Here is a 124,365-nt window from a genome sequence, read left to right as displayed (position 1 = left end):
TGTTTATCTGTGACTAAAAATAGTCTCTGACAAATGTTGTATTCATGATGATATAAAATAAATACAGAGCTCAGCTGTTTTAGGAATCTACTGGACACTCTTTAAGCCTTAATTGGTGACATATTTAGATTTATTATGAATTTAGTAACAATGGCCTCGTGAAACAGAGCATAAAGTCATAAAATATTGTTAGATGAACTATTGTTGGTGTTTGTTTTGTCACAGAATTGATGGCAGGAGTGCAGAAGGATGTCAGTAAAACCCTTAAAGTCTCGCACTGTGCACATATTTCATGTTACATAAGTAGAAAATAATTGCACATCTGCTTATTTTTAGAGCAAAGGAAAACAGAGCTTTTCTGTATGTTTCATATCTTTGTAATCTTGTAACATGTTTATTTTTTTCTTGATAAATTAGTTAATAAAGTCTCTTCCTGCGACTTTTTCTGTATCTGAGCAGAAACATGACAGCAACGTTGCCTCAGCGCCTGAGTAATTAATCAAGTTAAGAGTATAAACGCAAGCTCATCGCAGTTACCTTTCGGTCTGCCTGCTCTGCATTATTCCACCACATCCTTCTTATATATATATATATATATATAACAATGGCACTGCAAAGCCTTCCCCTTCAGCACTGCTCTCTAAGTCATTTTAGTGTCTATAAATACATGTTTATGTCACTATATTGTTATCCATCTTCATTTCCGCTGAGTATAGTGGGTCACAGAAGAGCACAAGGAAGGAAGCCAGAAGATAAATAAACACAAGGGCAGTGCTGACAAGTAGCTGGTTATCCTAAGGGTGTTACTTTGAGGAGGCAGTAAATATCACTCTGAGCCTCTGGCAGTGTGTCAGCCAATGGCTCACCAACTTCAGAGCCCAGCAGAAAGAACATCCCACCATGCATCGTGTTTGGTTGTGTACATCAGCTTTATACGAAGAGAGAAGAAATATTCTGGGCGTATTAGAGCAGGACAAGAGAGCCTTTGATATCACAGCCTGTGCCAGGGACTTATTTTAGTGGTTGTCACAGAACGAATGAGTTTCAGAGTTTCACTTAGCCACAAGTTTGCAGAACTAGTTCTCAGGAGTTTGTTGGCCGGAATGAGTGAAAGTCAGTGTTTCCTTCTTCCTCATCTTTTTATGGGATTGCACCTGACAGAACCTGTTTTGCCTGTAAATATAACTGATTTACAGGCAAAACAGCCTTAAGCATCTGCCAAGCGTTTCCGGATGCTTTGCAAACAGGACTCTGTTGTTCAAGGATGTATGATTTCTCTGCAAGCGCAACCACATTCCAGCAGGCAATTGGATGTTTGCGTCTGCGGTCGCGCATGTATTTCAAAAGTGTATGCTGTAAGCAGCGCGTGTTAGAATTAATGAAACATCGTAGAGTCAGTTGTACAATCAGTCTGAAATGTGAATACTGTGCTCGGTGGCGAAATGAAGTTACGAAGCATGTTGCGGCTTTCCCTTTATAATGACGCAGATTCACTTGACTCAGCAAGAACAGCGCAATAAATGACACAGTTTACAGTAAACAGCACTGATGTGTTTGTATTTCAGACACTGAAGTGGCGCAGCATCTGAGCAGCAACTGTTGTGATCACAATGAGATGTGGTTGCATTGATGCCTTGCACAGTCAAGAACACAATAAGCTATGAGATGAAGAAGATCATCGAGAATATGAACATATTGACCTTGACACAGAAAATGGATAAACACTGCAATGGCAAGAAAAGTGCCCAGACATGCAAATTCCTCTGGAAAATACAAATTAGTGGCCGCAAACCAGCTGGGGTTTGACCTTTCATTGGGTTTTTTTTTCTCTTTCTAATCAACACACAGTAGAGTTAGCATTAGATCTGCGGCTTATCGTGGAAACAAATAGGATGTGACCTTCATAGGAAGCTGTGTCAGAAATCCTCCCCCGCTCAGATGCACAGAGATGTTTTTTTTTTTAAATAAAAAAGGAACTTAAGAGTCAGTCCTGCAGCCATCCCTCCCTCTGTCTGTTGCCTCTCTCCTCCTCCTCCCCCTCTCTCTGTTTTACTTCCGCCCTCTTCTCTCATCCCCCATTGTCCAGCCTGTTTCCCCATTCTCCTCTTCCTCCCCATCCTTCCCTCTCTCATCACCTGTGTGGGAGGCACAAAGCCAAATCCACTCAGCTGGAATTAAACTCACTGGGACCCTACAGATTGCGCCGCTCCGCTTTAATCACGCACAACACACAAGCACATACACACACACACACCTGCACACTCAGTGGATGGAAAGACCGAGGCAGGGATGGAAAGATGTAATAGATAGGAGCGCTGGGAGTGGGTGGCGACTGGGGAGTGCCCACGTCATAGGAAGTAGGTATAGACATTACTGTCGCACACACAGGCGGCACATAAAGCATCAGTACAAACACAAACTGTTATCATTGGGAGCAGCTGCCAGCGTGTCAGAGAAATGGAGGAAAACACTTGCAGGGAGGGTTGTAGTGATTCTGGATATGCAGAGATGATAGCCCAGAAACATGCACGCCATCATTGCCCTGCTGATGACAGCTGCGGCTCAGCACCTCCGCTGTTTAAAGGGAAATAGCACAATATTACATTTAGATTGTGTCCGAAATCACTGCCTATTTGCTAGACAGACATCTGTAGTCTGCTCCTTCTCTCTGCTTGAGGCCACTGGCTCGAAGTGACGTGAGTCACTACCAAGCGGCAACCGCCGGGACTGATAAATGAGGCCAACGTAAAAGTGCCAAAAACTGCAGTTTCTCTTATAGCCAGTACTTGAGGTTGACTACAGAAATGAGTCAATCCCCATTTTAAAATGTACAACTTTACAACCGAAATAAACATGTGACGAGTTTATTTGAAAAAACAGATAACTCCATTTTTGTACATTTTCAGAAAACATATTTTTTGGTTGTTTGCTTGAGATAATATCAATCAAACTGGAGTAGAGTGGATCTGAGTCAGTATGATATGACAAAAATAGAGATAATTTCAGTTTGATTGATATTGTCTCAGGTAGACGATGGAAAATTGGGTTTTCTGAAGGTTTGTGAAGATGGAGTTATCTGTTTTTGCAAATGAACTCCTCACATGTTAAAAGCCTAAAGGGAAAACGATTTGAAAGAAGAAGCTTTATTGTCATTGTACAAGAAATACAACAAAATTTCGTTAGGCAGCATCTTTGCAGCAGCTAGTATGGTCACAGTCATAGAAAAAAGTTTAAAGGTGATTTCAATAATAAAATAGCAATAAAATAAATACTATGAGTATATGAATCTATGAGTCCGTAACAGGCAGTGTCATGGTTCCTGCAGCAGTCTCTTCACAGCCATGGGGAAGAAGCTGTTATAGTCTGTTGGTTTGGGCTCTCTTGACTATGAGTCTGCCAGAGGGGAGGGTGGTAAATAGAGAGTGTCCTGGGTGGGCGGGGTCATTCCAGAGGAGACGACTCAAGTAGATTTCCTCAAGGTGTGGGAGTGGGGAGCCAATGATCCACTGAGCCGTCTTGATGACCCACTGAAGTTGTTTCCTCTCCGATGCCGTGCAGCTGCCATACCACACTGTACATCCGTAGGACAGGACGCTCTCTATTGTGCTGCGGTAAAAGTTTTACAGCAGAGGTGGAGGGAGTTTGTTCCTCCTCAGTGTTCTGAGAACCTTTTTGGCAGTGTGGGTGGTGTTCACAGTCCAGCCCAGTTCCTCTGAGATATGCAGTCCGAGAAACTTCTTTCCCATTGATGCTCAGGCCTGAGTGCAATGTGTTCCTGAATCGCATACTTTTCTCTTTTTACTTTAAGTACAAACTACAGCTGCCCTCAGAAAGTACGTACTGTTTCATGCAGAACGCATACAATTGGGACAACTTCATCATACTAATGCACTTTAATCTTTGATCATTGCAGTCTGTAGTGCAAAATTAGCCGTCATCTGTTGCAGTCACCGACTCAAGCTTGTTATATCGACATATGTGACGTAATTGCACAGAGGATTGTGGGTCAGAATGGCCAGAAAAGCATGCTGGCTTTCATACTGCAAAGTCTGACAGGATGTAGTAGAACATCCGGGTATATTGGTCATACCACATTTGACATGTATTAGGACATACTAAAAATCTTTTTCTGGCATAGTATGGTAGCATGGTTATTGAAACACATCCTGAGTTTCAAAACTGCTGTTCAGGAAACCTACTGTTTGGGTGACGGAGGGTTTGTCCAACTTTATGTACAGTCACTACCAGCGTAACATACTTGTATTGTGCGAAATGGGCACCAGATTTTGACAAGAATGAAGAGGGTGTGGAAAACAAAGGCAATATTTCTGGTTCCGCTGCATCTGTTTATAAAATTGGATGCTGCAAAATCGTTATATCAAACATAATTTCTAAGCTCTCTTTAGAGAAAGGGCTGGTAAAATGGTTGTTTTAATGAAAAACAAAGAACTCCTTTTTATGTACATTATTGTGCAAAAAGCCAAGAAAGAAAGAGATGTGGTTTATATGCTTTAGGGTTTTTCCCCCCCATATCCTACCATTTGGATATTACCATGCTCATTTCTAACTGTATGTACTTCCTACTGGCTCCTTTTGTAAATATATTTATATATTTTTATTTGTCCTTTTTTATACTTGTATTTTACACCACTGGACTTGTCTTTTAATTTCGTTGTACTTTGTGTATGATGACCATAGATATATATAATGAAGGCTAGATGTCTCGTCCGCGCTGTCGGCCAATGGAATCGCACGGCTACACTGGCGGCCATCTTGATTCGGTACACTCGCTCACCCGTAACATTGTGTTGTAGTTGTGCATGTACTTTTTAAATAACCATAACTTGCTCAATTTCCTCCTGATTTTCAAATTTTTTGGTTTGTTATAAACATCAGAGGTGTAGTTGTATCACTGCACTTATGGATCATTATGTTACACTCTCACAGCCAGCAACAATTAGTATTTTAATTATTTTGTATTTTATTTGTATTTTTGTAATTTGAATTGTAGCCACGTTAATAACGTTTGTAAGAAACAAAACCATTTGTAAAATCTGTCAAGATTTCAGCGAGATAAGAGTATTTACATTTGTGCAGATGACTCGCCTTCCTTCACGTACCACAGGTTCAGCCAGAGAGCTGCCCCGAATCAAGATGGCCGAAGGGTGATCCTGTTCAAAACGCCACCTTAAGACATCTGGCCTTTTTTAATCATATCTATGATGATGACAATTAAAGCATTCTATTCTATTCTATTCTATTCTATTCTATTCTATTCTATTCTATTCTATTCCCTTTGAGATTGAAGCTCAGTTAGTTGTCATGTATTGTGTGTTTAACTATTTTTTGAACGCACACAGAAGGACCCAGAAAGCAGCACCGTGAAAGTGATGGAAATCTTAAAGCGAACACTCACTAATGGATTTTCTGTCAATAAAAGGGTTAATGGTAAAAAAAAAAAATCATCAACAGCTTTAAAACTGCATCCGAGGTGTAAAATTGAATTGTTATGACAGTGGCAAATGGCAATCGTGATCGGGCTTCATAACGCATAATGCCAGACGTGTGCAACGCTGCCATTTCATTGTTAAAATGAAACACGCCCCTGCACGCACACACACAGACATATCATGTATATTTACTATGTGGCTTTTGTTCCACTTTGTAATCATGACGGTTGCGTTCGCTCTGATGTCATGGAGGACGGTGAAGCTGGTTGTGGGAGTAGACAGTCAGCTAGGTTGTGACATTTCCTCTTTCTATATCATTCTTTAACAATCTCTCAGAGGAGGGGAGGTGGGGGTTGGATCAGTGACTCATACTGTCTCCGTCTAACTGCCCCCAATCGGTGACAGAGTGAGAGGGGGAGGGACACTCTCAATTTCTTGTTTTTTTTTTTTTTTTTTCTCACATAGGCTGTAACTCCCTAGGCAGCCACCTCAACCAAATGACTCAGGGAGATGAGTTTCGGTTTGTTGAAAGGACATGAAGGTTACGCATCCCTCATTGATGGAGGCATTCCCCCCACACACACACCTTCTGTCCTGCTATCAGATTGAAAAAAAAGGGGGGCTAATTTTATCTGGATAAATACCCTGCCTTGATTATGAGGAACTGCTGCGTCTCGATAAGGGCGGCCTGTGGGTGGGGCATCGGCTCAGAGTGATGTAAAGAGGGTAACGCACGGAAAGACACGTAAAAGGAAAGAAACAATACAACAATCCCAACGGTCGAGTGGCCACATCCTACTCAAAACAAGATTGTCAGTTCTGCTTAAGCGAGATAGATTTCATGTGAATTGCAAAACTGGGAGGATCTGTTTTTCACTATTCACAAGTCCTCCATCAGTCCATGCTCTCCAGTGCTGTAGCTTTTTCTGTATGCGACCCTTCGTCAGTGGAGTTAAATTCCACTTATGGTCTTGTGCTCTTTAAAGTAAAATCGAACAAGGCTTCACAATCACTGGTTCATTCATCAGCTGCTTAGGGTAAGCCCATTATAAACTGTAAACCTGACGTTGCTGAAAATTACTCCACCTTCACCGGCAGGGCAGTTTGCTGCTGCAGCCGTAACATTAAATCCAGTTGAAGGGAATAACACTGAACATCTCATTACAGGGAACGGTCAGTTCTTGAAATTGTGTCGGACGCAGGAAAAATTAGCAAGTGTAGGGATCTGAGCAACTTTGAGAAAGGTCACATTGTCATGGCTGGAAGACTGGATCACAGCCTCTCCAAAAAAAAATAACAGGTCTTGTTGAGTTTCATTGTATACAGTGGTTGCTCCATACTAAGAAAGGACATCTGGTGAATCGGGGACAGGGTTCATGGGCACACGTAGACGCACATGAGGAGTTATAGCTTCCCTGTGTGGTTCAATCTTATAGAACAGCTACTGTAGCGCTAAAAATCTTAACCCTGTAAAGCCTGAACCATGAAACAATTGCCAAACCGGAGTATTTATTGAACCTTCTGATAAAAAAAAGTATATCAATTTGCATATATGAGTTTTAATTTGTATATTTTGTTTGCAGGAATTATATTATTATATATCATCTATGGGATAGACTCCAGCCCCCCGCAACCCCAGTGAGGATTAAGCAGTCTATAGATAAGGGATGGATTATCTATGGTGCATTACCTGTGCACTGCATGTGTCTGATTGTTATAGAGGTCTCAAAAACTCATGCATCAAATATGATACACTTGACTTTACAGGGTTAAAACTCCCTCCTGTGTAAATCTCCTCTTGTTTAGATGTCCATATGGTGTTTTTATACAGTCTTACTTCTCAGCGTTGAATCATGGTGAATATAGTTTGGCTTTTTTGTCAAGAATTTACAAAAGAAAGACTCTTTCATATCAAAGTGAGAACTAATTTCTAGAAAGAAATGAGTGACTGCATAAGCGACTTACCTAATTCAACAGGTGCGGCAAGTTGATGCTAGAAGACACAATTAGTTACTATCTAGACAATTGTTAAAATCATCAGAGTGCATTGGATGTGTCTTAAGTGACTGTAGTATGAAGACACCATGTATCCGGAAGGTCCAGTCACTGGTGAATCAGTAATCCTGGCTATAATTGCACAATGAAGCCATAAGAACGCTCCACGAGTTACATGTAAGCCATTTTAAGCCGGAAAGGGATTATTTTCATGGAAACAAACTTCTAATTATGTAAGTGTGATACACAGAGATGAGTTTTTAGAGGTTTAAACAGTGGGGTGGTGTAAACGTAGACTGGCTCATGCTGACTCCTGTCCGCCGTGGGCATGTGAGGTTCAGACCCGGATGGTGAAGCAATGGCAGAAGGTTGTTCTGATGAATCATGCTTTCTTTTGCATCATGTGGACATTTATCATTTACTTGGGGAGGAGATGGCAACAGGCTGCACTATGGAAAGAAGCCAAGTCGGTGGGGTCAGTGTTATGCTTTGGGCAATGTTCTGCTGGGAAACCTTAAGTCAAGATGTTTCTGTGGAGGTTCCTTTGACATGTACCACAGAGTTAAACAGCGTCACAGAACACATGCACAATGTTACGGCAGTGGCCTTTTTTAAGCTGTCAAGAACTCACGCTCAGAGCAAGTGGACACAAATGCTCAACACAGATGGGTTCAGACAGAAAGGCAGGTTTATTACCAATCAGGGTTCAGTACACAGGAGGTCAGTCATACAGGCAGAGGTATCCAAAACGAGAGGTGAAAGGCAAGGTCAAAAACAGAAATGAGGTTGTGCACTATTTCTACGAAGAAACGCTGGGACGAGGACCATGAAGTACGACAAACTGGCAACGAGACTGTGAGACACACAGGGTGATATACACAAAGTAATGAAGGGAGGTGGGAAACAGGTGAGGGAAAGCCATCAGGGAACAGGTGTGATGAGATGGGGACAGAGCGTGCAGGAAGTAAAGCTAGGACAGAGACCACAGTTTAGTGCTTTCAAAATAAAACAGGATAGACAAGACATAAAATGTGCAAACATAAACCAGAAACTTGACGGACATGACATAAGCAGGATTATGGAGCCTGTTATATGACAAAAATGGTTCAGAAATGGTTTGAGGAGCATCACAAAGAGTTGACTTGGACTCCACACTTTGATGGGTCAGAGGTGTTTTGGCAGCACAAGAACTACTTTTTCAATATTAAACAGGTTGGGTTTTTTTTTTTTAGCTTGTGTTTCTACCAGGAAGTGAGACTAAATGTGTGCCATGGACTAACAGTAGTACAAGCTGGCAGTTTCATGTGTGCTTAATTTATTTTTCCATTATGACTGCACTAAATATTCCAAAATATGTTAGCTTGATGCAGACGCTCTCCACCACCATTAAAAAACAAAAATAAACAATCCATGAATGCACCACTATTGATCTGTTCACACTATCAGTAGGTCATTTGTCTTCTTCATCCATGTCAAGGCTGTCTCCTTGGATCAACCGTTACACTGACAAATAGATTAGAAATGACAGCAGGTTGGGGTTGTGTTAGTGTTACACAAGGAGGATACACGTTGCATGTTGTAGAGTTATACGTATAAATAGAAATAACTTTAAAAAAAAAAGAAAAGCAAATGTCATGACAGACATAAGGGATGGTCATTAAATAATGTTGCCTCCAAACAAACACACAATTGTATTCATGAGAAGATTTTTGTCAAATTTAAGCAGGAAGCTGTAAAAAAAAAAAAAAAAAAAAAAACCCTCTAAGAGTAAATGAAAACGTGTACATGTGTCAGTAAGAGCAAACTTTTCTTTTGCGAAATAGTTCATGACAGGTATTGAGATAGTGATCAAACCGCCCTGGATGACTCAGCCGGGTGAAAACTAATTCCTGAGTCACTGAGAACGAACTAAAAAACGACATCACAGGGTATGGATGATATCTTCAGGGAATACCCTCACCCAGCCATTTCTGTTTCTACAAAAGGAGAGCGGACAGACGGCTGCCTTTGATATGAAAGCAGACTGCAGGGACCAGCCGCACAAAGAGTTCAGACATGGAAAAAAAAAAGAAGAAGAAGGAATTCTTAACACACAATGACACTGTTAAAATCTCTGTGATGCACGTCCCATCACCAGCTTCTTGGTGTGAGGTGAAGGTTTTGGGTCAGTCCTGCCGAAGGGAATGACAATTGTGACTCTTACAACCATCTGCAGCTCTGGTTGAGGCCAAGATTAAATGCAGCTATAACACATGTCACATTCAAGTGTCACAGCTCGCAGTTCAACAAGGGCTTGCGATTACTATGCAGCTCACGTCTCCACCTACACAGTAAAAAACAAGAGGAAATGGTGAAAATTTGGCAGCAGAAGTACCAGAAGAAATATATTGAAAAACAGTGGAGTATTGTAACGTGCAAGAACTATCAAAATGCTAAAAATGACAGCAAATACTTGACACTTGAATAGTGATATTTCAAAAAGATTTAAATACAGAAAAATAATGTAATTTACATATTCACACATTGTAAATGAACAAATTTGTAAAAGTGTGTATTTTGACATTATTGACATTTTTGCCAATTTTTTTTAACGTTAATATGTAAAATAATAATGTTTCTTTTTTTTAACCGATTACTAATAGCAGTTTAAAACACCAGGGAACCTCAGTACAATTACAGATTGTATATTAATATATTTTGCCGTTTTTTAAATTGGGAAATATACCCTTTTTTTTTTTTTTTTTTTTTTTTTTTAACTTTAACTACTTTTTGCACATTTAAATACAATGAATAAATAGGGTCACACAACAGCCAAACATTTTCTTTCTTTACATGTATATATAAATTCTTATTATTTTATATATAAAAAAAAATTATATATATATATATATATATATATGAACAACCTATTTACCTAATTAAAATTTTGTATATATATATAAAATAAAATATATAATAAACATAAATAATACATTAAAATATATATAATTTAATTAATTTAATAAGTTACAATAACACCCCTGGAAACTGTTTTTAAAAAATAAAATAATTTATATATTTATAATTTATTTATTTTTTCTACTATATCTTATTTTTTTTTGTTTTTTTTTTTCCTTTTTTTTTTTTTTTTTTTTTCTTCTTACAGTGTACAAAGAGTTTGAGTATGACCTCTGAGAGTTTCAGATTCTCATTCTGGGAAATGTATGAAATCCTTGATGGAAACTGAAAAACAAGAGGAGAGCTTATGCTGAGAAGACACACGATAAAAAAGTTACAGCACTTTATTACAAAATAACTTGTGGAAAATGCCAAGGATGATGATGACTAATGGCGCAGGAACATCCAAAGATAGAGTTTTCCTTTAATTACGTCTGGGAACATTGCTTCCCTTTCTCTGTAATATCCGTCTATGTTCGTTCATCTCCTTCTAATTCATCTACTTTCCTCCTTTCCTCTCATCCCATTCCCTCTCCATTGTAATGAGTGCACATGAAAGTCTACATGAGAAAGGCACTTGAATGTGTCATTCTGAGTCACTCATTGTCTTCAGAAACAGGGAGTAGTATTTAAAAGGCTTGCTTGGGGTAATTTGTCTTTCTGCTCCACTGACCACTGATGCAGGAGGCAAGCCATCATCTTGTGTTTATTTTCATGCAGTAAAAATCAATGTGGCTCACAAAAAGCTCAAAGAAAAGATCAAAAGGTAATTTCCCGCCTCCTGAAAGTCAAGCCACTGTCGCACTCTAATGGACATTTAATCTTGAGCTGCTGATGAAGCATTTTGCTTCCTGTCTTGATGTGAATGGAGGCAGATATGGTCTAAGCCAGGTTATCTCTATGCTTTGTTTGCCTGAGTTTTACCTCTATAAATGTAAAGCTCAAGGGTCTGGACACAAAAGGCTCCTTGGTGTCTGTTCATTAAGGAAGCGATCAATGCCCTGGAAATGAGCCCTTCTACCTGAATTCAATCAGCGACGGAGCTTAAGCCTGTTATCATGGAGTACCTCTGGCCCTGATGAAAGGGGACGAGGCAGGCAGACGTCTCCCAGCTGAGAGGAGCCGGGCGGGGTGGGATGCTGGGACGGCAATTTCCCCTCTGAGTGGAATTCCTAGAGAGGATCTGAGAGCAGGAAGCAGGGAAATGATCAGCAGGATCCCGGTTTATGTTCCGGATTTCTGACCTTAAGACTGGTGCTGCAGAAAATATGAACACTCAGTCTGACACCCAAGCAATAAAGCAATATATAAAATAGATATCTGCACGAATGCCTCCTGAAAATTGTTATCTGTAATCCAAAGTCAGTAAGGTGTGACAACAACTGTCAGGCTGTTTTGCTATTCATGAGGAGAAAGCAAAGAGCAGAACACTTCAGCTTAGAAAAGAAAAACTTTTTGAAAGACAGCTAACACCTGTTAGTATTAAACAGTTTCACAGTTTGTCACACAGAAGCATCCACAAATGTTCTTGGAGAGATTCTATACTCAAATACAGTCATGCATGTTCATGTAACAGAACTTTGATCAAAAGAAATACAAGCAAACTTATCGTTCACCTTTATGCAGATGATCAGATGGTTCGCATGTGTTTTGTTTTGTTACTTACAGACAAATTGTTCATATATATCGTATTGAACACGCCAAAAAAATATAGATTTTAAACATTTTTCATTTGGATTTTCCTACGATATCATAAATTACATGTAACAATAGTTGAAAGTGATTGTGACCACAAAACATGATTGGATATTTACTTGGCTCTGTTCGTAAAGATAGTTTATTTATTATAGCAAGTGAATACTTTCTTGCCGCAAAAGTCACAGGTATTCATTCATTCATTCATTCATTCATTAAAGAATAATGATTCCTCAAAATACAATATTACAAGACTGTGTTAGTGGTACAGAAAACTTTTTATTTTATTGCTAAATATTGCAAAAACATGCTGCAAGGTGGCTCAGTGGTTAGCACCGTTGTCTCGCAGCAAGAAGGTCGTCAGTTCGCGTCCCAGTGAGGACACCAGGATCTTTCTACATGGAGTTGTGCAGCGTGGGTTCTCTCCAGGTTCTCCGGCTTCCTCCCACACAGTCCAAAAACATGCTGAGGTTAATTGGTGATTCTAAATTGTCCGCAGGTGTGAATGTGAGTGTGCTTGGTTGTCTGTCTCTAAGTGTAGCCCTGTGATAGACTGGTGACCTGTCCAGGGTGTCCCCTGTCTTCACCTTGAGTCAGCTGGGATAGACTCCAGCCCCCCATGACCCTACTGAGGATTAAGCGGTGTATAGATGATGGATGGATGGAAGCTTGAAAGACTTTATTTTAAAAGCAATGTCAGATGATGGTGTTTAATCAAAATAGCCGCAATTTTCCAAGTTCTGTTAGAACTGTTGGAACAGGGGCTTGAATGGAACTTCTACAATTCATACCATATCATGACAAATTCTAAACGCGACACACACAAAATCAGAAAGCTACAACACAAAATTGTTTATTAGTTGTGTGGGGTATGCAGGATGTAGTCCAGACTTGCTGGACTTGGTGGACTCTCATCTCACACCAGCTGTCAGCTCTGGTTGTTAGTACATCTATAATCTTTCCTTGACTCAGTGGTTTGGAAATCTTTTCCTCCTGAGATCCTATTTTATAGATAAAGATACTTTCTCAATTTACTTTAAAGTCCTTCCACAAACTTTTCCCTGCTTTCCTATCAAGACGTTTATTCAGCCATCCAGTCCCTAACCAAGCAGTTTAAGCCTAAAACGGACTTTAAATGACAAAACTGAAGATAGATGTGAATCCTATCAACTGTTATCAAATGTAGAGGCGCTTTTCTCGACACTCAAGGACACCGTATACACATCACACAAATGGATTTAAAGAAACAACATTAAAATAAGTAAAATCACTAAATTAAACAGACAGAACAAAAGGCTTCAGGTGGAGTGGGCAGTCCTAAACACAGGAGTTTTAAGGAGTGTGATTTGAATTGGGGGAGTGAATTGATGTTTCTGAGTTGGGATGGTAGTGAAGTCCAGAGACGGGGAGCAGAGCAGAGGGGACGGACAGGTGTATGGAGGAGGAGGAGCTGAGGGAGCGGGAGGGAGTGTGAACATGGAGGAGGTCAGGGAGGTAATGGAGGGTAGAGGTTGTGAATGGCCTTAAATGTTAACAGGAGGATTTTGAATTAAATGCGGAACCAGAAGCCAGTGGAGGTGTTGGAGGACAGGAGTGGTGTGGTGGATCGAGGGGGTTCAGGTTATGATGCGGCATTAGTCATAAATATAAGACTATTTGCTGATTCGGCACTAAATGTTGCCATTGAATAAAATCACTAAATAAATAAAATCACATAAGGATGTATAGAAGACAAGAATAAAGAGTACAGCCAAGCCATTCACCAGTTCACCTCCAGACACTGCTGTGACTCTCACACTGACTAACATGTGAAGGAGGTGGTTAGAAGGATGTACAGAAGCTCGGATGAAAGACCTATGTGAACAAAATGAATGAGTCAGAGGAGTGGCCACCCCCTCCCCACCAACACTCTCGCTCAGTGACAGCTGATGTCTTAAAAGCTTATTTTATCCCATTTGATGGCAATTACCTTGCCTCTTGACTCATCCTCCCAACTTGCACTTTGTTTCACCCGTCGATCCCGCTTCAGACCTGATAAATGTCAACTCAAATAGCCTTCACTCTTCGCTAGCGACCCTCCCCTCTCTTATCTCCCAACGTCAACTTCCCCTGCTGTGCGCTTCTCCTCCTTTGAGCTCGCCGATTCTACCGGACGTCACAACGCCCGGCTTAATTGGCTATCTGTCTTGGCTGTTGCGAGCAGCCTTTTAACGTCCTTTCCACATGCAAACAAAAACACACTCACACCAGGTTTTCCTTTAGCTAGCATCCGTTTCCTCTGGTGATTTAAGCATCACCTGATGAGTCACCAGCGGCCGCCGCCCACCTGCATTCACGCTCTTATTAGCAGCTGTCATCGTCAGCGTGTGGGAGACGCAGCTGACCTCAGCGGTGATAACCGTCTAAAGGTCACGGTGAGACTCCACCAAGCTGATTGCTGTGTTTTTACTCCGACTTGACGAGGAGGGGCTGCGATAACAATCAAACGTATGAGACGTGGGGGGAGGTTAAAACGGTTCATCTTGTGACGCTCTTTTGTTTTAGGCTATTTAAAGCATCCATAAAGAAGTTGGATGATTGGTGATAAGACTGACGCAGCTGAAGTCAGTTTCTTAATGGAGCAAGTTCCAAAAACATTGGACTCCATATTTCTCCCAAAGAAAATCAGTGCTGTCTTTTCCCCAGACCTACCCTGCCTGTTAGAGGCTGGTTTTCCGTGTAGTTGTGTCAACACTTAGCCATGCTTTAGGGTTACACGCCTATCAATTTACACCACAGACATGTATTTTGACAAGGCAGGACAAAACATCGACATCTTTGGAAGTTCATACTCCCAGTTTGTTGAGGACTACTTTGGTATCGGGATTTCTCTGGTCCCACGGGAAATGTGTGAGAGAGGCTGGTTTCAGCTTTTCTCAAGGTGAGAGCATTCAGTGAAGAAATAAACTGCAGATCTCAGGATTTAGTGCAACCTCGTCGGAGACTCGCCGGATGTAAGTTGCATTCAGGCGTCAGCTAAACAACAACAGGGTTTTGCAGAGAATTTGGATCGTGCAATAAGTCAGTCTTTCAAGTCCATTTTATTTAGTGCTCATCTCCCTGCATCCCTCCACCTAAACAGATCCACCTGAAACCTCATAATTCGACTAGCTTCATGTAAGATGATTGGTTTAAAGAAACACAAGCGAGCCAAAGCGTGTCTCCCCCCCTCTCCAACACCAGCAGAAGGATAATGAGGTGCATCCAAACCATTATGTTCTAAAGAATTGGGTGAAAAATTAGACTAACCAAAGAAGATTAAAGCAAGTTTCTACAGTACAAAAGCAAAGTTAGGAAACATTTCCATTTGTCACTTCCAAAGAAAGAATTTGACCTTTGGTTTTAATCAACGCCTGCCTTGTTATCTGGATCAGAGTAAGCTCGTCTTCAAAGATAACGCACATCTTCCTGAGCAAATATGAAACAAAATACTACCAAGAAAGTATAAAATGAGTCCCTACTACTCCAGAACAACATTTTTTTTTTTTTAAATGGATGAACTGTAATTCGGCTACACTGTTGGCAACAAGTATGCATCTCTTTATTATTGCTGCCCAGAAAAGCAATGTGTTTTCCCTGTGAGATGGAAGAAGGGGAATTTTAGGGAACTCCACGTCGCGCAAGAGCAGGCGAGAACCTAAACCAAGATAACCACTAATGATGTCACTATGCTGAGCTTTCACATGATGTGAAGTCCTCAATGTGACACGTAGGCTGATCTTAATGTGTACATTTGCAGAACTGTATTTAAACAATTACACAGTATTACTGCATTGTCACAGACTTGGACGAAAACATCATTAAATGTGTGAATAGTGCGGTGCCATGTTACTGTAATAGTGGTGATGGAATATGTCTGAGAAAAAACAAATCTACATCCTTTTTCAGTTTCTATGCTTTAACTGTACCATACTGTACTTTCCATGTCCAGTGAGGTGTTAGTTTCTGTTTTGATGGTGAATTCCCCTGAAGAGGAAGCAGGTGTATTGTCTGCGTTGTGTTTTTAAAAATGAACACAATGACCTGGTCCAGTGCATGATGAGCGTCATGGGCAAGATCATCTTTATTATGTGTGCAAATGAAACTAGAAACACCAGATACCAATCTACTGATTACAATGTTAAAGACGTTTTACACTCTTCTAATACACAAAAGCTTTGTTTTGCTTGAAAAGCTGAGGAAGCGCTGCTACAAATGATCATCATCATTATGTCAGTAGAGTTACTTTCAACTAGCTCAGCATGTTTGTGTAGAAGTTGCAGAGGGAAGAGGGACATGCTTGAGGTACATCCGAAAAGACTTGTTTACATCTCTCAGGGGCTTTTTGTCTTGATAAAGACAAACTTTCGTACACGTATGGAAAACTGATCACAGGATTAAACTGACTGAAGACTGCTATGTATATATTTCTGACTGTCTGACTGAGCTCTGTTATTCCCCATAGTGTAATAATATTAAACCTGCCAATGATGGACAGTTTTTGTGTTTTTTTAGGTTCATCAATTACAGCAAATTTCCACGACAGTCTTTGTAAATCTTTTTATCCACACAAATCATGGAGCTGCAGGATAAACAAGTTCAGAACTTGCCAGGTGTAAAACTAAAGTGTGGATTCAGCACTAACACGGCACAGATTAGAAAGGTCGTCCAAACATTCCTCTGGACAATGCTTAGCATGCCGAAGGGAACAGTTTCCTGTTGGCCAGTGTACTCTTCCTGTCCTCACTACAAGTGACACCGAGCTTCCTTTACAGCAGGAAACCCATTTTTGTCAGGAGGTTGGAGGCTGGACGGTAAACTTTGTAGACATTTTTGGTTCTGGGAAGGGGTTTGCAGCTATTTTTCAATGTTCTCACTTTGAAGTCCCCCAGTGCAAACACCAATCCCTCCTATTTACCTCATTGCAGCCTTTCCTGGAAGGTACAGGGGAGGTCAGTGTTAACCGAAGTGCAAGCAGAAGGTGAATCTCACCACGATAATGTATATTTGAGTCAGCATGCTGAGCTCAAAGCCCCTCAGCACGTAAGGGTTTTTTTTTTTTTTCAAAAGAGGAATGGTTTGTTCATAACACGACTGAAACTGCGGTGACTGTGGGAACAACACTTCTGTCACTGACTTCACACATGTGTGAGGCTGCAGCATGTGCAGAAACCCCCCCACCTGATTAGGAAATTAGGAGATATGTCAGCTCACTGAGCCCAGTGTTTGTGTCATACTGGGATCCTTCTTAGGAATTACGCCCACATTTACTTATCTGGTAGTAGAAAGACAAACATGTCATTGTTGATGTACAATCAGGAAGGACTGTAGTTTCCTGAGGCAAAGTCTGTTTCGTTGGAAGCGTCCCTTTCCTCTCGTGTACTTGCTCAGTCAAAGCAGACCGTTGAAATAGCTTCAATACGCTAACAGTGTAGGTCAAAAGTCACCGGAGTCGTCACATGGGACCGTGTGAGAGTTTCTGAATGAGTGGTGTGTTGAACAGAAATGACTTTTCACATGATCTGTGCTGGTTGGGGCTTTTCTGTGTGGTGTTTGCATGTTCTTCTTTGGTCTGCGTGGGCTTTTTTTTACTCCCTCCACACAGTCCACAGACATGCATGGTAAGGAAAAGGATGATTTTAAGTTGGCTGTATGAGTGTAAATGGTTTTCTGTCTCTCTGTCATGGACTGGTGACCTGATATTGTCATGTATTTTTTTATTTTTTTTTATTTTATTTTTTATTTTATTTCCATTCTTAAATAAACAACAACTTTTTTTTTTGGCCTCCACCCCCACCTCATGTTTACTGTGTTTACCTGTGTAGCAAACAAGGACAACTAACATCTTCTTCAGATTTGTCATGTGCAGGTTCACACACAGTCAACTATGCAATCAAATGCTTTGGACAAAAAAAAGGAATCAACTCACAATTGGCATCACTAGAAAAACTAAAAGCACTAAAAACTAGAGAGACAAGAGAGAATATGTGCATATAATGTATAACATGTAGGCAATTCATTTTCTATATACATTATTCATGGTTGCTTAATTCTGATTCCAAAGCTCTTCTTCATTTTCAAAATTTGCCTAATTAGCACCTCAAAAGCTGTTCCACATCTCATTTATTTAATCTGAGTCAGGCTAGCTCCTTCCCTCTGCCTCCAGGCTGTATGCTAAGCTAACTGCCTCTTTGCTCTCTATTAATATTCATCTATGTTAACATTCATTGGAATTGTTATTTGCATTTAACGCTTGGCAAGAAAGTAAACTGGGAATAGTTCACAAACTATAAATGAAGTCAAACAAATTCATGACATAGTGCCAGTTTACAGCGTTCATCATCTCATGGCACTTCAGGCAGTAGAGTAGAGACCGTATAATATTTTATTGCAGAGAGAAAACCAATAAATTCAAAGATTAGCTTTGAGAGTTGATCTCGACCAGTTGGGGTGACGGCAAAGGAGAAAAGGGCAGGAAATTCAGGCTTTGTTATAGTTTAGGCACAGTCTGTGACATGAAATCAATCACAGGCCTACTCGTTGACGTCAAGAAAGTGCTTTTGACTCTAATGCGGGCCTTTGTATGTAGAAATATTTTGCCTGTGACTGTTGCTTATATGCGCACACATGTGCACCCATGGCAACCCTGAGACCCCCGCGCATTATACATCCCAATGCAGCCCACACCATCAGTGAAGTCTAGAAATGGTAGCCTGGTAACAGCTGTGTTGAATGCAACAAAATATGTGGGTCATTCTCATCATATGAAAATGTATTTTTTTAAATTTATATGTATGTATATATATATATATAATATAGATATTCAAACAATGAAATGTGCAAACAACAATATCTTTAGAAACTACTGACAATAAAAGCCTAAAATGTTTACTGCTATTTCTTATCATGCTATTGATTCAGAATCTGGAATATTGGCTTTACCATTTTGAAACTACAGAGGTCTGTTCTACTTGGATTGACCAATTTTATTTTAAAATTACTGTATTCCTTACTCGTGAGGATTAAGCGGTGTATAGATAATGGATGGATGGATTATTGTTGGTCGTATCTGCTGATACAATTATGAAAGTTCAACTAAAATAACTTTCTTTGCATTTTGTGACCAAATATTTTGTATCAAAAAGTGTTCTTTATGTTTTATTTTGTATTATTCTGACATGATGCTACATATGGTTCAGAAAATAAGTTGACTTCTGCAATGTATTACAATTTTAAATTTAAATAAATTATTTTGTTTAATGCATACACAAAGGCCCTTCATGACAGCTCCATTTAAAAAAAAAAAATATTTCAGCTCACTGATAATCAGAGAATATTAGTTCTACTTGTCCAATATTAGCAGGATGAGAAAATACAGCGAAAATGTTTGGCTTTTATCTTTAATAGTTTCTTAGATATTGATGTTTAAACATAGCATTATTGAATTTAAATGTGCGATAAACATGCTAAAAGTGGGTCGACAGGCTATTTAAAAGAAAAAAATCTTGGACTCTTGATATATCAAGCTAACATTTCCCAGATACCATTTTAAATATCCACAACTTATGATAAAAAAAAAGAAAAGAAGTATCAATCAAATCAGAGAAGATTGAGAAGAAGACCCCCAACAATTTGAGATGTAATAACAAACAATAATGTCCTTAAACTATCTTTTTGTTGTAGTTTCGTTGCCTAATTGCATTTCTTTGAGCTTCTGACTTGACTCGCATGTCTTATCACACGGTGAACGCCCTCGCTGTCAAAATGTCTGGATCCTGGGGGGAAGGAAGCAGACATGGTGTGGGGTAACACTCTCGGCCCTTGAATCTCCCTGTTTACCCACCAACATCCTGCACAAACAGGCCTGCCTCAGAGTCAGACAACAGTGAGTAATCTCGTCCAATCTGTTCCTCCGTTCCTAGGGCTTCTGCTTCCTCCCAGCAGGCCGCAACCCGGAGCCAAGAGCTCAGCTCGCGTCATGCAGAGGCACCGGGCGGGAGGGCGGCGTGCCGTGTGCGCACGCAGCCCACCTGGCTGTTAAACTAGGTGTGATCTGTTAGGAAGAGGATGATGATGATGATGGTAACGGGGACAGTGTCGGTGAGGATGATATACAGCCACAAATGGAGTCCCATCTGGTGAAAAGTGCTGATGAGAGTTGGAGCTGGCCGGCTGATGCTCCAGTGGAGCTCCAGTTTCACAGGGAACATGTTTTTTATATAATTCATCCTGACACATGAACTGTTTATGCTGGCTTTTAATTGCAGTCAGTAAATGAATGTGTACTGAACAGAAGAGTGGCCAATAATAACACAGTGGTGATACTGTGGCAGCTGACAGGTGTGATCGGACTGTCATTTTCTCCTGAAATGATGCTGATATTTTAAAATACTAATCATGTGCCACTGAACTTTGGGAAGTGAGAGAAAAACATAAAGAGGTAAAGTCCGAGGAAACACAAGTTTGAAAGTGAAACGCTCAGTGGAAAGCACCTGGTAACTCCTATTCTCCATCCACTGACTCTTTTTCTGGGTTTGGTTTGCTGCAGCAGAGGAAATGTTTCACTTTCGAGTTTTGTTGGTTCAGATGATGTAAAGACAGAAATGTAACTGAGGTTTCCATGAGCCATGTATTTCTTAATAATGATCACTCACAGTTCTCTATTTTGAGAAATATGCATATTTGCTAAGAGTCAGATTAAAGACTGATCTCACTCTAACATCTGCTTTGTAGATATCAGACTACAGCCAGCAGACTGTTAGCTTAGCAAAGGCCATGTTAGCTTCAGACGTATGGCAAACTGTCTTTTTTACAACTCATGACCAGGTGGGTGATCAGTTGACGGTCTGGTGCACTCTTTACATGTGTGTTCATGACAAATAACTGCAGGTCTGGATGAAACAGCCACAGAGTCAGTCAGCAATCTTTGGCTGACTTGAAAGTGTCGGATAGGAAGTGCACTTATGAGTCACGTCATGCTCGAACATGGTGTTTGTTATGGCCAATCCGTGCCTTAGCACAGAAGTCCAAAAACAAGACACCACTCTGGTTCAGATCAGGCAGGCTGTTCCTCCCACTCAACCCTTTCAGGTTTTTCCATCATTGCCCTTGTGAGCGTTGAAGTCTCCCAGGAGAGCTATGGAGTCCCCAGGCCGAATCCCTCCCAAGATGCCACCAGAGACTCCAAGAAGGCCAAGTACTCTGAATTGCTGTTACGTGCAAAACATTGCCTTTGGCGACCAGTAGCTGCAGAGAGATGATATTCTCCCCGATGAGAACTCCAACACAGCGCTGTTCAGCCAGAGGCTTGTGAGTATTTCCACACCTGTCTCACGCTGGGCAACTCCAGAAAAGGAGAGAGTCCAGCCCCTCTCCAGATAAACTTTCACATAAATGTCAAACAGAACAAAACGATGAAGTCATAGAATTTTCTATCCAAATGGTCAAAGGACAACTTCACTCTGACAGAGCAGTGTCAGAAAAGTTTCAGGCCTTCTCTGACACGCCACCATCCACTCCTGGAAGGATTCTTCCAGGATCCTCTTCAGCTCCATCATCACAGCCATCTTGACGTCATCCACGTCTTCAAAACGGATCCCCTTGATGACCTCCTTGAGCTTGGGGACAACTCTCGCCTCTTCTCGTGCACTGAATGAAGCAAACGCCACACAGTCTCTTTGTAGACGTGCTGGTTGATCGTCTGAAGGGGAAAACTCATAGTTTGTAGTTTGGGTTTGTAATATATCTTTTGTGATACCAGTCCTGGAACTTTTCTGACACATCTCGTGTAACACTCAACAAAAACACTTTGCAGCGTTCTGCAGAAACACTTTGCATGGTGTTGACTAATGGTGTTAGCCATTATTCAACACCATTACTTAAGAACTTATGTTTATGTGATAACATCTGACCTCAACCACAGACATATCATGTTACAGGAACATTTCTAAGAAATAATCTGTCATCTCTGGCATCAGTAACATCTTCAAAACATTTTTCACATGCTGCATTGAGAGCGTCCTTCCTTTGCTATCGTGTGTCATTGTGGAGATGTTTTATAAAAGAACTCTATAATCGTTTGACTCAACAACGTTACCAAAATACCCTAATCAGCATCTTAAAAAAATCTTTGGTTTGGGGATGATGTCATGCATGTTGCCAGGATCTGTAACCAAAACAACATCCTCAAGACATTCTCTGCATGTTGCAGTCCAAACCTTATTTCATAGTTATCCTTTAACCTTACAGGAACATGATTTGAAACGATAAATATCCTTGAATATGAGATGAAAACATTTTCTTGAAACCACTGTTTGAAGCTATAGATAATGATAGCCACTGTTGGTGGAGCCCTCCCTGCTAGCTGGAATGAGCGCGGTATTAATCTTGTCATTGACTTTTCTTTTTAAAGAAAGAAGTTATTCCGTAGTTTTCATGTCACTAAGCTTTGTGGGCCTTTGGGAAACAGTATCAGAAAAGACAGCCAATGCAAACATTGCCAGCGAGAGATTGAAATATGTGCTCGGTTGAGTTTCACATGAGGTATTTACTTTCATACCCTGCAGGCAGGAACGATGACACCTTCAAAAACAAGACAGGGAGTGTTGCTCAGAGGCGTGGCTGAGATCTATGACTCAGCTGGGACGTCGCTACGCCATAAACAGGACTCCTAGAAATCACCTCTCTTCCCCATGGATAGTCCAGTGGCCTCTTTAGTGACTTTGACTTTTGGTTTTAGTTCTGCTATTTGCAGCAGCATAGTACATGTTCTGATATTCCGTGTTTTAGAAAATGTATTCTTATGCAATGTCAAATGCACATTAAGAGACAATATTTACACCTTGCTGAAGCTTTAGCCACAAGACGTCTCTCAGATCTGAGTCACCGTGTCTCTCACAGGTACGACTAACATGTGACGTGACATAGCAGGGGCGTGTCCCTCGAACACCTGGTCCCACCCCTGAAGTTGTGTATGTTCATGCTTCTCCTTTGAGTCACCTGTGTTTGTGTTTTTTTTTCTGGTAAACTTGATTTGCCATGTGTCACGTAATATCCCCCAATCTGCACGAGTTGTTATGCAAAGGACCATGTGACCCAGTTTTAACATTTAGGCCAAAGTGCAAGGATTGTTTAGTAGTGTGGAGAGGCTCTTTAACCTGTTCTTGCTATAAATAACGTCTCTGTAACTTCACTTATCAACACGACTGTACAATATTACAACATACAAACTGGACTTTAAATGAATCCAATAAGGTAAGTTGTCACCAAAGCAACCTTAACCTGGCAGTGCTGAGTTTAAAGTGTCCATATTATTGTAATATCTCTGGTTTAAATAATCAAGAACCTTTGTTGCTTGTGTCTGATTTTGATTTGATCTGTCGGTTTAACTGCTTCCACACTGGAGGACTCTGTATCAGAAACAGGTTGTATTTGCTATAAAAATACAACCACCGCCATCAAACTCGGTAGAGCTGCAGCTGAGAATTTTAAGGGACATGTTCGACAACATCAGTGTCGCCGACTCATTTTTCAGAGGCTGTAATTCATTCCCTAGTTTACAGTTTTGATTTGAAGCAAAAATGTCCATTTGTGTCTCAAAATTATCCAAAGTGTGTCGTATCTTTGGAGCCCATGGTTGTTCATTTTGGCCCTACTGTGTTGCAGCTGTTGCTGACTAAATTTGGGGATGTGCTTCGAGGTATAGGTTTCAAAAAGTAGCACAGGGCTTAAAGGGTTAGGGCTAAAGTGCCACAGAAATTATACACAGTTTGAAGAAATTTTCTAAATTTTTTAGTCAAGTCTATTTATAAAACCCAATTTTACAAGTCAAAGAAATAAATCCTAAAGGGAATTTACAATCTGTGCTGCAGCTTTTGATCTTAGACTCTAGGTTTGGACACTTTTTAAAGCCAGAAAAAATTATGAACCCACAAAAATCTGGGAAGTGGACAGACGGCTGAAACATCTGGAGTTAGAGGTGAATGATAGATCCCAGGATGGCAGATACACAAAAACCCAAAGCTCCCGTGTTGTGACGTCTGTGATAAGTCATGATCCTGACTCCGTTCAAACAACAGCATCTGAGCACACAGTCACTGTGTGTCAGGTACACACCCTCGGATTCTGATGCCATTCCAGCTCAGCGGCGTCTCTGGCAGCAGTGACTATCTGACCCGACACCCTGAGGGAGCAGCTTCTCCCTCAGGCCCTCTGATGACTCAAGCCCACGTACAGTTGTCTCCAGCTGGGGAGACGATTTTGTTATCTCAGCCTCTCCTTGGAGAAGCTAAGTTAAGGCCGGAGTCATCACCACCAGGGCTTTGCAACCTCCCACGAGCCTCTGGGCGGCCTTTAAGGAAAAGTTAGATCCCGCGGCGGGAGAGGAAGGGTGGGGTGTTATTTTGAGCTCTGTGCTTACGTACGGAGGTGTATCATTAAGTTGGCGGTGTGAGTTGGACAAAGACGTGGAGAAGAGGCTGTTCTCAGAAACACATACGCAGTGCTCTTTAATGGGTGAATCATGTACCACTAAACTACACCTGTGATTGAAAGCCATGTATGAGCCTCGAAGTGAATGCGTGTGTCAGAGTGGAGCCTGCATGCGTGTGCACAAACATGTGGGCATGATTTCTGCCTTTCTGTCGATACATAAGCTGAGCGGGTCTTCAAAAGGATCTTGGATGACGCACATCACAACAGGTGCTGTTCGGTTCAGGAGGAGCCTCAGTGACCTCTAAACATATGAATATTTACTAATCAATATACTGGATTCCGTCACTCGTGCTTTATATGGAACACAACGTGGAAACTGCTGCTGATGCAATGCTCATAAAAGCCAATCAATAAATAGAAAGATACAACTGTTAAAAGGGAATAGTTTAACAACGGATGGGATGCAATTTGAACAGATACACATGTTACACTCAACATAAAGTTATGTGATAAACATAAATGTGTAGTATCACTAAGTTTTTAAACAGTTTGTAACAATAACAACTTTGAACAATTCACTGTTATTTTACATGTTTTCGCTGTTTTGTTAAATTACAGAATATATATAGTAAAATCACAGAAAAAAGTTATTAATTTACATATTGACTTTAAAAAACTATCAAAAATTATAAACACTGTCTATATAAAATAATCTGTATTTGGATTTGCAAAGCAAAAATGCACCATAGACGGATATCTTGATGATAATAAATAATTATTTTTGAGATATTTGTTATATTAAAAAAAAAAAATGTATATGAAGAACTTTTTAAAAAAAAGGTAAATCATTTTAATCAGTTATTTTACGGATTTTCCCTGTTTTGTTTACAGATAACATCTGGTAAAATCATGGGGGGGAAGAGTTTATTTGCATGTTGACCGCATAGCTTCCACATTAAATATTTTTATAAATAGTCATTATTTCTTGTACAATGTGTGACCATAAGATGACACTGTTTTACTGTATTTAAATCAGCTAAAAATATCATTATTTTTACAGGTTATTATACATTATTCTATTTTTTTTTTTAACATATTTCAAAAAAAAGTTTTTATATTACTTTTTTTTAAAGTATACTTTCTCTTGCTAAAGCAAAGGTTCCCAATTATTGTAGCTGATGATTAGAATCATAGTCATTAACTAAAAAAAAACACTTTTATGTGGTCAGTGCAGCCAAAATATGGTTTGTAATTAGTCAACTATTACTGTTATATAAAGCACAACCAATCATTTATTGCACAAGATACGTCACACAGAAACAACAACACAATAGTTGCGCAATTAGACACCGTAGTAAATAGTTGCTAGAGTAACGTCACAGGAATGTGTTGTAAACAAACACCACTGAAGGCTGAAATCATCTCAGGACACGCCTTGAGATACGTTACGGCAAGAAATGGGTGTAAACAAACAAAAGGACAAAAGCTGTGAACAAGGGCAGAATTTATAACACTAAATATGACCTATTTGAACGTGACTGTATACATATATTCAAATTATGAGTTTCTACTTATATGTCATTCGACTTTACTTTTTTTGGTGCAATTTCCTTTTTCTTGTCTCTTCTAATGTGAGTAAGTCCCACTTCACATCAATTACAAACTCATTTCTGTGCATTAAAGTAACATGTTTTGATAGACGGCCACAGATGTTTAAACCAGAAACTGATTCTGAAGAAGAATAATGATAAAGAAAGTCCCGCCCACTGAGCTGACGGGATTGGCTCCTTTGGTTTGTGATGTATGAAACCCTGGATATCTGATTCTGTTTTTTTTTTTTTTTTGAGACTATCACTAAGAATCACCATGGCATCAGTTGGAAGCTGGATTGTTTATTGGATGATGCGGTGTGGGAAAACGGCAGTGGAGGATCAGCTCCTGGGCTAGCGAACCCCCTATAGGATAAGGAGAAGACAGGAAGAGGAAGCACGCTGAGAACCAACACGTGGGAACGGTAGAGCTGTATGTATACGACAGGAAGGAGAGTGACTGATATGTGGTCCTGCTCCTGGACCTCAGCTATCTATCTCCATTTAAAACTTCTCAACAATGGCGTTGACTGCTTATTTCACTCATGATGTGTCTTACTGCAAATAACAAACACTCATATGGACATGCAAACAAGGCAAAAACTCGACTACTGATGTCACTTTCAGTTGGCACAGAAGCTGCAGCAGCATTGTCTGTGTATTCTCCAGCCCTGGGCCTCTGTGCTCCTTTTTCCATTTTGGTGTAATTAACCTTGTCCTGCTTTTTATATGCTAATTAGTATATGTAATCTTCCTGCTCGGCCTATTGTTTTGACTGCTCCTTCCCCGGCCTTCCTTCGGGCCCTCACTGGTTGGACCGGCGCCGCAGCCCTGCGCTCCGTTTAAGCTGCACCGGCTCAAAAGCTCAGCCCAACTGTCACTCAGGAGGCTGTGATTTACAGCCAGCAGCTTGTCACCGCGTCTCTGCATTGTTTGAGACCTCCGGTAGATTGTTCCAGAAAACCTTGATGACTGTTGTCCCGTGACCTGTCGTATTATGCGTATGAGACACTGGTTTGTCACCGGAGGCTGGCGCAGCTTGTAAAGTTCTGTTATTGCTAAACACACGTTTTTGTCACGCATGTAGATTAAACTACAAACGTTTAGTCACACAAGGGGAGCTAGTTCCAGGTGTCATCTTGGCTTCGGTACATAAATGTAGTGTGATTTTTGAGAGTTTTTTTTCCGTATAAGACGCTTCAAATAAGCATGATTTACAGCTTCCAGTTATGAGGCCACCTTTTGTTTGTGTCCACAGCCCTCTGTTCCTCTTTTTGTGTTCCTTATCTTGTTACTGAAATCCCTCAATCAATTAAAACATATTCAGCTTTGGTACAGCTGCTGCTTCCATTTGGTTCTAGGTTGCAACACTTGAAAACTTATGTAAGTCTGAAGGTTTATGCAAATTTTACAACCGTCTACAGTTGAAGAGGAGAAAAAAAAAAGAAGCTCTGATTGGTTGTTTGTATAGTTGTAGTTTTTGCATGACGATAGAACAGATGAAGTCTGGCACAGTACGGCACAATCAGAAAGGCCTCGGCACAGTTCATGTTGGATATAAAAGAGTTCAGACAAAAAAGAAAGAAGCGAAAGACTCCCGTTTTTTTTTTGCTGTATTTATCCTCCTTCTCCTTTTGAAGTCAAATAATCAAAAGTCATTTCCTCCACTGAGCTAATAGAGTTCATTATGTTAAAAGGAAAGGCAACGGTTGGAGGGTTTGTTGGGAAACCAGCACTTGTGACCGTAAAAATCCTCAAAAGGTATCTGTTACATTTTCTGGGATCTTTAGCAATATTTCCAAGGCTGTGTGTCATCAGCCAAAAGACAAACACGATTTCCTCCAACCAGTTTTCGTTCTACCGTAAAAGAAGCAACCAGCTGCAACAGTTTCAACCGTCAGCCAAAGAATGTTTTCTCATTAAAAAGGCTGCAAATATTTTGGCAGTCGGGGAAAGTGCCTGTTTTCATGAGAGTGACAGTAAATTTTCGTCGGAGTCTTTAAAGTCGATTTGATGAATAGTTGTAAGTTGTCAAACTGTGGTTGAAACCGCCAGCGGCTGCAGGCCTGAAGCTGTTCAGCGCCTTCCAGCGTCAGACGTGGAGCTCCTCCTCTGTCTGCCTCACGTTGCTCCACTCAAAGTCATCATTGACATCACCGCGGTGCACCTGCCCGCCGGCCTGCACTTTATACTAACAAGCACAATGACGAGTCCAGCAAGGCATCAGCGCCCGGCCTCTGAATTTCATTCCAGAGGCATTTTGTCTGCGACTGTCTGCGCGTCAAAACATGTCACAGCTGAATATCGACGTCAGGCTGCTGTGTGTGTCAGAGGACGTCAGTCTGCTGCAGAGCACGCTTGAGAAATCAATTTCTATTACATATTGTCTTCCCAGCACGCAGAAATGAGCAACGCTGAAGTGAAGAGAAAAAAAAACACAACTAATATTAAAAAGTATTTTTAACAATTGTGTGTGTGCAGAGCCACATTTAGGTAGAGTGCCAGAGACTGGTGGAGGTTTGGTGGTGCCAGACGTCTACAAGAAGCTCCTGAGGCCACGATGTCGTCACTATTTCCATTGAATAATATTGTGTTACACCTACACTGTAAAAAAAAAAAAAAAACGCTTTAACTGATTCTCTTCAACAATTTACTGCTATTTTACCACAAGGTCTCCTCCGTTTTCTCAAAGTTCAGATAATAGCAAATAAAATGACTGGAAAACGTGTTAAACATAACAAAGCAGGACAAAACTGTACATGACGTCCTCATCAAACATCTGTATATTTATAAATAATAATTTGTTCTTTTACAACATTTGATTGTAAAATGACATGATTTGAAATCCACAAAAAATAGTGTTATTTTACAATTATTTTCAGTAATTTCAATGATATAAGAATATATAAATAATTGAAAAATGGTAAATATTTTTAATAGTAATTTTACAGATTTTCTCAGCTTTGCTAAATTTAATAAAATATCTCGTATAATCATAGAAAAAATGTTACTGTAAAAAGAGAGACAAAAACTTTATATGATGTCCACAACAAAAATCAGTATTTTTAATAATTAGTAATTCATGCTTTTAGGATGTCAGGCCATGAAATTACTAATAAATATATTAAAATCAAATCTACTTTTTGAAAGAAAAATATATTGGGGTTTGAAAATTGGCTTAAAAATTCAACTGTTATTTTACAATTTTTCCCAGTTTTGTTAAATTACAGATAATATCTAGTAAAATTCCAGGAATAAAGTCAACATAGCGGTTGACAGTAGAAAACAAAAACAACAACAAAAACAACAACAACAACTAAATCAGGCCAAAATCTGTTTATATTGTCCACATCAAAAATCTGTAATTTTAACAAATAGTAATGCTTTTGCCATGTATGACAATAAAGTTACACTATTTGTATTGTATTTAAATCAGCTACAATGTCTGTTTTTTTTAAACAGATATTTGCTGTTTTTAGGGGTTTTTTTAATTTTATTTATCTTTGCACAGTTTTACATATTTATTTTAACATATTCACATATTTATCATATTTTTTTCTGGCACCTTGCTTTCAGGTTTTCATATTTTTGTTGTTGTTGTTTTTAAATAAAGTACTTAATATTTGTTGAATAAGTGATTGAAAATGCTCATTTTCCTTGTCGTATTGCTGAACTGTACCACCTTTATCTGTAGTCACTGTTTCAATGGGATCAAATGTCTGCTTGTGCAAAAACGCCAACGATTTCCACATAATGCACTGATTTTCTACCATTACTGTTTATGTTTACTTCCATATCTGGCTGCAGCTTTTCAGGTGTAACGGGTTGTGGCCCCTTTTCATTCATACATTATGACACACTGAGACTCACACACACACACAAACACGCACAATATGGAGAAAGAAACGGCAGCCTGCAGGCACAAACACACATGCACAAAGAAAACGAGAAAGCAAGTCAGATGGAGGAAGAAGAAGAGAAGGGGGGGGACTGTGACGAGCCTGTAGGCATTAACACACAATCAGAGAGAGAGGGAGAAAGAAGGAGGCAGAAGAGGAGAGGAGCAGCGCACACAAAGAACAAGCTTAAATATATAATTAAGTGGTGACTCATACGCTTTTGTCAAAACACTCACATGCATGTCCACCCGCACACACACGCTGGTTCAAAATAAGAAGCTGCGGCTGCATTTCTCCGGCACGTCTTTTCAAACAGCAGGATGAAGGAGCTGGAGATGGCAGGGTGACCCACCACCCCAAATTGGCCCCATCGAACAGGATGTGGTCCTCTTGACTGACCCTCCACAGCCACCAGAAGCCTCTAAGTGGGATCCACTGGACTGTGTGAAGCCTACTTCACTTGTGCACTTCTCTTTGCATAAGATTTTGTGTGCTTTTCTTTGTATTTCATGAAAACTGCTTCCAAATGTCAGCCTGGGTGCAACTCTCAGGTTCTGTATATGAGGATGGGGCTTTGGAGGCTCATCTAAATATTATTATATATTAACCGACTCCTAACTATCAATTTAGTGTAATCGAAGCAATGACAGTGCTGTAAATATGGCAAGTGTGGCAAACAGAATGATAACAAACAATGTGTGTAAGCATAACATTTGGTTTTATTCTGGTTCCATCATCAATGGAAATTAATGTAAAGAAAAAAAACAAGTCTTTCCAAACATGCCTGTGAAAACACCTAATGTAAAGTTCCACCTGCTGAGGTATTCAGTGTCTTTGTTGGCCTATTTACTAAGATAGGGAGCCCCAGAAGGGAGATGGAGAAAGAAAAAAAACAGGAAGAGGAAAAAAATAAAAAATAGAGGTATCTTTTACGAGATCATGCAAAACTTTCTCAGGATCTTGCAAAAACTGTTATTGGACGTTTTGTAAAAACTGTGCCTCTTGCTAAGCACTGCTTGAATGTCTTTATATTTTAGGCCGATTTCAAAATAAAACTCAATAAAACTCTGGTATGGGTGGGCATCCTCCATTGTCGTTTCTCCACACCATTGACTGTATACAAGATGGACGTAGCAACTGGCCCTGAAAAATTAAGCCAACCCGGAAGTGTCAAAAACCTGCAGTATCACTACTGCTGGCTCCATAGAGCCCTGGCTCCCATAGACTTGAATTGGAAAAGAAGTGATCACAGATCATGAAATACCGCATTCCTACAGCTCAGGATTTTTTTCTTATTAATTTTCATGGTCAAGTCCAGAGATCAGGTGGCCAATCTGAAAATAAATCAATGCTGAATTTTTAAAAAATCGTCAACATTTTGCGGGGCAAGGGGCGTGGCTGGCTTGATTGACAGTCGGCAGCGACGATACAGACGAAGCCAGCAGAAGGCGGTAAATGTGGGCGGGCAGAGAGGGCCCGCCTCTCAATCCGTCTGACCAATCGCTGCTCCTATGGCCCCGCCCCCCTCCGACGACTTTTGCGTCACTGGCTCCAAAAATCCAAGATGTCAACCAGGAAGTAGCAAAACCCTGGCTTCATTTTCTCAGTACAGAAACCAACGGGTGACGTCACGGTAGCTACGTCCATCTTTTATACAGTCTATGCTCCACACTGCCAAGAAGACCCAGAAGTATCGCTATAGGTTTACGAGGATAACGTTTTGCAAGATCTCGCAAAAGATACTTCGATTTTTTTTTTCCTCTCCCTGTTTTTTTTTTTTTTCTTTCTCTATGTCGCTTTTGGGGCTCCGTACTACACATTATTGATATCAAAATTTGATCTGATTATGATCTGCAGTAGTTCGATCATGAAAATTCTTTACAGTTTGATAACAATATATTCATAATGTGAAATCTACGTAACTAGCATTAAGAGTGTGCTGGAAGTATCTTCTCAAAAGGATCTCTTGTAATATTTATCTGCTGAAAAAGATCTTAAATTATTGTTGAAACTGCATCTAACAAACTGTCTAACAATGATTTTGTCATTTGTGCTATGTGTTGGTGTTTAACCCTGTGACCTCTACTTTGTTTCTGTCACATTCTTCCTCACTGTGGCTTCATGTTTCACTACAACATGAAGTCCTGCACCCTTATGGAAACCACAAGTAGAGAGAACTCAGGAATGTCTTCTGTGCACAATAACAAAGCTGAAATATCACAAATCATAAAACAAAACATCTGCCATCAGCGTGTGAGTGTTTGTATGACAAAAACGCTTTGCTTCGTGTTAACGCTGCCTGCAGAAGAAGCCCATGAATTTTTGTGTATTTTGACGGAATATCAAGATTTCAAGCTTATTTTTCCTGATGGAACTGTAGGTCACCAATGAGACGTTCAAGAGGATTACTGAAAATCTGATTATCCCTTCAAATCCTCTGGCGGGCTTTGGGATTCAAAGGGTTAATAGTGTTAGCCCGTTAGTGTGCTTCACTTCAGAACGAAATGTTGTCTGGACAGAGAACCGTGCGGACAGACATGCATCGCCACCTCTATCCTTAACACTGTATGCATAAAGACAGAAAACTAATTTTAGAAGTAGCACAAGTGCATATAAGCTGAACGGAAAGATACGAGTGGATGCACAGTTGCCGAGGGCGACGTGAAATGATGTAAAGTTGCATCTGCATAAGCTGGAAGTGTGAAACTCGAGTAGAAATTTGTGCGTAGCTGGAAGCTTTATGAATCTGCTTTTTTAAGTATACAGAGATGAGGGAGAGAGACAGGAGTTTATTCAACCTTTATTTATACTCAAAATACACGGAGGTATGTGGGTCTCATTTAGAATATCACTGAGTAAGGAAAGGTAAAAGATGCAGGTACACAGTAAGTAACTTGGATGGCTGATTTTCAGATCTGAATGTCAAACTCGTGTAAATAATGCAAAGTGAACATTTGGTTGACTTTCTATCTAAACACAGCTTTAGAGGTCATCTTTAAACGCCAAGTCATGCTTTTAAAATCTTCATGTCTGTCAGGGTCTGCAAAGGTGTGACGTATATATGGTGAAACACCTGTGTGTCTGTGCAAGTGAACGTACTTAAAGACAAAGGCTTGTTTTGAGGAGAGATGACTTGAGGAGATTCTCTTTCCCCCTCCATCACTGAAAGAGTTTGAATGAAAGTAGCCACCACTGCACTTTGGGGCTGCTTTGGTTAGCACATGTTTTCTGTTGGTGATGCCCAAACACAGCAGGAAGTTATAATTTCTCCAGATCAGCACACATCAGGAATAATTACAGTGATAGAGCCCAACCTGCAACTGTCTGATACAGACGTCAGAGTAACAGAAACATGCAAGGAAACCCCGTTTGTTGTGTTTGACATGAAGCTAATGAGACGTGTGCGTCGGCTTTCAGAATTTGTCACGTGGAAACCAATAATTTGCCGTAAAGAGTCCTTTCATGCCAAACAATCAGTTTCTGCTCGACAATCTCTGATTTACTTTTATTTTGCATATTTTAACTCACCCATAATTACTGATTTTTTTTTTTCTCTGCTTGTCCAATATTGCACATTCTGAATCAATGGCATAATGAGAAATAACAGTGAAAATGTCAGACTTTTATCTTTAACAGTTTCTGAAAAAAAAACATGCTGAAAGTGGATCTATAGGCATTTTTTAATTATAGTTTATGATTTCAAAAACAAGTTTCAGGCAGATTAGAGATGGTAAAGCAAAAGGCCCCTGATGATTTGAGATGGAATAACCTTTAAACAAATAATCCTGTTCTAGTCCCATTAATATTTGATGCTCCTATAAAATCTTCTCCAAATTGCAGCATATTGCTGTTGGATATGAAACTTCTTCGGACCAGAGTCATCTCACATCCGGTAAGCTTTTACTGTACGATAACGATGGCAGAAGCGCCGTCGGACTCTTCTGCAATTCACTCCTACTGTCTGGAAAGAAGTAATATAAAAAGATGAGACAAAGGGAGGACTGATAAGGACAAGTCACTCCTCTACATGGAGTCGTGGAGCCTTCTTAGACACATCAAGTCTTGTCACAAGGCCTTTATTAAGACTTGTGGTGATGACACTGCAGTGTTCCCAGTGTGATTCACCCCCTCCTCATTTCCTGTTGACCACAGTCAGGCAGCCACAAAGCGCCACATGGATCGAGGCGGCCGGAGAACAGACCACCGCAGATCAGAGGCAGATGAAGCAGGCGAGAAAACGTGACTCTTTCATCGCCATGAACGCAGTCTCCCCCCGGAGAGTTCTCATTAGCTGCAGCGTGTGATATGAGAAGGTGTGAATGACGGCGAGTGTCAGGCGTCCCAGATCTTACACTGTCACAGTCTCACATCTAATTGGACTGGTGGCAGCTTTACTCATGTTGTTGTTATTGTTGTTGTTGTTGTTGCTGAGGGAGGCGAGGCCTTGCTGGAGGACGCTCAGAGACACAAGGAAGGATGAAATAACAAAGGAATGTCTGTGATACTCTTTTACAACAAAGACAAAAACCCACGCGGGATCATATCACCAGACGCACACAGTGATACTCGCACACATTTGTGCACTCCAACGCACAAGCTTTATAAAGCATCCACGCAAGCACGAGCCATTGTACAGTATCGCACACAAATAGCACGAAGGCACACAAATCCTGCAGCGCACAGAGATGCCACACTGGATTTGAATTCCGCTCACACAGATTCCCTCCTAAGAGGTGGCGGTGAGGGGGTGTTGCTTCTAGTGGCGTTGACGTAGCAATTATCCCTCTCGTGCTCCAGTATTATAGCCAATCCTGGAGGATTAAGGGCGCAGAAGAAAAAGAGTTAGTCATTATCCCTGCATGAGCGTCATCTCTATCATCATACCAGTCATCTGCTGTGCAGATACGTTAATTGAGGGGCTGGAGCTGTGATACAGGCAGACACCTTCACTATCAGGGGCTGTGGGAGATGACAAAGGATGAAAAGTTTTAAAGCGCCGCCGCAGCAGGTGGAATTCCTGCAGCCTCCTCTGCATGAAGCCGAATACAGAACGTGCAGAAAAAGACTCAAACTAATGAAATGTGCAGATCCATGTTGGCAAAATTAAAGCGTTTGTTCCGGTAAATTACAGCTACAGAGAGCACATTTTCTCACCAGTCAGGGATGCCAGAGTCGAGCTGTTTCAACATCAGTTCACCTTCATTGTTTGAGGATGGTGTGGGATGTGACTTAGGCAGCCACCTGCAAAGCTTCACAGATAAAACTATGCAAACAGCCAGAGGTCAAGTGAGGAAATGTCTGTGCACGTGACGTGGGCGAATTCACTCGCTCATATTTCAGTGCGGTAAAATGTGGTGCATTTACTGTGAATTCATAACCACAAAGGGAAAAGATCTCCTGCTCCACTTCGCTGCGGCTTGCAGCTCAGTTTATTTGCATTTTCTCACAGCTTGAACGCAACTACTGCGTGCTGCATTTAAAGTCAAAGAGACTTCCACGAAAACAACTCAAATGAAGTGAAAAAAAAAATCCTCTTTTCATCAGACATCACAAATTATCTGATTTTTCTTTCCTTTTCAGCCATTCCAGTATAAATAATAGCATATTATCCACAGCGTACAATTAACACATAATCTAATGTTTGCGATGGAACAGAAATGTGTGTCAAGAGAGCGAGCTGATGTTGATTAGTGGCCAAAAAGGCTCATTTCTCCTGTAGCATAATGGAGGCTACTGCTGAGCCTGTAATCTGTGTATAACCTGTTTTTCTCAGGAGAAAAGCTTTTGAAAGAAAACATGACCCAGATAATGTCATCAGCGCTATCTCATTCTGAGCTTGGAGCCTTAATTTTATTAATCAGGAGCGCTGCTTTAGAAATTGGAGGCACAGAGGTGGACAGAGATGGACATTTACAAAGCAGAGAGGGTCTAATGAAACATGCTGAACTATGGAAGGAGCAGGATGCAGGAGTTCTGGAGCGGGGTTACACTCAAGCTTCAAAGTTAGGATATCTCAGCCTTTTTGTTTTGCTCTTGGTAGGCATAAAATAAACTTGAACCACCATGACAGACAGCCAGTCAATCTAATCAAGCCCTTAAAATCAGATATAATATTTCAATAACTCTACTGAAAACCTCAAAAACTACATTTTCGAGTCTAAAATTATGTGTTTTTGAGATGAGCATTTATGAGATTATATTAAATAGGTTTTTCATCATGCGGTCTGTGGTTCAGTGTCTTGTCATATTGTTGTCCTGGGAGCCCAAAGTAAGCCGTTTGAGGAGAGAAATACTGAGTGAGACAAACTGATGGAGACATGACTGGGCGGCTGCTGCGTCTTGTCATACATACCAACAACACTGGTGACTCATCAGCCCCCTCTTTCTGCTTTATTCCCTCAGACACTGCCACATTTTCTCGACTGTATCCCTTTTGTTTAAAAAATTGCTCTTGGATCTGTTTCACTCTTACTTACTCTCACACACACACAAATTTGCCTTTGCATTCACTCATGTTAACCCAAAGCATAACTGCTACTTGTCTAACCTTAGCTATTATCCTAATCTTAACCTAAACCCAACCTTAACCTCACTATAAACCGAGTATTCATGCTAAAATGTAATTATTTATATTATGTTGGCTTGGATTTATGTCCTCACAACATGAGTAATATACACACACACACCCAATGTTAGGATGTTCTGACACTCTCCATGATGTGTTCCCGTCTCAGCGCTGACATATTTGCTGGTGTAATCAGAGTGCCGCGGACTCACTCAGTGTTCTGCAGATACAGAGCCACATTCATAAATCTGCTTTCATAAAAAATTGCCAGGTGCACGACTGGTGAATCAGCCTCAGCGCAACCAGGTGTGAAGCAGCAGAGCCGTCGCTTCCACGGAATAAAGATTTGCATGTTCACTAGGTAAACTTTTTTTGGAGTTAAGTAAACAATTAACCATCATTTTTAACCCACGGATGTAAAACAGACATGTCAAGAGGAAGTCCAAAAAGAGAGGCTTCCTCGTACTGGGCGCAGTGTTTCTGACCAAAATGTACAACCCATACAAATGATTGTAATTTCAGTGTAGAAAACAGCGTGTACACATAAACAGTATACTGTATAAACTCTGTGCTCTTTCAGTGGGGAATAGAATTCATGTGACATGATGGGTTGTTCGCTCTCCCAACAGGCTTGTGGTTGCACACATCACCTGCCAAGCCCTGAAAGTCTGAGTCAACAGCAGTCGTGTGGATGATTATCATCTGAGACATCCCCAGAGCAGCTGCTCCAACTGGCTCCATCCTCTCGGCCCGCCGTGCCCTTTAACACAACAGGACTTCCGTCCACTTCTAAATCCCAGCAGTATACACAAGGAAACCACAAACACACGCACACACAGATAAAAAGTTTTTTAAAAAATGTTATCATCAGGGGCCATGGACTCTGTGTTAGAGGATATCCCTGCATCGGTAGGTGCAGACGACGATTTAAAATGTATGTAGCTAAACAAATGAATGAAAGTTGCAAATGTAATAAATAAAAAGATTCACTGGCATAGATCTGAATGCGACACCAGTGGGAGTGTAGCTATCAGACAGAGAGCCAGTTACAGTAGAGCATGAATAAAATAGAATTCAGTTTTCTGTAAAGCTGACATATGATAACCATATAAAGTTCATGTGTCAGTGAACAGTTGATTGTATCTAAATCCACACATACATTATTATTCACTTGAAGTTGTGTTCCTGGTCACCAAGAGGATGCAAGCCGAATATCTGCCCCCCTTTCAGCTCTGTTTTTGGTCTCCACCAACTCCTATGAGAAATATGTAGCTCTTTAGCTGTTAAATGATTTGTTATGTTCACCAGCTAACACTGAACAAGCACTCAGAACTTCAACAATGACACGTTTTGTTCCAGTGTTGCAGGTGTCTGTGACAGTGTGACCGTGAGTCAACATGCAGAATACCAGGAGCCTGAAACGGAAGCAGCAAAGTTAACCCTCTGAATGCTCTAAAGTAGTTTCTGGGTGGTTTTTGTTGTTGTTGTTGTTGTTGCTCATGTCACATTTTCATGCACTGTGGACCCACTCACTTTTTCATAGCAGTATAAAGCCCTGCAACTTTTTGGAAACAGCATAACCATGACTAGAAGTAAAGAGAACTCGATAATGTCTTTTAGTGCACTGTAGGAAAGTTATATTGCCAAAAATCATAACAACAATTTTTCTAAGGGTCCCCAGGGGTTATCAATACTGGAAAAATTTAGGTATGGTGAGATATCATGATGTTAGGCTTAGACTTGGTTAATTTTCCCAACAGAAGCAGAAGACACTCATAATTGGTTCAAGAACTATTGGAAAGTTTAAAATCCAACAGTTTTTTTTTGTTTTCAGTTATATATATATATATATTAGCCTTATCGTATCGTATATTGGATCATATCATATATTGCATCATATTGTATCATGTCATATCATGTAGTGAGAATGAATGCCATTACTAAAGCAAGAAATCCAGTTAAGACAATTCAACAAGTCTCCTTTCACTGCAGCCACAGCTGCACCATATAAATCCCATCAGGGTTCTCACCACTATTTCCCTGAAAAAACACACTGTGTCTTGGCCCGCTACGCTGTCCTTAAAGCTGCTTGTTTGGAAAATTTGACATATTTTACAGTTAAACATATGCAAATTTTCCTAAGAAACTCGTTTCTCTACCGTTGTCTTCGTTGCTAACGCTGCTATTTGTTAGCATCTTAGCAGCTAACGAATAGCAGCGTCGCTACTGTCTTCACTAACAGGGGGAGTGTGTCGTATGTCATATCGTATCGTATCATATATCTTATCATATCATATATTGTATTGTGTTGTATCATATATCGTATCATATCATATATTGTATCGTATCATATCATATATTGTATCGTATCATATCATATATTGTATTGTATCGTATCATATATCATATCATATATCGTATCATATATTGTATCATATCATATATTGTATTGTGTTGTATCATATATCGTATCATATATTGCATCATATCACATCATATATTGTATCGTATTTTTTCTTGCTGATTTATGGTGTAATTTTGTTTTTTAGTTGCTTTTTTTTAGCATTACTACCCTTTTAGACCAACCAGTGTGTCTGTGTTTCCGAGGTTTAACTGCATTAGTAACCTGCTATGCCACGTCATCTAAAAACAACAGCGACCGACCCCTGGCATGGCTAACTGTGAGCGTAACCTTCAATCCCTTTCAGTCGGTTAGCCCCGAATATACCTATTAAACAGTTTCCTGGTCTCTTCCCATTTTGAAATATCGTCCACACAGCCCTGCTCACTGAAATGCTTCACTGTCACCAATTCATCTAGGTTGGAGGAAGAGTGATGTAGCAACGAGAGGGGAAGAGACACATTCAAGGATAAGTGAAGCAGGGAGGATGGATCCCTGCGGCCTTCCTCCGAAAGCTGTCACCCCTCCAGAGGCTACAAACAGCGACAAGTCACACTGCATGACACAGAGAGGCCGAGACACAGAGAAGTGAAAGAGGAGGAAATCACGCCAGAGTGATGGAGGGGAGAAAAAAAAAGGGGAGGAAGAGAAGAAGAGTGAAATAAACGCTGAAAGAGAAGTAGACAGTCAGCCCTTACATAATTGTAACGACAGCTTGACAAAAATACTCCCACCTAACCTTGAGTGTTCAACAAGGGCGGCCTGTCTGTGTGACATCGTGACCGAGTCAGTGCATGTGTGTGTTGGTGTGTGTCACCTACATGTGTCAGTGGTGGTTTTCTATGTAGCAGCGTTTGTGTTCGTGCCAAGCAGGACGGTGGAAACGACACGTCAGTCCATCAGCAAAGTGCTACTTTGCAACAATCGCCACCACGGAGATGGTGCTCAGCAAAACGAAGAGCATAGTGGGGTTTTTTTTTTTTTAGAGGAGGCAGACAAAGACCTTCCTACTTTACCACGCAGGGACCAGATTCGTCACCGCTGCCCATCTGTCACGCTGTGAGACAGAAAGCGAGGTACGGAGCGCTAATTGTTCAAACCTCCTGATTGTCACCTAAACGACCCCGACGTTGCATTTGCATGTCTTTGTATTCAACGCATACACACACTCTGGTGCAAATGTTCCAAGACGAAGCAGAGAACTGGCTTTGGCGCGATGGTTTACATTAATAAAGCAAAGACGGTGCAGTGAGTACACGACAAACACTGAACACAGAGTACCTGCAACTTTCCACCTCCTCCACATGATGTGTCACTTTCCTCACCCAAGCATCTATTCTGGATCGGAGGTAGCCGGCTATGAGTTTATTGTCGTTCCTGGTGGAAAAACGTTCCGTCCACCAGGCTCAATTAAAGGCCAGACGTTAACCATCGTCACACGTGACAATTTGTCCTCACAGAGTCTGACTAGAAAATGTGTTGTTCTAGAGGGCAGCACATGTTGTAATTTCATTTGGAGGACTGCACATTATCTCTTAGTGCAGGTGTCACCGGAGGGCCTCTGTAATTTCACTTTATATCGTCATTTAGCGGTTGGCACAGTATTACACACTCAGAATTTCTATTAGTCTTCTTTTTTAAACGCACAAAAAGTCAACATGAAATTCCAACAAAAGTTTTATAAAACCAAATGATAAATCCAACACAGCGCTCCCTACTAACAACCTCTTTTCTCTTTACTTTTATGAAACTGCTCCTGCAACAAACACACTCGTAGCTCCATTTCAATATCTCTAACATGGCTGACATTTTTATAGCATAAAGTTTGAATATCATAGATTTGTGAAATTTTAGGTTGATATATTCAATGCATTTCAAAATAAAAGTCTACAAAACTATTCTTTCAGTCGACTTTCTCAGGAACTATTACCATACTGGTTCTGATCAGTATTTTATATCAGGATTACAGGATATTTATTTTGTATAACTGCGACACACAGCTGCATATGGTTCAGAAAATAACACTATTTGTGTTAGCTTGGCCTCAAAGATGGGACTTTTCATGCCAGCTTCATTTTTTTTTTCTCTTGATTCTACCCCCTCATGATCAGAGACTCTTTGATCTAGTTGCCCATTATTGCAGATTCCAAATCGATGGTATGATGAATGTTATTAGTGAAAATTTCTAGCTTTTATCTTTAATAATTCTTGAGATGTTGTTGTTCAAATATAGCCTCAAATTTTAGTGTGTGGAAAAAAAAAGTGCTCAAAGTGGAACTATTTGAGAGAAACTTGTCTCTATCTACAGTTGATATATCAATCTAAAAATTCACGGGTGTCATTTTAAATATTCATACTTTATGATAAAAATGTTTCATGCAAATCAAAGATGTTCCAGCAGAAGCCTCACGAGGATTTGAGATGGAATGACACAAAGGTAAATTAGCAAAAGCATCTTATCACAACGTTGAAAGGACGCAGAACATCTTCAGTCTTCTGCGCTGAAATCCTGTGAGAGCCGTTCTCATTTAAGATTTCGAAGGAGAGTAAGAGGGATACAGACATTCAGGTGCAAGTCTCAGTGTTAATAAAGAAAGACTTGATGTCAGAAAGTGATGTATGATCTTCTCTGCTGGGTTATTAAATTGGTGACTGATCTGATTATCTCCAGCAGGCACAATCCCACTTTAAATGAGGTTCAGATGGGTTTTCACCGATAACATGGAAGCAGCTGTCACATCTGATTTTTCATGTACGCTCGCAAGATCTGACAGTTTCTGAATTACCTGCTGAATTGTTGAAAGGGGGGCTCTCAGTGTGTTGGTCCTTATGATTGGCATAAAGTAAGAAAGGATTCAGTTAAAGAAAACCAGGCAGACAGGTTTTATTTCCCAGAAAAGGAGAACATTAATCTATGCTTCTTTACTGAAGGTGCAATATGGAAGCAGATCTTCTTTAGGGAGACTGGAATGATATTTTTTTCTCTATTTGATTTACATACCCTGGAATAGTCGCCAGCCTTCTTTCAAAATGCAACAACAGCTTGTCTTACAAACACTCCACCTGTCTCTGCAGGCTTCTCCACCTGCTAAGCAGGAAATATATTTATGACAGTGTAAATGTGTTAGAGGGACCAGTTGTTGTGTTATTAAGCTGCTCCACACGCACCCAAATCACTTTAACGGATGCTCAAATTGTGAAAAGAAAAATCACATTTCACTTTCAATACAGGATGTTTATTCAAGCGATGCAAAAAAAAGGAGGAAAAACACAACTGCAGCACCACGTCTATGACACATTAAGTGTTAACATGCAGCAGTCACGCTTCGGGCCAGGAGCTAAATGACTGGGAAATCAGATTTCTGGGAGCCCAAATGACTGTCACAATAAAAGCACACCTACTTTAAAATTCTGTAATTTGTGTTTCTTGCTGGGAGAATTAATGGCCTTTTTTTTTTTAACTCCTGAGATGCTGTTCAGAGATCTGTTCAAGCGTCAGAGCTCCTTCTCCTCCCACCGAATTAGCTGTTCAGATGCAACTGGCAAACAAGCCGCTAACAAGGAGCCCTGTGTGAAGCCTCTCTCAAAGGCTTGGGTTTGTCTGTCTGACTCACAGGTCAAAACGTGTACATTTTCCATCCGCATTGTCACATTTGTTGTTCACTAAGGACTGAAGCGGCAGAGACTCTGCGAGGTGAAGGAGGTGACCGACGTGGCTGCTGGGTCTCCTCATCCCGACAGCATGACTAAACCCACAGCAGAGACAGAGAGGAGGACGAGGGGCTTCGCTATGATTGGGCGCCCTGAAGCCTGAGCGGGGCGTGACGTCGGCCTGCCTCCCAACCAGCCCTTCTCCCTGCAACTACAATTACTCTCAGTGTCTGTCACACTTGGTATCTCAGACACACTCACAGACTCACACATACACACCTGCCTCCTTATTTCAGAATTACAACACACCTCAGGTCTTGACTACTCTCCGGCAGTCTCCTCAGAGACGTGATGCATAATTTGTTGTGCTCTGAGCCCCCACCCCGCCTCCCCCGCCTCCCTCGTCCATCAGCAGTGAAGGACATTTGTGGGGAATTGCTTTCCTCCTCTGATAAGGCCGCTGTGATGTCAGAAGCCTGGTCGCCGCGGGGACGGTGACTCATGCTCATCACTGGAGGAACCCCACACCCAGCCCCACCACATCCCGGCACCACTCAGCCCCACTGGCCTGCTTAATTTTACCTCCTTATAATCCCCCCGTGGACTCCCACTGTTGCGCTGTCAGTGCGGTAATTGGTTGCATGGGTTTGCTTCTCTGCAAGGGAGGAGGAAGGGATCGGGGGGAACAACAACTACAATATGGAGATGAAGTCCTGAGTATGAGTCATGAAGGGAGTGTAAGTGGAACAGAGCTCCTCCTCCTCCGACGATCCACTCTCGCTCGTATCCACAGGACTCGGAGGTCTTGTGATGTTGAAGGAGAAAGATGTGACCTTGCCTCAAGTGCGACCCGGGGGGAAATAATAAAAGCATGCACTCTAAAAATAACACTTCTATTTTTACTTGTAAATGAATGGTGCGGACATAAGACGGGTCAGCGTTCACATATATTAGATGGGAAAGAAATGAGCAGCATTTATGTCTCTTGGAATATTTGCATCATGTTTACAGACTCACAGAAAAGTGGCTCTCTGATCTACCGGCGGCAGCAGCAGCTCATTGATTTCACCTGGTGACTCAGGTATAATCAGTCCCTGACTGATGGCTGAATTCCACCTCAAAGTGCCACTAAAACACCCGTGTATGTCAGATGACGAAGTCGGTGAAATCGGAGGCACCATTTGGATTTAAGGGCAGCACAAAGTGACTGAGTCGTGATGGTTTTTTTCCGTCATTGCTGCGAGTTTAGTCTGAAAAGTTTTTTAGAAATCATACTCTAAAACCACGCACAAACACATTTATCTATAGTTCTGCAGCGCTCGGTTTAAAGAAAAGGCAGTAGCCATTATTGATGGCATTTCTAACATGGCAAAAATCACAAATTCATGATTTGGAGTGGTCTGTAGCTGTAAGCAGCTTCTTTATCACAGTACCGGTGTGTGGATTGCTGTTCTAGAAAGATGATCTGTTTTTTAGCTGCTCTTATTTATTTATCTATTTTTCTGGGTACATCTCATTTAGTTAATTGTAAGTTTATAATTAGCAGTGGGCTCTCTGAGACAGGTACCACTTAGTTTATGAGGAAACAAGCATCCGTGTGACAGCGGTGATCATTATCTTCTTGGAAAGCTTTGTGTGGGTTCTCTTCCTCTAATGAAAGATGAAATTCAGATTGGGCTCGCTGGGATTCCTCTCATGTTCAGAGCAGTAGGTAAATTGCATAACACAAAAGGCTTCATTTTGTTATTAAGTCAGAACTGGCTCATTTTTTGTGCAAATTTTCCTCCCACTAGTAGAAACACATGACTTCTAGTGATCAGCCTGTTTGTGGATGGAACGCCTCATTTGTTATTGAGCCGATTCCTTCAATTGTCCTCTAATGTATATTTTTTCATTGCAACTTTAAATGGAAAAACTCAAACTTACAGACTTGTTTGTCATAAAAAAAAAAGAGTCTTTGAAGCCCTGATGTTTTGTCAGACTCTCACTAACAAAGGCTCTGATGTGGGTGTCAGTTTTCTCAGGATGCTCAGTCAGGAGATTTGCAGGGCTTTTGTGCAGCCTAGTGGTGCAATAAAACATAGCTAAAGACAAATCCTCATGTTGCTTAGGTAGATGAGTCAGTCCAGCTCTTCAGATGTCCTAGTTTTATTCAGTCCCTGCCTACCTTTATGACAGTTAACCTTATTATTATATATTTTTTGATTATTAAACACAGTGAAGCACCACTGATCAAAAGCCTGAAAACCTAAATTCACAACATCGACTGTTGCATATAAGCATATTACATTAGTGGTGTGACCTTAAACACCTCATGAGCACAAGACTAAAGTCCCAGACTAAAGCAAGCGCTGCTGAAAAGGATGGTTACAAAACCAACACACCAAGACAAAGCAAACACGAGGAGCAGGATGAGGCAGAATTCAGACAAAAGGCAACAAGCAAAAGACAAATAAGAAGCTGGTCAGGAACAACAGAACACCTGACAATAGGGTTTGAAGGCATAAAGACAATCAGGAGCGGTGGACGAGGGGAGAGGGAACACTACAGGATGGATTCATGAGGTCGATTCATATGAACAGAGCTCTGAAGACTCATGAGAGTTATATCAGCAGCCAGACGGAATAAAATGGTCACAATAAAATTAATGAAAAAATTCTGAATATAACTGCAAGCATAAAATGTCTATTTCAATTTCATGCATTTTATGAAGACTTTTAGGTTTTGCTTTTTGGTGCACCGTGCACAGGAGCAGAGTTGTACCGCCTTTAGTAGCAACAACTAAAAAACAAAAACATTAAAGCTGCAAGCAGCGTTGGTCGGGTCCTCGGTCTGCGTTGGACCCTCATGCCCGTCTGACCTCCATTTTGACACAATTTAAACCTGCTTTAAGTTGAAGGAGCCATTTTTCTGTCTCTGCTCAGCCTCAGACTGTCAGTGAGTCACATGACCAGCTGCACTGAGCAGCCAATCAGCATTAAAGCTGCAGGTGATGATGTCATCGTTCTTCATGACTCTAGGTGAGAGAGCTGAGAGTTTTACTCACTTTCTCTCTCCCATACAGCCACAATTTTCACCAAATATGTGTAAAAACAACATATCTTTGTGGGAAATCTTGTTGGGAAACCCTCAGTGTTATTTTTAAAGCTGTAGGACCTTTAGTTTATTCTGTAGATGACCAATTGTCACAGCATGTCTGCACATGCCGCATAGACACCCATACAAAGCTTGAGCCGAGGCTGCAACAGCTCATCAACTTTAACAGCTCGCCATTCGAAAACCGGTTGAGAAACGCCAAATCCCTTCAGAACTTTTGTACATCAAGGCCTTCTCTGTCTCCTGTGCGATTTTCAAGTTGGTACGATTTACGTTTTCGGCCAGGTTATTTTTTTCCCAAAGGAGTTTTTCCGGGTTTTTTTTCTTTTGAAGGGCAATTTGGGGCTTTCTTTTTTGGGTTAGTTCGGGGTTTTGGGCCGGGGTTTTTTGGTTTTCTTTGGGCCGACGTTTTTGTTTTTGTTTTGTTTTTTTTCGGCCTTTCTTCTTGGGGGTTTGGGCGTTTTTGTTTTTTTTTTTTTTACTTGGTTGGGGTTGGGGGGTTTTTTTTGTTTTTTTTTTTTTTCATTTTATCAAATTTTTCGTCGATTCGGATGTGTGTGTCAATTTTGGTGAGTTTTTGAGCGTGTTTAGGGGGTCAAATTAAGCTGCTTGCTGCAGCAAGTAGGGGTCCTCGGACCCTAATTACTGATGACTGGAAATAAGACTCTTTGCAATATTCCTTCAGTGAAGCCACTTTGGAGGCTTTACAAGCAGGACAACCTTTTTTACCCCCAAGTCCTGCCACTCTGAGTGGAGTTAACATAATCTCAGTGGGGGTTCAGATTCAGACTTTGCCTAGGCTACTCCAAAACGTCATTTCAGTTCTTTCATAACCCTTCAGATGTGAACTTTTATTGCTGCAGTTGTGCTTGAGCTTCAACTCAGACATTGAAAAACTGTCCAAGAGCAGAAATCGTTCCTCAATTAAAGCAAACATCCCCACAAGATAATACTGCCACCTCCATGCTTGACTGTCGGTATTATGCTCTTTTTATGTAATTCTGTGTTTTGTTTACTCCACATTTAACAGGAGCCCCGTCTTCCCAACAGTTCAATTTTTTATCTCATCAAGCTACAGAGCTTTCTACCAAAACATTTGGGGGTCATCAAGGTGTATTGAGCCTTAATGACCTTCTGGGTTAGCAGTGATGTTCAGCTCATCACTCCCCCTGTCTCCCTGCCTCATGTCTTTTGGACAGTGAACTCCTTATCACTTATTGAGGTGAGAAGAGAGCAGCAATTCGTTTCATGTTTTCTGTGGGTGTTTTCTAACCCTCTTGGATGATTTTTGGAAGGTGAACAACTTTTGATATTATCTCTCACTGAGTCCCACACCCCTGGAAATAGATTTATAACTACTCCTAGACTGCTGGATTTCAAGCTTTTACTCATCTCCTCTGGCATTTCTTTTGATTTTGCCACAGTGTGCTGCTGGTGAAACCTTTTCGCCAACCTCAAGTGTCTATTTAAGGGATGAGTTGATTGAACAAGGCTGGTTGTAATCAGGCGTGGGTTGGTCTGGTACAGCTGCAACCACTTATCAATGCAATTTGGTTTGATTTACTCACCAAGGGGGTGAACATTTCTTCACACAGTTGGTACGAGATAACCGCTTTGATACAATAAAGTACACACAAGAATCATTTAAACTTGTGTTTTGTGTTTATCAAGGTTGTCTTTGTTGTATATTAGATTTTATCTGAAGCACTGAACTAGTTTAGAGCGAGATACACTTAAATAAAGAGGAAACCAGTAGGGGGTTAAATACTTTTTCACAGCACTGTGAATAAAGCCGAGGTCACAATGGCTAAAGTAATTACAGCACCTTTTTATTAATATCTGATCTTAATGATGAATGGAAATGGACACAGCACTCGGCCAGAGTCGTCATCAGCGTGCTAAAGCAGCAAACACTTTCTCGTCTGGACATTAGGTTACTGTGGTGCAAGAAGCAGAAAATCTTAATGAGGGAGGAATGCGTCACCACACACAGTTCATTGCCGGTCAGCAACCAAGTTGGTCACAGTGTTTTGGCTCAACGCGATGTTCAGATGGGGCTCTTATGGCGACAAATCACATGTAGGCCGCTACATTTTAAATGAACCCAAATCAGGACTTAAAATGCCAGATTTGCTCATCTATAATTCAAAAACCAGAATTATACAGAAACAAAATACTCCCAGCAAAGCCAAAAGATAATAAATCCTCAGTGAAGTCTCATTTAAGTGCATAAAAAAAACCTCCACGGTCATGCATCATTCCAGATTTTTTTTTTTCAAGGTTGACTGTGTGGAAATTTTAGGGCAAACCGACTAAGCTCGGATGATTTTCAGTGAAATACAACTTAATGCAGCTCCGCTATGATGAACCAGCAGACGTGATTCATGTATTTCTGTCAGTGGTGATACGAGGCTGCAGAAAGTCGGCGTGCTGCTGATTTACAGGCCTCTTGTGCCATCTAGAGGTTGGTACTGTGCTGCATTACAAAGACTCGGTTGAGAAATGATGTCACCCTGGAGAGGTCGTGATTTAGGAAACTGCAGCAGCTGAATTGTTCAGTAGCAAACGCTGGTCGTGGTGTTTCTATGCATTTAAGCAGAACTACATTAAGTATTGCTGCTTTTTCTATAATAAGATGTAGAAGATAAGTGTTAAGTCCTCTGAACATGGTGACGGCAGTCTGGTTGGGCGCCACTTTTCGTTTCAATAACTGTAGGCTGTGAAAACTCATGTGTAATGTTACAGGTTAGTTCAGAGTTTTCTGTACAGACGATGCATTTACATGTGTACTGTAAACTAACTAATAACCTGCAACTATAAGTAGCTATTCATTTCCATTTAAATTGCATTTATGAAATGAGAGATAGCTTGTACAATTACATGTGTTTGTACAACAAAAATGTTGAATAGATAAATTCACATCAGTGTATGATACCAATAAGATTTAGTAATCTGTATTCATTTTTTAAATCAATCTGTCTATTTTGTGCATTACAGATCATTTTAATGTTTTTACACATGTAAATATCCATCCATCCATCCATTATCTATACACCGCTTAATCCTCACTAGGGTCACGGGGGGCTGGAGTCTATCCCAGCTGACTTAGGGTGAAGGCAGGGGACACCCTGGACAGGTCACCAGTCTATCACAGGGCTACACTTAGAGACAGACAACCAAGCACACTCACATTCACACCTGCGGACAATTTAGAATCACTAATTAACCTCAACATGTTTTAGGACTGTGTGGGAGGAAGCCGGAGAACCCGGAGAGAACCCACGCTGCACGGGGAGAACATGCAAACTCCACGCAGAAAGATTCCGGTGCCCCCACTGGGACGCGAACCGGCAACCTTCTTGCTGCGAGGCAACAATGCTACCAACTGCGCCACCCTGCACATGTAAATATCCTTCATTGAAAATTAAAAAATATACATGCTTACAATTAGAAATTCATTTTGATTTGGAACATTACTGCATTTTATGAGATTGTTGTTTTTTGGTGCCCACAACTGCAGCAATAATATAATTTTTTCCACTTTATTTCATTATGGTTTTACATTGTATATGATGGTATATGATACCCTTTGTCAATGTGCCACTGATGCTCATTCACACTCACACACAGTGCAATAGTACATGCTGTTCCTTCATTTTTTTTTTTTTTTTTTTTTTATAAAAGCAAAGGTTCAGAAAGCAGACTAAGAAGTCATCTAAGGACAGGCTGACAAGCAGAAAATACTGTCGGTTTCCATCCTCTAAGTGGCAGCATTTCACTGAATATGCTGCTGATAAAGGTCCCACTGTTACCGCACTGACAATAAAATGGCTTTTTCATCACGTTCCAAATTAGTTCAGCAGCTTTGGGGAGGACAGAAAGGACATTCTGTCCTTCAAAAACAGGACGTGAACACAAGTCTTGTGCCTGACCTTTGTCTTCGTCCCACAATCAAGGCCAGCAGAGATCGTGGCTTTGCGATAGCAGCTCCAGAGCTTTACAACAGCCTTCCTCTTCCAGTCAAATGTTCCTCCTCCGCTGACAGCTTTAAGAGAATTCTCCTGATGTGTGTGTGGTTTCAGTGGCGTTTGGTTGCTTTCATTAGTCGCGTTTTGTTTTAGAATTGAATCTGTTCTCCTGTTTGTCTTGTTTTTCTTACTATGTATGTATTGTACACATTTTTAACCTGTTTTCTGTTTCACGTTGTTTTAAAAGGTGCTATATTGTATATGTAGTGAATACTAGTATGAAAAACACGTGGCTGTGTGAGAATTATAACATATACTGGCTCTCTTTGTACTGTTGAGATTTACTGTGAAACAAGATCATCTGATTGGCTGGTTGTGGATTTCAGCATTCAGTTACTAAAAAATGAAAGACAGCCTGCAATTAAATAAACCTAATTTACTATTAATAATAAGACATCCCCCTGTCCTATGTATTTCTTTTACAGACACTGACGCTGTGTCCATTTTAGCACCTCCAATTAGTTTTTGGGCTTCAGAAATGATTAAAACACAGACAGATGTGGAGTTCAAATCAAACCCACATTATCTGTAGTCACAGTGAGTTCTTCCTGACACGGAAGCAGCGACGCTGTTATCATCACGTTGCTCACCGCAGCGTAACATTTTGTACGTTCTGTACATCTTGTAAAGTCGAACCCCTCAATCATTTTGTACAAGCTGCGATCTCTTAAGAATAATATATGTAGCAGATGCTGATGTGGTTTGTTAAAGTGGAAAAAAAAAAAATCTGTCTTTTTCCTCACATGAGCCTGATGATCACACACAAATCATGTGGTCTTAAACAGATTTGCAGCATGCCTGGACATGGTGTGAAATGTAGTGCAAATAATCCTGAAGAATAACACAGCAGCTGTCAAAACTTCCAGAATGATGTTTTTCCTAATTAGTGACATGTCTGTGAAGATTCTCAGTCATCCAGGTCATAGTTATTCTCATAGACCAGGGGTCTCGAACTCCGGTCCTCGAGGGCCGCAATCCTGCAAGTTTTAGATGTTTCCTTCTTCCAACACACCTGATTGAAATGATCAGGATCGTTATCCGGCTTCTGCAGAGCTTGATGATGAGCTGATCATTTGAATCAGGTGTGTTGGAAGAGAGAAACATCTAAAACATGCAGGATTGCGGCCCTCGAGGACCGGAGTTCGACACCCCTGGTCTATAAGCTGTGAACACTTCAAGGACAGTTATTTTTGCTTCTCGTGTTGCTTAATTTGATTCATATCTTATGGGCCTACAAAAATAGAATTACTGAAAGTTAGCGGGAGTTTTCCCCCCACTGTGCTGTTATAATCATCTCCTGACCCGTCACGTCTATCTTGTGACCCATCAAAGGGGTCAAGATGCTCAGATTGGGAACCACTGTTGCATCATGTTTCTGATTAAAAAAAGATTCATTTACATTTTTGGTCCGTGGGAATCATGTCAGCAGGTGACTATAGTGTAAAAGTGTAGCTTGAGTGGACTTTACAAGGTTTTGTAGACTCAACCTTTATCATCACAGTCAGTGCGAGCCACATTCAAGACGGAGACGATATCAACAGCCGCGTTCAGTCCTTCAGGTTTGAAAATCTTGGTGTTTTTATTGTAAGTATTGCATCTTCAACTTACACGGCTAGAATCATCATCAGAGTGCATGTTTTACAAAGGATGGCCACAGGTTCAGAACAACAGGAGGGCTCCCTTACTGCACGTGGGACTGCTCGTTTTGGTTGGGCTTAACTTCACTTCATGGACCCGTTTGTTCAAATCGTCCTCCTGAGAGACTGACGCCACAATGGAGCGCGGTTTACAAAAAAAAAAAAAAAAAAGACACTGGAACTCCCACTTCACCAGGCTGGTCCACTTCTGGCCGAGCTGCAAAAAAAAAAAAAAAACCCGGAAGTCGACCTTTACCACAGTCTAAACCTTTAACACGGAGGTAAAAATATAGCTTTGTGAACACCAGCTTATGAGGATATGCTAATGAATTCGCAGCAGAGCCAGAAATGGTTCGTAAGACCTCTAAATCAACTGATCCAGGACCAGTCCGCAGCAAAAACATACTACTTTCAGTGCTTCTGTTTTCAGCATCACAGCATCGTCTCTTTATCTTACACTGGATGGACGTGTCTTTTTTTAAATTTCTTTTTTTTTTTTTTTACGACAAACATCCTCCATAAGCTTGATATTTACTGAATAGCAGGTGGCAAACATGCCCACTGAGATCTGTGCAGACTAGTCCTGGATCAGGTGTCTTTTTAAAGCTCCGCCTTAGTGAGAACATGGACAAAACACACACACTGTACACTCACAAGAGAGAGAGGACAGACCTCAGTAAAATCAGCTCTCATAGTTGGTTTTAACCCATCCTGGGATACAAAACGCTGTACTGTTAGCAGATTAAAACACTACGAGGGTCTGATCCAGGCCTGAGCAGGGAGTGAAAGTCGTTAAAACAACGGGAACCTTCTCCTTTTCCTGTCAGCAGTGCAGGTTCATAAAACCAACATATGAAGAAGAAAACAGAAACAAAGAAAGATAAGATGAAGGTTAATAACTTAAACGGGGGGCAGAATAAATGTAAACTGTCCCTCAGTAAGAGAGAGAGAGAGAGAGATAAAGAGAGAGGACACTGAGGTGTTCTGAGGTGGTTTTGGCGTTTTTCCTTTTTTTTTTTTTTTTTATTTTATTTTTAAATAATTAAGCACCAACAGTGGTGACTTTCTGAATCAGTGCCAAGTCCAACAACCTCAACAGAGCTCGGCCAAAGAGCTCACATGTCAAACTCTACACCTTAATGATGTCCTTCAGAGAAAACCAAAGGATTTGTTCTTCTGTTTTTATGTTGTTTCTTAAATCCTCAGTCGGAGGCCTTGTAAATGTAAGACACATTTTGTCAACTAAAACACGAGTCTAATAGAGACTACAATCCTCCTAATAGAGGAAAGTGGAGTTTTAGACCCCTTTTTATTGTGTAGTAGCCGGCTCAATATTTGCCAGTAAAGTCTTGGCTATCAGTGAGTCTTGTGCAGAATGAACTCCCCTCAGCGCAGAAACCAAAAACAAGACCTCGGAACAACAGACTGGGCGCGAAAGGTTTAGTTTTTTTTTTTTTTTTTTCAGCCCATCCGGTAGTTTCAGGTCTGTATTGAGCGTTGTCGGGGGGGGAGTCAGCTCCGGACAAGGCTGGTGACTCTAAACAGGCGAGGCTCAGCACTAGGAGCAGCTTAGGGGCCAATTACATTTCAAGTGTCCATTGAATAAAACATCAGAAAAAATGAAAACAACGAAAAAAAAAATGGCTACATATTCTTAACCCCGCCCAACCCACCCCAACAAAAAAAAACCCCATAAAATATACAATTCTTAAAATAAGGAATGAGGAATAAGCATCAAAATAGAAGAGTAAAATAAGACAGAAGAAAATAAGTTAACTTTTTTTTTTCTTTCCCCATTTGCTTGTGTTCTTTGAGGGATTGAGAAATAAATATTGACGATGGCTGTTGCTTTTTTTTTCTCTTCTTTCGCACACAAAATGATGGAAGATAGCTCAACATGACGGTGGGAAAGAATAAAAGAAATGAGAACTGTGGCTGAAGTGCAACGTCTTAATGCGAGCTGGAGTTGGGATGAAGAACATTTGACATCGTACAACCCGTTTTCTTCTCCGCACATCACCTGACCACCAGTGGAATGCCATATACAGCTTTTCTAAACCCTCCCATTCACAAGTGATATAAACAGGAGGATTAAAAAAAAAAAAAAAAGTCTAATAAATAAACACAGTGCCAAACAAAATTCGCATTCTCCAACAAAAGTCCTACTGGATCGCTTTTTATCCTGCAATGGGAAGCTGTTCTTTTGTTTCGTATTGAGTGTAACTTTTCTTTTTTTCTTTCTCGGGGGGGCAGGAACAGAATGGGTATCTTTTCAAAGTTTCAACCAGCACAGTAATGGCACGTTCACTGCCACTCTGAAGAGGATTTAAAAAAAAAAATGTCTCCAAAAAAATCGAATTTTTAAAATGCACAATAAAACACAGGTCAAAACAGCAACAGAGGCAATAGTTCTATCCATGAGCTCTACCTTTTTTTTTTTTTTTAAACTCATTTTTAAAGTTTCATTTATTAAGCTTTGTATGTACAAAAAAAAAAAAAATTGCTTTTTTTTTTTGGACGGTCACACACGAGTCTTTAGAGGGAGGTGGAATTTAAAAAAAAACAAAAAAAAACAAAAAAAAACGGGATGGACTTCAAACTGACGAGACAAAAACAACTACAAGAGTTATTGCTTGTTACTGCTGGAAAGAGGATGGACATCTATTCCAAAGTTTGTTGTTGTTTGTGGACTTTTTCCTTGTTGCTGTTGGGGTTGTTTTTTTTTTGTAATTTTTTTTTTCTCCTCTTGGTTTTGTGCCATTTCTATGGACAGCTCTAAAGTAGGCAAGTGCAGGATAGCTTGTAGTAGCTGCTTGTTGAGGGGAAAGAAACCGAAACAAAACACACACACACACACACACACACACACACACACGCACGCACACAAAGTTACAATTTCCACTCTTTGAAAATGCACTGAGCACCCACATTCGACAGGAATGTTTTTTTTTTGTTTTGTTTTTTTCCTCCATTTTTGTGGCTGTTTTCCTCCGTGCTTGGTTGGAAACAATCACGGCAGACACGCTTTGTTTGCTTTAAAAGCTTAGTGGCGGTGGATCTGATCTGCTTCCTCCCCCTCCCATTCCCGTTGTTGGTTGGTATGTTTCACAATAGCACCAATTCAAGTGTCCGAGCTTCTGTGGTGTCGAGCAGAGGTAATGAAAAAAAAAAAAACCAACAAGAAAAAAAAAAGAAAAAAAGACGAGGATTAAATTCAGGGCTGGAGGGACGTTTTTGTTTTCTTTTTTCTTTTTTTTCCAGGGCCGAGCTGTGTTGATTCGACAAAGTTGACCCACAGTGTTCGTGAAAGTCCAGATTAGATGTGCTCCCGGTTATCCAGGCCCAACACCACAACGTCAACAGATACACAGGATCAGCTCATCACACACTCGCAGGAGGGAGAACCAAACGCTGACTCTGAATTGTTTCAGTATTATAGGAATTTAAGTGCATTTTGAGTTAAATTAGGGGCCGTGTGTCTTTAAAAAACACTTTAAGGAAACACCAGAAGTAAAATTAACCGCTAATTTGTGTGTTATGGGTTTAAAAATCAAGATGATGTGTATTTTTTTTTTCTTTCATATCAACCAAGTCTCTGATCTCCCTTTAAAATAAGATTAAAACCCAATTCGCAGTCTCACGTCGCTGTGTCTGGGTCCCTGGTGCCAGTGTTGGTCGGGGTGGCTCAAAGTTCGGAGGCAAAGGAGAGCGCTGACCGGAGCTCCTCCAATGGTGGGTTCAGCAGTGTGGAGGGAAACTAAAAGCCTGGGAGCAGAGAGGGGGCGCTGCTGAGAAGCAACTGGGACGCCGTTAGCTTTGGGAGGCGGGGGGCGTGCCCGTCGTTGGATGACTGGGTGTATGTTTACGTAGGCATGGCTGGATGGATAAACAGATGGGAGGGCAGGCCGGTTTGGCAGGGAGGTGGCGGTCACGGTGGTGTGGGGGGGGGGCTTCTAGGAGGAGAAGGCAAGTTTGACACTGCAGGAGGAGTAGCCCTCATCGCTGGCCATGCTCTGCAGGCTGCTGTGGTCGTCCAGGTCGCTGGTGCTGGCCGTGCTCACACTGTCCAGCTCTCCATGGGAGAACTCCGTGCTTTCCACGTCCACCTCGATCTCTTCTGGAAAGATGAAGAAAAGGGAGAAGAAACGAGATATTAATTTTTTTTTTTCCCTCCTCACAGGAATTTCTTTCATCGTGATTACTAAGAAAACGATTCTGTCCACTGGACTGTATGTCTGGAGTGTTTTCCTTCTTCCTCTGCTGCAGTCATGTCTCCTGTAGGTAACACAGCGTTGTGATTCTGGATTTTTTATTTTTTATTATTTTTTTACGATACAATATCAAACAGATTAATTATACAACAATATGCTATATTACAAATGCAGCACACTTTGTCTTGTATTCAAATCATCTAATGCCGAATCACTGTTCACAGCACTGAAGTGCAGCAGACCTCATATGTAAACTAAAATTCATGAGATAGATGAGATTACAGTCACTTCCATTTCCCACGGCTAAATGTGACACCTGAAGACCAGCTGACATGATAAAACCTAATGATGCCTTTAATATATGTCTGTTAGATTAGATTAGATTCACTTTAATGTCACATCACTCTGAATTGTGTCTTGCAATACAAAGCAGCCACACATATTCACAGAAACATGATATCTTGTTGCTTCAAAATAATCCACATTTGTAAAAATCCCCAGTGAAAACATTTAAAATGCCATCCAGGAAATCTTTCTCGATCACTTTCAGCTACAACTCACTGGACACACAGTCCCAGAGGCGCTCTGACTGCTTCAACCTCGGAGTCATAAAATTAGCCCGAGAGCAGCTGGAGGCGTTAATGGCCGTGTAGTTGCTAAATTAAAATCCTGTTCAGAGTCTGCAGCCTAACTCACCTTGGTCAGAGTCAGAGCGGTCGGAGCAGAGGGTGGAGCCCACGCTGTCCATGCGTATCCTCTCTCCCTCCCCTGGGCTGCTCTGGGCTGCAACTCCACTGCCTCCCCTCAGCAGCTCCAGCTGACGCTGGAGGTGCCTCTGCTCGCGTTCCAGAGACTCCAGCTGGTACTGGCTCTTCCTGTCCACCTCTTCAAGTTTCTGGTCAGGGGAAAGACGAGACAGAGGAAAGGTTAACTGCGGTTACCTGGGACCAGGCTGAGACTGAAATCAGAGCTTCTGCAGGGTTCAACAAATTAACACTCTGAACCTCAAGCAGTTTCTGGGCGTTTTTTTTTTCTTCCCTTTGTCACATTTTTACTCACTGTGGATTCATTTTTCACTGCAATATAAAGTGATTCTATCTAAACGGCACAACCATGGCTACACATAGACAGAACTCAAACATGCATTCTGTGACACAGTTATAATGTCATAAATCATAAAAGGGAAGTTCAATCTCTTGACCTGAAATCAACATCATTTTTCCAGGTGCCCACAGGCGTTTTACTGTTTCGTTTTGTTGATGTTCTGTTTTCATACTTGTGTCTTATCTGCTTTGTGTAAACACAGCCTGCAGTTCAGCCAAAAAGTCCCGGAATTTCCATCACATGACTGTTAATCACTAATGTAAGTGAATTTCTAATTGACACATACAGAAGAAACTTATTTTGATGAAATATCACGATTTTAAGCTGAGATTTGGATCATTTCCAACAGAAAGGCAAAACACAGATACGTAGTCTGAGAACTGAGAAAGAAAGAGAAAGAATAATCTGATCATTCACAGTTTAACTGATAAAAAGCATAATTTTGCCTTTTTGAAATCCTGCCAGCAGCGTTGAGGTTCAGAGGGTTAAAGATTAGAACATAATTTAATGCCTATTACTTTATTTATATTTCTTATGATCAATAAGACCATTATTTATTCAGAACATGAATTTATTGACATTTATTTAAAAATGTTTTTGCCACTACTTGCATAAAAAAAATCATTTACCATGAGCTTGACCCAGATAAGTACAATAGAGAAGCATAGAAAAATGGAAGTAATTTAATTTACATTCACAATCTTCCCAGCTGAAGTGGTGAAAGCGTTTGTTTGAAACTGCATCCTGCAGCACAATCTACTGTCACAACATTCCCACTTTCAGTTTGGAGGTGTAGAACATCTTGTGACAGCTGCAATCACATAGCAGCAGGAGAGAAGAAAGATGCAAGACCTTTGTAAATGGAATTTAGGACATCTTCACACTTTCTAAGGCTTTTTTTTTTTTTTTTTATGTTGGGACTGAATTTATTGCTTTTTAAGAATACCCACTGTAGAATGTATAGAAAAATGCTGTAAGGGCAGAGGACAGCTAGAAAAAAATGAGACGAGACGGAGGCATAGGAGGGTGGTCTGGAGACTGAGAGCAAATGTGAAAAAACATGAGGGAGATAAGAGCAGGAGAATGGAAGCTGGAAGAGCAAGTTAAACATCAGAGCTGAGATACTGAAGGTAGATGTTAAATAAAGGAAATTCCTTTCTTATGAGAAACGACAAACACACTAAACGAACACTCCTCCAGTACCTGTCCTAGCATCCAACCAGTGAACATGTTGTGTCTCTTCGGATCTTGTCAGCCTTGATGGCCCTAAATGATTCCCCCACCTGCCTTGTTTACACCGTGTCGACTTCTTTACTTGTTTACGTCTCGTGCCACTACGATATAAGCAAAGGCCACGTCAGGGCCTGATACAGCCGTGCTGCGCTTTAACCTTGTAGCCTCGTGTCACGGACGCCGACATTGACGAGCGTGACTCCCAGCGACGGACGAAAACAATAGGCCATCAATAAGCGATGGAGAGACTCAAGTTGACAGCAGCAGAAGTGCAGAGTGGTGGTGGGGGGCAACGACAACAATATCGGCTTTATACTTCCCCTCTCTGCTCCGAGAAAGCACGCTACGCTGGGCTTTTCACATACAGACTGCTCAATCTCAGGCAGTCACATGCCTGTTTTTTAAAGTGGATGAGAAAGCGTGAAGGCTTAGAGCACGATACGAGCTTCAAACCTGGATTATCAGGCACGGAAATTATCACCAGTGACCAAGGGGTTTTTTTTCCCCCCACAAGCCAAGACTTTTACATTTTGTGGTAAAGGAAATATATATATAACATTCTGTATCTGACAGCCAACTGGACCAGAACCACGCTGAATTAGATCTATGTCTCGCTCAACAGCACAGCAGAAGCGTCTACAGCCAAATCCTTCCATTACAAAAGCAGCAATGTGCAGGTGTTTCCCTCAGTGGATTTCAATACGGTCATAAAAACAAAATGATTCTTAATGGCATTGTGATGAAAAAAAACAGTCAATCAAAACCACAATAAAAAAAAAAGAAAAAAAAGAAAATGCACATTGCACTCAAAAACCACATACATCTGCCTCCGTCTTAGGAATGATCCCAGCAGTAGGTAGTTGAATCTGGCAGCAAAGGTCAAAATGAATGAAATTCAAGCAGGGACACATTTTTCAGCCTAGTTGTGCATCATTTTTGCATTCGTATCAATGTGCTATTACCATTACTTGTCATTTATTATCCAATCTTCACTGTGTTTCGTTGCTGCAAACTGTTTCGTCATTGTGGTTTTTTTTTTTGGAGGTTAAATCTATTTCCAATATCATCTCTTGTCTTCTTCTTGTTGGCTTAGATTTTACACTTTGCTGCGCATCAAGACCAGTTTTGGCCAAGAGTCGGGGAGTTATATGTACCTTTATGTGTGCTTTGGCTTTGTTGAGCAGGCCCAGGGTGGTGTGGCGGTTACAGTCGGGTCCCAGTGGTATGAGGGCCTTCAACCGCTCCAGACACAGCCTCAGGTGAGCTCGTCTACAGAAAGGGAGGACACACACAGAGGAAAACAGGACAGTTATTATTTAAATAAAAAATAAAAAATAAAAAAAAAAGCTATGTACAACAAGGCAGGGGTACAGCTTGAACTGTAAAAGGTGAAATGCATCCTGGTAGTCAAGCACCTTGTTCAATGGCACCTGAGAAGTTGTTCAGGCAGTTGGAGGTGACTCATTGACAGTTTCTGACTAAACCAGCTTGTGTGGTGACTTAAACCAGTACAATCTACTCACAAAACATCTCATGGAAGTCCGTTGCAAACATATACCAAAGACGTGAAGGTTTTTAAAGGACTGTTTCTCCGCCCCCTGACACATACGTCAAGCGATTTATGACTTATGACATCTCGAGCAAAAGCAACTAGCTCACAACTATTCTTTCCAGTTTTTGATGACCTCTAATGTTGGTGAAACACATTCAGTTCAGTAACCCAGTGCAGACAGTCATCATTCATCTTTTCACCTCAATATAACATATTCCTTCTTTGTGAGAATCCACGACTCGTGTATTATAAATCTGCAGTCTACGGGTCAACAAGATAGCAGTCCGCATTCGATTCATATCTGACATAAGCCTCAAGGAGATACATTATCCTCTGCAGGTGTTTCTCGCACCCAGCTTTAGTTACTCGTCTCGCCTACATTACAAACAACTTTCACCTGGCGGGTGAAAGGGGGGGGTTGATGGTATTGGTGGTGGTGGTGGTGTAATGGCATTTCCTGGACCTCGCTCGGCCTGCGTGCTCCATCATTCTGACAGAACCTTACTCTGTGACTGGAGACAGGCTCCAGGTACTATCTATCCTGCTAATGGACCCAAGTTGAGAGGTAAAGAGAGATAATTGTGGCTATAACACAATCAGCGCTCCATTAGTAGGGGCTGCCCTTTCAGCCAGACCGAAGAGAAAGGGTGGGGAGGCATTAGGAGTCGGTAGATTCAGTGGAGCGACCCAGACTCAGGAACGATCTCTGGGGGAGCCCAAAGGAGACAAAGCCCAGGGGACCGGAGCAGGAATTCACTGCACCAAGTTGCTATGCTGGGCTAGACAGCTCTCTGCTACGCTCTGCTGCTTTAAGACTGGTGGATACATGTGAGTGCTGGCTGGAGTATATGTGTCCGTGCGCGTTGGTGTGTGTGTGTGTGTGTGTGTGTGAGGGGGGGGCTATGCATGGATGGTGCTGATAAGAACATGAGAGCGAGCCATTACGGCCATTACACCAGGACCGCGTGAGTGTGTGCTTAAACTATATGAACAAGTGCCGCATGTCTGGGGAGTGAAACGAGGAGGTGCCCTGATTCAGTCTGTAGGGCTAAAAAGTTTAGAAGTCACAAGACACACACACACACACGCACGTGCACACACACCCTTTTATTCTGGGAGTTTACACGATGACTATCAGTCTGGCTCAGGTCATCTGTCTGTTTAATCAGCTCTATTCACGGGCCTTTGCGGAGGCCAGTTTTCCCCCCTTTATCTGTGAAATGTCTGTCTGCGCGTCTCATCTGAGCCCCTCATCTGCACGTACGCAGACATCAGCTGCCACTTATTCACATTCTACTCTTTCACAGCAGCCCGGGGCGATACACACTGATCCACCTGGGAGACGTCGAGGACACGTTACAGATAGGGCAACAAGACGGAATATTTCCCCAGTGTGATTACAGTTCTGTCCATTTCGTTCAACACTATAATCAGGATTACGAGGCAAATATGAGGAACTGACGCATCGAGTATATTTTACCGCCATTTGCCATGTTTGCTATATGACCGTTTTCGAATTAAGTGGGCCATGCACATGGAATGCTTCAACACTGCTGATATGTCAGTAAATTATTTATCGTGCTGCTGTAGCTGAAGAGCTGACACACATATAATTTCACATTACACACAAGAACAACCACGCACTTGTCCACCAGTGTCACAAGATTTATCTTTCATCTATGTGCACATTTTATGGACGTCTCACTCAGTCCTAGTGTTCCGATCATTACGAACACAAACAAACATTTCATCACAGATGGCCATGGAGCGCCTGATAATGAAGGCTGTGAGGGCAGAGCAGGACACTGTGGTCATGTACGGGCCTGTCTGACTGTCTGGCCTGTCAGGCATCGAGTTAACAAACTCCAGACACCGTAGAGATTAAAACAAGCATCTGAGCAGACAACTCCAGATAACTCCCACTTACAACCTCTCCTGCCCTCACCCTGATCCACTGACATGACAAATGTATCAGAGGATCACCACATTTCTAGGCCCGGCAATGTCCGAAATAACCCAATATGTTTCCCAGCACTTGAACCATTATTAGCAATTGTCGTATGAGGTGTCGCTTGTCAGGCTGTTGAATCACCACTCTTTGCTGAAACGCTGTAAAGCCACAAACACCCTTCCACACCCAGATAATGACGACGATGAGAAGGAGCCTGTCATTTCTTTCAGCGCTTTGGTTTTCAGGTTCTGCCCTTTTTGCAGATACCTGAGGTACTGTTTGATCTCCTCTTATGGCAACAAAAGCTATTGGCTGTGGACATCAGACACCCTCACTGTACCTCTTACTGACACGCACACATGTGAGACGCCTGCGTGGCATTTGTTGTAATCTCTGGGCGTGTGACACACTCCACTATGTAGTACTCTGATAACTACAGATGGCAAAGAAGCCGCAAAAAGCACAAGAGGGAGTATCTGAGGAACAGAGTGTGACTGTGAGGACGGAAGAGCTATCGCACTGGACAGCCTAATACCAGACAGTATTGACAGTAGTTGCACATATGACACAGGCCTATTCACTGCATTTTAGAGTTAAACGCCCTTTAAATGTTGAAAATGTAAAATACTTTTCTGATAGCAATGCCAGGTCACCAGGCCCTCGCTGAGAGAGAGGTTCAGCTGTAGCAAACTGACCCACACACATAAAAGCCGAGCTCATCACTATGTCTGCCTGATGAGGTAAAACTGTCTTTAAAAGGTCAAAGGTTCGTGGCTACTGGTGATGCCCCCCCTCACCCAAGACAGGTCTCTAATCCCTGAAAACACTTGTTTATCATGTCGACCCACAGCCAAACAGCTTAAGCCATTTGCAGCTTATAATATGAGTGGTGGCTTGTGAACATAAATACCTGCATGCTGCAGGCAAAATCTCTCTTTGCCTCCGCCCTCTGGTAGCCACGTAACCAGCAACAGAGGCTTGTGTTTCCAGAGTTCTTAGAAAAGACTGGTGCTAGTTACATAAACAGCTATGGATTTACTGTGCAGCCTCATAACTTCACGTCCTCAGCTGCTGAGGCTAAGCATCGGCTAAGTAAACTTAGTCAAAGGATGTGACATCACAGGATCACTTCCAGTAGGGCGCTGATAATGTGGCTGATGTGGAGACGCTGCCAGCAGGGGTCAAAGCGCTCTTCTGAGAGGAGCGCTCACTAGCAGAGGTTACTTTCTGCAGACAGAACTTGTGAAAATATAATCCAAACTGTATGCTTCAAAATCATAGTTCTGAGATTAAAAATGATAAAAGGTCACGATGAGACATGCAGGAGAGTGATCTTTGCACACCTACATTCAGACAGATGCAAAAGGATTAAGTGAGTCTGAGAGGCAAAAATATGTTTGTTTGTTTTTTTGATGCGTTTGTTCATCAAGCTGAGATATGGTTCCACTCAATAAAAAAAAAATCACTTCAATCAATAAATGAAAAACACATCAAAATCACAGATAACTATAACAATGAATACGATCTGTTGCATATGACTGTAGACGTGGTGGAAGCTGTTTGATAGAGCAAAAAGACCCACGAAGCGTCAAAGTACTCCTCCAACAACAAGACTGCAAGACTGTTGCTCTCCACTTTGCGCTTCCAGCGTCTAATGAATGGCACACCGAGCTGTAGGTTGCCTGAATGAGGAACTCTCCATCTGTGGCGGATTACATAACACGTGGCCAGTTGCTACCAGGACCTGTGCTCCAAACTGTCACGCACAGCAGGGATATCAAATCCCTCGCTGACAATAAGACAACACAGGCAAAAACAGCCCCTGTTTGTCCTTGTATTCAGCAGAGGGAGATTCCTGGGAATGCAAGCAAATATAACAGCATGTTCGTTTTGTTGTGGTTTTATTTTCGCTGCCTTGTGGGTATACCTTAGCAAACAGCTGCTTTTGAAATCCCACGCTCTCTCTTTGGCAGTGAGGCACTGAGCTTCTGAGGACTCGAGTCTTAATACAGATCGATTTATAATGTAACTGGCTATTCAAAGAAAACCCACATCTAAAGCTGCTGCTGCTGCCGCTGATCTCCCACAAGTTCACGGGAGTTACCTGGAACTCACAAAGTAAATGTTCACAGTATTTATAAAAAGGAGCCCTTAGGTCTTACTTACTAATCTAGATAGTCATCTTATTTTCAAGCTTTTTTTTTTTTTTGTACAATAACGGTGACTAAAATCCAAAATTAACTTGAAAAATCATGAAACACTTTTGACTACCTTGAGATTTACAAGTGCCGCAATTGTTCTTTTTTCTGCATCACGATTGCTGCCTCCAGTGAGCCGGTGTAGTGACTCGTGGAGACATATGTGGAGATTTTTTCTGGTGCTTTTCAAGGAAACACAATACAACATGCTAATGATTATTTTGTCCGCAACATATATATTAGATTTTGCACGCATTCGTAAATCATTCAAAAACAAAAACCCCAAATACCAGCTGGTATCTTAACCTGCTAATAATCTACAAGAAGATAATTCAGGCATGTAAAATCATTCTCTCGCATTCTCCTGCTGGCTCACTACTGACACAACCAGCCTTCTCTGTCGTCCTGAGACAATGGAGCACTTCCACTCCACTCAGTCCACTCTGGTGTATGTATTCGTGTGTGTGTGTGTGTGTCTGTCATGCTCGGGAGTGTGCATGTGCGTGTGTGTGTGATCCTGTGGCTTGTGTTCCTGATGGGCCCCAGATGGGTTCGCAGGCAGGCAGCTCTGCCTTTTGGCTTTGACATGTGAGCGAGCAGCCAGCCGGCCCCGGGTCACTGCACCACACCTTTCCTCCGCATCTACCCTCCTCTCTGAACCCAACTCCCCATGAATCACGTGCACGCCCTCTCTTTTTCTCCTAAATCCCACAACTTTCAGTCTTGTTTACTTGCCTCGGCTGAGATTAATTCAACCGCAGACCTCCGCCTCATTTGCGAGGCCAAATAACACTTCAAATGTGATTGCAGTACAGTTTGTAATCACTTTTGCGACAAAGACAAGTGGTTCACCAATTAAAATCATGATTAGTAATAGAGGAGTGTTTATACTAAAACAAGTCTGCCGTCATTTCTGCACTGCTCTCCATCTTCTTGTAGCTCTTTCACTTGTTGGTGAAATGCGTCAAACTGCCTCCGATGTGATTGAAGCTGAGTCCTTTTTAAAGAAGCACTTTGAAGCTCTCCCTGTTGGTATGGAAGAGCTGCCCACCATAGCTCTTACAGAACCTACGCACATCCTATGTACGACAGCTCAGCACTCACCTCCCTTGTTCTTGTATCATCCGTGCACACACGCGTGAAGAGTGCACGTGCCTTTGGAAGGGCACTGAAGGGCACACACATTGCAGCATTCGCATTCATTCCTACATATTCTGACACATGATATCTTTGTACTTAAAAGCTGGTGTCAGACGCAGACTGACAGACACTCCTTACAATTTTCACCAGTTTGACGTAAAACAAGTGTAACGACAGCAACAAGCTGTAATTCCCACATCATCGAGATGCCAAGTGCAATCAGAGCTGTAGTGTCTTAAAAATATTCCAGTGACTGTGGCTGAATAATGCACAAAAGAAGTGTAGGAATACCATGAAGAGTACAGCCCAACTGTGCACAAAAGCAGCTTCTGTATGTTCCTTTGAACAGATCCTCAGTCGTGTTAAAACACCAACACAGAGACGGTCATGTCTATTAAGGTGGTACACTAAAAATTTAGCCTTTTTAGCTACAGAAACATTTCCAGAAACCCTGGAAGCTTGATATGAAACTTAGGACTTCACCTTTATTTCAACCTTGTTCCAGGTTTTCTCTTGTCTAAGCGCTCCTGGGCTAGAAGGCTTCAAAAAGACTAAGACTCTTTCAGTGACTTGTAAAATAAAAACCTTTGGAAATGTTTGGAATTCGAAGTAGAATTAATTCATCACTAAGAGAGAGCTAGTCATACCCAATTTTATCAAAAAGATTCAGTTCTTGAACTACTATCAGATGTTTTGGTCCTAAATGTAGCCGGCTTCTTTATTTATCAAAAACGTAAGAGAATATAAAGAAAGGTGATGAGTCTTCGGAGGAAAATACTGCCTCAAACTACATTATATGTCTTTGATCAGTTATCAGCAGCTTGTCAGATTTATTCAGAACTGCATCAAAACACAAGGACATTATAGTACCGAAGATATGATGCTAACAATATTTAATCTATTTCTTCCCTCTTCTTAACAGGACACAGGTTATTTACAATTTTACAGAATTAAAATACACAGACAGCCTTTATTTGTTTGGATGCTTTCTATTATTTCACCTAAATAAGGGGCCATCCAGAACGTCCTGTTTTGTGTCTGCTACGAACACAAACGTAACCCAGATACTACCTCACACAGAGGTAACACTACTTTCTTTACAGTCTGTCTTTATAGCTCAACATCATCAACATGACTTGTTTACAGTACTTCCCTGTTACCTTCAGGGAAAATTGCGAGACCAGGTGGCGGCTTCTGGAGAACCGGGCAAAACACACATGAGAGAAACCTAGACTCGGTCAGAACTGAAGGACAAGTGATTTGATATTTAAGACAGACACTGTGTACTGATGGGATTTTTCATGAATTTAAACATCAGCTCAAAATTTTGGACCTTTCTAGATTAAACATGAGATTTTTTTTATTTATTTATTTATTTTTTTTACATCTGATAGGTTGTGAACACATTTGCGTGTTCTTTGTGTCTGAATAAAATTATCTGCAACAAAAGAACACCCCAACGTAAAGAGTGACGGACAGTTTCTGCAAGCAGCAACGTGTATTTCTGCTTATTTTTCATTTTAAAGTCCTCTGGAACCAACACAGTTAGATAAAGTCTGAGCCGTGGAAGAAAAAAAAATACATAGCTGCCCTAGATTCCATACTTGTGAATATGTAAATAATGGATAACTTCTCAGGCCATCCAAGATGTCTGACATAATTATTGGACATGCTTTGAAAGAGGAGAGTCAGATTTCTAGCCCAGATACCAGTCAATATACTTCTCTTTGGCAAATCCCCCACTCTCGCAAACCCATTTAACACACACACACACACACACACACACACTCCCAATTTGACCTACTTCTAATACATGTGGAGGGAGAGGAAATGTGACCCTTCACCCAGTTATTACACTAATTACACATCACCAATGACTGTCTCAGTGGTAAATCTCTTAAATTGACATAAGAAAGGAAATTAAGACATCGTTACAGAGGCCCTATTAGGGAGGAGAAAAAAAAACTTGACTTTATGAGGAAATACTATTGTTCCTCCTCTGCCTTACTCCGTCTGCAGTGTCGAGGCTCATTTAAAGCAGCCGCAAATCATGATTCACAGTGATGTCAAAGATTATTGGAGTGATTAGAGCATTTTGTAATGCAAAGCCTCATTTAAAGCAGGCTAAGCCGTGTCCGTTGCTCACTGCAACGCATCAACGGCAAATTATTTCAGCGTGCGGAGGAGGGCAATTAAATCCAACAGAAAATGTGTTGTTTTTTTTTCCCCCCCTCCATTATTTTCCAAAACATTTCAAATCCATTACCTCACGTTTAAATATAGCAAATGTGAGAGGCTTATTTCTTAAATGGTTCAAAAGGTCACAAAGGCAAATCACATGTAAGGCCCCCTCGCCCGGATCATACATGGTGGAACAACATGCGAACATGTGGCACACTGATCCACACTCTGCAGATGGTGACATGTAATATACATGGAGAAGGGCAGGGCTCAAACCACATGACAGCTTGTACGTTTGTCCCCCATGATGCTTTGCTGTGACTACAGGAACTGTCGACGGCAGGTGATTGCGCACCCTATTGTTCTGTGGATCAATAGGACCAAATTCAAGTTCCATTGATCCATATAATTTCATTCTACTGACAATTAAATTTAAAAAAAAAGAAGTAGTTTCATTTGGCTTAACTGCCAATTAAATGAATGCAAATAAACCTGAAGTGCACACAAACAGCTGTGCACTATGCATTGTAGCTCTTACACATGAGCGTTCATATTGTTACACAAACATGCACATGGAAATACAATGAACACAGCAGCGCTCTGTGTTTGCTAACCACCTTTGTTTACTGGCTCGCCGGATCAACACAATAGGCAGGGTTGTTTTTTTTTTTCTGCTAAAGATGCCTCTTCTAGGATTCTCTATTTTTTTTTTTTTTTTACACCCCCTATGTCTTTATCTCATTCTTTGTTGAGGTGGGGTCATACGATCACTCCCTCCCACGCTCTCTCACATGACTGCTGTCAGCCTGCAGCCAAGGTCACATGTTTACCCATACAGAAAATGGCACCTGACTAAATAGGTTGTTTGTTTTTTTTTCAAAAGGGGAAACTACTACTCACTAGGTTAACTGCTGGAACAGTCATCAAAGAGGCACCAGCCTGGCTGCAAAAAACTGGAGCCCGCCGTATGTGCTTTAGCCAATTATAGCTTTATTATCTGAGCTATAAAAAGGCAAGTTAAGGAAATTACATGTACAGCCGGAGCCGGAATATATGTTGAAAATGTCTCGATGTGGATGGCGAAATCATTATTTTTGATTTTTTCCTTCTTGTGGGAAACTTTGTGGTGATGATTTATGATTTGACAGATGGTTCGAGCATTAGCCCATGGCTGGCACGTGATGCGTAACTCGTGTTTAGTGTCATTAATACCCACCGGACAATGCACTGGACGGCGCCACAAACCTATGGGGCTTTAGGATTAAAAAAAACGCAGTGACCCTCGTTACTGAGGCAACCATAAACATACACAAAAGCTGCACATTGAAGACCAGCCTGGTGAAAGTTCTTTTTCATCCACCTTTGGCGCGTCGGCCCGTCCAGCGTTTTCCACATGCACACACAAGATTAGAGCAATCTTTGCCCTACAGCGACTGTAGGATCTTTTTTTTTTTTTTTTTTTCCCTGACAGACTGATGCTTCCCTCATCTCCTCTATGAAACACGGACAGATGGGATGGATGTAGAGAGAGTCGGAGCGAGATGGAGAGGGTGAGAGATATAGAGAGTGGGGGAGGAAGGGGAGTATTCTGTCTGTGTAATCTGCCCAGAAACTAGCCATGGGCACAAGCGAGAGCCAGTCTATCAGGAATTCCACTGGGTTTAGTGATGGCAAATATCTGAAATCTACCCGGTTCGTTTCAAAGTTTGCATCTCAGATTTGACGTGACGTGTTTTTCGAATACTATAAACTACTTTGAAAAGACAAAAAACGCAGTCGTGCTTGGAGTTGAGCGTGAGTGCATATGTTTTATGCATGGGTAGCATCAGTGGAAATTTAACCCCTAACCCTGAAAGATTAAGAGCTGTGCACTGCTGGTTGGGCTACAAAGGAGAGCGGACTAAGTGAACTAAGCCAGTAATGGTATGTTGCTTGACCATTTTGACAGTGATAGCTAGTGAGTGCTCATAAGGCTGCTTCAGGTTTGAATGGTAGAAACATCTTTCATCTGGCAGGGAATGCAACAAATCTTGATGAAACAAGGAGGCAAAACTTACACTCTATTGATAGAAACATACTTCAGCACCATTACTTTGACTTGTGCGACTCTTTAGAAAAAGAAAAGGTTCACATGTCGGCCTGTGTGTTACATCCTAGCCAGTTCGATTATCTACCGTCAAACTGACAGACAATTGTTAAATTTGACAAATAGGGCCAAGGAATGAGAAGAATGTTCATCTCTCTTCCACATGCAGCAACATTTTTTTCCTCATCTAAGGAGTTAAACAATTATTAACAAGTCTTGGGATTCCACGGGATGTGGACCGATGCTCTGGTTTGATGGCGGAGAGCGAAAAAAGAAATGCAGAGCGGGTGAAAATGCATTGCTGCATGCGGCTGGGTGGGTGGGTGGAAACAAGACTTCTGAGCATTCAGGCAGTTGTGACCTCAATCCCAAAAAAAGAGATTCAGCGCGTGGAAGCGAGAGAGCGGGTTTCCGATTGGCAGCAAGCTCACTGTAAGATACGCATATGGATTCAGGGCTGAAGGCACGCTGGAAACTGACGGCAATAACATGCAAATGGGAGTTAAAAAAATAAAAAATAAAATCAATGCGCCTGCAGGAACCCAACCCTCGAATCACAAGGTAAATAAAGTTAAATGCAGTTGATTACCAGGCAGGCTAATGCTGCTGTCATGCTAAACCCATCGAAGCACATGGCAACAGTGCAGAGGAGGGATGGAGGATAAAGTGGAAACAGAGGAGATAAACATGAATCACAAAAAAACAAGTGACTTTGAGAGAAAGGGGATGAAAGAACAGTTCAGCAATTTACCCTCTTCAAGCAGCCACCACAGACACAAACACGTGCTCACTCACACTCACACACACACACACACGCACACACACACACACACACACGCGCACACACACACGTGCAGAGTTGGTTGGAGTATAGAGAGGGGGGGGATGCGCTCGCTGTGTGGCCAAGAGACCGGGGCTGAAGCCCATCACTAACACACGGATTAGTTCACACGTGCACACTGCCTTTTAATCTGCTCCACTGACAAAGGTTGGAAGAGAGAGGAAAAAGAACGAAGGCGAGAGACAAAGAGTTGGAGCGAACGAACGGGATGGCTTTAGAAACCGAGCCAGAGAAGGGGGTGGGGGGGGTGGGAGACGGAGTTAGTGGGACAGAGGGGACGGTGGATAGACATGGACATGCCTTTAGGTGCACTGAACAAGAATCACACCACCTACAAGTGCAACAAGCAGTGATATTAATACGCTTGTCTTTGGCAAGTGACCTGAAATGCACTCGCACCATGTGACTGGATTTGTACTCTACACAAAATACACACATCCCCCCTCTAGTCGTCCGACTGCTTTTTGAGGCTTCGTTTTTTTTTGGTACCCGACAACAACTGATTTGAGGATTTGAGGATGAATTGAGGATGTAGCGACTACATGGTCAGCATCTTTAACCCCATATGTCATCAGAATGCCTCATCAGTCCTGCTCTTTTCCCGTCTGTGCAACCGTTCTCTTCCTGAATTCTGACCCACACAAAGTCACTAACCCATCCACAGCCCTCACTTTCCCCTTTTAGCCCTTTGTGACCGGAGGGGCGAGGGCAGAGGCTTTGGATTAAAACTCCAATATGGCCTGACTCCAAAAATGTGCCTAGTGTAAATCCAGGGAGATCCAGCCAGATGTTGGCTCGAGGGGCAGGGTGGGGGGCTGGGAGGTGTGTGCATGTCAGGAGGTTGTCCTGTCTGACCGCAACCCTCCAGTTCATGTGTTTTAATAACATCCAATAGAGGACGGAGGAAGGCGTGTAATCCGAGTATTCTACAGCGAGCGCCAATGCGCAAAACACACACGTCTCTCAACAGACGCACACTTTCTCACTCACCCCAGTTAAACTTATCTTACTGAGTCACTTAATGCGGTTGGTGGCAGGCAGATCCACCGGGTGTTAGACTTTAGCTCTCATCGTGGAAATCGCAAATAATGACATTCAGTGTGGGCTTTGATGATGAGAGTATCTGAGGTAGCTGTTGCGGGAGTAAGGGGTGGAGTTTTCTCTCACTGCTTCTTCATCTCGCTGCTCTCATTGGCGAAAAGATAACCTCTATGATTGGTCAGAAGGCAGTGGTGTTTCCCCTTTTTTCCCCAGCCATGCGGCTAAAAATAGAAGCCATGGTCAGATTTAGTCTAATTGAGTCTGTCTTGCGCCTTCAACAAGCATCCTATATTCACCTCCCTCCCGCTTTCCATCTTTCTCCTTCTCTTGTTAAGGTTAAGTTGGCACAGCTGTTAAAGTAACCAGCTGCACCAGGAAGAAGGAAGAAAAATGGCAGCATTTCTTCCTGGAACAATATAGAACCACATCCATTTAGCCCAAAGTGCGCTTATCAACAAGAGTGAACCAATGCAGTTAATGGCGCAGGTTGAACAGCACGCTGCGTGGGAGGAAGTGAACACTTTGCAGAATATTGCGGCACAGCCTCAACATGCAGTCCCTACTCAAGTTGATTACCTTGAACACCTACAAATAAAGTGGCATCAGTGGCAATTTTCCATTAGTAAAGATTAAAACAAGCTTTGAGTCAGAGACTGGCTGGTTTAACGGCTCAAACCTGCTGACTAAGCCCGTACGCCCGTCCCGTTTTGCTCCGTTTGGTTACGCCGTCCTTCCATAGAACGCTCTACATATGCACTTTTGCAGGATAAGGGCACAACAAGACGGCGCCAAGATAAAACGAGTCAAGGGTCAGAAGAGCAAGACAAGATGTGAGTGATGGGTGAGCCTTCAAGTGCCTGCATCCGATCCCCCCGTGTGGGGCCTTTCTTCACACCTGTCTACGGAACATCTGTGTGGGGATGGACTCTGAGGCAAAACAATGGTGACCTCTGATTTCACACTGTCTTCCGCCATCTGACAGCAGGCCAGTGGGGATGCTAAGATATGTCCGCAGAACTGTATAGGTCGGCAGTCCTGGCATCGCAGTTCTCACAAGGCAGCCGCTTTCAATCTCAAATTACAGCATTTGATATTGGAATTATAGGGAGTGGAAACAGATGCAGCTATACTACTCTGTATAATATGCTACGTCAAACTGCCGTATGCCAAGTTCATTACCAGGAAGCAAGAATTCGCTACAATGACAGCTGAGCTTGTATTAACAGCATGCCAACAATCAAGAAGGTTTGCTTGTTCTCACCTTTTTCATCTTTTAACAATGCTTTGTCCCCTTGTCACTTGATGCTGGTGCCTTTTCCCCCCAATTTGGCTGATTGGAAAGTTAGAAAATCAGGTCCATTTGTTCTACACTGCTTGTAGGCCTATAGATTTTCCAATTTCTTGATGTTAAAGGTAAGTGCTTCTCTTAAAAACGTATGTGACTGGGCCCGCTGAGAATGCCAATCTACAAAAAGGTTCCACTGTCAGAAACCTGGCAACCCAGCCGGCAGGTGCAATTGAAACATAAATCAATAAAGGGTAATTTAATCCTCCTCCACCTCGACTCAGAACAACTCACTCGTGCCACCAACAAGGAGCAAGTGAAAAAGCAAGGATCCTGTTTTGGCTTGTCTTAGAGTTGTCTTGGCTGAAGGTAGCGCGCGCATTCCTGAGCACGCAGCTTAAATAAGGTACTTTCACCATCTAATGAGCCAACTGAGTCTTTAAAAACAGACTGCGACCTCCTCATTACAGCTGGGCACCTGCCACACGAGTTGGTAGAGGAGGCAGACGTCTACCCACAGCCACCATCTGACTGTTTGTGGTGGCTGGTGCGAATATCCCACCCTGATACAGGCTCATGTCTCACCATGTTAATTACAGGGCAGAAATGCTTGCTATACACACGCTTGGAATGTAGATCAGGTTTGCGTGCTGCTTAAGGCTTCCCTTAGTCAGGTGTGTTTGACCGATCCCTCTGCTCATCCCATCAGCCTGTCAATTACTTCCGTGTCCTCTGACACCATCGTTAGCTAAGCCAAAGCCAAGCTAGGCTATTAAGAACGAGGACCGGGTGGCCTCGGAGAAAGGGGAGGTGACATGCCCCAGCACGTGTGCGTGCTCTAGCTGGGCTCACCAGACCAAAGATCAAGTCCCTTAAGCTGCTTTTCTGAGCCAAGAAAAGCTTACAAGTCGTCACGTTGGTCCGAACAAATGGTCCCAGTTTTAGGCCCTGCAGCAGAGCCTGAGAATAGGCTGCACTCACTGAGAAGACAACAGAAAGACTGGTGAAGCAGTTCTGCTTTCTTCAAGGAGCATCAGCACAGCCAGAAAATGTAACCCAGGCTTATTCATGTTTGACTGCTCATCCAACCCCAAGGCTGGAACAACAGCACCGAGTTTATAGCCCACTGGTTAGACAGAACAGAAATGCATGAAAGCCTTCAATCTCAACAAAGATATGTACCATTTGAAAAACTTGACACCCGTCTAGTCCAATTCAGTGTCAGCCCAACAATGCACAACTTCTCCCCGTGCAAATTTCTTTCAAATAACAGAAGGAAGAAGAAACTTGTAACAATAACAAATCTGAGGGAGCGACTAAAACAAGGAAAAAGGAAAAAAATCAATTGAATTGAAATCGTTTTTCGTGACATAAAGGTTAGACAGAGTGTTAACAAGGAAAACTGTAAATTACTTTACCTTAGAACAAGATTGATCAAACATTTAGGGACACCCTTCAAACTTAGGAAAACTTCTCATCACTAAAAAGTTTCCAAATATGAAAGAAAATGAGCAAAAGCAGTAATCATAATTAGTAACTTCCATTTTTCCAACCTATCTCTACATCTGAGGATACAAACTTAGCAACAGGATATATTTTTGAAGTTAAGTAAGAGCAATAAGCTTTAGGATCTGATCAAAAATTCTAAAAAAGTCCCTCTGCCTTGCAGCAAGAGAAAGAAACACTCTCTCTCACACACAAACATAATTCAAGGTTTATCGCAAATGAGGCGATACCGCTGAGCCAAAACAAATTTGGACCTCACCGATGCTCCTTACATGCCACCCAAGGACAATTCTAATGGCCAAGAGTGAGCCTTTTTAATATTCCACAGGCACACGCTGAAAGGTGTTTGACACACTGTTTGCCGAGCTCCCCTCGTAAAGAATCAGGCGGAAAAGCTAATATTGCTTCCACTGCCGGGGCACTGGGGAAAATAATTTGCAGTGTGTATTATAAGCCAGGCTCCGATAAACAATATTAAAATGACTAAGTCGCAGCGGAGGAGGAACTCAGATGATAAGCGATAGTTCTTGTGGATTTATTATAGCAGGTAAAAGCCTGTTGTATTGATTATTCATAAACAGAGTCATCATCTATGGGGAAAAAAACAACAACTAGCGGAACACCTGCAGATTAAACTCTGCGCCGTGGAAAACCTTAGTTATTTTGTGTAGTGCACATGCCCTGCATGATACACAATGATCAACCACCAAGTAACCTCAGCTCGGGAATTTATTATCAACGTGTTTGAAAGAAAATAACTAATAGACAGAAGGCTATGAGATCAAAGCGTTGCAGGCAACATGCAGGCATACAAGCCTTTTACTGTTAAATCCCACTAAGGCAGTGTAATTTCATAGTGACACGTGGAAGTGAAATAAGGCTATAAGAGGCACATGATCAAAGCAGCAGAGCCACCATGTTATCTGGTCCCAGAGGTTGAGTATCTGGAATGTGAAGTTTTTTTTTTCCGCCTCTTTCGGTGCCTTTTATCTGCCTCTTGAGGTCTCTGCTGTCACAATGAGTCTACGCGTCACAGAGGTTATCAAGACCTGTGGTAGCCATGCAAGGCAAATCGTCTCGCCGGTTGTAGATACACGGGCTTGATAAGTGTTGAAAAAAAGCCACAGTCGAGCTTGGACCATAAAGGAGGTGCCTCCAATTTACAAGACTTGGAAGTCTGCTGAGATGGAACGAAAGCTGCTGCTGCTGTTGTAGAATCATGGTATAAGCCTGACACACTTGGGTGAACAACTATGCTGATACATATAACTTACAGTGGGACATGTGCTTAAAGGGAATTGGATTAGCTGCTGGCAAAAAAAAAAAAGGGGGGGGAGGGATTATAAATGATTCTGACTTTAAGTGTGCCTCTGAAAAGATGGATTACCATTTCAATTTTTACCCTCTTTCTTTACTAATGGAAATTTAAATTAGTCTTGTACTCGTCAACTACTAAGCAACAACACCGTTCTCACTGTGTCGAGTTGAAAACAAAGACTGGAGTGAAGGAAAAAACAGGGTGTCAGTATCTGGATTTGGTACAGCGGTGTGGTACAGGACGGCCTGTTCCCAGCCCGCATCTGCTGTGCTGCAGCTTTCTGAGTCTGCAAAGTGGAGCCAGGGAGAAAAAAAAAAGGGAGGCACAAGATGCAAGTTTCAGTGGTTGTTATACGCATGATGAGAATGGAGGGGAATTAGGCAAAGCTAACGCACAGACCCTTTATACTTATCATAAACCAACTTTATTACATACAGAGTATTATTTCACCAGTTATTTAAACTATCTACCTCGTGGTTCACAGTAATCAGCCTTCTGTTGTGCCCTGTGCAGGCTTTACACTAGTCCGTAGGCACTGGTAGCGACGGCTGTACGCCATAAATGGCCAAAAAAGGAGGCCATACTACAAAGACCAGCTACAAGAATGTGGAAAAAGTGACGAAAACAGCCTTCACACTGCGTTATAGGAACAAACAACTGAGCTGGCACCCTTTTCTGAAATGTATTTGTGTGGGTGGAATACTGAAAAAATGCAACCCTGCATGGGTGCCACAATCTGCCGAGGCAAGTCAGCCGACCGGCTGGCCTTGTGTGGCTTCGCATATGAGCACCAAGATGACACATCAACTCTTGTCTATATTTAACTCACTGGACGGCTCTCCTTCCAATGTTCCCATCCTTTCAGAAGAGGCTGCCAGGGAGAATGGCGAGAAAAACAGGCTGAGGTGATATGTAATTACACTGAATGGATCCAGCCTCCCACATCCTTTCATTGTACCCACACGCTCTGAGATAATGAAATGGAAGGCAAGCTTTTTTTTCTATTTACCATAAATCCTGAAAGTCTAGCCACTCTTATTTATGGTGTCAAAGAAAACCCTTTACTGCTTGACTCTTGGAGCCTGCAAGTTCACAGAGCATAAACACCAGCAAGCACCCTATGTGGGTGGTGAACTCAATCTGATAAGGGCTTCTAAGAAACCAGCTCTCGCGCTCTTCAGAGGACGGTGCGGTAAACCATCACAAACCGAGGTCTCGTTGAATACCCCACTTTTTACACAGTACATACCATCTTGAAAGCAGAGCTATAACTCAGAATAGAATCACGCTCGGGCTAGAAGGCCACGGAAAGGACGTTCTGTTCGGATATAGAACCGACTCTGTTGCCAATACTACATACCAATTAAAAAGCATCTTTAAATCAAAACTAGCAACATTTTAATTTTATTTTACTTTAGTGAAGCCTAAAGATCATACTCGAGGACACACGTGGACTTCCACATGCTTTTCTACTTTCTACAATTGGTTGGACACATACATAGACACGTTCCACACACGCTCACTAGAAAACATGATGGCGACCACCTGACAGCAACGAGAAAAGCGCCTTTGTTTGTTGTATTTGGCTGAACATCAAGGAAAAAGCAAAGAAAAAAAAAAAAAGAAGAAAATGCTCAGTGTGACAGCTTAATAAGAATAGGCCTAAAGATGTGGAATACAGTGCACGCATTCAGTGTACAAAATGAGCGTCCACTTTACTTTTTCTAGCCCATACACAGCCGGTGCGCTCATAGTACGGACAGCTGGTGTGGTCACAAATTTTGAGCTGCATGGAGACACTCAGATGATGAAATTTGCGTCACATGGACCCACACAGCCACATGGAGGCAAAAACAAGGACTAGTAACCAAACTGTTGCATAACTCAGCCTTTGCACAAAAAGGTGCAAAGAGAGTGACCACGAGACGGGGGGAAAACAGGGCGGTGAAAGGAAAGAAGGGGATGTCTTGAACACAACTGGGCAACCTCTCGTGTTTTGTTTGAAAAACCTGTCGAAGAGGAAGTGCCAAAAACACATTGTGGGGCAAAATGAAAGTAGGGCATGACTAATTCACATGTCAGACTAGGGTGTCTGCAGGATGTGCTCTGTAAAATAAATGTGAATTTTTTTTTTTTTTTAAATGTAACTCACCTATTCTTTTCCAGCTCATTATGTGTCGACCTGCAAAAACAAAAAACACAAGCCATTAGATAAAGAGCAGCTGTACATGTTTGCATACCGAACAAGCAAAAAATACAGACCTAGTGTGCCTTTGCCATAAAAGGCAATGCACTCCACATGGGGAAATTAGGTATAATAATAAGATAAGTATATCAGCAAAACAAACACGGGCTGAGAGGCACTTGGTGAATTGGCGTGTCAGATGTGATTTATGAATTTATTAATTAATCCCAAACAAAACCAATTCTCGGTTCCGGTGCGCTGAAGCCTTTATACCAACAAATGTCAACGTGCCATCCAGGCATGCACTGTGGCATTATACAGCCTCTTCCTCAATAATGCAAAGCATAACTCTGGGAGGATGTGTGTGTGACACTGCAGACGCATTCACACTGTGCATTAGCGTATATGTGTGCGCGCGTGTGTGTGTGTGTGCATGCACTGCTGGGCGAGTATGAGTATGTGCACACACGTACACACAAGCATCCAGGGTTCAGTGCTCTGTTAATAATGTAAAGTGAATCAGCTGGTCCCTAAGAGTGTCTTTGTGTGGCAACATACTGAAGGGAGACAAGCCCTCCTTCTGATGCTTAAATGGCCGTTCCCATGCACACAAACTCCACTCAACCTCGTCTCAGTGGGCACAAGGTTTGAAGTTTCGGGGGGGGGGTGGGTGTTGATGAATGCAACCTGTCCTTGGTCAAACGCTTCTTTATATTGTGGGTTTCCAGTACTACAATATGCATTCCGTGTGTATTTTTTCTTTAACTACTGAGCTCAGCTGACAAAACTGCCATTTAGCTGATACAGATGCAGTGAAATATAAAGAAAACGAGAGATAAGAATAGAACAGAGAGAATGCCAGCTGTCCAAAGCGGTGGTTCGGTCTGTAAAAACTGGCCCTGCCTCAGAGGAAATTATTTTTCCTAAGTTTAATTATTTACACCGATAAAAACCCTATACATCTACATTAGACTGCATTACTGTTCATGTAGTCGGATAAACAAGTCTGGATGTTAAGTCAACCGTGGCAGTATATTTGATTTAACATGACAAGGTCTATAGCCAGGTTCAGTAGCTGCTATCACAGCAAAACACAGAGCTCACATGTAAGTCGGCGAAGGCCATTCCCTGAAAACCTCTGAGCTTAAGTGCTCTCACGCGTGCTCTTGACAGGTTTCAACTTACACATGCAACCCTGTAGTAGTCATGCATGGCTGTGCTCTGCATCAGGCCAACCAGCCACATGTGCTAAAATTACATAAATGATAAATCGAAACAATCTCTTCTGTTGATCACAAAAAAAATCCAAATTAGTCCTCTGATGGGAAAATAAACAGTCAGTCTTGTGTTTATTGCTGACTTTTTGTACGTATATAATGATTCTTGCTGGCAGTAAGTGTAGTTCTGCGAACAGAAGATGAATTTGACAGCTAACAACGCCAAAGTTGCTGCACTGCATCTGTGTTGCTTGGTAACCCACGTCCCATTTTGTAACCCTTTTAAAACTCTGGCTGTTTTACCAAAATGCAATCCCTTATTGTGTTTTAGAATGTCACTTTTTGGGGCTAATCATCGCTCTGAAAAAGTGCATTTTGGGGAACCAGTATAACTGTGGCTGCAGTCACTGCAGGTCAAACAATGTAATAAGTGTTAAATGTTAAATCGTCCAAATTTGAAAAGCTGCTACAATACAGACAGTGGCGAGGAAACTTGAGTGAACCCAAAATTATTCTTTTCAGTTAAGAAATAACTTTAGAAGTTTAGGGCTATGTTGATGCCACTTCATTTACTGTTCTGGAAGTCAGGCAGGCCTTAGGTCAGCCCCGTTACAAGTCCCCACAATCAAAGAACTGCGACACACAGCAGATCTTAGTACGTCCCCTCACTCACAGCAATCAGCCTAAGTCAGCTTACTTTCCCATAGGCTGTTATCACGACAAGCCCCTTTCCCTGCCTCCAGAATCAGATATCTGAGTGTCTGGAGCACAACAACAATGCAATACAGATTATAAACTGGCTCAAGGCCACACACAACAGCAGCGTGCTTCCTTCTGCAGGCCCGCATGCAGACGTGTATCTGTGTGCATGTATATGCACACACAGAGTGGGTCAATGAGATAAAGGAACCTTGCTATAAACGGTAGGCAACAGAGGACAGGCCAGATAAGCCCATCACTTTAAGCCTCAACATGCTACTGAGAAGACTGCTTCAGCCAGAGCAAGCTAGAAGCTGAAAGTAATGTGTTTGAATGAAATGTAACAGTAATAGTAACATAAATATTATGATGAATGTATTATCATAACCTCTAAGAACTCGGCTTAGCAGTAAATTTGAAAGGCCCTCAGAGTGTTTATACGTGAGAATAAGTGTTTGTGTGTGAGGTGTAGATATAGTACAATGCACTCATCTAGACACCTTCACTGGTCAGCCATAAACTGAATCTCTTTTTGTCATTAAAAATGCACACACAGAAGTTGACAGAAGAGTCATCGTTGTGATGCTCAGACCTCTCTGGCTGATACATGATGCCTTTATTTCCATGGACATTGCCATCTGACATTGTGAGGTGATAAAAATTGCTCACAACCTTGACTAATTAGCAAGATTTCTCACCTATGTTGGCAGGCCATGTATGGGACGCAGACATGTGTCCCATCAGTAAGCCTGGCACACTGGCAATACCCAAATAATGCTGTTTTGTTGGTTTGCAAGGTGTGCAGTTCCAGTGGGAATAAAATAAGCCACATCACAATATGATGCTGTGAAACGATGTTAGATCCTAAATGTGTTAACTCGCTGGCTGAGTCGTGAACATGTCTCTGTGGAGAAGACCAACACCAAGCGCTATTCTTGCGCAGTGTAATCTGTCGTGCTTCTCTGTGTTATTAAGCTTTTGAAGAACAGATCTTTTCTCTGCATCTCTCACTGCCATTTTCTGTCCTGAATATGAAATCCTTCCACCACTGACTTTTGAAGTTGTCCTCCTTTAGAAGCTGACTTAGGGACAAACATGCTCTGTGGAAGCTTCTTCGTGATATATTTAATTTTACATTTGTTACAGCTTGGCTCAAAAACTGCAACAAAACAGGGAGACAACAACTGTGTGGTGACTAAAAAAAAAAGATTAATTTTAACCAAAAGCAATCAAGGGTGCATGAACAGCAAATTCTCTCAAGCATCAACAGTTGTCGCCCTCTCATTTATTTCCCCTATTAGGGCCAAATGTTGTGAAGCGTTACGAACAGGGCCTCAGACTTACGATGCCTCTGATCATGACTGTTGCCATGCAGAACTAGGCAGCGTTCTGCGCTCATGATGAGTAATGCGCAGTTCCTGTTTGTGGCCCTCTCTTACATTAATATTAAAAGGCTCTGAGAGAGAGAGAGAGAGACAGAGAGAGAGAGACAGAGAGAGAGAGAGAGTGTGTGTGGGGCTGGTGTTTGATGTATGATTGTCAATGGACAGATTAATGTAAGCAGCCTAGCACCAAGAGAAAACACAATACCAGTGGGTCTTAACTTGGGAGATCCTCCTTGCTTCTACTACCAAAGACAAGTTCCTGTCATCAGTGAAAGCAATAGGCCCGGCAAGAACCTTAATCTTTGTGGCAGCTAATGATGTGATTATCAGACAGTGTTACAACAAGCTGTACGCTAACAGATTACTAAACATATGTTCCACAACACTCATCAATAGCTTCGAAATGATGCGTGCAGAAAGTGCTTCCGCGCCGTTCTTAAGAGAATAAAGAAGTAGAAAATGGGGAAGCAGCAAATTACTGATTACACTAAGCATCATTAGTCCTGAAAGAGGCTCTACATATTCACCTTTAGATGTCTGCAAACAACACAAGCCATAAATAGCAGCGTTTCCTCTTTAGGGCAAAAGACAAACTATCGCTCTCTCCCACAGTGTAGAATATATCTGAGATGGGGATAAAATGTGTATGTCTACCATCAAAACCTAGGGAGATTATTAAATTTAAACCACAGGGAAAATCACGTGTGTGTATTTAATTGTAACTTGAAAAATGGCACACCGTTACGAGGGATGTTTTTCGTTTTGAGGCTGTCACTTTCGCCCCGGTCCCTAACCTCGGCCACTGCAGTCCGTTTGACAATCAGCTGATGAAAAGCCAGCAGAGCCGTTGTGCCCGCTCCCTCCCTCCCTCCCAAGCCAGCAAAACCGGCGGTGTGGACGCTCAAACGTGCACGTTACGGGTTTCAAAAAGCCTCTACGAGTTTGGCACATCTTTAATAAATCAATGGAAACTTCTCCACACAGAAATCAGCCTTCTGCTAAGTGTACACCCTGCTCAGACACTATATATTACTACATCAAGCCCAGAAATTCAAATGTGAAAGACTTAGTGGAGCATCTATCATTAGCAGCAAACATATAGAGAACATAAGCAAGAAAAAAAGGTAAACATTTTCAACGAAAGAGATCGATTTCTTACCTATTGTGATTACTGCTGAACTTCTTATTTCGGAATTTTCTTTGCCTCTGGTAGTTTGTGTTCTGATTTGACGGAAATGTCGAAGCATATCCGTGTTCACATTCTGTTGAAAGAAAGAAGGAAAAAATAGAGCCATCAGGGGTGAGTTCAGACACTTTTTCCTCCTCAACCTTGTGCCACAACTGGGGATGCTGACGAGAAGAAAAATCTTCTCAAGTCAACACCTCCAGCTTTTTACGCATCCCAGCAGCTAAAACACACAAAGCGTTATTGCAATATATATTCACCTCTTTCTCTCCTTTCTAGATATTCCGCTGCTTCCAATAACCGCTGGATATTTATTAGCTGAACAGCCGTCATTCTTTCCTGAGGCTGGCTGCCTTTAACGTTAGCAAAGCTCTCCTCGGCGCTTTAACGTTAGCAGCAGCAACGGCCGCTCGCTTTTAAATGCAGGGAAGACAGTACATCGGTTATTACTACACTGGTTGCTTTTTTTTTTCTTCTTTTTTCTTTTTAAATCGACGTATTGTTATCTTGTTCAGTGTCTTTGCTGGCTCATTAGCAGCCTTTGTCGAGAGGAAAAAAAGGGGGAAAAAATCCAGTGTAAGCTAGCAAGCTGTAGCCAATCCTTGCCAGGTTTCGTTGTTAGAAAATGCCAAAACCAGCGTATCAAAGTATTAAAAGTTTCTAGGAAACACGATATCAAATTATTATATATAGATATATATAGATATATATTTTCTTTTTTACAAAAACGGGTATAAACAATATAAAATATCCCCCGAGGGAGCCCAGAGCCAGCAAAGTGCCTGCTGCTGCTCGTTTCCTCTCCTCTCCTGTTTGTTTACCTAGCTGCTCAGCTGGGAGGCGGGGACCGAGCTGGGAAGAGGCCGGGCCAGACGTGATGCATTCTGGGTAACAGAGTACCACCGAGTTTCACAATTTACACTGTTGTAGCTGTAATATATTAAGTAGAAAACCCTCCTTCTACTTTATGCAACAAATGTAATTATAGCAGGCCAGTTTGATTGATAAAAACCTACACATTTCTGACACAGTGTTATGTTTACATATAACAGACATATATTCTCAGTCCTCTTTTTTTTTCATTTTTCCTTTAGTTGTAGTGCAAAATAACTGACATCATGTAATTGATGGCTCTGCACTTCTGGGAATCATTGCATTTACGCTTTTGATAGTGTGTTCCTATTTCAAACTTGCCATTTTGTTGGGGGATTCACACCATTCTGTGTTTTAACAGTTTCAATTGAAATTAGTTATAGATAATGTGGTGATTGTTGATCCTCAGGAAGTTTAATTAGGTCATTGCTGCTTCTGATTACGTTTTATTTTCTTTTTTTAAGTTGAAATAAATATAATACTGAAATATTCATGACTACTGTATGAGAGCTGTTTGTGTTTTTTGTTTTTGTTTTTTGGTTTGCAATAACAAAAAAAATCGATTAATGCTGTTAGTTTATGTGTTATGCAATAAACAAAAATTCTTGTGTTCTTGAAAAGTTTCATGAGATCATTGCTGCTTCTGATAACAATGATATAAAAAGTTAAAATAACTTTAAAGATACTTTCAGATCACTGGCTTCTGAAACTGTATTAGTCACGATTTTTGACTTGCAATAACTAAAAAAATCAATCAATAATTAATCTACTGACGCTTTTTTATGTGTTACTATATAAACAAAAATACCAATAGCTAATCATGTTCTCTTTTGCCAATCTCCGTAAAAGCCTCCAACTCCCGTGGTGCACCGGGTCTGTGGGCCGGTACTTGCTGGCTGAAGCCAGGCCCAGCAACACGTGACGTCGCCACCGAGCTAGCTTCTGATTGGCAGGTGGCTTTGACAGGCGTCGAGGGTTGAGCTCGCAGCTGACCAATCGCAGAGGAGGTTTGCGCCATGTGGAAAGCAGCGCGGCACGCCCACAAATAGCAGGAAGCAAACAATCGAGAGGAGAGCTGTGCTCCGCGATCTGCTGAGAATTCCCACGTTACATTATAATAGACCACATAAGGCGAGTTTTTAAAAAAACAAAAGGACCTTCGCAACACGCGTCGGTCCATATGATCGATCTTTCTGCACGTAAACAGCCCTGCACGAACAGATGCACGCAAAAGAGACGATTAAAAAAAAACAGCCTATTCTGCAGCCTCATTAAATCATGACTTGTTAGAATGAATCGAGGATGTGTTTTTCTTGCATTGCATTTCTTAAATGACCTGCCATTAAATTATATATAGGCCAGAGTCCACTTGCAGTTTCAGGTTATGTCATCTGCAATCAGCCTTCTAACAGATAGTGGCACAATGCCGTACACGTTTCTAAAACATCACCATCAAACAGCTAAATCAGACATTTCTACGTTTTCATGAAAGTCAACACTCATCTGTGTCCGCATCGGTTTTTATCTATAAAGTTGGGTTTTTTTCTCTCTCGATCGAGTCTGCGGGGGCACAATGACATCATCCTAAACTGAGTTGGAGGGCGCTGCAATGTGGTCAGATTTATTATAACGGAACGGTCGCCAAAATTCACACCCACACACCTAATCATTATGTCATATTGCTTTATCTACGCTGCAGGGATTTAAAAAAAAAAAAAGGAAAAAAAAGGCGACCTCGGTTGGAAATTGTGGAGGTGCAAAGCGACAGTGCCCACCGATAATGCAGATAAAAATAGTCCAGGAAAAATAATGAATGCTTGTATTTTCATCCTCCTCCTATAATTGCAAAGCGTAAATCACTCATATTAGTGCCCTGTCATAGGCTGTGCTTACTGCAGGCAGGGGTGCTTAGTTGAATGAACTCAGCCCTTTGTTGTCTGAGACTGTTGACAATGAAGTCTTGTTTTTTTTTCCTTTTTTTTTTTCTTTTTCTCTGAAATTCAGATGCAAATGAAAAAGGATCAAACGCAGCACAAAATAAACTCACTTCCGTCCTTCCTCTCGGCGCTCTCAAGAAATCGAGCAGCCTCCAGCAAAACTTGTACGTTTTTCAGAAAAGTGTTGATCTGCTCCATGTGGGAGTCTTTGGAGTTGAAGACGTCATTGAAAGGGCAACTAGACATCTCGAAATCTTGCTGATCCAAGAGAGACGCGTCGGAATCAAAGAAGAACTCCTCACTCTTCAAACTTCTTCTTTGCCTCTCACTTTTGGCCATTTTTTTCTCTCTCCTCTGAGTTTCGGTGCTTTCTGCTGAGCGCAATAGACAGTGAAGGCAGCTACCAGTGGACGCTGCGCTTGTCAGATGGTTCCTCGTTTCTTTTTTTCCTTTTTTTTTTTTTTATGAATGCAGGCTGTTTAATGTGGAGCAGCGGCCAATGTCAGTGGATGGTGGTGCATGGGAAAACCAGAGCCCGGCCCCTCTCAGGCTGCCGAGTCCGCAGGGTCCTAGTGCCCGCCGACTCAGAGGAAGCTCTACACAGAATATATCACAAAGGAGTGATAATCTCATTTACGTCAAAATTACATTTAATATGATATATTGCTCTACAAATACAAAGTAATAACAATGATATGGAACCATATTGGTACAAATAACAGTCAAAGTTACTGTGATATTATAGATTTTCCCAGTTTTGGGAAATTACAAGTAATAGTAAAATCACTGAAAAATATATTAATTTACATGTTAAACATAAAAATAAATAAAAAAATAAATAAACAATGTTCACATCAAAAACATTTATTTGTAGAAATGGTCATTTGCTTTGATTTTTTCTTTTTTTTTCTTTTTTATTTATTTCTATTTTTATTGCCACGTTTCCAAACATCTCCATACAAATCCACACAAAATAAAACAGAAACCCAATGCCCCAACCCAACCCAAGAACACGCACATACACACCTACATATACACACACACACACACACACACACCATGGAGGAGAGTGATACAATCGGAAAAAAATTGTAAACTACAATACCAAAAAAACAAGAAAAAAAATAAATAATTTGAGTTCCGCATAACAAAGATAAACAAGTATCTGGTAGCATATAGCGTTCATAAACGAAACAAAACAAAACAAGAAAAAAGGAACACATAAATAAAAACATATAAATGCATGACAATCCATCAAAAATTTACAGTCAGACCAAATCCAGGTGTTTCAACAAAGGACCCCAGGATGCTTCCCATTTTTGTTGTCCTTTTACATTATTAAACCGCAGTTTCTCCAGATGGATATCCGAAACGAGTTCATGTAACCAGTCTTTGAGGCATGGTGGGGTTGATTTCTTCCAATCCTTTTTTCTTTTGTTTCGTTTTTTCCCACACTTGACAAAAAAAAAGTATACCATGTTGACGCCACTTAAATTGGCACACTGTCATTATTTTGTAGATATTTGCTATGAAAAAAAAGATTTAAAAAATCGTATATAATTTTTTTAATTGTTATTTGACATATTTTCCCTGTTTTATTAAATTACAAATAATATTTGATACAATTTTTACTCTAGAAAAATCATCAAAATATCGTTATTTCATGGATGTTTGCTGCTATTTGCAACACAAAAAATGTATATGATTGGTAATTTGTTCTTTTACTATGCTTGACATAATGTTACACATTGTACTGTACTTACCAAGTCAAATTCATTGTATGCGAAAACCTACTAGGCAATAAAGCAAATAAATAAATAATGTATTTACATAAAATGTAAAAATATGTAAATGTAAGCATGTTATTCTGGTATTGGGATCCATAATAGTCTTCTTCACATAGTGTTAGGTAGTGAGACAGCAAGAGAAAATGAAAGTAAAATGACATTAAACAACAACAGAGGCAGTGATCTCTGTGATCTCAGAAGGATGAGTGGACAGATTGAAGTGGAAAAACTACAAATTAAATTCAGGAGCGAAGCCACAACTCTCCTAATTGCTGACAGATTGAGCATTTACTGCAAACAGTACCACAGATTTCCTGTTTTCAATTTTTATGAAGCACGCCACTTCCCGAACAATTAACCTTGGCACTGACATTTTACTTAATGTTGTTGTAGTAGCTGCAGGAATAGCTGTGTTAGCAGAGTGTTTGCTTTTTTTTGACATTTTAGGCTTGTAAAGCCACAAACCAAAGATGGCTTTTGTAAAAACTCTGACACATACCAATCAGAGACTTGAAGAAAGGTGACAGTGAGGCGCTGAGTGAACTGTGTGTACTGTAACTCTACTGTCCATCCAGAGATCCTGCTGTATGTTAAAGAAAAAGATAACCGGTAGATAAGTTCTTGGCCTTGATCTCGTGCCATTTCCATCAGACCTTTAGCTGAGCTGTTTTTGCACTGCGGCAGAGTCCGTTTTTGAACCGGAACATGTTGAGGCAGAAGCTTGAATTCAGCCCTGATACCCCCCCTTGCTTCTGCCACTTCAAAGAGCCAGCAGCAGCCCATGATCGTTTGATGTAAAGTTCACAGAAACAGAAACTTTCAAGTCCAACGCACTGGGGAATCTCTGAAGGTCCCTCCTTCCCCTGCTCCCACCGCCCCTCCGCCCTCAGTGAGGGGTCGCTGTAGAGGAAGGAAACCCATTTGAGAGGGGTCCTGTTTGGATTTTTAGAGGTGCCACAGCCAGCACACGACAAAGTGGGCGGATTCTGAAAAGCACTCGGCCACATCCTCTTTAGGAATTTAGCCCAGATTCCCCATTTTAGGTTACTGGGTTCAGTTTTGTAGGCTGCGTTTGCCTCCTGCAGTGCGTCGCTTTAGGGCATCTATTTCCTCAGTACACGGACACTCAATGCAACAGCAGAGATTAAACTATAGCACTGGAAGCTGTTAAGACCTGATCATAATATTTTTCTCCTCAGGACGGGTCACAAGCCATCGAAGGCCAGTCTGGTCAGGGAGGGAGAACAGAGGAATGCAGGAGGTAATCATGTGTCCTAGCAGGCATCTCTGGTCAGAGGGTGAAGATTCAGAAAACACTCTAGCTCAGGGGTATGGATAGTAAAGACACATTGTTTGTAGCTCCCCCTGCACAGACAGGTCAAACCATTCCTCTTCACATTATCATCCTGATTAAAGACCACCCCATGATCTTTTACTTTAAAGGCAACACCCATGTCAAAACAAGTCGCAGCGAACTGGACATCAAGCGGAGATGAAGGGACAGAGGTCAAACATTTCCAAGGAGACAAGCTCATTTTTCCAAGCCTGAGGGGGAAAACCACAACAACCAGCTCATAAGTTAAAGGAGGGAAACCAGGCAAATGGCAAAACCAATGCTAATGTCTCCCAAATGGAAATGAAATGGTGGTCTGCAAAAAGTAGCCCATTAACTGTGATGGCCTCTGGTCATCAGCAACAGTTAGGCTGCAAATAATTTCATTATTGTTTACTCATCTTTTTTGATTAGTTGTTTGGTATATAAAACGTAGAAAAACCCCCACAATACCCATCATGACTTCCCAGAATCCTGAGTTAATGTTCTTCAAACTGTCCTGGAAAATAGAACATTTGAAGTGATAGAGAAAATCAGTTAATCCTCACATTAGAATAGCTGGAACAAGGATTATTGGGCATTTTAAAGTATTCGAGCAGAACAGCTTAGTGATGGCAATGTCAGTCTGCGAGTTGGTTCAGCCCTGTCACAAATATCTTAGCTGTTGAATGGATTGCCATGTTCATACTCGGTGAGCCCTTGACTTTTCATTTGTCACCATGAGGAGGACTTTTTTGTTATTTTTTTTGGAAAATCTGGACACATCTTGCACCATCATCCAGTCAAAATGTACATTTGTCCACAACTTTGGTTTATGACCAAACGCATTGGCTGTACATTGTATTTCTTGCTAACTGTTTTTGTTTTCTACTTCATAATTCTAACTTTTTCATATCTTTATTTCTATTTTTATTTGAACATTTAAGCACTGGATTCTGGAAATATTTATGGAAAACAAAACAACTCAGCTTCACAACTTGAAAATCAAAGTTTTCTCGGAATTTCAGAAAGTTTTGTTTGTCTGAATCGCAAAAATGAAGTTACAAAGTGCTTTACAGCAGTAAAATAAAACAGAGCAGTCAAAAAATCATCAGGATTTAAAGTGCTATCACACTAACATGCTAAATTAAGATGGTGAACATAACACCATTAAAACATTACACCTAATACACATCATCATCTCAGCGTTATGATTATGAGCGTCTATGAATATGGTAACACTTATTAACTGATATGACTTTTTAAAAGTGTGATCTTTTGGCTTTGGTTGTTTAATCATTTCAACTCTTGTAAAATGTATTCTGAATTCAAATGTAGAACAGTATTATAGTGAACAGAAATATCAATGTAGCATGCAAATGGGCTTCTTTTTTGACTTTGAGTAAAGGTTAAAAACCTAATTTCTATTGTTATGGATGAAAAAGAGTTCAATTTAGACAGCTGGACACAAAAGGCTTTTGAGCTGTTGAACTGGTGACTAAATTCCCAACCATTGAGTTAATCCACACCCAAGTCAGGTGTGACTTTAAAGGACAATGATCACATAGTGTGACCAGCTCACAGACTCTCCTTTGACCAGTGACTATAAAAGGTCACCTTAAAACGCAGCTTTATTCAAATGACATGATGCCAAAGATCACAAAAGAAAGACGAAACTGGGCTGTTGGTGTGCTGGATCAGTGAGAGTGTCAGTTAGCGTTGAAACCAGACACACAAATGTCCACAACTCCACCATTTCCACTCTAAGGTATTGTCTCAGACATGACGTTACGACAGACGATCTGCCGCGTGATGTCCATCGACTTCACCGAGCCATACAGAAGGAGCGGGACAACATTCCACAGGCAGCACCAACAACCTCATGAACTCTCTGCGTTGCAGATGTGTGACTCATTGCTGACTTGGGATTTGTGGTCTATGAACCTGCTCTTGATCTGCCCACTATCATGTCCAAATGGTGTGTATTCATTTGGTTCATGACATCCATTCTTCTTTAGAGATACCTTATGTTTAAAAGAACAGAAAGAATTTGATAAAATACTGCATACTGCATTTTTGTTCAGTGTAATATAATGTATGTAAAGGAAATGTGACAATGCTGACAATGCATACACAAAATTTGTCATAAACAGCTATGTTTCCAGTGGATATAAAACACTCTGACGTATTGATCTAATTGCATTTTACCACGGGACACATTTCACAGTTTGCTTTGCTGCAGTCTTTTGCATCATCCCTGAGTCAACATCATCTATTAAGTCTCTGCAGATTGAGGCCATATTAGTAGCTGGCAAAATGAAACTCTCCAATCTTTTGAAGGCAGCAACAGAGGGATTGTAGACACATTGCCACAATAAAAACGCTCAGCCATAATGGGTCTCTCAGAAGCCTTATTGCTTTCCCTGAAAACTCACTGACATTTTCATAAATGTCACCGATTTACATCATTCTCGGAGGACCACTACAGCTCCGGTGTTGATGGGTAATTACACAACGTCCAACCATGTGCACCTCCGCACTTGGGAAGGTAGAGTGGCAGGAAACGGGGAGGAAAAAAAAAGAAAGTGGGATTGAGTAACATAAATAGAAAGAAAACGGTTTAGAGGATTTAAGGAGTAGCAGCTGAGAGAATATTGATGAATCGCCTTACAATAAACATGCGTGGCCCTCCAGAGCGACACTTTTGTCCTCGCAGTGGGGCGCAGAGATTTGAAGAGTGGCCATTCATACCGCTGACCTTTTTACAGCCTTGTGTTCCTGTCTGTTTAGCTTTCCAAAACACCAGAAGCACCCTTTTGCTTGCCATTCAGCAGGCCGGCCTTTTGACCGCAACCTACGCTGTTTCCACAAGATGACTGACTAAAAGCGTGAACTTCAGTCGTATCTGAGGGAATTACGCTTGAAAACAAACACAGCAAAATGGCTGAAATGCCAAATACTGCAAGCAGGTTGGCGTTAAAGAAGTATTAAAAAGCAAGAATGCTGCTTCCGATGACTGAAGGCAGAGCATGTGAGTGTCAGCTGCAGAGGAGCGCTACCCTAAATCAACCTTCTTCCTTTGTTTTGGTCTCTGTCCACTGGTGTGGTTAACAAGGCCTCTGAAAGACATCCTCATTCTTAACCTTTACGTCCTCTCCTCATCAGTCACAATAGATGTTTGTTCTCCATGGGAGGTCAAGCCTACATGCCCTGCCTGCTGCCTTTTTTCCCCCCTCCACAGATCAATTACTGTAATTGTTGGCTTACATGCGAACCTGCCGCGGTGGTTTTCTTTACATTTGCACACACAATTCTGCAAATCCCTGATTGAATTGTCTTAGCCATACAACAAATAGCTACCACTGTGTTTCAGTTAGATCGTGTGTACAAAACTCACTGTGCAAACAGACAGCAAGCTAGCACAGGTGCCTATTTATAATTGCCGTCTGCTTAAAACACCGTCCATCACGCGGAGGGAACAACTTGTTCAAGGAAAATGACTGGGTGAGAGTGACAAAGCAGTTTCTTTTTTCCTTGGGAGCCTCTTCGACTGACCTCATGTTGACACTGCAGGCTATGCTACTGTCAGTGTGCTTATTTTCCCAAAGGGCCACAAGCTGTGTGGTTCTCTGCTTTGTCAGGGCTTTCTAGCCAAGATACTAATCTGTCTTCCATCAAGATTGTAAGTCAGGCTTTTCTTTTGTTTGGCTCGAACTGTGCAGCCACTGGGGAAAAGCTTCCTGGGTATTATCTCCATTCCAGGATATTCTCAGCTTTTCCTTGTGATACAGTATCAAAACAACACATTATACAGCACCACCCCGCCCTGTTCCTCAAATCAGCAATGCTGATGCGGCTACTACTGCACCTTTCAATCTCAATTCTCACTTCCCGTCTCAACGCTCTCCCCCGTGCATATTTTCACCACTTCTCAAAAAGCACCACCTCGGTGTCTTATGGTGAACCAGCGCACCTGAAATAGTCACGGAAACGCACCCAATTTCAGAAATACGGTGACGAAAATGACAGGGTTGGTGAAACAGAAACCTGTTAGACGACAGACCGGTGTCGCCCCTCCCCAGGCAATTGCCCTTTGGCTTCTAGTGACCATTGTTCGCCTCAGTTCCCAGGCACTGACATCTGGTGACAATAGCCGCAGCAGGAAAGAGGAAAGCAAATGCACACATGCACAAATACATACACGCAAACGCACAAAGAAACACCCGTGTACATTTACAGGCATTGGAGAAACAAACAAACTTGGGTGTGCGCAGAGGCTGAAACAAAGGGCTGCTGTAGTGCACACAAGCAGGCACACGTGTACACATTTTTGAAGAGGAGAGAGGAAACAAACAAAATCTCTGCACAGATATGAAGTTGAAGGCAAGAAAAAAAAAAAGAGGGGGGGATGATAATATAAATAAACACTCTCACATTTGCAGACTATTACACACACTCTCCCCAAGGCATGGGAGAGACGTGATAAAGAGAGAGCTGAGAGCGACACACACACACACACTGGTGCGTGCAGAGCCCTATAGCGCAGACAAGTGTAAATGCTTATTAAGAGTTTAAGGGATCACAGAAAACTAGCACGTATATACACACTGACACAGACGTTCTCACCCAGATAGGGGAAAGTTAGACAAATAGGCAGTGTGGGAGAAACACACTCTGCAGTCAGTGGGACCTGCAGCGACACACCAATGAGAAAATAGTTTGGATCCTAAGCTGTCATTTATCCACAGGGGCCTCAGACTGCTGTCTCTGCAGCTCCACTGGAGGTGTGGCACCTTTACTCCCCTAAAATATTAAAACAGCCCTCCCTCAAGCCAGCCGCCTCCACCGTGTGTCTCTGATGTGGGATGCTGCCAAATTAGTCAGGAGGGCCTTGAGGCGGCGTGTCTCCTCTGCAAATTAGAGAGCGCAGAGGAAGATCAGAAAGGAGAGGCCATGCGAAGGACGGAGAGGGAGAGAAACTGCAGGTTCAAAGAGCTAATGACCTGCGCAGGAGGAGGTGGGCAGTAATGGGAGTCGGGGGAGAAATAGGACGGGAAAGAGACATGACCTCATCCCTGTTGCTTGTTTAGGGGCTGATCAGACCAGAAAGTGGCACAATGACATTCATTTGTGGCTTCTCGCGGAACGGCCAGTTCTGAAGCTAGTTTATGAGCCGTCGTTTCTGGTCACTCACTAAAAACCAAGTGAAGGCAGTTCATCTGAAGGAACGTATTTGCACTGTCCAGTTGACCACAAACAATGCTGCAAATGTTTTTGTTGTTGTATAAAATTGGATGGGGTGGTACAGTCAGTATGATACCTACCTTCATTTTGATCGGAAGTCAGAGGATCATTTTTGAATTTGGTTTTTGGTGCAATTTTTCATAGGAAACTTAAACTCTGGGTCAGCCAGTGAATAAAATGCAAGTCAAATGTACAGATTTCTGTGCAAAATCCTGCTGTTATAAACTCTAGTGTCACATGCAGGGCCTTTTCTTAAATCTAATGTGAAGGATAATCAAAGTAGATAACGTTTTTAGAAAGAAATAACTCCAGAGCTTTTACATACTTTCTTAGGTGACACTCTGACCCAGATCCATTTATTCATACTTTAAATAACGCTTCGAAGTGGGACTTTAATCTTTCTTTTAGTGCATTTGTTGATGACTCTTAATACACATTTGGTGCTCTCGAAAGTATTTACACCAATGTTTGATGCATATGGGATGGACTTCAGTGCACGTGATCATAAAGGAACATGCCACTGAGGCAATGTCCATGCTAATATATTTTCATTTAAAAGCAGAGTTTTAAGTTAAAAACGATCTCCATCCAGATAAGTGTTTCAGCACCATTTCAGAAATAATCTCTGTGCATACAAACGTGGCTGAAAACCTCATGACCATTCACATACGCTGGGCGTGGAAGTGCTGGTGTAAGCATGAAGCAGACGGTCGGTTGCTTAGTTGCAGAAAATGCTACAGAGGAAACAACAGCAAAAACTAAGACCAGAGACTTTTTTTTTGCTTGGACTGATGATAAGTGTTAACGTGAGTCACGTGATCATCATGGTGGCAGAAAACACAGATTGCGAACTGTCGGGATGTTATAGCCTGACAAATAAGGAAAGGACACACAGCTACTGATCAGACCTAACAAAGAAGTGAACATGTGTGTCTGCATCATGGTTTCCAAAAGCCTCCATTTCTGCCCATCCAGACTCAAACTCAGTCTTTTCTAGACAGGGTAGCAGCACTTCAACAAATCTCAGTTTAGGAGTCAGAAAACATCAGAATAGTGTGGACATTAGGTAAACGTAGAAAAAGTTAGAGGTTTTAAAATGAAAACTATTAGTGCGGACGTTGCGCAATTGCATCAGTTGGTCTGGTTTTGGCTACAAACTGAATATATGATTCACTGATGGTCCTGTCATGGAATGCACTGACAATAAGTAAAATAAACAAAGAATATCACCGAACAAAATCCCAATTTGAAAGATGTATTTATTTTATTGTTGATGTAGACATTACACTATCATGATTGGAGTTGTATTTGGCTAGTAAATAATCATGCAGGCTTGGTGTGATCTGCTAAGGAAACCGTGTAGATTCTCAGTCATGCAGATCATGGTAATCCTGAAAGCTTCAGGGGAAGGCGAGTTCTCGTTTTTGGTTTGTGAAGACGTTTCATTTGTGAAGAAGCTTCTTAGGTAAGAGGGAAGGTGAAACTTACACAGGAACCAAATAAGAGAAGTTGCCTTCAACTGAAGCTTTTAAGCGTTTGTTTGCTTTAAAGTGGATTTGTGGCCTCAAGTGTAACAGTTGCAGTTTCATTATCATTAGTTAGTATTCTGCTTTTTTTTTTTTTTTCGCCTTCAAATGAAAGCACTAAACATTACCAGCATCAGATGATCTTCAAAAACACAGCCTTATTCGCCGGCACACAGAAACGCAGGCACACTTAACACGGCGCTCTCATCTCTCTTGCAGCTGTAAGTAGCCTCAGACCTCTGGAGACTCCAGACGATGGGCTGCACTCAGAGAAGCTGAAGGAGAGGTGAGAAGAGGAGCCAGATGAGAGGAAGAAAGCAACAAGGAAGCAGAGGAGAATAGAAGACACGAGAGGAGATGCTGTGGGAATCCTCCTTCTATCGTTTTCACACTGCCTTCCTGTTGTCACCGCTCCCATTTCCCGTCCCAGAGGAACTCCTCCACTCCTCTGCCTGCACATCCCACAATTCTCCTCTTTGTTTGTGTTTATTTTCCAGCCTGATTTGATAAACACGTTTTATTTTGAGGCGAATACCTGTGGTATTTCCACCTGAATCCATGTGCAAAAATAGAAGGTTGTCAGCTTCTGTGTCACGCAGTGCAGCTTTATTTACAAAAAGACACATTCAGAATATGTAGGTAAAAAGCAGGAACATTGAGCTGCATTAATCTCCAGATGCATACATTAAGTCTGATCTTTCTGTTGTTAAAATCCTTTCCACATTTACCAGTCAAAGGGTCTGACCATGCAGGTACAAACAATTGATCCGACAAGGTCAACACACCTTTATCTTATCTTCCCTTTTTGCACCTACCTCTATCTTTCTACCCTTTTTTTTTTTGTTTTGTTTTCCCAGTTACTTCTTCCTTTCTCGCTCCTTCACCTTCCTCCCCCCCGGGTCCTGTCTGCAAACCTCCTCCTCTCCCTCCTCCTCTTCTTCCCCCCTATGTGGATTTCTGTCTGTTTTCTGAGGCGGCGGCGGCGGCGACGGCTGCAGGGGGGTGCAGTCTGGCTGGGGATGCTGCCTGGGAGAGGAGCGCTAACCTTTCTTTGGGTCCTTGCTGATTTCATTATTTTCATTATTGGGAGACTTCTACCATGGCAATCCCATTAGGATAAGACGAGGCCCAGCAGGAGAGGGCACGCCGCCTGGGGGTGTCGGGTGTTTGTGTGTGTATGTGAGTGTATAGTGTGGGTGTCCCGCAGGATAAAAAAAAAAAAAGAAAAGAAAAGAAAACTTAAGCATGACTGTATTCACCCAGTATTATAAATGTCTCAGTTTTAAAATGTGTGTGTTCCAAAGGAGAAACTTCTTATATTATTCATCAAAATGATCAACAAGAATATGCAACAGCTTAGACTTTACATTGAATTCAGTCAAGCACCAAAGGCAGAAGCATAAGTGCAAAGTTTGCTGACAGTTTGATGAGATGCTATAAACAAAAATGGAAATGACTACATTTACTGTCACTCTCTGATGCCCGCATGCTGGAAAATAGAGCTTCCACAGTGATCAGATATGACAGTGAGCAGGCTTGGAAGCATATAAAGGTGACAAGTGGCTACATTTGCATGTATCTATGACATGCATGTTAAGTAATATATATATGTATTAAGTTTTTGATCATTGAATGTACTTTATGTTCATATTTGCACTTAATTTATTTGTCGACCAGCCGGAGGTTCTTTAAAACTCAGCGATAAACCATTTTTCGTTGCAGACATGCCTCTTAGTAACTATTTAATTTAAAGAACTGAGCAATAAAGTGAGCTCCAACCCACTACATTTATGATTTGGTGACATTCTAGCTCTATGTAAAGCTTAAATATTATGTTTTTTGTCTGCTTTTTAGTAATTAGTTGCACATTAAAGAGTGTTTTTGCCATCGCATGTCTACTTTCTGCTTGGAAAGGTAAATTGTTTTCCTTGGGGGTACAGTAATTTCCCCTGAATGCTCGATCTACGGTCCCCGTTAGCTAGCTGGCCCAGCTGTTACACCCAGCCAAAAATATAATAATTATGGGCAGATGTTAGACTATTTTTATTGAGGTTAGAAATGGAGCTACAGTAGCCTAATTATTGAATGCACCTGCAAAATGGTACAGTACAATCTGGGAGGCTTTTGAAAGCTGATAGTGGTAATATGTTCAATTGTGGCCAATATTATTCTGCTAGATTAGATTACACTACAGTATTAGATTACATTGTAAGCTTACATCTCACCCCAAGCATTAAACTGCTTCTCTGAACCAACACCTTTCAAGACAGACATCACATTCGCTCTGTGTGACATTGTGTTCAAAGAAGACACACCGGTGATTTTCACTGACTTGCATGCACACTAACATTCACTATTACTAAGAGTAATGCAACAGCATGTAAACAGCATATTCTATTTCGGAGTGGGTCTTTTCCAAATATAGCATTTTCAGATTATATACCTGGGATATGCAGATATTTTTGGAGTTTAAGGAGGATTTTTGGGACCTCTACACAACACTCTTTTATTCAGGGATTTTGCTGGCGTTCTCAACACATGGTCTCTTGCCTGCTTATAGTCACCTCGTGTGCAGAAACCAACAAATTAACAGTTTCCAAGGCTGGAACTTATAGATGTATGCCCAAAAGAGAAACCCATATTTCTGGCTATAGGGGAAAACCTACTTTAAAACATTATGAAACACATAGAAATCAACAAGTTTTTTGGATTTGCCCATATATCAGGATGCACACCATCTCAAGAGGGTGGTTGTGTGAACAGAAGAGAGAGTCTGCCAACGGATGGAAAACGTCTTATTTTACACAAAGAAGCAAAATGGCAGAAGAGGCTCCAGTCGTTCCACTTTTCCATATTTTGATGAGATAAACAGCACGTTAGTCACGGTAATCCAAGTATGCACAGCTGCATATAAATGGGAATATTAGTGGAATATTCACTTTAATTAGCCATGTAAACAACTTAGCAGGAATAACCGCGCTATTTTCTGCATGTAAACTCGATTGCTTATGTTGCCTGACTCTTCTCGGGACTGTTTGGGAGCTACACAGACTGGGCTAGACTAACATCTCCCCCCCCGCTCCTTTCCTACTTTTTATTACTTTACTTTTTGTTTTGCTCTTTCTTTAGTGATTATCTAACTCACTGCTGGCTGGCTCAGCGGCTCAGGCATAACTCAATGTTTATAGAGGCTGTGATAACTGCAGACACTTGCACAATCTCTGCGAAAGCCATCTCTGTCTGTAAGGGGCACACTAGTAGAAACTTAGGCACTTTAGACGCTGAAGATGACAGAAAACAATGAATGTACTTGCATGGCTCCAGGGGAAATGCGTTGAGGTTGCTTGGATGAAACTGCTCTGACTATATCTGACCAGGTGTAAATCTAATCCAATGAATGCAAAGAACTTGGAGTCATACAAGTAAAGCAGCACCTTCAATCAAAATGTTACCTGATAAATCCTGCTGAGTCCTATTTCCTGGCAGCACCTTGTCTATTCTTATAGATTTACAAATTTGAAAAAAAAAAAGAGAAAAGAACGTAAACGTCTGAGTGTCCAATGACACAACTGTGGCACACTAAATGACTCTGAGATGATGTTTATTGCCATGTTCGGGCAAACATTGCCAATTTACTGCCACATCCTTTAGCTTCCTTACGTCTCTGATGAGGCTCGGAGGGAACAGAGGAGTGTAATAACCAATGAATCATCATGGAAGTAAGGGGATGTGGACCTCAGAGGACTCCTAACAACATCATCATTTAGAGCTGAACTCCCGCCCAGTACTCATCACCCTGACAGCTTAAAAACCCCATTTAGCACCCTTTTTGTAGTTTGGCTGTGTGTGTTTGTGTGTGTAAGTGTAGGAAGGCAGCAGCAGGAGGTGAAGGGCTAAAAAGCCTCATTTAAACCTAAAGGGAACGTCCTACATACACACCAGACAAATTCACATACTCCAGAGCAGCACTGCCTCAGATTCATACGTACACATTCATGCTCACACACACACATGCACACCAGACCCTGTAATGGCCTTTGGCACAAACAGGCCTGTGAACACATGACCGCAGCTGCCAAATCCTTATAAGTCTAATACTTCAATGTTGCTGTCAGCAAAATAAATGACCGTCTTGCCACGCATTTGGCATTACAGGATGCCTGGGTCACGCAAGTCGTGATCAGAGGAAATGTATGTTGAGTATTTGCCGTGTTTCTCCATCTCCAATCTGAGAAAACATACAAATAGGATAGAAAAGCTCGGAGAACACACTGATAAAAGTCCAATAATGCAATTAGAGCTGAGACTGCAACATGCTGTTTGTAAACCTTCTGGTAACCATGGAGATTAAGATCATGTGTCACTACTAAGCACAGACGTATCCTTGTCCATTTATCCTCATGAGGACCTTCCCCTGACAAACTTAATTTCACACCTGGTATTAACCTGCATCTTGGGTGATCCCGTTGCGAGTGCACAGCTCTAAGTACAACAGATCACAGCTGGCGTTAGATTGTATCGCTACATGAGCCCTTGTGATCAGGCCTCATTTCCAAACACTGCACTGTGAACCATTTTACATTCATTCAGCTCAAAAAGCTTCACTGCTGCCTTGACAATGTGAGGTAGCTGCACTTTGGTTGATGAATTAGCTCTAGGTCATTGTATAAGTTGTGAAAATGTAAAACTAAGGTAAATTAACTTAATTTGAGAAAAGTTCAACAAAGTCAACTAGTCACATAGACAATAGTTTGACAGGTTTGCTTTCTTTTTACGTTTTATAGGTTTAATGAGTTGATGACGTTTTTGTCAGTACAAAGACAGCGTCTCAGGTTCCTCCTAGTTAACGTGACATAAATAACAAGTCTACAGAAGTAGTGGTTGAATTCTTTATGAAAAGACACAACCATAACTTTATTTAACATACATAAAAGTAAAATGGCAAGCTTCCACTGCGATTAGTTTCTCAAACTACAAAAAAAGCAAGAATCTCTCTCTGACAAAGTATGCTGGAGAGTTGGCTTATATTCTAATTTTGCTTCAGATAAACTTCATTTAATGAAGCTGTTGGTTCATTAAACATTTTAAGCCAAAGTGCTAAAAGTTACAAGAATTCATGTTTTTAAATGATCTGAAAATAAAAAAAAATAAAGATTTATGGTTCAATTAACAAGAAATTAGCAAAACTAACGTTTTATTAGGAAAACTAGAAAAGAAAATGTGATTTGACCAAATCCCATTTTGATATTTTACAGTGTATATGCACATAAGAATGCACATCTTTTCTGTTTGTAAAGTCCAAATGCATTGTTGTTTAAAACTTACAGGAAACAGCAATGCACGGCCTGCGCTGTAATGCTGAGACCAATTGAGAAGGCAGTCTTTCATTATGACCTCAGGCACATTTGTGGACATACTAAAAGAAATGGCCAAATGCAGCCCCGACCACCTCCAATTCCACCTGAGATCATCTCAATGCTTCTTAAATGCATTTATTCAGAGTTGTCCACTTGAGATCAGATCAGACAAGATGTATGCTAATGCCAGGTGTACAAAGGTCCTTCTATTCCTTACGGGTTTGAGCAGAGCTGTTTCCGACTACATCTAAAATTTACAGCGTTTCTAGCTGTTTCGAATGGCCACTCCTGCAGATGGACTGAAAAGTGAGTTGAGTGTTAAAGCCGGGTTAGAGAAGACCATCCATGCAATTCTGATAGAATATGTACCTTGACTCTTAACTCATTCGCAATACATGTGAGCTCTGAACCCTTAGTCAAATTTGAAATTATTCATAACTCTAAACTCAGCTATTAAACCTCAACAAAAAAAGACGTGTTCAGTCATAACTCTAACCATAGCCTTATAACTGTAACTGTAAAACTAAAGATCCTCAAAGGAATGTAAAGACCAAAACACACGTAAAGCCTTTCCATGGCTGAGTAAGTCACCGTGAGTTACTTTTGAAATAAATCAACCAAAAAATGCTTAGGTGCTATGGCTTGCCCTTTTGTGGTGAATTTCACTCAGAAAAGGTCATTTTTGAGTCTGCTAAAACAATATTTGTTTCATCAGGTTGTACTAATAAATCCAGTATAATAACAATATGTCAAATAACAAAGTGAAACATGAAAGGGGTTAGTCACAGTGAGATTTATTTCCCAACACTGGAGTTCCCGTCAGCTTTAGGGAATCTTTCTGCTCACTCTTTTGGTTTTACAACCTGGAAAAATAGAAGAAGAGAGAAGAACTAGAGAATGCCTATATGCATGTGATGGCACAGTCAAGTTCTTTTTTCACATATCCCAGCTTGTTAGGAAGCCGTGGCCAGAATGCAGGTTTAACTATTGTACAGTTGCTCTAGTGCCAAGAGGGTCAAGAGCCCTCTTCAAAGGCAGCAACAGTGGCAGGTTGGTGGTGTAGGGTCTTGGACTCCCGATCTCCTGCTCATTTTTTCCCATTGTCTCCACTCTCACTAGTGCTGTATCTAGATAATGACAAAATATGATATCTGAGCTGTGCTGGTATTGTGATCAGATGGCCACATGAAACTTAGTAAGGCCATGCCTCCTACAGTGTCATGCAGAGGTATCATTCATTTCTAGACTCACTTTTTTTGCCAGGGAAGATTAACATCACCACCACCACTTGGGTTTGCTTAAGCTATGAGGAAGCTACAAAGTTAGGTGGCCTGTGAACTTGCTGGTCGCATATTTTATTTTTTATTTTTTGTGAGAATGTGGTCACGCGAAACTGATTGTATCTACACCTGGCTGAGATCCAATCAAAGTACAAACCACCTCTGAAAAAAGTGTAGCTGAGCTGATCACGTTTCAATGCCAGTGTGTTCCACGTGCATTTGCACCTGGCATCAACATGCATTTTTCCTTATGCAGATAGCACATCCAGATCCAGACTGCACTTTAATGACATTAGGGAACAATAAATAGTGAAAATAGTAAATAGGGAAAAGTACATTAGCAGCTGTCTGCTAACGAATATGCTACAACTTAACAAGGTGATATGTGCCATTGTTGTATTTACAGGTTGTTTTTTTTGGCCCACTACCAAACTCTAAAAAGTAATTCAAGGGACCTATTCCCACCCCAATTTACACTTTATAAACACTTTTATCCAAAGCGACGTACATCTGAAAATAGATACACATTCATAAACTAATGGCAACAGTCATTGGGAGCAACTTTGGGTTCAGTGTCTTGCCAAATAACCCCGATTGTGGAGGGGCGGGGAATTGAACTACCAACCTTGAGATTAGAGGAGAAGCCGCTCTACCACCTGAGTCACAGCCGCACACCACCAATTAAATACGTGCTTGCAAGACAAAACTGAATCTAATTTTAACATGCTCATGTGTTTATGTCATATTTTAACACTGTGTGATTTAAACTCAAATTTACACTCAAATTTCTACATTAATTGACTTAAAACTAAATTCAAGTTGATATATCTTAACCAAACTGACTTACCTCCTTATGTTTCTTCACCTTAAATTCAGGATTATCTTAACATGCCAGTTAAGGCCAGTAATTTAAATGACTTATGGTTGTAGAGGAACAGCTATTACACCCAACTCAATGCTTTGTGTTAGTTGAACATAATTTCAAAGGGAAGCAATCATAGTTCAAAAAGACAGATGCAAACTGTTGTGTTTGCTTGTTTGTTGACTGCAAACATAATTGTTTACTAGTAAAAGTTGCATATCATCTCAGTAGATTGGTTCACATATACAAAGATGTCCAGAGTGACACTGTTGTCAAAATGCAGTGAGTCACTTAAATATGAGCATTCATGTGGCAAATGATATTCTTTCACAGCATCAGTCAGGCTTTATCAAACACCACAGCACAATACCAGCTGCTAGTATAGTTGTGAATGACATCATTGAACTGCAAAAAATGTCATGCAGCTCTTTTCATTGATCATTCTTGATCATGCCACCTTGCAAAAAATAGACTCTACACTATTGGCCAATCTGTACATGCTGTAGGTTGGTTTTCAAATGATCTGTCAGCTTGTTACAGCACCCCTTTTCTCACATCAAAAGGTGTGCCCTCTGGTTCCATACAAGGACCACTGCTGTTCTCCATATATCAATAATCATGTGGTAACTTATCAAAGTCCGCATTCTATTTTTATGCAGATGACACAGTTATCTATTGTTCACCCACTTCCATGGAATAAACTTTTTATTTTGTGCAGCTTCTTTTGATGTTGTTCAGTCTCAATTATCTCAACTTAAGTTGGTGTTAAAAGTGTGAGGTATTTTTAAACACCACACATGAGCATATATTGAGCAGAATGTATCCTTTGAATCACACATTGAAAACCGTCTACAATTTCTATCATTTCAACTTTCAACTGCTTTTATCCAAAGTGACGTACATCTGAGAGTAGATACAACACAAGCGAGGCTCCTGTCAGGAGAATACAACCTGGATAAGTGCCATCAAACACGTTGAAGTGTGATAGGACCTTGGTGCCTACAGGCAGTGCGGGAGGTAATGGGAATTTTCTTTCTTTCTTTATTTTTACATGTGTTGGATATTGGTGGTCTGCTTTTAAGTGATGAACTGGAAGCTAAAGCTGAATACCGTGTACCACTGTGCTTTACATTTTATCGTTAGCTGTGAAAATTGCATACACCACTGTTCTTTATATATTGCTGCTAAGTGGCCATGTCTGTATGTTGGCAGACCATTCACATCTCATCTTGGAAATGGTTTCTTGTTATCTATGTGCGTACATATGCAAAAATCAAACTCACTATGCGCTGCGCTCTCTCAATGTTCAGTAAGTGTTTGTCCCCAGATGTAGGTTAAAACAGCTTTTAACACGCTGCTTTTTTATTTCTTGGAAAATGTACAGCAGGAGGTGAAATTGTCAGACCTGGTTGCTGTGGGGTAATTTCAGTCAGTTTTAAAGGGTCTCAAAAATAGCACTCTTGGTCAGTGTGATTGCTCCTTTATCTGCATTAAAATCATTTTCGAAATTGTACCCATTTTGTCCTCTACCTTGTATTGCATATAAGCTGAATATTGTGTTCATTAAATTTCAGTATGTAACAGCTGTATTTGTCTGTTTGCGTTGCAGCTCTCTTGACCCTGACACTCTTGAAAAATCTCAGTACACTTTTACTTTGATCTGGTTAAATAAAGAATATGAAGATTTAAAAAAAATAATTAAATAAAATAAATTCCTTTCACTCTATAGTCCGTCAAATCACAATAAACCCACAACTAATGGTACTAATGGACTGGTGTCCAATATGGTTGCCATGGCTGTTTGCAAATAATGGTCCATGTTTAATTTCACTAAGTAAACCACTTAAAGATGATCTGTTTTTTAAAACTGGGCTAGTGTCAAGAACTTTTACCATGTAAAAAGGCTTCAGAAGAGCTGAAGTGCCATTAAATTGCAATGACCTCATCAAGGGAAGTACTCAACTCAAGTAAACATCAGTAACTCTCTGAAAAATGATATAAAATCTGTGACTTAGATGCTCTTGCTTCTCCCTTTGACCACCAGTGGAAATGGGGTAACCTTAGCAGTTGGTTGTTTCTGGGTAAATAGGTCCAGGATGGGCCCCGAGCAAACCATAGGCCCCGCCAAACAATAGGAGCCAAAAGGAAAGAGTGGTGGAGAGGGTCCTCCAACCTCTACAGCCAAAACTAGGTCTTCCATTCACTGAGCTGCTCTCCTTAGACAATGGGGCTGGATGGGGGTGAGTGGGTGAGTAAGTGAGGATTTTATAGCCATGTTGAGCTTTGCCGGTGCCAGGCAAGCACATGTATAATGCTTAAGGCGTGTGCGTCCTCTGCTTTTTTTTTTTTTTTAAAGGAACCTATCTACATAAGCTAAACACATGAGCAGAGACAGAAGGAGCCCCTATGGATGAGCCACGCAGTCCAGTTATGGTTCCTTAGCAGTTATGTCTCCCTATTGGACATCTGCGCTTTATCAAAAGCGAACGGCTCTCCTCTATTCATCTCCTACTCTTATAGCCTCTGAATGGTGATTTGATGTGTATTGTTCAGCCCTCTGGTCATGAACCCTGCTCTGTGATATTTTACTCCCAGGGAGGTTTTTAAAAAGTGGAATGGGCCTTTAGTATTCCATTTCCATGGCTGATTACATGTCAGATGTCACTTTTTTTTTTCTTTTTTTTTTTTTGCACCGTTTCGTCCATTCTGCAGCACGCCGGACATTAAAATGAGTTATGAGTTAAGCCACAGCTGTCACCAGGGAGGCTATTCTTCCATTTTTTTTTTCTTTATTGCCTTTGCATCATGTTTGATATTCAAATGTACAAATCTTAATCCAGTGTTTGGTGAAAACGACTTTGGGGAGAAGTTATTGCTCTGTTGAATTATTCAAACATTATCTTTGTGGGGGAGTGGGGGGGGTGTCTAGTCTTTTTTTTTTTTTTTTTCTCCCAAAAAGTCTGGGCAGAGACAATGAGCTATGTGAACAATTTCGGCGAGTCAATCGGCAACTCCCAGGCAAACACAGCCTCTCATTGTGTGCCAGTGTGATGGGAGAAACTGAGGAGAAGAAAGAAGACGAAAAAGTTGATATGCCATACTGAGTGAGTGAGAGGAGGGGCAGAGCTGCACAGAGCCAGCTGCAAAAGGAAAAGAACTGACTCTTTCTTTCTTTCTTTCTTTCTTTCTTTCTTTCTTTCTTTCTTTCGTCAAGATGGAGAAGGATGAGGACAATCCATAGATGAAGAGGAGTCGGATCTCCTCCACCTTGAGGAAAATCCTTATTTCTGCCCCCTACTCTGTCCTATTTGCTGTTGTGTATGTGTGTGAAGGGGTGTGTAGAAAAGAAACAGGGCAGCTATCCCCCTCCTCAGACAAAGGGCGCAGATGGCTGGCCCTCCTCAGCTTTGGGGTGGGGTGGTGCAAGCAGACGCCTGCGACCGAGCGCCATGCCCTCCCATGGAGTTCATTTCAGTTCCCCACTGAAAGAGACGGCAGACAGGGGGGCCCTGCTTATAACAAGAAGGGCTTAGAGATCCTGAACTCGCCCCCTCCTCAACGCCGCAACGCCCCCTCACCGCTGGCCCATGACCTTTGCTCCTCACCGGGTCACATGCACAGATACGAAGGTGGGAGGAATGCCAAAGCAGAGAAGGGACAGAGGGAACCAAACTGAGGCAACCTGACCAGACCGTGGCCTGTTGGTCATCTGGTTGTAACAGAGACTAATCATCCTGATTTTGTGCTTTGCTGTGAGAGAGTTTGGCCAAATGAGCACAACATGCACAAGTTTCACTGTCTACCCTGTCTTCAAGAAGTTCCTTATTCATGCAGACATGAGACATGTCGGTGTGCAGTTCTAGGTGCAAAACTGAGAAGTGTCCAACTGCAGACTAAATGTTTTGAGCTTTGAGAGGAGAGTAGCTTCTCTATGCATGAAGGGCATGGCTTCTATTTCTGACACAAAAGTAGAAAAGAATGTAAGCTTTTACCCTTTAACCTCTCATATTAGCTTTTTTTTTTTTAAATGAGAGTATCTCACTGAAATATAAAAACAAATTACATTTCATTAGCCTTTTAATATTAGTAATCTTTATCCTAATGTGTCAGTTGGTGTAAAGGTTAACCTGTATATGCTAATTTTATGTATGTCAAATAAATAATTGCAACCTTTTTATCCAGAGCATGAAGAATTTATAAAATACTGTAATTATATCTAATATCTTATGTATACAATATGAAGGCAGTATAAGTTTGGGCACAAATTCTGTTACACGTTGCTTTACAGAGCAAGCAAATGCTAGCTTCTTCAATTGGCTAACAGTTTACACAGTGTTAACTGGGTCGTATTTTGTATGTGATTTGGCAAAATATTTCCATCGATGCCTGGGGATTTTATTCTCTCATCATTGGATGGCACACCTGGGGTCTCCAGATGTGAGGTCTGCAATTACAGAATTTTGTATATCGTTAAATGATCAACATAAATCAAATAACAGAGCTCAAAACATATTAAATATGAATTGGAAATGCATTACTAAACTGTTTTATGTAAATACACTTGTTTGTTTTCTCCCAAAGCACAAAATACAAATCATAAACCAGCAGGTGGTTAGCTTAGCTCGGCTGTGCTGGCCTACAAACAGTTTCAGCTTGTAAATTCCTGTAGAAACGTTTTTACATCGGGATTTCCTTTTGCTGGATTAAACAAATGAGATATAGCATGTTAGTTAGTGAGCTTTACACAGAGCCAGGCTTGCTGTTTTGCCCCGGTTCCACATATTACGCTTAGCTAAGCTGAGCTGGCTTTAGCTACATTTGAATATACATGAGGCAGCCATCTTTTCATTTACCCTTCAAGGAGACAGCAAATAAGAACAACAACCAAAGTGTTAACCCGTTTTGTAAGGAAACAATAACTGGTGTCATGGGGGAAACTTGAAAAAAAAGGAAAACATATGGCAAAAGATCCAATGCATCAACAAAGAGCAACAGTATAGAGGAGAAGATGCAGAGGCAGGGAAAGAGAAGGGGAAATGATGGGGTATACACTCAGATATCCGGTCTTTCTGGTTATCTCAAATACTTTAATGTGTGAAGGAGGCTGTTTTAATCTGTACCAATGTTCATGTCACCATCATCCCCCCTTGATTTGACCCAGAGTAGGCCGCCTTGTTTGGTTAATTTAACCCACTTCAGATAGCTTGTTCTGTTTCTGGACATCTCCCAGATCCACTGGGATGCTGATTAGCAGTAAGTTGTTCCCACTCATGCTTAGGCTGCACCAAAACATGTCAACATACATTGTCTACTTTCCATAAGAGGAGTTTGATTAAGGGCAGGATTCGATGCGGGATAATCTGCAGGTGATTATCTGTGGTAGATAGGGAAGAGGAGAGGGGAGGCACATTCATAATTCCTATGTAATACACAGCACTTAGTCCCTTTGACCCAATGACCCATATCCTGTCTTGTAGAAGGAGGAGCCTATATTGTGATACTGAAAGGCTTACAATGGCTTATCTGGAGGGACCTCAGGCACAGTGAGGCGCTTGTCAGCCCACTCCAGATCCAGGGGGATTTGACCACAATGTGTGCATTATAATGGCCAGTGGGATGTATGTAGGCGCTTTGGCAGCTGTCCCATGCACTGTACAGAACATGTAGTAGATGTGTGCGTGTTTGTGGAAAAAGAAGGGGAGGGAAGACAGTTTGCAAGTCTAAGTGTGTGTAATAAAGACAGAAAAGGCGGGATAAAATACTGTTTGTCAGTCAAAGGGGGCATGTGTTGTGCAGGGTACATTGTGTAAATGTGTGCCCGCGGGCATGTGGGGAAGACTGAATGTTTGCATGAGGGCATTTTGGACAGTCTGTCCAAGTTCAAAGTGCTTTTTGAGAGTTAAGACTTAGGTTCTGGGTTTAGATTAAATCTAGGGTAAGGCGTGGGGTTAGACATTTAGGATGCAGTACGTCATGTCAGCGAGTGTCCTCACAACCATAGAAAGATCAATGTCTGCGTATTTCTGAGTGCATACATATCTGATGCTTGTTCAAACCGGCCCACTGAGGCAAGAGAAGGACATGTCCATACATATTAAACATTTATGGATATGTACACCCAGATTATTTGCAATTCTGAGTACGCAGCATACAGTCTGTGTGGACTGGTATGCATTTGTGTGCATGTATGTGTGCACTGTAGAGTGGGAGGGATAAAGGGCAGATTGTTTTTAAGGCCGTGTGCATGAACACATTGTGTGTAACCGCAATGAGGGAGAAGAAATGCGTAAGAAAAGGTTTTGTGTTGCAGTTGTGCAGTGTTAGTCCCAGAGTGTTGCGTTACAGTGAGTGTAGTGGTGGAGCCCTCGTTAGTAGCCAGTGAATGGAGGTCAGTGTGACTCTTGAATAGCAGAGTAGAGGGAGGAAAACATGACAGATAGGGGATGAATCAACAGCTACTCCTCTCTCTTACTCCCTTTTCCTCCCTATTTCCACTTATCGCCTCCCTTTCCTCTCTTACTACCACTCTCTATTCCCCAAAGACTTGTTTTGAAGTCGAGGGGAACTGCCCTGTGACCAGTTGTAAAGGAATTTACTGTGTGGCTATTGCATGAATGCAAAGCAAGAAAAAGGCAAAAAGTTGTTGTTAAGTCCAGAAATCTGACAATGAAAAATCATTTATTGTAAAACAAAAGCACCATGGTATAGCACCATTTATTGTTGCTCTTCTTATGGTAAAATTGCAACAAAAGACCACACACTAACTGAAAGTCTGACAAAAACATTGTAAAACTAAATTTAAAAAGCAGACTCTTACACCACCTTTAGGCCTGAGCAGTATTTCAGTAAGTTTGACGTTGGTATGAATAGGTCAACATCTGAACTGACCTCCGACCGTTCTGCACACCTGTGTTTAATGTGTGTCACAAACTGCTCGGCTCTGGTACGAAAAGGCTGAACAGACCCGAGGATCGGTCAGACGTGGGCGGAGAGCTGGTGGATGATCCCACATCAAACACAGTGTTTTTGTGTGAAAACAGGTTTTAGTCTGAGCAAATGAAGATTAATTCCTTTGTGGGAGGCATTAAATTGTGCCAGTAAATGTGATTACCGTAATTTGTTTTTCAATTTAATAAATCAACTCAAAATATTACATGCTGTATTTTATTCTTAAAATAAAATTTTGGATGATTATATTTAGCTGCTTACATTATGATCTCTTTTTAATTTAGATGTTTTTTGTTGTTGTTGTCTGTTTTATTGCCATCTTTAGTCTTTCCATCAGCTCAGCACCACAGTAATATATCTCCAAATGCACAAGGAAGAAAAATTAATTATGACGCATTCATGTGAACTTCTAAGTGTCTGGCTCTTGTACAAGATATCTATTTTTTTCCAATTGACATTTACAATTGGATTTTGCCATTGAATCATGGTTGATTTAATCAGGCTATTTTGACAAGAAAAAAAGACTCTTTCCTGTCAAAGGGAGAACAAATTTCTACCAAGTAATGTCCATCCATTATCTATACACCGCTTAATCCTCATTAGGGTCGTGGGGGGCTGGAGTCTATCCCAGCTGACTTAGGGTGAAGGCAGGGGACACCCTGGACAGGTCACCAGTCTATCACAGGGCTACACTTAGAGACAGACAACCAAGCACACTCACATTCACACCTACGGACAATTTAGAATCACCAATTAACCTCAACATGTTTTTGGGCCTTGTGGGAAGAAGTCGGAGAACCCGGAGAGAACCCATACTGTACAGGGAGAACATGCAAACTCCATGCAGAAAGATCCCGGGTGTCCTCACTGGGATGCGAACCAGCGACCGTCTTGCTGCGAGACAACGGTGCTAACCACTGCTCCACCTTGCAGTGCACTTTGCTACATTAATTTTACCCTCTACCTTTACAAGCCTTCTAGGGCCTGCTGCTGAGAACCACATCATGATGCTGCCATCACCGTGACAATGTACAGGGTTTGGTTTCTGCTACACATAGTTTCCAGTCTGATGGCCAGAAAGTTCCGTTTTGGTCTCATCCGAACAAAGAGTCTTCTTCTTGTTGACTTTAGAGTCTCCTACATGCCTTCTGGCAAACTCTAGTCAAGATTTAATATGAGATTTTTTTCAACAGTGACTTTCTGTTTGCCGCTCTCCCATAAAGTATTAACTAGTGAAGAGCAGGGTATTATAGGCACTGTATCTATAACTGTGGAGTTTTATGTGGTGCATTTAAAAGTGCAGCCCTCTGATGTACTGGTGACATGTTCAGAATGTAACCCACCTCATGGCTAATAGCTGGGATAGGGTCAAGCACCTGTGACCCTCTTCAGGATTCAACAACTATAGATAATGAATAGACAGATTTAAAGGTGCATGTTTGTCAGAAATTGCAAACCACTTTACAGTTTACTCTCCTCCGCTTTGTTTTACTTGTTGTAATGCCTCACACATCGCAAGCGAGAGCTCAAATCTGTAGACTGCATGAAGATATAACTGAGCAGAAAGTTTATCCTGATCCATATTCTCCCCTCGACGTCGTCCTTCAGCTCTTCTCCAAATCTCCCAGCCCTCCTGCTGTCTGCTACACCTTTCCTCCCACTTGTCCTTCATCCTCTCCATCCACCTCTCCCTCCTTTCTCACCCCTTTTCCTCCTCCAGAGGGTTGGTCACAGGGGAGTCACACTTCTGTCTCTCCTCCCTCCTCCCTTCAATATCCCCCACTGCTGTTGTTGTTGTTGCCCTCCAAATCTCTGCTGGCAGACTACAGAGGGGCTGAGAGGGGCAGACAGAAAGAAATAGACTTCTACCTCCCTGATAAACCCACCTCACCATCCCCCCATCGCTGTTGTTGTCACCCCTCCAAATCTCTGCTGGCAGGCTATAGACACACAGAGAGACAGAGGGAAGGTAGAAGGGAGAGAGAGTCGTCTCAACAGGGGGGGGGGGATGCAGCTCTCAGGACGTCAGGAAATTACCCATGTTGTTTTTCTGTAATCCTTTTTTAATATCAGGTTTTGGGACAAGAGGGGTGGGAGAGGATAAGAATGCAGAAGTACAGAGGGAGAGAGAAAGACGGAGAGAGACAAAAGAGGGATCCGGGCCAGACAAAACGATTGGCGGCTCCCAGGGGGACGATACGGTGTCTGTGTGTACACAACACACGTCTCAAGTGCTCGAAATGAATAGCATTATGAGACTCACACAGTATGTCTTTGCTGCTCGGCAATACCGTTGGCATTCACTGAGATGAATAGCGTGAATGAGATTGGAAGTTGCTTTTTTGGGAAAGATATTTATACATCGTTCATGGTTTTGGCTCCAACAAGACAAATTAGTAACTGAATAAAATAAAACCTGCTTCACACCCAAATTGTTCTGCAGGAAAAACATGGGTTTGCTTTGAATTTTAATATATGATGACCTTCCTCATTCCATACCTTGCTAGCAATGTTAGCATTGCACAATTTACCCAAGGTATACAAGTTTAAATTTTCACCAATCAAACTCTTAAATTAACAACAAATCAACTCACTGTGTCTAAAAGTGTTGCTCATAGTGACGAGGGATTATCACCTGACACTGCAGTCTTCTCTTTGCTTTTCAGTCTCCTTTATCTCATTGTTTTTTTTTTCTTTTCTGGCCCATCAATTGCTCTCATCAATCTCTTTTTCAGCAACAGCAAGACTTTTTCAAAAGAGGTTGTCAAGCTAGCGCTAACACAAGAGTGAATATTGGACATAAATTCAATAGGTAGCCAAAAAGCGTGACATGCCAAACTGTCTGTTGGATGACTAAGTAGAACACATTTGATCTCCATTACAACTTTTTATGTAAATGGTAAATGGTCTGCAGTTATATAGAGCCTTTCTACCTTGGCGCTTTATAATGTTTCCCATTCAGCCATTCGCATACCAATGGCGACAGAGCTGCCATGCAAGGTGCCTGCCTGCCATCGGGACTCTTCAGTATCTTGCAATTACAGGACAACCCACTCAAAAACCTGAGACACAGCAGCCCATATGTCAGCCTGTAACAGTCTCTCTGCCTTCAAATCAATTGCTTTTAAAAGCTGCGTCAAAAAGCGATTTTCTTTCAGTATGATAATGAAAATCAAACACACAAAATAAACTCTTTAAAGCTGCATTTATCAGTATTTTGACACTAACAACTGATCAGATGGCTGTGTGTAATGTGAAAGGTGTCCCTTGGAATCATAAACTCACAGATGATTATCGCTTGACTTTGCTTTTCCCCCTCAGCTTTATGGAGCATTTCACCATGTTGATACTCATTGTTTTGGTTTTACAGCCCACAGCTTCCCTGTTTTGGATCACACTGACCACTGTCATCAACCTGTTAACAGCAGCTGTCGTTTTCTGATAAAGTGTACACAACCTGCTCATTGTCAAACAAAAGACAGACATGCTTGGAAACTAGGTGGCGAATGATGGAGCGTTTAGCAGCTCAGGGGTCAGATACTTTTCTCGGGAGGTGATAGATACCAAACCAGACCAAACTCTCCTGAAATGACGGTGAATATTGGACTCACATTCTCCTGGTGGCGAGAAACACAACACCAAATGAATGCTAATGTTACTTTGTCTCTGTTAGGTGGGTAAATAGGAAGCCGGTTGCTAACAAATTCACTACATAGCCGTCATAAAGTGATAAAATGTCACTTTTGTGCTTACAGTTTGTTGCACTGCCTTAAAGCAACAACAACAGACAACAATAGACTTTTAATACAACCCCGAAAAGTCAAAACATTCCTTCAAAGGCACACGTCATTTCATACTTCAAGGCTAGATAAAGTACAAGCTCATACTGATAAGAGGGGGAATGAGCCGTGGCTGCATTCTCAGTCATTAATCAGTGTCACTTAGGGAAATCCAAGCCTCCCATTAGCGTTCCATTGTAGAGATAGGGGCAGACACAAAGGAGGAGGATCAGGCCACAAGACACAACTCACTGGTTGTACCTTATTGACCCCCTTTATGGCAGATGCACCCCTTTTCTAAAGAAACTAGGCGTCTATCTCAGCTGTCTTCTACTCCTCCCCCATCCCCTTTTTTCTTCATTGGGGTGTGGCAAATAGAGAAGGGAAGGAAGAAAGGAAAGATGGAAGAAAAGGGAGGGAAAAAAGAAAACGATGCAGGGTCTCTATTAAGGCATTGTCAGCAACATGTATATCGCCCTCTTTTCACGATGCCTCGTGGCCCTGGTGTTGAGCACCGAGATGATATATGCCTGCACAACACCCACAGCGTACATGCACACATTGTTTATCTATCAGGAGCTGGGCTGTTGCTGGAGCTCTGCTGCTGGTGGCTCTTAAAAAACAACATAAAACTAAAACCCAATTTATCGCGCTGGGGATAAAGTTAGATTTTTAAAGAGTCTGCCTTGTTACAATCTAACTTATCTAATGTGAACATCTGACTTTCCTAAGTCATGTCTTGCTTGAGTTTAGAAAGTTTCGAGTATAGGAAGTTGTCTTTGAGGCATTAGAAGGCAATGCCTGGGATGGTGTGTCTAAATGCATCTAGGTTGTGGTCTGATTTCCGTTAAGTAACTTAAAAAGCCAGGAAGTTTCTTCAGAAGTGTTTGTCAAACATTTAAATAGCCAGAACTCATTTTAAACTAACATCAGGCAACAATAATCATTAAGGGCAGTTAAGCATAGTTTTATATTGAAGGAAAAGCCAAAGTAAAAATCTAAAGGATAATTGAAGAAACTAATCCAAAAAAACAAAGTTTAGAAAACAAATGGGCACAAAGCAGATAAGCATTAGGAAGGCGACTAAAGAGGTAGGGAACATGAGGTAGACAAAAAGATAGTTGAACTGGGTAACAAAACAGGACCCAGAAAACTAAAAGCAGAAACCAGAAACAGATGAAGAGAATAAGGGAAAAACCAGTAAAGTCAATACAAAGGAAACAGCAAACAAGTGCAAAACAGGAGGAAAACCATGGCAGACGCCGGACTATATATACACAGAGATCTCATTAGCGAGACAAGACACAGGTGACTCACGAGACACAGTGGAAACTAATGAGGGCAATCAAACAGGGAGGGAAACACAGACAAAGGGAAGAAGTAAAAACACAAGCAACACACAAGGGACAGTGATTTCAAAACAAAACAGGAACAAACAGAAAAAGAAAATGGAATGCACACAATGTACATGGACCAGGGATCTCCAATTCTGGTCCTCGTGAGCTACTGTCCTGCAGGTTTTAGATGTTTCCACACTGCAACACACCTGTCTCAAATGAATGGATCTCCAACAGCATGTTGTCAAGTTCTGCACAAGTCTGTTAATGATCCATTAATCTGAGTCAGGTGTGTTGCAGTACGGAAACTTCTAAAGCCTGCAGGATAGTAGCTCAAGAGGACCGGAGTTGGAGATCCCTGATATTACCAAACAGAAGGAAACAAGGAATCACAGCACACACAAACAGGAAAACACATAAAGAAGAATCTAACAAAACATAAACCAAAGCGCCATGGTACCATGTGTGAGAAGAGACATGCACAGATCGGGGTGAAAAAGACACAATTTGAGAAGAAGCAGAGGTCATACTGAGGCAAAATGAAATGACTGCACATAAATAAAATACTTTGCTTTAAATTTTTTTGGTTTTTGGCGCCTCACCTGAACACTGCAGTTCTGGCCTTCCAACGCAGTGTGACACGTCACTCTCAGGCCATTCATAAACACCAACCATTTCAAAGGGAGGAATACATATGCATTAACAACATGCTCTAACATGAGAATCTCAGATTACAACATACGCAGATGGAGTGTGACTTCTTTCTCTGCTAAGGACTCTATAAATCCACTGTGGCTTTAAGTAGCAAATAGTTGGTTGCTGTTATGTTCAGACTACATTTATGTTCGAAATCACATAAATTGCAACTTTTGGAGGTTGGTGTGAGTATACTTACTAGTATGTGCTCTTTTGGGCATTTGTGGAAATGCTAAACCCTCTAAAACTTTAAACATGAATTGTTTTACAGTAAATAAGGTGTGGTTTATTTGGCAATGACGCTTGTGCTAAAGGAAAACACATCTCCCAGGAATTTCACGCTTTGCTGGCTGAAATATATCAGAAGCTGCATCAGGTTATCACTTTAAATGGAAAGGTAGACGAGTGTCCACCAGACACCATCCTGACACAGACATGGCATGAGTGCACTCTCGCAAAGTGTGCTGATATAGTCGAAAGTCACAGCTGAAGCAATATTGCATCATCACTTATAAGTGTCAGTCTTATCCTATGCAATCTGCAAGAAATATTGTCGCATACGAGGGTTATTCGGAGGACGATTACAATTTTAATAGGTAATGCACTTTCTCTGAGCACCACTGTAACTTCTGGTAACAGCAAGTGCGCTATAATACTACAGGTCCCATAATTCTGGGTCCGCGAACACTTCTTGAGATAGTAGGGAGGCGATGTGAAGGTAATAAACTTCCCCACCGCTAAAGAGAAACGCTACTATACAGAAATGTAATTACAAATTACAGCGTGTGGTGATAGGCTAATGAATGCCAACCATAAATATTGTTCACCCTGGGGTGTGATTTAATTGAAATACTAAGTGTTAACCTATTGATTTGCAACTTTGTTTGTGGATGGAGACTTGCCCTTTAAAGCTAGTAAGTCCTAAATGAATCCAACTGACATTATTTCAGTTTATTTAATCCCAGTCAAGTACATTTTGGCCCAATTGCGCTCATTTTAGACCGGCTTCATCCAATAAAGGCTTGTTTAGTTCAGCCCAGTAAAAATCCAGTTCAGCTGCATTCAGTCCTCCTCAGTTCAGTATTATCGACTGGAGTGATGCCCAGGGCAATAAAACCCAGCACAATTTAGCCTACTTTATCCCACTTCAGCTCAGCCCAGTGGTGTGGCCCAGTTTACCCCAGAATATTCTTGCCAGCTCATCCCCTCATCTTAACCTGCATGACAACACAAGCCACACTGTGCCGAACGAAGCGGAGATCAGCACATTTCAGGCCTTTCTCTGTCTCTTCCTTCCTGGATCCCTGGTTTCTGGTGATAAGGAGGTTATGTAGTGTGTAGCGCGTATGTGGTTGACAAGAGACTATAGATCACAATGAGTCGTATTTCTTCCTTTTTTCTGCTGAGGATGCACAAACACACCCTTCCGTCATCCCTTTTGTAAAAGAACATTGATCCCTGAAACAGTTTAAAGCAATATTAACAAAAGATCAGGTCAGATTGAGGGCACGGCGCTGACACTCATCAATACACTTTAAGGTCAGCACATGACCGAATTACATGTGTCATATGAATGCTTTTACAATGCTCTCTTTAAGTCATTATATGTGTTTTTGGTATCAAATAAATGCTGAATTTTAGACAATATTGAGCACAAGTCCAATCCATGCTACTACTATTGAATCCTTGACAAGCAAAGAGGAAATAGGATGCTATTGATCTCCAATGGGGGATTAGATTTCTAGTAGGGAAAGGATACAGGTCTCAGTGTACAATGGGAGCATATGACAGAGTGGCCTATATATAACCCGTAGCAGGGAGTCAATAGCTTGGAGAACAAATGATACTGCCGCTAAATGCAATGCAATTCTTCTCAGCGATTGGCAAATTTGTCACATGGATCTCTTAATTGCGAGATAATATAGAACAGTGTTCCATCTATTTTCAGAGGACACTGCGTCCATCATTGTTGGTTGGCAAAAAACATGTTGCCAGTGTTTCTCTTTGCTGGCTATTACTCCTTCATTTTTGTGTTCTTACTGCTATGTAGTATTGCTGTTTTGTAGATCTTGCATGTGTACTTTGTTTTTTCGTCATCCTAATTCCGCTACTTTTGTCTATTTGTGCAATGTTTTAATGTCTTTCTGTTCTGTTGCTCTTTTTTTTTTGCAACATAAAAAGTTTATTATTGTCCAAAAATCAACGTACAGTCGTGACTCGATAGTCCGACCCTTAACAATCCAAAAACCTTGCTATCCAACAGCTTTTTAGGAAAAACGACCGGAACCCATTAAAAATAGCCTTAACATACCGACAGCCTTGGATTCCGACTCTGACATGACATTTTATGTCACAAGTAAGGATAATGGCGTATTATCTGACTTAACTATCCTTCAGATTGACTATGTTCAGACTGAAGGACTTAATGCGCAATTCTGATTTTTTTGTGAAATCCAATTTTTTTGCGAGTTCGTTCACATTTCCAATTAAATGTGACTTGTATGTGATCTGCTGTGTGAACTTCATACGACCCAAAAGTGTCCCGCATGCGCAGAAGAGGACACAACAACGTCACACGCAGCGAGCGTGCTCAGTGTTTACGGAAGTAAACGCGGATGGTAACGGTGGAGCGTATCTGCCACTCCTCCACCGCCTAATTAAACTGGCATCAGAGCAGCCAAATACTGCCTGTGTGTTCTGGCCACATCCACCGTATCGGAGCGCTCCCCCCGGGGTGGAATCGGCCGGAACGTGCACAAGCGCACCGGTCAATTTGGCATGAAGTCCAGGGATGCGTAGTGTTCTAACAATACAGTAGTTATTATAACAACTATAAACAATGAATATTAACAGCAAATGACGCTTCCAGCATCAAGCCCTCCGGCTTGACAATCCGACAGCCTTGCTATCCGACATAAAAGACGGTTTTACATTTAGTGTCGGATTATCGAGTCAAGACTGTATATAGTCCTATTTTGTCAGGCGCATACCTTTAACTCATGTGTAGATACAAAAAAAAAAGATGATCTTGATTGAACATTTTACCTCTATTCTTCTATTTGTTGGAGGAAAATCGACTCTCTTAAGGACCTACAGTGTAAGGACTCTTCATTGAGGGATAGCAGTTTGATTGGCCTCTTTTTGGAGCAGCTAACCGGAGGTGTCTCTACAGTTCCCTCAGTTCTATTGTATAACAGCATTTTGTGACCAGCTGCTGAAAATGCTGGAACATTTTGCAGCTGAAGAGCCAAATATTGCCTTCATGGTTAGATGCGAACTAAACTAGAGTCTAAGGCAGCGTGAATATTTGTTGAGCATTTGTTGGATAGCCAGAAACACAATTCCAAATGGACGATAATGCTGCTTCACGATTGTAACTTCTTGCTAACTCGCTTTAGAAGGCAAACTCTAAACATCTTTGCATTTTCTTCTACTGTCCTGAGCATTAAAAAAAAGCTTGTGTAAGCTCTATTTGTAGTTGCTGAAACATGAGTTGTCAAATAAAACCAAAGCATTGTGATGCTAGTTTGCAAAATGTTCAGCTTTAGTCATTGTGCACCATAAACCTGTTGCTCATGTCTGTTTAAAATTGAATTTAGATCCATTTTTCCATCACTTTGTTCAGTCTGAAAGCAGAGTTTGACTTTTCCCAGTCAATTTAGGTATTCAAACCACCGGCACATCAGTCACAAGCTTGGTTCTCAAAGCATCAGGCCACTGTGGAGGACCCAATTGTGTCCCCTGTCCTTGAATGTTGATGCTAAAAAATGGCACAGGGTTTGCCTGTTGGAAGAGCAATGATAAAACACCAAGATAACGCCGCTCAGCACATTCCCTTGTTGTGGTTTCCCAAACAACATCTATAATGTCTGTCCAAAAGCTTCAATAAAGATTAAGGGGCAATAAGTGAGCTTCTTACTGGCTCACAGCACAAAATGAATATAATACATCTTCAAGGATTTGATAGAGCAGCTGATCAATAACAGTGACTCCACAAAATAATCACATCCAACAAACACACACACACAGACAGTGTCATGACCTTCACATTTAACCTGCTCAGTAATGCAGAACAGTGCTGGAGGGAACCATCACTGTACGTAGTTAACATAAAACACAATAATGTTAGAAATACGACAAGATAGTTCATTTTGATATCTCTTAATTTGCGTTTATTAGCTATATATGAAAGGTATTAGCAGGTCATTTCAGATCATATTGAACTTGTGCTTGCAGAAAGAGTTGAGTAAAGGTTATAGAACCCTTAATACCTTGGTAATTTAGCACTGTAACAGGTCATTGTGGGAAATGGAAAGAGTCAGGTATTATTAGCCCAATGCTACTTTCAAATCTGCATAGCAAACCTGAAACTACAGGTACAAGGTGATTAGCTTAGCTTAGCACCGAGTCTGGAAACTGAGTAGGAAACTGTTAGCCTGTGAAAAAGGTAACAAACTAGCACCGCTAAGAGTTGCTGGGAACTGAGTAAAGGTGATAGATTCATTAAAACCGTGCTAAATTAGCACTGTAATAGGTTGTTGTGGGTAATGGAGGTGTTGTTAGCCTCATGCCACTTTCAAACCTGTAGCTACAGTCAACAGGTGACAGCTTAGAGTCTGGGGGAGACCGCTAGCGTGACTGTGAAAAGGTAACAAAGTAGAACCTCTGAAAATCACTAATACTGACTCATATCTAGTCTGTTTTCAAAGAAGAAGTGAAAAATATGTCAGACTATTTCTTGGCCATGAGCGGTGACGCCCTGGAGTCTTTTCACAATGAGGCGAGCTAACCTAAGTAGCTGCTAGCTGTAGCCATTGGCCCTGATCGTGCTCATTTGCATGTGCACACATGGGCAGCTGCAGCTACATAGTTGTCGCTATAACTATACTGAGCGCTAATATAAATATAGAGTAATATGTATTTGTTATTTCAGCACGGAGCGTCTCTACAACAGGATGGTATGAACCATGTAGGATATTGTAACGGGCAGATGGAAAGTGGAGTCATAGACCAGAAGCCAGTCAGTAACGAGTGACACATCTGCGACGCATATAGAGCTCATGATGTTGTAGATGTTGCTTGAGGAATGTTGTCCCACTCTTTATGGCATTTTAGGGAACGGGATCACGTCCATCCAGAGCATCATATGGCAGATTGTCTGTTGTACCACGCTGTCTGAAACAATTTCTTAGACAAGACATTTGTGGACATTAAAATGCCTGGATAAGGCCCTGACATGCCAGGATCCAGCACATCAATAGCTGGTTCTTGTCTTTTTCTGTTGCATCACTTAATTTGAATAAAGCTGCATTTTAAGATGGCCTTTTATAGTCACATTTTCTGATCATTGTCTTTTGAAACCAAACCCGACTGTTGTGTGGAGTAACTTGGCGTGCAAGAACGTTTTCGCACACAATCAACTAATTTTTTTTTTTTTTTTTAAACCATAATAACAACAATATTTTTAAGTTAAGATGATAATTTGTAAGTTGTGTAGATATTTTTGTAGTTTCTCATCTGCTTCAAGTACTCAGTCCCCTACTGGCGCAGTAGATTATGTCTACCTTTCTGTGCATGCACACTGAACAGAGCACGTGCGCTGTTGCACTCGTAGTTGCAACACTGTCAATTGACAAACTGACATACTTTGGTTTGCACACAAACGTTTGCAGAGTGGTCAGCATATGCTCTCTCAGACTCTCCTCGTGGAATCTCTCATTCTTGCAGACTCAGAAACTAGACTTTATACTGAACAGACAGACGCGAGAGTGGAATTAATCTTTCTATCTAACCCTCAGCATGAAAGCTAATAAGCCTATTTCCTAAAATGCCAAACTTTAATTCGCAGTGGAGCTGCCCTGCTAAAGACACATGAACTCATTGCACTTCATGCATTGAACAAAAGTGCCCCCATCATCCAGAAACACATAAAAAATACAGAAAGATGATAATATTCTGAGGATATTCAATTTGTGCTTTGGCAGCAAGTTCGGGTCTGGCCTCCCTTTTTTTTTTTTTTCTTTCTTTGCTCAACATATTTTCCACACAAGAGGTGTCTTGCCTGAGAAAATGTACCACCAGCTTGCAGCAGTTGTATGACTGTGTGGGTGGTCCCATGGGGTGTGCATTTGTGCTCAGACCAAACTGACCCCTTATGTTGTTTATCAATCTCTAATTCATCCCAGTGGCATCTGGGCATCGCTGCATTCTGTGGTAACTGCGAAGCTTGGGGTGGTGGGGTGTCTAGCCGGGTATGTTGGGGTGGGTGGGTGCTTGTATGTGTGTGTGTGTGTGTGTGTGGTGGGGGAGTTTGTTGCCCCCCCTCCAAAAAAAAAAAAAAAAAAGGCCTATCATGGTTTCCACACTCCCCTTGCAGAGCATCCATCTGGACGCAAGTAGGCTCATTGTTTTGACACTCCCAGCGTGGTGCAGTCTGGAGAGGAGAGGAGAAACCCCTCTTCACCTCTTTAATTGTGCTGAACAGGATGCACAAGGACGGATCTCTGTATAATGTATGAGTGTGTATACTGCTGTTGGTTTGTAGTTCATTAAAAAAAAACAACCTAAACCTAAAAAGTAACCCTCATTATTGTGAACAAATTAGACATGTTGTCACACATTTTCAGAATCCAAATTAGCAATCAATCCTCTATTTTCTGCTGTTGCTGTAGACTGAAAACTGAATATGCATTTTCCACTTATCATAATGAGAGAAAAGAGATGAAACTTTATTGATCCTCATCCTAATTTCCCAGAGGAGATCAATATCCCCTATATGTTGTTTGTCTTATGATATAAAGTTAAAGAAACAACGATGAAGTCAGAATCAGCATCTGTAAGACCAACCTGCTGTTTTTTTTTTTTTCCCAGAGCTGATAAAAATCTTCATTTCCCCCATAAGACAGACAAAATGCACAGTGTCACTGGAAAGCTCATACAGTTTTATTGTTCATAACAGGAACATTGCCAAATAAAGTGCTGTATACTGATATCACATTCACTGAGGATTACAGTGTTTAAATGCTAGATATGGAAGCTGTAAGTATGTAAAACGTAAATGATCCTTGATACCAACAGGAGAAGTGAGACTTAAAAAATAGGGTTCACCCAATTTCCCTCATCTCACTCTTCACCAACACATTCGATGTTTAGTCTCTTTTCGGGCTTCTGTGGAGACAAAGATCCAGTCAAAGTGCTCAATGGTTCTTAGTTTTCATGGTAACCTGCTTCGAATAGAGTTCTCTAACACTGAAATGATAGTAAATTGATTTTATTCCTAAGCATTCAAGCGTTTAATAAAGTGCCAAACCGAACTATCTGGTTAAAAAGCTACACGATTGTGGTAAAACACTAAGGTACTCTTTTTCCCAGAGTATTTCAAGTGACTGATAACAACATCAGCAGAACGTTGAAAGAAAACCAAATCATTTCAACGTTCTAATATTATCTAAAAAGAGACATCATAGGACGTGGTTAGCTAGCTTAGCATCAAAAAGATATCTGAGATCACTGCAAAAGGTGAGGACAGGTTTGGGTCTAAATAGAAGTAAAAGTGCCTCTAGTTCTACATCAGAATGGAAATATTCAATTTGGAAGATGCTGAAAGATCAAAGAGGTCTTACAGCGAAGTTAGCACGCGCTATCATGATGTCGGTTTTGCATATTTTGATTTGCATCTTTACGATATAAATGCAGTCAAGGCACATTGGCTGCTCGTATGCGCACACTCCCCCAGTCTGTTGGACGCTGGACAGTTCATGCCGTGCTGCGACTGTTACTGGTCTCCAACAACATGGTGGAACGGTCCAGCTGATTTGGGCGTGTAGTGTGAAGCACTTTTTGTTAATAAAATGAGCATATAGAGACACAACAACGGGACGCTACAACAAAATATAACTCTTCTAAGTCTTACATACATGCAAAATACTAGAACGTGACACCAGTGGTTCCCAACCTGTTTGAAACCTCCACCAAGCTGACATGTTTAGATCTGTCTGTAGGTTACAACAAGTGTTTTGTATCTTGTGTAAGGAGCTGCGCGTGATCTGATGTCACATGAGGCAGCATCGGGCGGGACTGAAGACGACAAGTTTTAAAATGAAAAAAAAACAAAAACCAGTGGGTGTGGAGTCAGAAAGAAAGCGCTTCCCAGGACGCTGTAGCTCATCTTGGTTTGAGGCGTGCAGCTCCAGTATGAATTTACAACTACTGCTGTATCTGTTTGTTGTTAGAGTTGCATTGTGGGTAATGGAGGTGCCAGGTCTTGAGAAGGGCAGTGCCTCAGTTTTGATCCTTTTTATGAACTCTTTATGTTTCAGGCAAAGGAATGCAACGGCAAACTGGTGGAGAACAGCTTTGATATAATGCAGTATATTTATATGTAACCCATCATCATCTTGAAAATGAAAACACTTCTATGTTTCCGTGAGCCAGGTTGGGAGCCGCTGGTTTCACTGAAATTCACAGGTAAACAGAACGACAAACAATATTCATAGCACTCTAGTAAAAAATAAAACAACTCTCTTGCTGAAAGAAATGAGTAAACTCCCAGCAAACGTGTGAATGCAAAGATCTTCCTACACACAATCCTCTCTATGTTCGAGAAGCGAACCGCCTCTTTTTATGGCCATAGGATCATGTCGCGCTGCATATCTCAGCGTATTAGTCAGTGCCAGTGTGCTCTCGCTCCACTTTACAGCATTTCTGTCCTTCCTCAATTTTATGTGCCTGCTATGATTCATTCACTCAATCAGTGCCAGAACTCTCGCTATGAACCATTCACACATACAATATATACATTCTCATGTTAACATCTTTAATAAAGACAACAAAGGCACCAGTTAGTGTGGTTTTTTTTTGTTTTGTTTTTTCCTGCTCGTTCAACACTGACGTCATGTAAGTCAGCATAGGTCCTTCTATATGCAGCGGTTCTACAATAATGAAATCGCAGCTTGTCAAACTGCTCAATTCATGGTAATGGTAAAGTAAAAATGAGAGTGCATGATTTATGCTGAACTCAACTTGAAGAATGACATGGATTGTGATGCACAAACGTGGGGGGAAAAAAAATGAGCTTCCATTTCTTAAAATACAGTTTTATTTGTGAATTTACACGGATTAGCAATACATCTAAAAGCAACTCCATTAGATAACCATTTATATAGGATTTTCACAGGTCACAAAGTAGCTTGGCTCATTCTGGCATGCCAAAGCAAAACTCGTTCTTTTTATTGAATTTTTTTTTTTAAAAACAGAAGAAGAAGAAGAAAAAAAAAAAGTGTGGATAGAGAGGCATTAGTAAAGCAAGGTGCAAACAGTCAGAAACAGAAGAAGGAGAAAATAAAAAGGATGCAATGCACATTCAGTTCATCTGGGAGCAATTTCTGCTCGTAAAATGGTTAATAAAAAAAGAAAAAAAAAAAAAAGCCTAGTGCTCTCTGCAAACTAAAAAGAAAAGAAAAAAAAATGAAGCGTACTGCGATACAAATGGAGGATGAAAGGAGAGACATTTCCAGAAGGAGAGATGGTATGAAAGAAAAAAAAAAAAAAACACAGTCTGAGTGATAAAAACATGGTGTGTTAGTGTCAGGTTGTCCTTTCCCCCTGCCCGTCTCTGCTACACACACGTATGCAACTTCCATTTCCAAACTCACACCTCCATTCTCCATCTTTCAGTTGTGCGACCTCGGCTCTTTGCCCAGAGCCAAAAAAAAAA

At 41.4% G+C, this 124,365-nt stretch overlaps 1 protein-coding gene across 3 annotated transcripts; it reads right to left on the bottom strand.

The window, feature by feature from the left end:
- Positions 1–51,310: 51,310 nt before the first annotated feature.
- On the bottom strand, positions 51,311–87,132 carry mxi1 (max interactor 1, dimerization protein). 3 transcript variants are annotated; one of them, XM_008282448.1, is made up of 7 exons: positions 87,121–87,132; positions 81,973–82,513; positions 81,686–81,788; positions 77,193–77,222; positions 59,096–59,210; positions 56,301–56,499; positions 51,311–55,510 (listed from the first exon to the last, which is right to left on the bottom strand). In XM_008282448.1, the coding sequence occupies exons 2-7, from the start codon at positions 82,043–82,045 to the stop codon at positions 55,347–55,349; spliced, it is 684 nt and encodes a 227-aa protein (XP_008280670.1). In that variant the 5' UTR covers positions 82,046–82,513; positions 87,121–87,132; the 3' UTR covers positions 51,311–55,346. The 3 variants fall into 3 exon arrangements, with proteins under 3 accessions (XP_008280670.1, XP_008280668.1, XP_008280669.1); XM_008282446.1 differs by lacking the exons at positions 81,973–82,513; positions 87,121–87,132 and adding an exon at positions 84,633–84,988; XM_008282447.1 differs by lacking the exon at positions 87,121–87,132 and having other exon boundaries at positions 81,973–82,525.
- Between the last annotated feature and the right edge of the window lie 37,233 nt (positions 87,133–124,365).

This window comes from Stegastes partitus, unplaced genomic scaffold (assembly GCF_000690725.1).
Source record: "Stegastes partitus isolate 25-593 unplaced genomic scaffold, Stegastes_partitus-1.0.2 Scaffold272, whole genome shotgun sequence".
Lineage (NCBI taxonomy): Eukaryota > Metazoa > Chordata > Actinopteri > Pomacentridae > Stegastes > Stegastes partitus.
Note: the sequence above shows the minus strand (reverse complement) of the source record. Positions and strands in the feature narration are given on the sequence as shown.

Excerpts from the sequence above, each read along its gene's own strand:
- mxi1 (XM_008282446.1), bottom strand. The coding sequence starts at position 84,861 with ATGGCCAAAAGTGAGAGGCAAAGAAGAAGTTTGAAGAGTGAGGAGTTC. Across the intron at positions 77,223-81,685 it reads TTCAGCAGTAATCACAATAG|GTCGACACATAATGAGCTGG; the intron begins GTAAGAAATCGA and ends TTGTTTTTGCAG. Across the intron at positions 59,211-77,192 it reads AATGAGCTGGAAAAGAATAG|ACGAGCTCACCTGAGGCTGT; the intron begins GTGAGTTACATT and ends CCCTTTCTGTAG.